The sequence below is a fragment of the Trachypithecus francoisi genome, unplaced genomic scaffold, assembly GCF_009764315.1.
Source record: "Trachypithecus francoisi isolate TF-2019V2 unplaced genomic scaffold, Tfra_2.0 Lachesis_group12, whole genome shotgun sequence".
NCBI classification, from domain to species: domain Eukaryota; kingdom Metazoa; phylum Chordata; class Mammalia; order Primates; family Cercopithecidae; genus Trachypithecus; species Trachypithecus francoisi.
The window spans coordinates 2,024,482-2,148,173 of record NW_022681457.1 but is presented as its reverse complement, the minus strand read 5'-3'; the positions used below and the strand labels follow the sequence as shown (position 1 = coordinate 2,148,173).

Here is a 123,692-nt window from a genome sequence, read left to right as displayed (position 1 = left end):
TCTAATAACCCTCTGTGTCTCTGTCTCTGCAGAAATATCTTCCCTTCCAACCTGGTGTCGGCAGCCTTTCGCTCAGTGAGTCCTCAGGGGTGTCCTGAGGGGTCGGGGGTGGACAGGGAGGGATGCCAGCCAGGGGGAGCCATTGCTACCTGATTTTGGTTAGTGCCTGGAAAAATGCACGTGCAATGAGAATACAGGCTGAGAGCCTCCTGTGAGTTTTAATTCTAGCTGTGTGACTCTGGGCAAATGTGTTTACCTCTCTGAGCCTCAGTTTTTCACCTCTGGAAAATGGGGGTATTGATCATCCTGCCTCAGTGGGGTTGCCAGCAGATGAAATGAGATCACATTGAAAGGATATGGAAGGGCAGGCTTTGAGCATTGTTAACTTGGCATGGGGTTGGGGGACCCTGGTGACAATGGACACTGACTCTTCCCAACCCCACCTACAGTACTCTACCTCCTATAAAGAGGGGAATATCACCGGAACCAGGGTGAAGGTAAGAGCAGTGGGAGGCACTGGGGGCTCTCCCTCTTTGCCCATTGCTGCAATTTTTTGGTTTTATTTCTGCCTCAGTCTTTACTGTGGAATTTGATTGACACTCTGCTGTCCTTCCCCAATTTCTGTCTTTTCTGCCTTCTGGATAAGTCTCTACTTTGTCCCCTCTTTTCTTGCCCCAGGCTGGTCTTCCTTTCCTGGTCCAGGCTCTTCCTTTCTCCCATTATCCCTCATCCCCAAACCCCATTCCATGCTGCCCCCTCTCTGCCCTGTCCATCCACCCTCAACCTGCTCAACCTGGCAAGCAGCCAGAGGTTTTTGTTGTTTCTGTTACTGTTGTTTTTCTGAGACAGGATCTCTCTCCATCATTCAGGCTGGAGTACGGTGGCATGATCACAGCTCACTGCAGTCTTGATCTCCTGGGCTCAAGTGATCCTTCCCACCTCAACCTTCCCAGTAGCTGGGACTATAACACACCTGGCTAATTTTTGTATCTTTTTTTTTTTGAGACGGAGTCTTGCTCTGTCGCCCAGGCTGGAGTGCAGTGGCCGGATCTCAGCCCACTGGAAGCTCCACCTCCCGGGTTTACGCCATTCTCCTGCCTCAGCCTCCCGAGTAGCTGGGACTACCGGCGCCTGCCACCATGTCCGGCTAATTTTTTTTTTTTATGTGTTTAGTAGAGACGGGGTTTCACCGTGTTAGCCAGGATGGTCTTGATCTCTGGACCTCGTGATCCGCCCATCTCGGCCTCCCAAAGTGCTGGGATTACAGGCTTGAGCCACTGCGCCCGGCCTAATTTTTGTATCTTTTATAGAGACTGAGTTTTGCTATGTTGCCCAGGCTGGTCTTGAACTCTTGGGCTCAAGTGATCTGCCCACCTTGGCCTCGCAATATGCTGGGATTACAGGCATGAGGCACTGCTCCTGGCCCCGAGGATCTTTTCTTTTTTTTTTTTTTAAGACGGAATTTTGTACTTGTTGTCCAGGCTGGAATGCAATGGCATGATCTCTGCTCACTGCAACCTCCGCCTCCCGGGTTCAAGTGATTCTCCTGCCTCAGCCTCCTGAGTAGCTGACAGGCGTGTGCCACCACGCCTGGCTAATTTTGTATTTTTAGTAGAGATGGGGTTTCTCCATGTTGGTTAGGGTGGTTTCTCGAACTCCCCACCTCAGGTGATCCACCCACCTCAACCTCCCAAAGTGTTGCGATTACAGGTGTGAGCCACCACGTTTGGCCAGAGGATCTTTTCAAAACACAAATGTGACCCTATCTCTGCAGTACCCAGAGCCCTGCCATGTGCCCCAGTGCCCTCAGGAGAAAGTCCAGTCTCCTTGCTACAGTCTATGACCAAGGGGTCCCTGTGAGGTCAAACCCCTGCCAGCCCTCCCGGCTGCCCAGCCTCAACTAGTGACCCTGCCCAGGTCATTCTACTCTAGCTACAGTAGATTATGGCTCTTCTTTGAATGCCCAAGTTGCACTCATTTCTAGGCTGTTGCACATTCTGCTTCCTCTCTCTAGATCCTTTTACCACCCTTCTTTACCTGGTTCACTCCTCCTGTCCTCCAGGTCTCAGCTCAGATGCCCCTTCCTCCAGGAAATCCCCCCGACTGCCCCCTACTCCCCAAGCTGGCACTGCTCTCTCTCGGTTCCCACACTCCCCTGAGCTCCCTTATTCCAGCCCCACCTACTCTGGACCATCCCTGATGACTAATATATTTCCCCTGGACCTGGACTGGAAGCCTTGGGAGGAAGGGGTCCGAGGGCTGCCATGTCTCTGCTGGGTCCCAGTGGTGCCCAGGACTGGCCCTCAGTGACTGTGCAAGTAGACTTAGTGTCCCTTCCACCCCGATCTGTTCCTTGCCTACAGGTGCCTGTGGGGCAGGAGGTGGAGGGCATGAACATCCTGGGCTTAGTAGTGTTTGCCATTGTCTTTGGTGTGGCACTGCGGAAGCTGGGGCCTGAGGGGGAGCTGCTTATCTGCTTCTTCAACTCCTTCAATGAGGCCACCATGGTTCTGGTCTCCTGGATCATGTGGTAGGTGGTGGGAGAGGAGGCTGGGGTGGGTGTGGTTGGAGGGTCGGTCTGCTACCAGAGGCAGGTGTGGGGCATTCTGCGTGGGATGAGGCACCTTCTGTCACTCGTTGGAGCCAGATGGCCTGCATTTAAATCCAGCATTGACCATGCCCTGGCTATGTGATTTTAGGCAAGTGATTTTCTCTCTCTGCTTCAGTTTCCTCATCTATAAAATGGGAACGGCACTTTGGGAGGCCGAGGTGGGTGAATCATTTGAGATCAGGAGTTCAAAACCAGTCTGGACAACATGGTGAAACCCTGTCTCTACTAAAAATACAAAAAAATTAGCCAGGCATGGGGACATGCGCCTGTAATCCCAGTTACTCAGGAGCCTGAGGTACAAGAATCACTGAAGCCTGGGAGGCGGAGGTTGCAGTAAGTGGAGATCGTGCCACTGCCTGGGTGACAGAGGGAAACTCTGTCTCAAGAAGAAAAAAAAAAGTTAATACGGTACACGGAAGGTCTTAGGACAATGCCTGGCTTATTGCGTGTCTACAGTAAATCCTAATAGCTAATATTTATTGGGCATTTTGCTTGTATAACTTCTGGACACTTCCCACTGGCCAGAACTTAGGTATCTAGCCTTCCCTCTCTGTACAAGTGGCTGGGAAAATATGCCTTTCTTCTGTGACTTATAAGAAGGAGCTGGGGAGGTAACTAGTCAGCGATGATTGATGGGCGATCGATGATCGAGTAATCTAGGGAAGTGATGTTGGGAGGCTTTTTTTTTTTTTTTTTGAGACGGAGGCTCGCTCTGTCGCCCAGGCTGGAGTGCAGTGGCGCAATCTCGGCTCACTGCAAGCTCCGTCTCCTGGGTTCAAGCGATTCTCCTGCCTCAGCCTCCCGAGTAGCTGGGATTACAGGCATGCGCCACCATGCTCGGCTAATTTTGTATTTTTAGTAGAGACAGGGGTTTATCCATGTTGGTCAGGCTGGTCTCGAACTCCCGATCTCAGGTGATCTGCCCACCTTGGCCTCCCAAAGTGCTGGGATTATAGGCGTGAGCCACCATGCCCATCCTTGGGAGTCCTCTTGGCTTGGAACCATCCCTGGGATCTTCACAGCAGGAGAGGGTGATAATAACCCCACCTGAAGTTTAGAGATCACTTATTGTCTGTAAAAAGCTTTAGCGCCTTTCAACTGGCATCTCATTGCATCCTCCCAGCATTCCTGTGAGGAATCTGTTGGGTGTTGTGTAATCTGCAATCTGACTCATAGAACCTCCCTCTGGTGGTTGTTGGGAAGATTCAATATCATGTTCAAGGGCACAGCACATCGAAAATGCTTCATACCTGGGAGTTGTTATTAAGACCCGGGCCATGGCCTTTCTACAATTTGTATTTTATTTTATTTATTTATTTAGAGACGGAGTCTTGCTCTGTCGCCCAGGCTGAAGGTGCAGTGGCATGGTCTCAGCTCACTGCAACGTCTGCCTCCCATGGTCAGGTGATTCTCCTGCCTCAGCCTCCTGAGCAGCTGGGACCACAGGAACTCACCATCATGCCCAGCTAATTTTTGTATGTTTAGTAGAGACAGGGTTTTGCCACGTTGGCCAGGCTGGTGTCAAACTCCTGACCTCAAGGGATCTGCCCTCCTCTGCCTCCCAAAGTGCTGGGATTACAGGCATGAGCCACGGCTCCCGGCCTTCAAATTTTTATTTAAAAAATGTTTTTTGGCTGGTTGTGGCACCTCACACCTGTAATCCCAGCACTTTGGGAGGCTGAGGTGGGAGGATTGCTTGAGGCCAGGAGTTAGAGACCAGCCTGGCCAACATGGCGAAAACTCTTCTCTACAAAAAAATACAAATATTAGCTGGGAATGGTGGTGTACACCTTTAATCCTAGCTACTACTCAGGAGGCTGAGGGATGAAAATCACTTGAAACTGGGAGGCAAAGCTTGCAGTGAGCCAAGATTGGACCACTACACTCAAGCCTGGGCAACAGAGCAAGACTCTGTCTAAATAATAATAATAATAGTAATTTAAAAAAATGTTTTTTGAGCTAGGATCTTGCTCTGTCACCTAGGCTGGAGTGCAGTGTGGCGTGATCACAGCTCACTGTAGCCCTGACCTCCTGGGTTCAGGTGATCCTCCCACCTCAGCCTCCTAAGTAGCTGGGACTACAGACCCCAGCTACAAAGCCTAGCTAATTTTTTTCTTTTTAAGAAACTGGGTGGCCAGCTCAGTGGTTCACGCCTATAATCCCAGCACTTTGGGAGGCCGAGGCAGGCACATCATGAGGTCAGGAGATCGAGACCATCCTGGCTAACATGGTAAAATCCTGTCCCTACTAAAAATACAAAAAATTAGCTGGGCGTGATGGCATGCGCCTGTAGTCCCAGCTACTTGGGAGGCTGAGGCAGGAGAATTGCTTGAACCTGGGAGGCGAAGGGTACAGTGAACCAAGATCATCCCACTGCATTGGGTGACAGAGCAAGTCTCTTTAAAAAAAGAAACTGGGTTTTTCCAAGATCAAGATATTGGCAGAAAATAAAATTAAAAAAACATATATTGGCAGAAAATAAAATTTAAAAAAAAGAGAGACAGACATGTTCCCCAGGCTGGTCTTGAACTCCTGGGCTCAAGCGATCTGTCTGACTCCTCCTTCCTTACATCCTGGGATTACAGGCATGAACCACCGTGCCTGGCCTATTTTTATTTTTTGTAAAGACTGGGTCTCACTGTGTTGCCCAAGCTGGTCTCGAGAACTCCCAGGCTCAAGTAATCCTCCTGCTTTGGCCTCCTAAAGTGCTGAGATTATAGGCATGAGCCACTGTGCCCGACCTCTGTATCTTTCATCATCTGCAGAGAGCGTATTGGTTCGAGTCATGCTAGCTGCCATAGCAAAGCAACCCAGGAAGTGTGAATGGCACACACTGATGGACATTTCTTTCTGGCTCACATGTGAAGTCCACATCTGGTGACTGCTTCATGTGGTGATGGAAGTACTGAGACTTTTTTTTTTTTTTTTGAGATGGAGTTTCACTCTTGTTGCCCAGGCTGGAGTGCAGTGGCGCAATCTCGGCTCACAGCAACCTCCGTCTCCCCCGTTCAAGCAATTCTCCTGCCTCAGCCTCCCTAGTAGTTGGGATTACAAGCATGTGCCACCATGCCTGGCTAATTTTGTATTTTTAGCAGAGACAGGGTTTCTCCATGTTGGCCAGGCTAGTCTTGAACTCCCGACCTCAGGTGATCCACCCGCCTCAGCCTCCCAAAGTGCTGGGATTACAGGCATGAGCTATCATGCCCAGCCTGCACAGAGACTTTTATTTCTGGGCTGCTCTACCTTTGAGGGGAAAAGAGAGTATGAGGTTGGCATGGGGGCTTCAGGGGCCAGGCCTGGGAGTGGTGCCCACGCTGAAGCACACATGGCTGGGGCTTCTCCTGACCTCAGGAGAAGGCAGGAAGATGTGGGCAGGGTGCTGAGCCTTTCGCCTGGCCACTGGGCCCGTGGAAGAGGCAATAAGCTATCGCCTGTGTTACCGATCAGGTACGCCCCTGTGGGCATCATGTTCCTGGTGGCCGGCAAGATCGTGGAGATGGAGGACGTGGGTTTACTCTTTGCCCGCCTTGGCAAGTATATTCTGTGCTGCCTGCTGGGCCATGCCATCCACGGGCTCCTGGTACTGCCCCTCATCTACTTCCTCTTCACCCGCAAAAACCCCTACCGCTTTCTGTGGGGCATTGTGACACCGCTGGCCACTGCCTTTGGGACCTCCTCCAGGTACGGACTTGGGGTGGGCTAGGGCGAGATGTTTAAGCTAAGCGGCATGGAGTGGATGAAATTTTCTGTGCCGGGGACATTGGATCTGGGTACAGGGGCCATACTTTGGGAGATCCTCATAAGGTCCTGGATTTGTCCCCACCCTTAAAAAAATAGGAAACAGGCCGGGCGCGGTGGCTCAAGCCTGTAATCCCAGCACTTTGGGAGGCCGAGACGGGCGGATCACGAGGTCAGGAGATCGAGACCATCCTGGCTAACACGGTGAAACCCCGTCTATACTAAAAAAAATACAAAAAACTAGCCGGGCGAGGTGGCGGGCGCCTGTAGTCCCAGCTACTCGGGAGGCTGAGGCAGGAGAATGGCGTGAACCCGGGAGGCGGAGCTTGCAGTGAGCTGACATCCAGCCACTGCACTCCAGCCTGGGCGACAGAGCCAGACTCTGTCTCAAAAAAAAAAAAAGAAAAATAGGAAACGATTGCCTTAGAGATTTATTCCCCCCTTTCTTTTTTTTTTTTTTTTTTTTTTTTTTTTGAGACGGAGTCTCGCTCTGTAGCCCAGGCTGGAGTGCGGTGGCCGGATCTCAGCTTACTGCAAGCTCCGCCTCCCGGGTTTACGCCATTCTCCTGCCTCAGCCTCCCGAGTAGCTGGGACTACAGGCGCCCACCACCTCGCCCGGCTAGTTTTTTGTATTTTTTTAGTAGAGACGGGGTTTCACCGTGTTAACCAGGATGGTCTCGATCTCCTGAGCTCGTGATCCGCCCGTCTCGGCCTCCCAAAGCGCTGGGATTACAGGCTTGAGCCACCGCGCCCGGCCCTATTCCCCCCTTTCTTATACTGCCTCCCCATGGCACTGGGGGCACTCTTTTTTTTTTTTTTTTAATGATTGGGTCTCACTCTGTTGCCCAGGCTGGCGTGTAGTGGTGTGATCCCGGCTCACTGAAACCTCTGCCTCCTGGGTTCAAGTGATTCTCTGCCTTAGCCTCCCAAGTAGCTGGGACTACAAGTGTCCACCATCACACTTAGCTAATTTTTGTGTTTTTAGTAGAGACGGGGTTTCACCATGTTGGCCAGGCTGGTCTCAAACTCCTGGCCTCAAGTGATCCGCCCACCTTGGCCTTCCAAAGTGCTGAGATTACAGCCGCCATGCCCCGCCCCTGGGGGACTCTTAAATTCTGCTCTGATTCAACCTCAGAACTCCTTCCACCCTCTCTCCTGGGTATTTCATTCGTCCCTGCTGGCCCTGTCCCCTTCCAAGACAATAGTAATTCTTAGTGTATTATTGGTGAGAGTCAGCAGGACCCAAATATTAGAATTTAGGTGTGAATTGTGTGGGTATTTTGGGAGGTAGTAGTCTATACTCTCCCAGAGGTTCCAGGACTCATAGATTTTGTAATCCTGGTATTGAGTTCCCTAGTGCTGCCTGCTTGTGGGAAAAGAGCTTAGATATAGCAAGTGAGGGCTGGGGGTGGAGTCTGGACATGGTAGGAAAGAAGGGGATCTAGGTTAGATGGGAGGGCCTTGGACCAAGGGACAGGCTAGGGAGGTGGGCGGGACTTCGGCTGGACAGGTGGTATGGGCAGGATCTGGTGGGCGGGGCTTTGGCTGGGCAAGTGTTGTGGGTGGGCTCTGGGTGGGCGGGGCTTCAGCTGGGTTGGTGGTACGGGTCAGACCTGGAGGGTGGGCAGCCTTTGGCTGGTTGGGTGACAGGGCTTTGCTTAGGCAGGCTTTGGTGGGGATCCACTAGGTGGGGTGGGTGGGGCTTTGGCTGGTTGGGATGGGGTTCTCGGGGCCTCTCCTGGGCGGGACCTGGAGGGTGGGCGGAGCCCCGTCAGCAGGTTGACCTAACTCAGCTCCCCCATCCCTTGTAGTTCCGCCACGCTGCCATTGATGATGAAGTGCGTGGAGGAGAATAATGGCGTGGCCAAGCACATCAGCCGTTTCATCCTGCCCATTGGCGCCACCGTCAACATGGACGGTGCCGCGCTCTTCCAGTGCGTGGCTGCAGTGTTCATTGCACAGCTCAGCGAGCAGTCCTTGGACTTCGTAAAGATCATCACCATCCTGTGAGTGTCAGGGGGCTATGGATGGGACCCCCCGGACCCCAGTTGACCCCATCTTCTCCCACAACAGAGGCGTCTGCCTAACCTCCTACCTTCTCCCTCAGGGTCACGGCCACAGCGTCCAGCGTGGGGGCAGCGGGCATCCCTGCGGGAGGTGTCCTCACTCTGGCCATCATCCTCGAAGCAGTCAACCTCCCGGCCGACCATATCTCCTTCATCCTGGCTGTGGACTGGCTAGTGTGAGTGTGGGTCTGGAGACTGGGGCAGGGGCCTGGGAAAGAGGATGAGTGAGTGAGAGTCCTTAGAGCCTCTGGATAGAAGAGGAGGAGAAGAAGGAAGGAATTCTGGAGAAAAGGGGGGGAAACTTGAGCATTCCTGAGGGCAAGGAATGGCATCTTTGCGGCTCTAAGAGGAACATCAGAAAAGTAGGGCGTCTGTGTGGTGAATACAGCAGACTCTTCGGCCAGACTGCTCAGGTTCACATCCCAGCTCCAACATTCGCTGTTATGCCCTCGGGAAGTGCTTAATCTCCTGTGTCTCAGTTTCTCCATCTGTAAAATGGGGAGAAGAACAGTCTCTCCCTAAGGATTAGATAACAGACACACCTCCCTTAGAGTAACCCCCAGTAAGCAGTAATTGCTACATAATTATTTGCTATCATGATTAAGCTATTAAGAGTATAAAGATTGGAAAGCAGCCAGGCACAGTGGCTCACGCCTGTAATCTCAACATTTTGGGAGGCCCAGGCAGGTGGATCATTTGAGGTTAGGAGTTGGAGACCAGCCCGACCAACATGGTGAAACCCCGTCTCCACTAAAAATACAAAAAAATTAGCTGGTATGGTGGTATATGCCTGTGATCTCAGCTACTCAGGAGGCTAAGGCAGGAGAATCGTTTGAACCCAGGAGGTGCAGGTTGCAGTGAGCCAAGACTGTGCCACTGCACTCCAGCCTGGGCAACAGAGTGAGATCCTGTCTCAAAAAAATATTCTGGAATTAATTATTGGCAATGGTTACACAAGTCTGAATATACTAAAAAATACCAAGATGGATACTTTTAAAAGGTTAATTTTATGGTAGGTGAATGATACTTTAATTTTTTTTTGAGACACGGTCTCACTCTGTCGCCCAGGCTGGAGTGTAGTGATGTGATCATGGTTGTAATCACTGCAGCCTCCACCTCCCAGGCTCAAGTGATCCTCCTGCCTCAGCCTCCTGAGTAGCTGGGACTATAGGTATGCACTACCATGCCTGGCTAATTTTTTTCCTCCACCTCCCAGGCTCAAGCAATCCTCCTGCCTCAGCCTGCTGAGTAGCTGTTACTATAGGTGTGCACTACCATCCCTGGCTAATTTTTTTTTTTTTTTAATCTATATGGAGATGGGATCTCACTCTATTGCCCAGGCTGACTCCAACTCTTAATTTTTACTTTTTAGATTCCAGGGGGAGAGAGGCAGGAGGCTTAGGCCTTGGCCCTTTCCTTCCCTGTCACCCTGTCCCCTCCCACTTACTTTGCTGTCATTTCTACCCCTTTAGTGACCGGTCCTGTACCGTCCTCAATGTGGAAGGTGACGCTCTGGGGGCAGGACTCCTCCAAAATTACGTGGACCGTACGGAGGTGAGAAGCACAGAGCCCGAGTTGATACAAGTGAAGAGTGAGCTGCCCCTGGATCCGCTGCCAGCCCCCACTGAGGAAGGGAACCCCCTCCTCCAACACTGTCGGGGGCCTGCGGGGGATGCCACGGCCGCCTCTGAGAAGGAATCAGTCATGTAAACCCGAGGAGGGACCTTCCCTGCCCTGCTGGAGGTGCTTACTGGACACTGGATTATGAGGAATGGATAGTTGAATGAACTAGGGCTCTGGGGGTCTGCCTGCACACTCTGGGAGCCAGGGGCCCCAGCCCCCTCCTGGACAGGAGATCTGGGATGCCTGGCTGCTGGAGTACATGTGTTCACGAGGGTTACTCCTCAAAACTCCCAGTTCTCACTCATGTCCCCAACTCAAGGCTAGAAAACAGCAAGATGGAGAAATAATGTCCTGCTGCCTACCCACCATGACCTGCCTGGCCTTACCTGTGTCAGGGAGCAGGTCACAGGTCACCATGGGGAATTCTAGTCCCATTGGGGGGATGTTTCAACACCATGCTGGTTATTTTGGCGGCTGTAGTTGTTGAGGGGAATGTGTGTGTGTGCACGTGTGTATATGTGTTCTGTGACCTCCTGTCTCCACAGTACGTCACACCATGTCCCCAAATCCCCTATTCCCTCCACAATAATAGAAATACTCCCAAGGACTCTGGGGAGAGGCTGGGGACAAATACCTGCTGTCATTCCAGAGGACACTTTTTTAGCAATAAAATTGAGTGTCAACTATTTAATCAGGTGTTGTTGAGAATTTGACTTAAAGAACTAGCCACTACAATGACAGTATCTGCTCATCAAGAAACACCACTGGGCTGGATGTGGGGGCTCACACCTCTAATCCCAGCACTTTGAGATTGCTCCAGGCCAGGAGTTCAAGACAAGCCTGGGCAACATAGTGAGACGTCGTCTCTACAAAAAAATATATAAAAATTAAAGCCGAGCACAGTGGCTCACGCCTGTAATCTCAGCACTTTGGGAGGCTGAGGTGGGCAAATCACGAGGTCAGGAGTTCAAGATCAGCCTGGCCAACATGGTGAAACCCTGTCTCTACTAAAAATACAAAAATTAGCCGGGCATGGTGGCAGGTTCCTGTAGTCCCAGCTACTCAGGAGGCTGAGGTAGGAGAATTGCTTGAACCCTGGAGGCAGAAGTTACAGTGAGCCGAGATTGCACCACTGTACTCCAGCCTGGGCGAAAGAACAAAACTCCCATCTCAAAAACAACAGCAAAAATTAGGCAGGTGCAGTGGTACACCTGTAGTCCCAGCTACTCAGAAGGCTGTGGTGGGGCAGATCCCTTGAGCCCAGGAGTTCAAGGATGCAGTGACCGATGATCGTGCCACTGCACTCTAGGTTGGGCAACAAAAAACGAAGTCTAGCTCTGTTGACTGGGCTGGAGTGCAGTGCAGTGGTACGATCTTGGCTCACTGCAGCCTCCACCTCCCAGGTTCAAGCGATTCTCCTGCCTCAGCCTCCCGAGTAGCTGGGACTACAGGCACCCACCACCATGCCTTGCTAATTTTTGTATTTTTAGTAGAGACCAGTTTCACCACGTTGGCCAGGCTGGTCTCAAACTCTTGGCCTCAAGTGATGCCCCCTCCTCGTCCTCCTAAAATGCTGGGATTACAGGCATGAGCCACCACACCCAGCCAGACCCTGTCTCTTAAACACCACGGGAAACCACAATGAGACACCACTATACATACTAGAATGGCTGAACACAAGACCAAGGGAGGATGGGGAGCAACAGGACTTCTCATCTCTTGGTTGGTGCTCCCTTGGTAGATGGCTGAGTTGTTTTGGAAAATAACTGGGCAGTTTCTTAATAAAGTTAAAAAAAATACAGGCTGGGCACAGTGGCTCATGCCTGTAATCCCAGCACTTTGGAGGCCAAGGTGGATGGATCACCTGAGGTCAGGAGTTCGAGACTATCCTGGCCAACATGGTGAAACCCTATCTCCACTGAAAATACAAAAATTAGCCGGGCGTGGTGATGCATGCCTGTAGTCCAGCTACTTGGGAGGCTGAGGCAGGATAATTGCTTGAACCCGGGAGGCAGAATATTACAGTGAGACAAGATCACACCATTGCACTCCAGTCTGGGTGACAAAAGCAAAACTCTGCTCAAAAAAAAAAAAAAAAAGTGTGTATATATATATATATATATATATATATATTATATATATATATATATATATATATATTTACCATGCAGCTTAGGAGTTGCATTTCTCCCAAGAGAAATGAAAACTTTTTTATACAAAAATGTGTCCACAAATGTGTAGCTGCTATACCCATTGTTGCAAAAATTTGGGAACAAATCCATTTACATTGGTACAATACACTGGTACATTCATATGTACCATAATGGAAGATTACTCAGCAATAAATAAAAGTGATATCGACCTACACTGCAACAGAAATGCATTTCAGATACTTTATTGAGAGAAAGAAGCCAGAGACAGTAAATACTGTATAGTTCCATTTAGAGGAGGGCTAGAAAATGCTCAACTGGTCTATGGTGGGAAATCAGAACAGTGGTGACCTATGGGAATGCATATGGAGCCAGGCACCGTGGTTTCATGCCTGTAATCCCAGCACTTTGGGAGATCGAGGTGGGCAGATTGCTTGAGTCTACTTGAAGCAGGCAGATTGAGACTAGCCTGGGCAACATGGTGAAATCCCTGTCTCTACAAAAAAATACAAAAATTAGCTGGGCATGGTGGTGCTCTTGTAGTCCCAGCTAATCGGGAGGCTGAGGCGGGAGGATTGATTGAGCCAAGGAGATCGAGGCTGCAGTGGGCCATGATCATGCCTCTGCACCCAAGCCTGAGCGACGGTGTAAGACCCTGTCTCAAAAAAAAAAAAAAAAAAAAAAAAAGTATTGATCAGAAGAGAGCACAAAATAACCTTCTATGATAAAGCAAATAGAACCTTCTATGGTAAAGCAAATGTCTCACCTTGATTTGGGTGATGATTCCACAGATGTATGCATTTGGAAAAGTTAATGAACCTGTACAAAAATCATATGCATTTTGCCCTATGTGCATTCCAGTTAAATTTTTTCTACAATCCGGGTGTGGTGGTACGTGCCTGGAGTTTCCACTACTCAAGAGGCTGAGGTGAGAGGGTCACTTGAGCCCAAGGATTCAAGGCTGCAGTGAGCTATGATTATGTGACTGCACTCCAGCCTGGGCAACAGATCGAGACCCTGTCTCAAAAAAATCTGCCCAAGGAGAATTGCTTGAACCCAAGATGTGGAGGTTGCAGTGAGCCAAGATTGCGCCAGTGCACTCAAACCTGGGCAACAGAGCAAGACTGTCTCAAAAGCAACAACAACAAAAATCTACACAACTCATGGTAACAATTTTTTTTCCTTTATGACCACCTACATAGGAATGCAGCATAGCTTCATATCCCAACTCTCACTATCCAAATTGTCCCAATAATTATTTCCTTGAAACCCCAAAATAGCTATTTGGATAAAAACCCACTCTGCAACTGTTTTACATCCTGTGTAAGTTCAGAATATGGACTATGCTGGCCTGGCGCAGTTGCTCACGCCTGTAATCCTAGCACTTTGGGAGACTGAGGTGGGTGACTCACCTGAGGTCAGGGGTTCGAGACCAGCCTGACCAACATGGTGAAACCTCCTCTCTACTGAAAATACAAAAATTGGCTGGGTGTGGTGGCAGGCGCCTGTAATCCCAGCTACTCGGGAGGCTGAGGCAGGAGAATCTCTTGAACCCGGGAGGCAGAGGTTGCAGTGACTGGAAATCGCACCACTGCACTCCAGCCTGGGCAACAGAGCAATACTCGGTCTCACCCTCCCCACCCTCCCCACAAAAAAAGGACTATGCTGCTATTGTATCTCACCTGTTCTTTTGAGACAGGGTCTCTGTTTCTCAAGCTGAGTGCAGTGATGCTATCATGGCTTACTGCAGCCTCGACTTCCTGGGCTCAAGCAGTTCTCCTGCCTCAGCATCCTGAGTGGCTGGAACTACAGGTGCACACCACCACACCCAGCTAATTATTATTATTATTATTATTATTATTGTTATTTTGAGACAGAGTTTTGCTCTTATTGCCCAGGCTGGAGTGCAATGGCACAATCTCGGCTCACCACAAACTCTGCCTCCCGAGTTCAAGTGATTCTCCTGCCTCAGCCTCCTGAGTAGCTGGGATTACAGGCATGTGCCACCATGCCTGGCTAATTTTGTATTTTTAGTAGAGACAGGATTTCTCCATGTTGGTCAGGCTGGCCTCAAACTCCCGACCTCAGGTGATCTGCCTGCCTTGGCCTCCCCACGTGTTGGGATTACAGGCATGAGCCACCACGCCTGGCCGCTAATTTTTATTTGTAAAAACGGGGTCTCACTATGTTGCCCAGACTGGTCTCACACTCCTGGACTCAAGTGATCCTCCCACTTTGGCTTCCCACAGTGCTAGGATTACAGGCATGAGCCACTGCACCCGGCCCTACTTCTTACCTGTTCTAACAGGATTCTGTTTTGTGCGTTGAATTTGTTAGCCGCTGTTGATATTATCTGCCTCTTCCAAACCCCCTGTGTTGACTTTGGCCAGGTGCCTGGAGGCACTACTGACCTGGGTCCAATTGGTGATGGTATCTTTAGTATCTTTTTGCTTGTCTGTTTAGTTTGTTTCCTTCCTGTGGAATGAAAATACAATTTACATCCGATTCTGTGCAGAATAGTTTTGTATTGTACACACACATAATCATTCATGAGTTTAAGTGTTGAATAATTAGGTAATTGGTATTTTAAATGCTTTCTACTATGCCATAAACCATGGTGGGTTGTTATATAGGTGTTTAAAGAGTCTTTTATTGATATTCTGGGAAAGTTTTTAGCGTTTTTGGATGAAGCTGGGAGTGCATTATTTTCTCTGCTTAAAATAAAAGCCAGGGCCGGGTGCAGTGGCTCACGGCTATAATCCCAGCACTTTGGGAGGCTGAGGTGGGCGGATCACAAGGTCAAGAGATGGAGACCACCCTGGCCAACATGGATGTAAAAATACAAAAATTAGCTGGGCATGGTGGCAGGCGCCTGTAGTCCCAGCTACTCAGGAGGTTGAGGCAGGAGAATCAATTGAACCTGGGAAGCAGAGGTTGCAGTGAGCCGAGATCACGCCACTGCACTCCAGCCTGGCGACAGAGCAAGACTCTATCTCAAATAAATAAATAAATAAATAAAAGCTGGGCAGGTGGCTCATGCCCGTAATCCCAGCACTTTGGGAGGTGAAGTGGATGGATCACCTGAAGTCACGAGTTCGAGCCTGGCCAACATGGTGAAACTCTGTTTCTACTAAAAATACAAAAATTGGCCAGGTTAGTGGTGTGCACCTGTAATCCCAGCTACTTGGTAGGCTGAGGCATGAGAATCGCTTGAACCCAGGAGGCAGAGGTTGTGCCATTGTACAACCTCTGAGATCATGCCATTGTACTCCAGCCTGGGCAACAACAGCGAAACTTCGTCTCAAAAAAATAACAATAAATAAATAAATAATGGTTTATCCCCACATTTTCTATATAATACTATTTTGGGAATAGATTAGTTTTATAGTCTGAGGGATGCCTATTTATGGAGCTATAAACCTACTTACATAATATTTCATAAACAACCTATGTGTATATAGAAAAATATGTTCATGAAACAAGCTCTACCAAATGTTACTCATTTTTTTTCTATTCTATTTTTTTTTTGTAACAGAGTCTTGCTCTATTGCCCAGGCTGGAGTGCAATGGCACGATCTCAGCTCACTGCAACCTCCACCTCCCGGGTTCAAGAAATTTTCCTGTCTCAGCCTCCCAGTAGCTGGGATTACAGGTGTGTGCCACCACGCCGGGCTAATTTTTTGTATTTTTAGTAGAGATGGGGTTTCACTATGTTGGCCAGCCTGGCCTTGAACTCCCGACCTCAGGTGATTCACCCACCTCAGCCTCCCAAAGTGCTGGGATTACAAGCGTGAATTTATAATCTGCGCCTGGCTCAACTGCTCCCAGCTCAAACGTTTTTTAATAATTTTTTTTTTTTTTTTTTAAAGATTTGGGACCTTGCTGTGTCTCGCAGGCTGGAATGTAGTGGTGTGATTATATCTCACTGTAGCCTCTGACTCCTGAGCTCAATCGATCCTCCCACCTCAGCCTCCTGAGTAGCTAGGACCACAGGCATGCACCACCATGCCCAGCTATTTTTTTTTTTTTTTTTTAAGACAGAATCTTACTCTGTCACCAGGCTGGAGTGCAGTGGCATAATCTCACCTCACTGCAATCTCTGCCTCCCAGGTTCAAGCAATCCTCCTACCTCAGCCTCCTGGGTAGCTGGGATTACAGGCATGAAGGGGACCAGCCCCTCCACACCTGTGGGTATTTCTCATCAGGTGGGACGAGAGACTGAGAAAAGAAATAAGACACAGAGACAAAATATAGAGAAAGAACAGTGGGCCCAGGGACTGGCGCTCAGCATACAGAGGACCCGCACCGGCGCCAGCCTCTGAGTTCCCTCAGTATTTATTGATCATTATTTTTACTATCTTAGCGAGGGGAGTGTAGCAGGGCAACAGGTGGGGAGAAGGTCAGCAGGGAAACATTCGAGCAAAGGAATCTGTATCATGAATAAGTTCACGGAAAGGTACTGTGCCCGGATGTGCACGTAGGCTAGATTTATGTTTCACTTTACACAAACATCTCAGTGTAGCAAAGAGCAACAGAGCAGTATCGCTGCCAGCGGATCTCACCTCCAGCCACAGAGCGGTTTTCTCCTATCTCAGAATAGAACGAATGGGAACGGTCAGCTTTACATCGAGACATTCCAATTCCCAGGGACAAGCAGGAGACCGAAGTGTTCCTCTCATCTCAACTGCAAAGAGGCCTCCCTCTTTCACTCCTCCTCCTCCACACAGACGCTTTACGGGTGTCGGGCTGGGGGATGGTAAGGTCTTTCCCTTCCCATGAAGCCATATCTCAGGCTGTCTCAGTGCGGGGAGACCTTGGACAATACCCAAGCTTTCTTGGGCAGAGGTCCCTGTGGCTTTCCGCAGTGCATGGTGTCCCTGGTTAATTGAGAACGGAGAATGGCGATGACTTTTACCAAGCATACTGCCTGCAAACATATTGTTAACAAGCCACATCCTGCACAGCCCTAAATCCATTAAACTTTGATTCATTACAGCACATGTTGCTGTGAGCACAGGGTTGGGGCTAAAGGTACAGGTTAACAGCATCTCAAAGCAGAAACAATTTTTCTTAGTACAGGTCAAAATGGAGTTTCTTATATCTTGCTTTTCTCCATAGACACAGTAACAATCTGATCTCTCTTTCTTTTCCCCCACACAGGCACCTGGCACCGGGCCTGGCTAATTTTTGTATTTTTTGTAGAGACTTGGTTTCATCATGTTGGCCAGGCTGGTCCCAAAGTCCTAACCTCAGGTGATTTGCCTCAGCTTCCCAAAGTGCTGGGATTACAGGAGTGAGCCACCACCATGCCTGGCCATGCCCAGCTATTTTTAATTAGAAAAGGTTTTTTGTTTTGTTTTGTTTTGTTTCGTAAACAAGGGATCTCACTGTGTTGCCCAGGCTGGTCTGGAACTCCCAGGCCAAAGTACTGGGATTACAGGCATGAGCCACTGCACTCAGCTACTGTTTTTTGTTTTGTTTTGTTTTGTTTTTGAGATGAAATCTCGCTCTTATCCCCCAGGCTGGAGTGCAGTGGCACAACCCCGGCTCACTGCAACCTCCACCTCCCGGGTTCAAGGGATTCTCCTGCCTCAGCCTCCTGAAGAGCTGGGATTACAGGCACCTACCACCAAGTCCAGCTAATTTTTGTATTTTTTTTAGTAAAGATGGGGTTTCACCATGTTGGCCAGGATGGTCTCCAACTCCTGACCTCAAGTGATCCGCCCACCTCAGCCTCCCAAAGTGTTGGGATTACAGGCGTGAACCACTGTGCCCAGTGTCAAACATTTTTTAAAACCAGTGGCTGGGTGTCCGGATGTGGTGGCTCATGCCTGTAATCCCAGCACGTTGGGAGGCCGAGGCAGGTGGATCATCTCAGGTTAGTAGTTTGAGACTAGCTTGGCCAACATAGTGGAACCCCGTATCTACTAAAAATGTAAAAAATTATCTGGGCATTTGTAGTTCCAGCTACTCAGGAGCCTGAGGTGAGCCCAGAAGGCGGAGGTTGCAGTGAGCTGAGATCTTGCCACCACACTCCAGCCTGAGCAACAGAGTGAGACTCTATCTCAAAACAAACAGACAACAGACTGTCATTAAAATGAAATCTGTGCAAATCTTGGGTGAAAGATGAAAACGGTGGGGTGGGGGCCGTCCTCTGCCACCTCCTCCAAATACTGGAACTTGGAATCTGGAACCCACCAATGAGGCCCCTGCAGTCTGCAGGTGGAGAAACCAGGATGCCAGGCCAGGCCTGATGGGCGGTGATACATTAAGAGCCTCATTCACTGAAGAGCTTGGGCACTTTGGGTTCCATGGGGTTGGCTCTGGCCTGGCGTTGGGGAGCCCCGGGCCTGCTGAGGGGTGCAGGAGCCCGGGTTGGTGCAAGGAGCTGGGCTCCAGTCACGTACAGGACAAGCCACTTTATTTCCTTCCCCTGCTATGCCCTCCTTCTGCCCGTCATACCCCACATTCAAGCTACCAGAAATCTCAGTTTCTCTGCCCTCAAACCCCAAATCTGGCCCCTCTACACCTTCCACACTGGGTACCACCCTGGCCAGCTGCCATCATCTCCCACCTGAAGTATTGCAATTGCCTTCACGCAGGACTCCTGAGCCCCAACCTCTTCCGTCTGTTCCCCATATGGCCTCCAGAGGGCGCCTGTTTCCATCATGGCAGCTCGTGGCCCTCGGCAGCTCAGAACCCAGAGAAAAATCCAAGGTGTTCCCCATAGCCTCTGTAGGATGTGCCTTACTTCACCTACCTCACCTCTTCCCACTCTCCTCCTCCCTCTCTCACTCCACCCTCTGGCATTCCCTGAACATGCCAGGCCTGCTGGTGCCTCAGGGCCTTTGCACAGGCTGTTCCTCTCCTGGCTGCTCTGCCCCCAGATTTCCACTTGGCTCTTTCCACTGCCTCTCGACTTGGCTGCAATGTCACCTCAGTGAGCCTTCTCTGACCACTTTATTTAATTCTACCACCCCTGCTTCCTGCCTCCACCCTCACCCACCCAACCCATACCCTGTTCTACCTTTTTTTTTTTTTTTTTTGAGACGGAGTCTCGCTCTGTCACCCAGGCTGGAGTACAATGGCGCGATCTCGGCTCACTGCAAGCTCCATCTCCCGAGTTCATGCCATTCTCCTGCCTCAGCCTCCCAGGTAGCTGGGACTACAGGTGCCTGCCACCACGCCCGGCTAATTTTTTGTATTTTTAGTAGAGATGGGGTTTAACCATGTTAGCCAGGATGGTCTCATGATCTGCCCACCTTGGCCTCCCAAAGTGCTGGGAGGGTCTTCCTCTATAGCCCAGGCTGGTCTCAAACTCCTGAGCTCAAGCGATCCTCCCACCTCGGCCTCCCAAAGTACTGGGATTACAGGCATAAGCCACCACACCAGGCCTGTTCTACTTTTTTTTTTTTTTTTAAAGACAGGGTCTTGCTCTGTTGCCCAGGCTGGAATGCAGTTTTATGATCACAGCTCATTTCAGCTTTGACCTTCCAGGCTCAAGTGATCCTCCTACCTCAGCCTCCTAAGTAGCTGGGACTAGAGGCCCATGCTCCTATGCCCAGCTATTTTTTTTTTCTTAATTTTTTTTTTGTAGTGACACAGTCTCTGCGTGTTGTTCAGGCTGGTTTTGAACTCCTGGGCTGAAGGGATCCTCCCACCTATGTCTCCCAAAGTGCTAGGATTACAGGTGTGAACCACCGCACACTGCCCTGTTCTCCTTTTTAAATAGCAACAGTCCCCTCCCAACAGGCTATAGAACTCACTGCTTTATGATGTTTATTGTTTCCTGCCTGTCTTTGAATTGTTCACTGCTGTATGCTCAGAGCCTAGCATAGGGTCCGGTGCATGAGCACAGCAGGTACTCAATAAACACTGGTGGAATGGTGGAAGAGGCTGGTTCAGTCCCGACTCTGCTGCCTGGTAACTATGTGACCTTGGGTGAGCATTGCTAGGTCTCACCCGCTGGTGACAATGGCTCTGTTATGCCTCACCCAAAGGCTGCTGGTGCAGGTTACGTAAGAGCAGGAGAAAAAGCATTTTGATGGCCACTCCCTGAGTCCCAGTTCCCAGCTCCCACCTTTCTCTCCCTTTCTCCATCGCCCCACCCACCCTCTTGCCTCTTTGAAGGAGCTTGGCCCAGGAAGGAGGGCCCAGGCTGGCCCTGGATTGGGGTTGGTCCTGGGTTCTAGGCTCAGAGTGGCAGTATGGGGACAGAAAGGCAGAGGGCAGTGACTCAGTTTTGTCTTAGAGAAAGGTCAATGTTCTTAGGCATGTTGGATTCTGCCCCCATCTGCTCTTTTTGAAGTCAACCTTATTGAGGTATAATTTACATAAATTGAGGTATAATTTACATACAATAGGCCAGGCAAGGTAGCTCACACCTGTAATCCTAGCACTTTGGGAGGCCAAGGCAGCTAATTTGAGGCCAGGAGTTCAAGACCAGCCTGGCTAACATGGTGAAACTCCATCGCCACTAAAAATACAAATAGTAACCAGGTGTGGTTGTGCACACCTGTAATCCCAGCTACTCAGGTGGCTGATGAGAATCACTTGAATCCAGCAGGTAGCGGTTGCGGTGAACCAAGAACGGCACCACTGCACTCCAGCCTGGGCAACAGAGCAAGGCTGGCTCAAAAAAAAATTTTTTGGCCAGGCGTGGTGGCTCATGTCTGTAATCCCAGCATTTTGGGAGGCCAAGGCAGGCGGATCACGAGGTCAGGAGATTGAGACCATCCTGGCTAACATGGTGAAACCCCGTCTCTACTAAAAATACAAAAAAATGGCCGGGCGCGGTGGCTCAAGCCTGTAATCCCAGCACTTTGGGAGGCCGAGATGGGCGGATCACGAGGTCAGGAGATCGAGACCATCCTGGCCAACACGGTGAAACCCCGTCTCTACTAAATATACAAAAAATTAGCCGGGCGATGTGGCGGGCGTCTGTAGTCCCAGCTACTCGGGAGGCTGAGGCAGGAGAATGGCGTAAACCTGGGAGGCGGAGCTTGCAGTGAGCCGAGATGGCGCCACTGCACTCCAGCCTGGGCGACAGAGCAAGACTCTGTCTCAATTAAAAAAAAAAAAAAAATTAGCCAGGCGTGGTGGCGGGCGCCTGTAGTCCCAGCTACTCGGGAGGGTGAGGCAGGGGAATGGCGTGAACCCTGGAGGTAGAGCTTGCAGTGAACCGAGATTGCGCCACTGCACTTCAGCCTGGGCAACAGAGTGAGACTCCATCTCAAAAAAAAAAAATTTTTTTTTTCATATTATAAATTGCACCCATTAAGGTCAATTAGGTCAGGCTCACGCCTGTAATTCCAGCACTTTGAGAGGCCAAGGCAGAAGGATTGCTTGAGCCCAGGGGTTTGAGACCAGCCTGGGCAACAGTAGAGACTGTGTCTCAAAAAAATAAATAAACAAAAATATATAAATAAATAAATAAAATACAGGTAAATGAGTTTTGACAGATGAATGTACTGTGAAAAACCACTCCCATAATCAAGATACATGATATTCTTATCATCCTCAAATTTCCTCATGTTTCTTTGCAGTCTGCCCCTCTCTCCAGCTCCAGGCCCAGGTAACCCCTGATCTGCTTTTAGTCACTATGAATTAGTTTTACCTCTTCTAGAATTTTACATTGGTGGAATCATATACTATGTAGCTTCTTGCATCTGACTTTTTTTACATGACATAATGCTTTTGGGATTTATTCGTTTTTGCACGTGTCAGTAGTTTTTTTTTTTTTTTGAGACGGAGTCTCGCTCTGTCACCCAGACTGGAGTGCAGTGGCCGGATCTCAGCTCACTGCAAGCTCTGCCTCCCGGGTTCACGCCATTCTCCTGCCTCAGCCTCCTGAGTAGCTGGGACTATAGGCGCCCGCCACCTCGCCCGGCTAGTTTTTTGTATTTTTTAGTAGAGACGGGGGTTTCACCAGGTTAGCCAGGATGGTCTTGATCTCCTGACCTCGTGATCCGCCCGTCTCAGCCTCCCAAAGTGCTGGGATTACAGGCTTGAGCCACCGCGCCCGGCCTTTTTTTTTTTTTTCTGGAGATGGAGTTTCACTCTTGTTGCCCAGGCTGGACTGTAATGGCGTGATCTCGGCTCACCACAACCTCCGCCTCCCGGGTTTAAGCGATTCTCCTGCCTTAACCTCCCAAGTGGTTGGGATTACAGGCATGTGCCACCAGGCCCAGCAAATTTGGTGTTTTTAGTAGAGATGGGGTTTCTCCATGTTGGTCAGGCTGGTCTCGAACTCCTGATCTCAGGTGATCTACCTGCCTCGACCTCCCAAAGTGCTGGGATTACAGGTGTGAGTCACCACGGCCGGCCCAGTTCTTTCCATTTTTGAAAAACTTGCTAAGGAGTATTATGTTGTCTGGGTGTACCACAGTTTGCTTATCCACCCACTTGTTGATTTACATCTGATGGTTTCCAGTTTGGGGCTATTGTGCATAAAGGTGCATTTGTAGACAGGTTTTTTATTTTTTATTTATTTTATTTTATTTTTGAGACAGTCTTCCTCTGTCACCCAGGCTGGAGTGCAGTGGTGCAATCTCAGCTCACTGCGACCTCCACCTCTCAGGTTCAAGCGATTCTCCTGCCTCAGCTTCCTGAGTAGTTGGGATTACAGGCACCCACCATCACGCCTGGCTAATTTTTGTATTTTTAGTAGGGATAGGGTTTCACCATGTTGGCCAGGCTGGTCTTGAACTCCTGACCTCAAGTAATCCGCCCACCTCGGCCTTCCAAAGTGCTGGGATTACAGGTGTGAGCCACCGCACCTGGCTAATTTTTGTATTTTTAGTAGAGACATGGTTTCACCATGTTGACCGGGCTGGTCTCAAACTCCTGACCTCAAGTGATCTGCCTGCCTCAGCCTCCCAAAGTGCTGGGATTACAGGCATGAGCCACTGCACCCGGCCTAAATTTTTTTTTTGTAGAGACAGGGTGTCAACATATTACCCGGGGTGTCCTCCACATCCTGGGCTCATGCAATTCTCCAGCCTTGGTCTTCCAAAACGCTGGGATTACAGGCATGAGCCACCACATCTGGCTAATGTAGACAGGTCTTTACATGCCACCGTTGTTCATGGCAAATATTTTGTAACATGTAGGGCTGCTACACAAAATATTTACTGCTTGGCAAAGTCATCGGTCCATCCAACATCTGGGATATGGGTCCCCCTTACCTCCCACTATACCCAGTTTAACCCCTGGACTGCTGGGCCAGAGGGCAGCCCAGGGGATCCCCAGGGAGAGCTAGGAGGATACTAATAGTCAGGGGGTTCATGGCAGTGGCCGTTTATGAATGGGTAAATAATCCATAATTTAGTGTTTTGGTGTTTTAACCACTGGCATGACCATCCCAGGGCGTGTGCTGGCTTGAATGTCAGTTCTGGGAAAGTTCTCTCTGTTCTCCTGAAATGAAGTTCAAAGATAGTATAACCCGCTGGCACATGATTTAAGAAAATCCTACTTTGGGAGGCCAAGGTGGGCAGATTGCTTGAGCCCAGGAGTTTGAGACTAGCCTGAGCAACATGGTGAAACCCCATCTCTACCTAAAATATATATGTAATTTTTAGGTAGAGATGGGGTTTTACCATGTTGGCCAGGCTGGTCTCGAACTCCTGACCTCAAGTAATCCACCCGCTTCGGCCTCCCAAACTGCTGGCATTACAGGCATGAGCCACCGCACCTAGCTAATTTTTGTATTTTTAGTAGAGATTATATATATGTGTGTGTGTGTGTGTGTGTGTGTGTGTGTGTGTGTGTGTAAGCTGGGTGTGGTAGTACGTATCTGCAGTCCCAGATACTTGGGAGGCTGAGGTAGGAGAATCGCCTGAGCCTGGGAAGTTGAGGCTGCAGTGAGCCAAGACTGTGCCACTGCACTCCAGCCTGGGTGAGAGAGTGAGACCCTGTCTCAGAAACAACAACAGCAGCAACAAAAACAATCCTTGATTGCCCTAAATGTAATAAAAAGAAGAAATAAGAACATACTAAACTTACAATATGCATTTCATTATGCGGATGTGTGGAGCCAGCACCCCAGAACCCAAGGAGGTAACCAGATGTTTACACCTATAATATAGACAGTTCTAACACGTTGAAAACACGTGGACTGGTGTCCAGTTACCAAGAGCCATGTGTAATGTGATTTTTTTCACATAGTGGACAACCTTTGGCCAAGTTTTGAACAAAACATGATACAAGCTTCCCTCATTTTTTGTGGTAGTCGCATTTCCTGGAAGATACTGAGGCCATTTAAAAACAAAAAGGACTTTGTATTTACAAAAGAGTTTTGGCCAGGGTTTTCACCTCCAAGTAAGGCTAAAATTTAGTTGGTCTGAACTAGTATGGAAATACTGTTCTTTTTTGTTTGTTTGTTTTTGAGATGGAGTCTTGCTCTATTGCCCAGGCTGGAGTGCAGTGACACGATCTCAGCTCACTGCAGCCTCCACCTCCTGGGTTCAAGCAGTTCTCCTGCTCAGCCTCCCAAGTAGCTGGGACTACAGGTGCCCACCACCATGCCTGGCTAATTTTTGTATTTTTAGTAGAGATGGGGTTTCACCATTTTGGCCAGGCTGGTCTCAAACTCCTGACCTTGTGATCCGCCCACCTTGGCCTCCCAAAGTGCTGGGATTACAGGCATGAGCCACCACACCTAGTCAATACTGGTTGTTAAAATGCTGAAATACTTCTATTCTGGCTGGATGATAGCACAAGAGTAGTTGAGAAAGCACTAAAATTCAATACGTATTTGAATAAAAATAAATTAGGTCAGGTTAATTGTGACAGATCTTTGTCATATCATAACTTAGGGATAATAAGGATTTTTGTTTTTTTGAGACAGGGTCTTACTCTGTTGCCCAGGCTGGAGTGCAGTGGCATGATCATGGCTCACTGTAGCCTTGACCTCCTGGGCTCAGGTGATCCTCCCACCTCAGCATCCTGAGTAGCTGGGACTGCAGGTATGTACCACCATGTCCAGCTAAGTAAAGATATGGTTTCGCCTTGTTGGCCAGGCTGGTCTTGAACTCCTGGCCTTAAGTGATCTGCCCGCCTCAGCCTCCCAAAGTGGTGGGATTACAGGCGTGAGCCACCCTGCCTGGTCCCCAGGCTGGTCTTGAACTCCTGGGCTCAAGCAATTCACCAGCCTCGGCCTTCCAAAGTGCTGGGATTAATGGTGTGTGCCACCACGCCCTGCTCAATTTTTGAAATGTTTTATAGAGATGAAGGTCTCTCTATGTTGCCTGGCCCCCAGGCTGGTTTTGAATTCCTGGCTTCAAGCCATCCTCCTGCCTTGGCCCCCCAAAGTGCTGGGATTACACCATGCCCGGCCTAAAGTATTTTTAAAACTTGATGCATACATTGACATATATTAACTTCTTTTTTTTTTTTTTTTTTTTTTTTGAGACGGAGTCTTGCTCTGTCGCCCGGTCTGGAGTGCAGTGGCCGGATCTCAGCTCACTGCAAGCTCCGCCTCCCGGTGTACGCCATTCTCCTGCCTCAGCCTCCCGAGTAGCTGGGACCACAGGCGCCCGCCACCTCGCCCGGCTAGTTTTTCATATTTTTAGTAGAGACGGGGTTTCACCGTGTTAGCCAGGATGGTCTCGATCTCCTGACCTCGTGATCCGCCCGTCTCGGCCTCCCAAAGTGCTGGGATTACAGGCTTGAGCCACCGGACATATATTAACTTCTATTACAGTACCAGTGGCAAAACATTTTGAATATTACCCTTCCTTCGTGAATGTCCAGTGAGACATCTGGAAGCTGCATGAGACAAGGGATGATGCTGTACTGTGTGGAGATTCCTGAATATTACAAGCCAGCTGCATCCCTGGACCACGTCTGCCAAGAGCCAAGAGCAGCTTCCAGTCATGATGATAATGCAAATCATCCCCATACATTCCAGAATCCTCCCTGGGGACCTGCCAAGTCTCTTTGTGAACTATTTGTGGGTTCAGTGGTTAAAAGCAGGGGTTGGGTTACAAGAAATCAGGCTTTGGATGTCTGAGCCTCAGGAGACTGGGCCGAATAGTAATCTTCTCTTGCTGGTCTGTGAAGCCTCCTCCTCTGAGAAATGTACAGTTGTGCAATATTACCAATCTCCCCAGTTTACAGGTTCAGAGAGGCAGTGACTTGCCTGACATTACAAAGAAGGCAAGTGGCCAAGCCAGGATTCAAACCCAGCCAGACTCTGGACCCCTTTATCGTGAACACACTCCTGTGGGAGGAGCGATCTCATTGCTTCCATTTCCCAAATGCAAGGTGGGGTCGCAGAGACAGAGGTCAACAGAGGCCCTGGGAGGCCCTGGGAGGAGGTGGCAGCGCTGGGAAACCCAGTCCTCTCCAACCTCAGAGCCCATGTCTTTTCTTTCTTTTTTTTTTTTTGAGGGGGGTGGGGGATGGGATAATGCTCTGTTGCTGAAGCTGGAGTGCAGAGGTGCAATCAGAGCTCACTGCAGCCTTGATCTCCTAGGCTCAAGCAATCCTCCTGCCTCAGCCTCCGCAGTAGCTAGGACTACAGGTGCATGCCATCATGCCTGGCTGATATGATTTGGCTGTGTTCCCACCCAAATCTCATCTTGAATTGTAGTTCCCATAATCCCCGTGTTGTGGGAGGGACCGGGTGGGAGGTAATTGAATCATGGGGGCGGTTACCCCCATGCTGTTCTCGCGATAGTGAGTTCTCATGAGATCTAGCGGTTTTATAAGGAGCTTCCCCCCTTTTGCTTGGAACTTCTCTTTCCTGCCATCACAAGATGTGTTTTCTTCTCCTTCTGCCATGATTGTAAGTTTCATGAGGCCTCCCCAGCCATGCTGAACTGTGGGTTGATTAAACCTCTCCTCCTGTATAAATTACCCAGTCTCTGGTAGGTCTTTATTAGTAGCGTGAGAAGGGACTAATACAGTGGCTATTTTTTTATTCTTTTGTAGAGAAGGGGATCTCACTATGTTGCCAAGGCTGGTTTCTAACTCTTGACCTTAAAGGATCCTCCAATCTTGGCCTCCTAAAATACCAGGATTACAGGCATGAGCCACTGTGCCCAGTTCTTGCTTATTTTTAACATTTTGCCTCTTATTTATTACTTATTATTTTATTTTTTTGAGATGGAGTCTCAGTTTGTTGCCCAGGCTGGAGTGCAGTGGCGCGATCTCAGTTCACTGCAAGCTCTGCCTCCCAGGTTCATGCCATTCTCCTGCCTCAGCCTCCCGAGTAGCTGGGACTACAGGCGCCCGCCACCACGCCCGGCTAATTTTTTGTATTTTTAGTAGACATGGACTTTCACCATGTTAGCCAGGATGGTCTCGATCTCTTGACCTCGAGATCCAGCCGCCTCGGGCTCCCACAAGTGTTGGGATGACAGGTGTGAGCCACCATGCCTGGCCTTATTTATTATTTTTAATTGAGAAGAGTCTTGCTCTATTGCTCACTTGCTCTCGAACTCCTGAGCTCAAGTGATCCTCCTGCCTCAGCCTCCCAAAGTGCTGGGATCACAGACATGAGCCACCATGCCTGGCCAGCTTTTTTTTTTTTTTTTTTTTTTTTTTAAACCTGTGGTCTTGAATGTCGGGTGCTTACACCCAGGCGTGCAAAACAAGTCATTGGGATGAGGCAAGAAACATAAGAAAACCCTATTCATATTCATAATTTTAAAAAGGAATAATTTAAGCTTTATTACTAACATACAGATAAGTATCTGTATGTCTTTATAAATAAATATACACATATTGGGAATACATGCCCAAATACCATTTATTCTTAGGTGCATAATCAAATAAGGAATGCTGCCATTGCTTTCACCTGCTAAGTGAGTCTCCAAGCCTCTCTTGGGGACCATGACTAGAGAGCGGCATACTGGGTAAGACAATTGTGGGCTCCAGAGCCTGACCACTTGGGTTCAAGCCTCCAGTTTGCCCCTTCCTAAGCTGCCTGACCTTAAGCAAGTGACTTCACCATTCTGGCCTCAGCTTCCTCATCTGTATAATGAAAATAATAGCAGCTGTCACTTCAGAGGGCTGAGTTGAGGGACACATCAACTGATCCAAGGGAAACACTGAGAATGGTGCCTGGTATCCAGCAGGTGCTCAGTGAGTGTGAGCTATGGTTGTCTACCCTGCCGTGCAAGTGGGGAAATAGGTGCAGACAGCTGAAATAATGAGGTAATAATCATGAGTGGAGCTGAGATTCAGGAGTCTGTTCTTTTTCTTTTTTAAAAATAGAGAAGGGGTCTTGGCATGTTGACCAGGCTGGTCTCGAACTCCTGGGCTCAAGCGATCCTCCCACCTCGGCCGCCCAAAGTGCTGGGAATACAGGCGTGAGCCCCCGCGCCCGGTCCAACACCGGGTTCTCGACCACAGCCGCACCTCGGAGCTCTGAGCATCTCCTCCTCTGCAAGACTGAAATACTTCTATTCAGTCTTGAATAGAATAATTAAGAGTAGCATGCAGGTCACAGGGCTCTCTCAGGAGGGAAGGAGGTCGCAGTCCAAAAGAAGGGGATGTGGTCACTGCTGTCCGCCTTCCACAGGGGCTTGGAGAGAAGTCCAAAGGCTGAAGAGAGGAGATGGCTATGGAACAGAGGCCCTGGGCATACTGTCGCCCGGGCAGCCACAGTGGGCCACCAGGAGCGGGACCGGCGCGCCCTCTAGTGGCGGAAGCAATCCCTGCAGCCAAGGGTCCCGCATCCTGGAAGCTATTGAGGCACTGAGAAAGGGCGATGCTCCCCCAGGCCCACCTGGCTCATAAGCCATAGAGCCAGGATTTGAATCTTGCCAATCTGGCTCCAGAGCCTGCACTCTTTCTGTTTCCAAAACTCTGTCCCTGCCCTAGAGGGCAGGGCTCTTGGAATCTTGGGCAGGACACTTTTTTCGGGTCTGGGGCCCTGCTGGGCCCTGCGGGACGGCGTGACATCCCTGGCTCCCTCCGTGACTGGGATGACCCAGGATGTCCCCACCCATATCCACGGCTCCCAGTGGGCATGACCATTTGAGAAATCTGGAGGTCGCTTCCCATCCTCCTCCTGGTGCTCTCCTCCTGCCAGTGTCAGCCTTCTTTCATGCTCTCCCTCGAATTTCTTTCTTGATCAGTTTCCCCCTTCCCTGTCTCCGCGACACCCCTCCACCCCTCACCGCTCACACAGAGATTCTCCACATCCAGACAGACCCCCGAAAAACAAAGGCGAGGGTATCAGGGCTTCAGCCGCTTCCCGTCAGACTCAGCAGTGCCGGGTTGGGGTACTGGGGGTTCTCGATGACCCCGGGCCCGAACTTGAGCTCCAGGAAGCGGCGATAGTTGTTAGGCGCCTGCGCCACGAAGCCGGCAAAGGGCAGGGGCACCAGCGGCTGCAGGAAGTGCTCGGGGAACTCCACATCCTGCCGGTGATCCAGCCACGTGTCCTTAGTCATGACGCCGTTGCGGGGGTAGAAGGGCCACAGGTCCACGTGGAGGTGGTTGCTTTCGCTGTACTGCACCCGGAAAAAGTCGCCCTCGACCGCCTTCTCCCATACGAAGCCGCGCTCATCCACCACCGAGCCGGCCTCTGCCCCCCGCAGCTGCTCGCAGTTGCCCACGTCCTCCAAGTAGATGCCCAGGTCCACGTCGTAATCCCATGGGATGATGTCCCCGTGGCGGGCGGCCCCCAGCAGTGAGCCGCCCTCGAGCCAGTAGCGCACACCCGCGGCCTCCAGCACGCCCACCACGTAGCGGGCGGTCTCGCGCAGTGCGCGCAAGCAGCAAGGGGGCGTCCAGCGCTCCTCATAGAGGTAGGCCGGCGTGTCGCCCACCACGGTTCCGAAGCAGCGTGTGGTCTCCTTGTTGCAGCCGAACCACTCTAGCCGCCCGCCCTCCCAGCTCACTAGGCGGATGCCCAGTGCGCGGAGCAGCGCTGCCCGCCGAGCGTGCCCCTCACGCTCAGCCTTCCAGCGCGCGTGGGCCGTGGTCAGCGGGGGCTGGCGCGCCGCGGCGAAGGTCAAGTCCAGCAGCTGCACAGCCCAGCCGCGAAGGGAGGTCTGCAGGAAGAGGCTGGTGCCCACCGGCCGGGCCAGGGGCACGGAGAGGTTGAAGAGGTCGCGGGCGCGCAGGAGCACCACAGCATCTCCGTCCAGGGCGTCACAGCGGGGCGCGGCGGGGGCTGCACCATAGCGGGCGGTCCACTCTCGCAGGCTGACGTTCAGGGCCAGGCACCTGGCAGGGTTGGCCGTGGCTACGGGGGCAGCCACCAGGCGTGCATTTCCCACGCGGAGCGCCTCTACCATGCGCTCCAGCTGGCCCGGTGCCTCAGCCCGTGCCCCGTCAGGTACCAGGGCCACGAACTCGGTGGTCACATAGGTCTCCGGGCGCGAGGCTGCGGCTGGCCGGTCCAGGGCAGGCTGGAGCAGCGCCAGACGAACGTTGGGGATGCGAGGCAGGGCCAGGGGCGGGTAGGGGAGCGTGTCGGCTGCCACCACCAAGGGCTGGGCCGGGTCGTGCTGCAGGAAGGAGTCCACCAGCTCGGGCACCGCGTTGTCAAATGCCTCAAACTCCCGCACCAGGACAGTGACACGGGGGCCGGCAGCAGAGGCACGGCGAGGCCCCCGGGCCCGGGAATTCCTAGGCTGGTGCTGCAGCCACGAGACATAGAAGAGGACCAGAAGGTTGAGGGTGATGGCGGCTGCCAGGGCAGCCTGGCAGCGGGTGAGCCGCATGGGGTCGAAGTCTGGGGCTAGCTGGTCCTCGAGGGCATCCTGGGGAGGGGGATGAAAGGGAAAGCAGCAGCTGATTGTCAGAACCACTCCCTCCTGCCACCCTCAGCCTTGCCCCTTTGTATAGCTCTTTCTCAATTCCCTTTCTTCCCTATTTGGTTTCAGCTTTGACTTCCCCTTCTCCAGGAAGCACTCCCTGACCTCCCAGTCCGGGCCATGCACCAACTCTGGGTGTCCTCAACCCCCTGGGTTCCCCCACCACAGCCTGACCACTCTAAGTCATCAGTGCCGGGGAAGAGTGCGTGTCCCTACTAGCTTGCGAGACCCAGGAGGGTGGGACCTGAGCCTGGCTGGGTCCTCAAAACCAAAACAGAGCCAGATACACGTTAGGTGCTGGATGTTTTGTTTTGTTTTGTTTTGTTTTTCCTTATAGTGAATCACCTTCCCTTTGTCTTTATTCAGTGCCACCCTCTGCCTATTCTCTGTCAACTTATCCAGATTCAGGCTCAGTTTTATTTATTTATTTATTAATTTTTTTAGAGACGGAGTCTCGCTCTGTCACCCGGGCTGGAGTGCAGTGGCCGGATCTCAGCTCACTGCAAGCTCTGCCTCCTGGGTTCACGCCATTCTCCTGCCTCAGCCTCCTGAGTAGCTGGGACTACAGGCGGCCGCCACCTCACCCGGCTAGTTTTTTGTATTTTTTAGTAGAGACGGGGTTTCACCAGGTTAGCCAGGATGGTCTTGATCTCCTGACCTCGTGATCCGCCCGTCTCGGCCTCCCAAAGTGCTGGGATTACAGGCTTGAGCCACCGCGCCCAGCTCAGGCTCAGTTTTAAATACCCTAAATCCATTCCCACTCTCATCTCCCTCTCTACCATTTCCTCCTCCAGGAAGCCACCCCCGATCTCCCCCTCCCTGCCCCTCAACACCCTGGCTCTGGCTCCAGGGTGAGGCTGATGCCACAGCTCTCAAGCCCCTCCCCTGCCACCACCTCATATCCTCAAATCCTGTGCCATCCCATCATCTCCCTGATGGTCAGCCTGACAACTCTGATTTTGCATGAAAAGCCAGAAATATTTTTTAAAAATCAGAATTATACCAATTTTAAAATGTTGGCCACTAATTAAGAATATTTTGGCAGGGCGCAATGGCTCACACCTATAATGCCAGCACTTTGGGAGGCCAAGGCGGGCGGATCACGAGGTCAGGAGATTGAGACCATCCTGGCTCACATGGTGAAACCCCGTCTCTACTAAAAATACAAAAAATTAGCCAGGCGTGGTGGTGGGCGCCTGTAGTCCCAGCTACTTGGGAGGCTGAGGCAGGAAAATGGCGTGAACCTGGGAGGCGGAGCTTGCAGTGAACTGAGATAGCACCACTGCGCTCCAGCCTGGGCAACAGAGTGAGACTCCACCTCAAAAAAAAAAAAAAAAAAAGAATCTTTTTTTTTTTTTTTTAACAGAATGAGTCAAACTAATAGAAACATGAAGTAGAATGACGGGTGTTGGGGTTGCGGGCAGGGGGAATGGGGAGTTGTTCAATGGGTACAGAGTTTCAGTTTGGGAAGATGAAAAGGTCCCAGAGGTTTGTTGGCACAATAGTATGAATGCACCTAACACGACTGAACTGTGTGCTGAAAAATGGTTAAGATGGTACATTTAATGTTATACGTATTTAATTAGAATTTAAAAAAATATTTTTAAGTAGGGTGCTGAAAAATATAAATGAAAAAAAGGTCAGGCTGGGCACGGTGGCTCACGCCTGTAATCCCAGCACTTTGAGAGGACAAGGTGGGTGGATCACCTGAGGTCAAGAGTTTGAGACCAGCCTGGCCAACACGGTGAAACCCCATCTCTACTAAAAATACAAAAGTTAGCCAGGTGTGAGGGCGGGTGCCTGTAATTCCAGCTACTCAGGAGGCCGAGGCAGGAAATCACTTGAACCTGAGAGGTGGAGGTTGCAGTGAGCCGAGATGGCACCATTGTATTCCAGCCTGGGCAACAGAAGAAGACTCTGTCTTGAAAAAATAAATAAATAAATAAATAAATAAATATAAAAACAAATTAAAAAAAAAAAGAAAAACAAAATAAAAGTGGGGTGGGCCAGGTACAGTGACTCATGCCTGTGATCCCAGCGATTTGGGAGGCCAAGGCAGGAGGATCACTTGAACCCGGGAGGTGGAGGTTACAGTAAGCTGAGATGGCACCATTGCACTACAGCCTGGGTGACAGACTGAGACTTCGTCTCGGGAAAAAAAAAAAAAAATCGAAAAAACAAATTAAAAAAAGAAAAGCAAAACAAAAGTGGGGTGGACCAGGTACAGTGACTCACGCCTGTGATCCCACCAATTTGGGAAGCCAAGGCAGGAGGATCACTTGAGTCCAGGAGTTCGAGACCAACCTGAGTAACATAAGGAGACTTCATCTCTACAAAAAATAAAAAATTAGCTGGGTGTGGTGCTACTCACCTATGGTTCCAACCACTCAGGATGCTGAGGTGGGGAATGGCTTGAGCCAGTGAGCCATGATCATGCCACTGCACTCAGCCTGGATGAGAGTGAGACCCTGTCTCAAAAAACCCAACAACAAAAAAGTGGGGTAGCTTGCATCAAAAGAGGCTGCCAACCTTAGGACACTCCCCTCCACATTCATTGGCCACACCCTCAAGCACCAGATGGCGCTGTCTCCTTGTCCCCACCGCGACTTTGAAAATTTGGCTGGCGGTTCTCCAGCACAGGTGGTGTAGCTCTGGGTTCCAAGCAGATGATCAAATAAAGTGTCCCCATGATGACTTTTTGTAGGCTTCTGCCCTTCCTAGAGAGAGGGGACATCCAGCTAACCTCCCTAAGTCCTAAATCCTCTGTCCTCTCCTCCCCATTTCCATAGCTCCCTCTTCAAGCAGGTCCACCCACATTCCCATCCAACCTCCGCCTGGTCTCCTGGCAATTCCTGTCCTCCTGATAGCCAGAGGAGTCTTCCTAAAGCACAAGTCGGGCCTCTCCTTCCCTTGCTCTCAACTTGCCATGGCTCCCCAGTGCCCAGGGGAGAAAGTGGAAGCTTCTTCTGACATTCCCCTTGTCTGCTCCCCATTCCACCCTCATCTCTTGCCATGCTTTCCCCAACGTGTATGCTTAAGTCGCCCTGAACATTTTCTCAAACTGCTCTTATTTCTTTTCTTTTCTTCTTTTTTTTTTGAGATGGAATCTCCTCTGTTGCCAAGGCTGGAGTGCAGTGGCAGTGATCTCATCTCACTGCAACTTCCTGGGTTCAAGCAATTCTCCTGCCTCAGCCTCCCGAGTAGCAGGGACTACAGGTGCATGCCACACCTGGTTAATTATATATATATATATATATATTTTTTTTTTTTTTTTTGAGACAAAGTTTCGGTTTTGTTGCCCAGGGTGAAGTGCAATGACGCCATCTCGGCTCACCGCAAACTGTGCCTCCCGGGTTCAAGCGATTCTTCTGCCTCAGCCTCCCGAGTAGCTGGGATTACAGGCGTGCGCCACCACATCTGGCTAATTTTGTATTTTTAGTAGAGATGGTGTTTCTCCATGTTGGTCAGGCTGGTCTCGAACTCCTGACCTCAGGTGATCCGCCCACCCCGACTTCCCAAAGTGCTGGGATTACAGGTGTGAGCCACTGCGCCCAGCCAAAAACAATTTTTTTTTTGAGACAGTCTCGCTCTGTTGCCAGGCTGGAATGAGGTGGTGTGATCTTGGCTCACTGCAACCTCCACCTCCCGGGTTCAAGTGATTCTCCTGCCTCAGCCTCCCAAGTAGCTGGGACTACAGGAGCGTGCCACCATGCCCGGCTAAATTTTGTATTTTTAGTAGAGATGGGTTTTTACCATGTTGGCCAAGATGGTCTCAATCCCTTGACCTCATGATCTGCCCGCCTTGGCCTCCCAAAGTGTTGGGATTACAGGCATGAGCCACCGCACCCGGCCAAAACAATTTTTGTTTTTAAAGGGATAGGGTCTTGCTTTGCTGCCAAAAAATAAACAAAACTAGCTGGACGTAATGGCTTTTGCACCTGTAGTCCCAGTTAGTTGGGAGGCTGAGGTGGGAAGATCACTTGAGCTGGGGAAGTCGAGGGTGCAGTGAGCCATGATGGCACCACCGCACTCCAGCCCGGGCAATAGAGTGAGACCTTATCTTTTTTTGAAATAGAGTCTCGCTCTGTTGCCCAAGCTGGAATGCAGTGGTGTAATCTCAGCTCACTACAACCTCCGCCTCCCAGGTTCAAGCGATTCTCCTGCCTCAGCCTCCTGAGTAGCTGGGATTACAGGCACCCGCTGCCATGCCCAGCTAATTTGTTGCATTTTTAGTAGAGACAGGGTTTCACCATGTTGGTCAGGCTGGTCTCGAACTCCTGACCTCGTGATATGCTTGCCTCGGCCTCCCAAAGTGCTGAGATTACAGGCATGAGCCACCGAGCCCGGTTTTTTTTTTTTTTTTTTTAAAGCATCTCCCTATCACTCATGTACTTCCTATCCCCCATTCCTGCCTTATTTTGCTCCCCTGGTAGTTATTGCATGGATTTTACTTAGCTTGTTTGTTGTCAGAATCCCCATGGAGGGCAGGGATCTGTTTTCCCTACTGTATCCCCAGAGCACAGCTCAGTACCTGGCACATAGCAGGTGCTCAATAAATATGTGTTGAACGAATGAGTGACTTGAATTATTAACATAGGGAATGTGGGCTGGGTGTGGTGGTTCACTCCTGTAATCCAAGAACCATGGGAAGCTGAGGCAGGAGGATCGCTTGAGCTCAGGCGTTCAAGACTAGCCTGGGCAACATAGTGGAACCCTATCTCTACAAAAAATACAAAAATTAGCCAGGCATGGTGGAACCTACCTGTGGTCTCAGCTACTTAGGAGGGAGGCTGAGGTAGGAGGGTCCCTTGAGCCGAGGAGGTAGAGGCTGCAGTGAGCTGTGATCCAGCCACTGCACTCCAGCCTGGGCGACAGAGCGAGACCCTGTCTCAAAAAAGAAAGACAGGAACCTCTGGCTCAGAGAGATGGGAAGGATGCAGGGATGAGAACCCAGGTCTTCGCTTCTGAGGCCCTGGCTCTTGCCACACTGTCTGACTGACTCTGGGTTGGCCAGGAGGTGCCCAGCAGGGCAGAGGACAGCAGCCAGGTCCTGGCTACCCTTAGGCCCACCACAGCGCTTGGCTCTTGCAGACCAGACATCAGTGGGTTTGATGGCCAGATAAGGAGGTGCCACCTGCTGGTGAGGGTGTGAGGGAAGCTGAGGCGGGGAAAGGAATCATCTAATACCCTGACAAAGCCATGCAGACTTCACCACCTCTAAGGGCTACAAACCCCTTCGCTGGGGCAAAGTGGATGCAATGATGATTCTGAAGGTCTGAATGTTCTAAATTTTTCTGAATCGGGAGGATAATAATAACAATTCTAGTAGCTCACCATGTGCCAGGCCCTGTTCTAAGCACTTTATGCATATTCACTTATTAAATCCTCATGTTATGATCACATTTAAAAATGGAAACCAGTCGATGCGGTGGTTCACGCCTGTGATCCCAGCACTTTGCGAGGATGAGGCAGGGGGAGATTGCTTGAATCTGGGATTTTGAGACCAGCATGGACTGGTAAGACCCCATCTCTACAAAAAAAATAAAAAAATTAACCGGGCATGGTGGCATGCGCCTGTAGTCCCAGCTACTCTGGTGGCTGAAGTCGAAGGATTTCTTGAGCCTAGGAGGCAGAGGCTGCAGTGAGTCAAGACTTTGCCACTCCACTCCAGCCTGTGTGACAGTGACACAGTGAGACCTTATCTCAAAAAAAAAAAAAAAAGGAAACAAAGGCACACAGAGTTAAAGAGTTAAGTCTCTGGGCCACAAGAGTGCCCAGAGTTAAGTCTTAAAGAGTTAAGTCTCTTTAACTCTCTGTCAAGGTCACACAATGGGAAGTAGTGGACCCAAGAGGTGATCCAAGAAGCTGGCTACAGGGTTGTGCTTTAAACCAATAAACTTTGCCTTCTCTCTTGGGTTCTTTCTGAAGCCCTGACTCTCAACCCATCTTTGGTGAGCCTTCGCCAGCCCTAACCTGACAGGTGCTTTCAAAGCTTGGCTATGGCACATTAATAAATGAATTCAACTCAGTAACTCAACAAACTCAAGTATTCTTTGTAGTGGACCCTGCGTTTAGAGGATACAGAATGAATGAGGTACTCATTAGGTCAGCCCTCCGGAAGACAGAAAGAAGACTGACAGGGCCACCTGTGGTGGCTCACACCTGTAATCTCAGTACTTTCAGAGGCCCAGGCGGTCGGATCACCTGAGGTCAGGAGTTAGAGACCAGTCTGGGCAACATGTGAAACCCCGTCTCTACCAAAAATACAAAGATTAGCTGGGCATGGTGGTGTGCACCTGTAATCCCAGCTATTGGGGAGGCTGAGGTGTGAGAATCACTTGAACTCGGGAGGAAGAGGTTGCAGTGAGCCAAGATTGATCCACTGCACTCCAGCCTGGGCGAGACCTTGTCCCCCCAAAAAAAAAAAAAAAAAAAAAAAGATGGACAAAAACCATACAACTTACAGACAGGGCAAGAAACCAGCAGGGGGCGCAAGAGTAGAAACAGGGGGCTTGCCTTAGAAATGGTAGTCAGAGCCGGGGAGGACAGTTAAGCTGCGAACTTACTTGTCTCTCCAGTCCCCACAAAACAATGTAAATGAATCCAAATTCTCTTCAGGCCTTGGGTTCACGGGGTCTGAGCTGTGATTTGGCCTGAGCTTCAGTTCCTGCATCTGTGTGTGGCGGTTAGAAAAAAATGAGAGGTCCGGGCGCAGTGGCTCATGCCTGTAATTCTAGCACTTTGGGAGGCCGAGGCAGGTGGATCACGAGGTCAGGAGTTCAAGACCAGCCTGGCCAACAAGGTGAAACCCCGTCTCTACTAAAAATACAAAACATTAGCCAGGCGTGGTGGCGGGCGCCTGTAATCCCAGCTACTTGGGAGGCTGAGGCAGGAGAATCACTTGAACCCAAGAGGTGGAGGCTGCAGTGAGCTGTGACCGTATCACTGCATTCCAGTCTGGGCAACAGAGCAAGACTCTGTCTCAAAAAAAAAAAGAAAATAAAAAAATGAGAGACATGGGAAAACCTTAGGGAATAAGGGAAGGGCAGTTTCCATGAGAATGAGAGTGACACTGAGGGACTTCTTACCTCCTAGGTTGCAGGCTGGGGGAGTTCCAGGAGGGCAGTTCCAGCCCAGCTGAGCTGTGCTCCTGAGAGGAGAACCAGAAAACCCCAAATTAGCCATTTCTGTACAATAGAGCACAATTTCATCTTATCCACAATAGTGGCAAGAGAAAGGTCAGGGAATCCTTTCTCTTGAAGTCCCATAATCTCAGGTACCACCTGGGGTGTCTCAGGAGTAGGGTGGGGTGAATGGGAGGGATGTCAGTTATTACAGCAACCTATAACCATCCCTCTGGCATGAATGTGTCCAGAAAAGGCAGGGCTAGAAGCCAACAGAAGCTGTTACCATGACAACCCCCTCCCTAGACACATTCCACCTCTGAGAGATTCTTAAAACATCCCCTGGCCAGGGGCGATGGCTCACACCTGTAATTCCAGCACTTTGGGAGGCTGAGGCGGGCCTAAGGCGGATCACCTGAGGTCGGGAGTTCAAGACCAGCCTGACCAACATGGAGAAACCCCGTCTGTACTAAAAGCAAAAAAAAATTAGCCAGGCGTGGTGGCGCATGCCTGTAATCCCAGCTACTCAGGAGGCTGAGGCAGGAGAACGGCTTGAACCAGGGAGACGGGGGTTGTGGTGAGCCGAGATCAGGCCATTGCATCCCAGCCTGGGCAACAAGAGTGAAACTCCGACTCCAAAAAAAAAAAAAAAAAAAAAAATTCCCCTCCTTGGTTGGGCTTGGTTCCTAGTTCCTAGGGTCACTGGAAGGGGGCTTCTCTATTACCATAGTAACCAGGCCTTGATCCTGCCTACCCCCCAGAGGATGGTCCAGGCCCTGTAACCATAGCAACTGCCCCTCAGCAGAGCATCTCCTCCTCTAAATAAAAACACCTGGTTGGTTTGGTGCATGGGCCTCCCACAATAGGAAGGGGAAGATGGTTACCATGGTAATGCCAACTAGGTAGCTATGGGGGAGGGGCTGGGGAAGAGGCGCTTCTCTTAGAGATCAGCGTCTTTGGGGCTGGGGTACTTTCTACCTGAATGCTAGGTGTAGGGGGGTTGCCATGGTAACCAATGAGGAAAGGAGCAGAAGGACCACCAGGGACTTAGGTTACCTTAGCAACCTTCTCCTGGTGCAGAGTCCGAAGAGGTTTGGGGCTCCATAACCACAAAGGTGGAAGGGAGGGGAAGGCTGTCCCCCACCAACTCGACCCCACCAATGGGGAAGGGTTACCATGACAACTGACCTGGCCAGGAATCAGAGAGGATGGGACCACTGCTGGTCGCCCTTTCTCTCAGAGTAAAAGTAATTGTCCAGGAGAGTGATGTTTGGGTGTGGAAGGGGTAAGGCTCCTTCTCTGGGGCGAAGTAGGAGGAGGGGGGCAGAAAGCGGCCCCTTCCTCAGTCTCACTCCAGCGAGGGGGACCGTCGTGCAGGGCCTGGGTCTCCCTCGCCCTCCTCGGGGCGCGATCTCCCTCCCGCCGCCCCCCGCGCGGGCACGCTAGCCCTCGGGGTCGACCAGGGTGGGCGAGGCTCGTGCCCGGCCTCGCGCTCGCCGCCGGCCCCTCTTCCCACTGTCCTCCGCCAGGCGCGCGCGCGGTGGTGGTGTGTGTGTGTGTGTGTGGTGGGGGGGGGGGGTTGGTGGGGGGGGGTTGGAGCGCCCGCGCAGGCGCGCGAAGCACAGCGGGCGCGCGGGCCGGCCCCGGGGCCTCCATGATGGAGGAGCGAGCGGCCGCCGCGGTCGCCGCCGCCGCATCCTCCTGCCGTCCGCTCGGCTCAGGCGCGGGCCCTGGCCCCACTGGGGCGGCCCCGGTCTCCGCCCCTGCCCCCGGGCCGGGCCCGGCAGGTAAGGGAGGCGGCGGCGGAGGCAGCCCTGGGCCCACGGCGGGCCCGGAGCCCCTGAGCCTGCCGGGGATCCTGCACTTTATCCAGCACGAGTGGGCGCGCTTTGAAGCCGAGAAAGCCCGCTGGGAGGCCGAACGCGCCGAGTTACAGGTGAGCGCTGTCCCGGGACCCCCGACCCCCCACCCGGCCCGGCCCGGCCTCACCCGCCGCCGCCGCCGCCGCCGCCATCTTGGAGCAATGGCCGCCGGGACGGCCGGGGGGGCGGGAGGGGACCCCGACGGTCCCGGAGGGCGAGTGAGGGGCCGTCCGAGGGGTGTCCTGAGGGCACCCCTGGTGGGAGGGGACCGGGACAGCCCGAGGTGGGAGTGGAGGGACCGGGGGTGGAAGGGATCACCGGGACCGGCCGAGAGAGAGGGACGGAGGTACCAGAACTGGCTGGGAGTGGGACTGGGACTGGGACTGGAACTGAGCGCGCTGGCCGCGGGGCTCCTGAGAGAGGCGACTCGGGCCCTGGAGGGGAGCCCAAGAGAACTCTGGAAAGGGTGTGGAGAGGAGCTGGAGGGGTCTGGGAAAGACCTGAGTAGTCTCCTGTGGGAGTGAGCAGAAGCTCGCCAGGCGCAGAGGGACTCCCGACCCCGACCATGGCCCTAGCCAGGTGCAGGTGGGAAGTGGAAGCGTCCGAGGGGGGACTTGGGACACGCTGGGAAAGAGCGGATCCAGACGGGGAACTGGGAGGAGTTAGGGAGAGGAAGTCCGGGAACCTGGGATGGGTGTATTTCGGGGCGACTGGACAGTGGGCATGGAAGGATGGGTGTGTAAAGACCCGAGAAGTGGGAAGAGGGTTTCGAGGGGTCCGGGATGGAGGTGTGTGCCTTTCCCTCTTAGGGGAAACTTTGGGGATCCCGGACATGTGTGGCTGCAGAGTGCAGGGAAGGGATCTTTGGAGTGGAAGTGTGGACAGAGCAGGAGATGTACCCTAGGAGCCTGGGTGGGAGAACTTGAGAGTGGAAGTTCCACTTGAGGGTGTGCAGTAGTGGGCCTGATGGCACTGAGATGGGACGTGTGTGTAGGATGTAGAAAGAGAACCCTGAACTGGAGTGTGGGGGTGTCGGGCATGTCCAGTATGGAGGTGAGGGTCCTGGGATGGTGCCAATGAGGACGAGTTAGGTGTTAAACCCTGGGGTGATGCTTTAGGGGGGAGAATTTTGTAGAGCCCGAAGGCAACATGAGGAGGCATCTCAGAGAGAACGGGGGTAGGGTGGGGTTGGGGGGAAGGAGATATGTTTGTGGAAGTTCTGGGAAAAGACCTCATGGTTTGTGGGGTAGCTTGGGACAGGGATGTGCTCCGGGCTGATGTATGGAAGAGTCTGAAGAGTTGGGCTGGCGTTTGTGATCTCGTGGAGCGTCAGGTCCATTGGCAGTGAATAGAGGATCATGGAGATGTCCGGATTTGAAGGGATCAGGAATGGCCCACTGGAAATCTGAAGATGCTTGGAATGGGTTATTATTAGCAGAAATTGTTAGTGCTTCCTTGTAGCAGCCCACGTTTCCCCTTCCGATTTGCCGTTTTCTATCTAGTGGAAGCTGGCAACCAAATAAATAACTGATGAGAATTTTGTCGATAGAGATGGGGTGCAGTGGTTCATGCTTGTAATCCCAGCACTTAGGGAGGCTGAGGTGGGAGGATCCCTTGAGCCCAGGAGTTCCAGGCCAGCCTGGCCAACATAGCAAGACCTCATCTCTACAAAAAAGTACAAAAATTAGCTGGGCGTGGTGATGTGCACCTGTAGTCCCAGCTACTCATGAGGCTGAGGTGGGAGGATTGCTTGAACCCCGGAGGTTGAGGCTGCAGTGAGCCATGATTGCACCACTGCACTCCAGCCTGGGCGAAAGAGTGAGATCCTGTCTCAGATAACAACAACAACAAAAACGGCATTTTGTTCATAGGATGAGTAAAGACCCTCCAGTAACTCTTCCCCTGCCCTCACTTGTGGTGGCTGAGGCTTGGAGCTGGGGTGGGAGCAGAATCCTTATGTAACCGCTCTCACTTGTGTCCCACTCTCTACTTCCGAAGCTCTTTCCCAGCATTCATCTCTTCAGATCTTCTCAGTGCCCCGTGATGTAGGCAGAGGCAGTGTCATTACCTCACTCAGCAATAACAGCACCAGCTGCAGTTTAGTGAGCACATACCATGTCTGGAGCTGTGTATCAAGTACTGTAGACATGAGCTGTCATTTCATTCTTGTGGTCTTCTGGGAAGGTAAAGGATATTCCCCCTGCCTTTAAAAAAAGAATCACGAGGAAATGGAGGTTTTGAGAGGGTGATTTATCTAGGATTCCAGCAGATGAGCAGAAGGGCTCGTCTGTGGACCTTTTTTTTTTTCTTTTGAGACAGAGTCTCACTCTGTCACCCAGGCTGGAGTGCAGTGGCATGTCTCGGCTCATTGCAACCACTGCCTCCCAGTTGCAAGCAATTCTCCTGCCTCAGCCTCCCAAGTAGCTGGGATTACAGGTGTACACCACCACGCCTAGCTGATTTTTGTATTTTTAGTAGAGATGGGAGTTTTGCACATTGGTCAGGCTGGTTTCGAACTCCTGGCTGCCAGAGATCCACCTGCCTCGGCCTCCCAAAGTGCTACGATCACAGGCGTAAGCCACCATGCCCGACCGTCGGTGGACTTTTAAGCACATGTTCTGTACCTCTCTGCTACCCAGTACAGTTGAGAAAATTGGTTCAGGCAAGCGTAGTGGCCTCCCCAGGGTCACCCAAGCAGTCATAGCAGAGCTTGGACTGAATCTTGGCCTCTGGGACGTTGCACCAGTGCACCGCACAGCACCCACCACACCATCTTCTCATCCTGGAGGCTGATGAGAGAAAAGATGTTTATCGCCTCACTTAATGACCCTTCTTGAAGTTCGAGAGGAACTAGTGTCTGGCATGGTGCCAGCACTGTCATTTTGCACTTTTGTTTTCTTTTATTGTTACATTAGTAAAAATTCAGACATCTCAGAGGGGTGTGTGTGTGTATACACATATATATGTGAGTGAAAAAGGAAAGTTCTTTCTCTTCATCCCTTTCTTGCTCTTCTCTCCCGAGAGAGAAGAGTTATTATGGTTGTATAATAGATGAACTACTGCTGTATGTATCATTTTGTGACATAATGTGTTTTGGTTTTCTTTCATATCAGCACAGAGAACTCTTTCTTACGCTTTTTCATAGCTACATAGCATCCCATGGGATGTTTGCACCATAGCTGATTGAGTTTGACCCTGGTTGGTGGACTTTTAGATTTTTTCTAGTTTTTCTCCCCATCAGACATGGCTTCAGTGAGTACCCCTTATTCATGTGCGAGTATGAAGCAGAACAGATGACTGGAATAGTAGAATGGATGTGTTTATGAAACAGTGATTGGGCTGGGCGCCGTGGCTAGCGCCTGTAATCCCAGCACTTTGGGAGGCTGAGGCAGGTGGATCACGAGGTCTGGAGTTCAAGACCAGCATGGCCAGTATGGTGAAACCCTGTCTCTACTCAAAATACAAAAATTAGTCGGACGTGGTGGCAGGCGCCTGTAGTCCCAGCTACTCGGGAGGCTGAGGCAGGAGAATCACTTGTACCCAGGAAGCGGAAGTTGCAGTGATCCGAGATCACACCACTGCACTCCAGCCTGGGTGACAGAGCGAGATGCCATCTCAAAAAAAAAAAAAAGAAAAGAAAAAGAAACAGGGATCGACTCTGCCACGTTGACCCACCAGTTTACTCTCCCATCAGCGGCACCTCTTTTACACACCTTTACTTGAACACTTAGCGCTAACAGACAGTGTGACTTCCCCTGTGAGATCCCTTAAGACCTGGGCAGTGTCAGATTTTCCTGATGGACTCTGAATAACTTTTCTGTGAAGAGCTTAATACAGCTGCTCCTAGCAGAAGACCTGCCGTGCGACCGTGCTTGGTACATGTGTGTTGAATGGCAGGGAAGGCAGCCCCTCGGGAGGTCTTGGCAGTAGGTGCTGTAAGTTTGGAGCAGGAAGGTGGTGGAGCTTCAGTCTGATAATGAGCAGGCATTTGCTAGGTGGGGGATTCTGAGAAGTAGGTGATGCAGTTTCTGCCCATCCGAAACTTCCAGGCTGGCAGAGGAAGCTTGTTCGTGCAGGGGACAGCAGAACTGTAGATGTTCATGCACAATTGACTGTGTGGCTCTGCTCCTGTTCTGTGGCAACTCTGAGAGGGGAAGCTTTTCGAGGATGGGAGGGACCTTTTAATGAGGGATCTGAACTGGAGATTTGTATAGGAGCAGCGACAGGGAGCTGCAGTGAGTGCGGTGCCAGCAGAGAATATGGGGAGCTATCCCCTCCCCACTCCGGCTTCCTGGGGGCTCATCCCTGCCAGCAGCTGTTGAAGCTTGGGAAGGAGCCCTTTAGGAGATGCAGGGCTAGATGGCACGAAACGGGAACTCCTCCCAGGGAGCTGGGACAGGAAGCAGCGAATTCAGAGAGGCATCAGCTCCTGGGAGGACTGAATTGCTAGGACTCCTCCGAAGCCTTTAGATGTCGCCTTGCCGGGAATAGCTGGAGGGCGGAGAGGCAGTAGCTGCCAGGTGTCAGAAGGTTTTGGGGGCACGTGCTCTGTGGCTCTGGCCAGAGGGAGTGGCAGTGGGTGGGTGTGATGAGCAGTGGTGAGCAGCACTTCCAGATCCCGGACCGACTCTCAGGCCTGCCACAGCCCTTGGCGCTTGCAGACCTGGCAGCCAGTGGGGACTGCTGGCATCTGCAGCGAGGGAAGGACTGGCCACTGACTTCCTGTTTCTGTTGGGTTTCCACCTCCCTGAGATGCTCCAACCACATCTTTCTGGTTCTCTTTCTAGAGGCACTGGAAAAGGGACAGCAAAGCAGAGTGGGCGGCTGAGACCCTTACGTCCTCATTAGGAGGAGGGAGACCACGGCCCAATGAGGCAGCAGACGGATGAAGGGGGAACCCAACCAGTGACAGGTCTGGGTGGGATGCCCGACTCCGCCTCCCGCCCCCACAGATAGACCTCCAGTGTGCCCCCGTCCTAGTCCAGGCCACTGCCATTCTGTCCTGGGATTTCTGGGACTGCCCTCGTCTGTGATAGGGGTCTCTGTGTCCAGCTCTGCCGCCCTCCTGCCCCTCATCAGTTCTCCATGTTTTAGCTGGGGCTGCCCTTGTAACATGGGAGTCAGTTCCCTCTCTCTACTTACAACCCTTCCATGGCTTCCCTGAGCCTTTTACACATTCTGAAGCAGCCATCCTGGCCCTTTTAGAGTTCCTTAAGCCCACTGTGCTGCCCTTGCCTCCGTCCTCTGCCAGCAGGGCCCTTCCCTCCCCTGGCTAACTTCTCTTCAGCTTCAGGCCTTAGCTGAACTGTCGCCTCTTGTCCCTCCTCCCATAGCATCCTTCACTCCCGCAACGGGGTCTGGTCACATTGCGTGTGAGCTGCTGCTCATGCCTGTCTCCTGCACGGGACTGAGCCCTGTGGGTGCGGGAACCACGTGGCTCCTCTTATTCCCCAGTGCCTTACTGGGGCACCTGATGCGTGCGGGCAGTCACCAAACAGTGGCAGGTGTTGACCAAGGTGTAGGTTCCCAGCAGGCTGAACTGCCCCGGGAGGTTGAGGAATCAATCACCAAAGCCCAGGAGGGCAGGGAAGAGAGTGAGGAGGAAAGTCAGGGCTTGTCTTTGGTGGTCGGTCCGCCTCTCCTCACACCTTCTCCAGTGATTCAGAGAGTAGATTTGGGGGACCGAGAAGATACACGACGGACAGAAACTCACGCTTTAGAGATGTTGATGTCATATAAGTAGTTTCCCTATCTGGCCTTGGATGTTTATATAAATATGTGTTGGTAAAAAGTGTTAAGAGGGAAAAAAAAATCCCATTCTCGAAGCGGACAGATGAGGTTCTTTTCTATAAGGTAACTGGTGACATGTATTTCTTTTTTTTTGAGACAAAGTCTCGACCTGTCCACCCAGGCTGGAGTGCAGTGGCACGATCTTGGCTCACTGCAACCTCCACCTCCCAGGTTCAAGCAATTCTCCTGCCTCAGCCTCCCAAGTAGCTGGGACTACAGGTGTGTACCACCACGCCTGGCTAAGTTTTTTGTATTTTTAGTAGAGATGGGGTTTCACCATGTTGCCCAGGCTGGTCTCGAACTCTTGACCTCAAGTCATCTGCCCACCTCAACCTCCCAAAGGGCTGGGATTATAGGTGTGAGCCACTGTGCCTGGCCAATCCACAGACATTTCTAGTTGATCTGGGGTCTCCAAGGGATCCTGCCTCCTGTAAGGAACTGGGCCCATTTCGGATTTGCAAAAAATGTACATGGAGAATAAAAGTGATAAGAGAAGTAGAAGCTGGCATTTGTTAGCCTTTATTCTGTGCCAGGCCTTGGACTGAGCAGAAGCTAGCACATGAGGGGAGGGCACTCTTATGAGTCTCATTTTCTGGAGGGGCAAATGGAGGCTCAGAGGAGGCCGATGACCTGCCTAAGATCATGTAGCGAGTAAGTGTCTAAGTTGGGCCTAGAGCTCTGGCTGTTCTGGACTGGAATGTTGGGGTGCTTGGGGAGAAGCCAGAGATGAGCCCTGGGCCAGGGCTTTGGCACAAGGGCTTCTAGACCATGGTCAGAGGCCAGGATCCTGCCTGGAAGGCAGTGGGCCCAGTGTCTCTAAATGACTTGTTGACAGACTGGAGCAGACAGGGCAGCTCAAGCCAGCAGATGGTGTGAAGTGCTTGGCAGGAACCCGGGGTCGTGTCTGTGGCACATTTCTCTCACACCCTGGGCAGAATGCAGTGGGATGGCTGGTCCCACAGCGGGCTTGACTTGTAAAGCTTTTGTATTGGAGCAGGAGCCGAGCCGAGCCACCCACTCTTGTCCCAAAGCTCCAGAAGTAGCTTCCCACGCCTCCCAGAGACAGATGCTCTGGTAAGAATAGTGGGACACCACCTCCACCAGTAGCCTTAGGGACAGCACCTGCCAGAGGGTGTCGGGGGGAGTCCAGGGCAGTGAGTGCCCACCCTCCTCTCCACTGCCATCCCTGACCCGACTTCCCTCCAAAGGCAGCCAGCAAGTGAGGCCTAGGCTGGCCTCATTGTCATCTCAGGGTGTCAGGGCTCCCCTTCGGCCCTTGTTGTGGATGACGTGGCAGGGGGCCCTGGAAACAGATCCAGCCTGTCCTCTCAGTGCTTCCTGAACCCTGGCTCGGGGGTCTTTGTGCCGAGGAAGTGGCTGCCGCCCATCACTGTGGGGTGGCTGTGGGCTGGTACTATACCTGGATGAGTGACGGACACACCGGCAGTGAGCCTGAGCCCCATTGTCTTCATTTGCCTCCTATCTGCCCTCTCAGGCTCAGGTGGCCTTCCTCCAGGGAGAGAGGAAAGGGCAGGAGAATCTGAAGACAGACCTGGTGCGGCGGATCAAGATGCTAGAGTATGCGCTGAAGCAGGAAAGGTGAGCCTTCGTCCTGCCCTGGGCCTGCCTTCTGGGTCCATCTCAAGCACAGCGTCAGGAGGCCACCAGCCATGCCTCCTTCCAGCTGAGGGAGATTTGGGGTCGACATTCTTTTCCATCATTCCAGTACCATAAGGTTATAGGGGAGAAACAAGACAGAGTAGGTGGGATTCCGGCTAGACACCAGGAACAATATTCACGATGCTGGTGGCCCACTGTGCACCAAATATCATATAGTCCTTACCTCGGTTATCTCTTACCCCTTCCAGTAGCCTAATGGGTATTGTTAACCCTGTTTCAGATGAGGAACTGGGGTTTCAAGGGCTGGTGGTTTCTTCAAGGACCCCGAGACTAGGGGTCTCAGGTTGCCTGACTCCAGGGAGTGGTCTCTTCCACCAGGCCAGGGGTGTGGGGGATGCTTCAGCCTCTGGTAGGAGACTGGTTGTGGGAGGCCCTGTGATTTGGGGTTTGGGATTCCGGATACCTCAGGTAACTACTGACCCTGTCTACTCTCCTGCATCTCTTATTCATTAATCATTTGCTCTTTTAGGGCCAAATATCATAAACTGAAGTTTGGTACAGACCTGAACCAGGGGGAGAAGAAGGCAGATGTGTCAGAACAAGGTACCCACCCTCTGATGCTCGCACTGTCGGCGCCCTCCCGTGGACGCTGAGTGTGCTGGAGAAGCAGGAAGACTTTGCTCTTTAGAAGGCAGAATCGGCCCCGGGGCTGGGGAGGGGCGGATTCTCACTCTCAGAGCCCTCCCCATGGGCTGCCAGGTCCTGTGCTGGACTCTGGGGGCCAGTCCTGCTTGCCGTCCCCCTGTGCAACAGAGGCAGACACACGAGCAGCTCACGGGATCCCTCTGCGAGGAGTGGGCGCCAGGACTATTTATAGAGCGCTGGGGATGGTGCGGGAAAGCCGGGGAAGACGTCACTGAGGAGGTGGCGCTTGAACAGGGTTGCCATTCAGTCGTTCATCCAAAAAAGACTTTATTTGTGGGATACAGGCTTTGTGTCACAGGTCAGGGATACAGCAGAGAGCACGGGAGACGTGGTTCCTACCCTCTGGTCCCTTAGAGTCTAAGCTCCTTGAAAGATGACTCTGTTCCCCAGCAAGAGAGTCAGGGGAGAGAGCACAGATGCAGAGATGCACACTGAAAGAGTTAGAGGATAGGGAGTCGGTCACTGTGACTGGGCAAACGGTGTAGGGCAGAGGATGTGGGAGGGCGGGCCGGGTGAGGGGAAGCTTGGCTGAGGCAAGCTGAGAAGACCTTGTATGCTCAGCTGATAGTGATGATCATTACCTGCTGCCAGCTCTTCTCACTGGAACGGAAGTTCCACAAGGGCAGGTCTTTGTTTACCTGGGTAGCCCACCCAGGTCCCTAGCCAGGTACAACGTAGATGCCCAGAAAAGACTAAAATACTAAGCAAATTACTTCATTGCATCCTCTCAGGACTCCCAAGAGGGAAATGTTGTTATCATTAAGCTCATTTCTCAGAGGATGAAACTGACACCGCTTACACTAACTCAGGGTCACACAGCTGGGATGGGGCAGAGCCGGGCTTGAACCCAGTCGGTCCTTCTCTCAGAACCAGGCCAGCTTTCTGTGAAGGAAAAGGACAACTCGCCCAGAGTTTTGAGATTAAAGCCCTTATCTTGTCGGGGGCCAGGTTGGGGAACCACCGGTCAGGAGACCTAGAGATGAGGACCGCTTCAAGGAGGAGGCATCCCCACGTGGGGGAAGAGAGCAGGGTTCCGACACTCAGGAAGTGACGCCACAGGACCCGTGACAGTGACCGATTTGGGTTGGAGGGGTGAGGAAGATGGAGGAGGTGATGGGTAGGTGGCAGTGGCCTGACTAAGACAGCCTCCGTTCTCTCACCCACCAGTCTCCAATGGCCCCGTGGAATCGGTCACCCTGGAGAACAGCCCGCTGGTGTGGAAGGAGGGGCGGCAGCTTCTCCGACAGTGAGTGTGCTCGGGGAGTGGGGCTGGGGACACATGGCACATTTGGCTTGAGAGAGAAGTCCAAAGGCTCCATAGTCCTTTTGTGTCCCCAGTGGGGACGCTGAACTCTCAGGATCTTAGCCGGCCATGGCTGGAGTGGCCTTCACCCTGTGGGCAGAGCCTGGCCTGGGGAGACGGAGGGAAACCCACTGCAGAAGGCAGACATGGGAACGCCCCCATTGGAATGTGTCCCTGAATGCCTCTGTGGCTTTTTTTTTTTTTTTATCTCAGTGGCCATAGGAGCCCTTTGTGGCCTTTTTTTTTTTTTTTTTAATCTCTGTGGCCATAGGAGTCCTGTGTGGCTTTTTTTTTTTTTTTCAATACCTTGTGAAGATTTATTAAGTGTGGTTTTTTATTCCCCAAGGGTAATATTAAATTATTTTTTATTTGTTAATTATTTTTTTAAAGACTAATCAGGCCAGTGTGGTGGCTCATGCCTGTAATCCCAGTACTTTGGGAGGCCAAGGCAGGTGGATCACCTGAGGTTGGGAGTTCAAGACCAGCCTGACCAACATGGAGAAACCCCGTCTCTTCCAAAAATACAAAATTAACTGGGCGTGGTGGTGCATGCCTGGAATCCCAGCTACTCGGGAGGCTGAGGCAGGAGAATCGCTTGAACCTGGGAAGTGGAGGTTGCGGTGAGCCGAGATCATGTCATTGCACTCCAGCCTGGGCAACAAGAGCGAAACTCCGTCTCAAAAAAAAATTAATCAAATGCTGTAGTGAGAAGTGGGGAGAGGGCAGATCTGTAAGTAGGTTTGTGATTAACTGTGAATGATCACAGTAACTCACCATGTTTGAACCAGAAAATTATTAATGTTATTATTATTTATTATTATTTTTTGAGACAGTTTCTGCTCTGTCGCCCAGGCTGCAGTACAGTAGCACGATCTCAGCTCACTGCAACCTCTGCCTCCCTCCACCTTAAACGATTCTCCTGCCTCAGCCTCCTGAGTAACTGGGATTACAGGCAGGTGCCATCACGCCTGGCTAATTTTTGTATTTTTTAGTAGAGATAGGGTTTCACCATGTTGGCCAGGCTGTTCTCAGACTCCTGAGCTCAAGTGATCCGCCCGCCTCGGCCTCCCAAAGTGCTGGGATTACAGACGTGAGCCATCGCACCTGGCCAAATTATTACATTATTATTATTACTTGAGACAGAGTTTCGCTCTTGTTGCCCAAGCTGGAGTGCAATGGCGTGATCTCGACTCACTACAACCTCTGCCTCCCGGGTTCAAGCGATTCTCCTGCCTCAGCCTCCCTAGTAGCTGGGACTACAGGCACGCAGCACCATGCCCGGCTAATTTTGTATTTTTAGTAAAGACAGGGTTTCACCATGTTGGCCATGCTGGTCTTGAACTCCTGACCTCAGGTGATCCATCTGCCTCGGCCTCCCAAAGTGCTGGGATTACAGGTGTGAGTCACCGCACCCGGCCTCAAATTATTAGTTTTTACTTGCTGAAGAGATTTGTGCATTTTAGAAAACTTAAAAAATAGGAGAGCAGAAAGAAAAAAAAGATCACTTACAATTCCTCTGCTCAAGAAATTTCATCCCCCATAAACATTTTGCCATATATGGTCTCAGTTTCTTCCATGGCTGTGTATTTTTGCCTCTGTTATCTTAATAAACTCACTCTGTCACCCAGGCTGGAGTACAGTGGTGCAGTCACAGCCCACAGCAGCCTTGATCTCCTGAACTCAAGAGATCCTCCTGCCTCAGCCTCCTGAGTAGCTGGGACAACAGGCATGAGCCACACTGCTCAGTTTACGTATTTCATTTACTTATTTTTTTGTTTTTTGGTCACCCAGGCTGGAGTACAGTGGCCGGATCTCAGCTCACTGCAAGCTCCGCCTCCTGGGTTTACGCCATTCTCCTGCCTCAGCCTCCCGAGTAGCTGGGACTACAGGCGCCCACCACCTTGCCCGGCTAGGTTTTTGTATTTTTTTTAGTAGAGACGAGGTTTCACCGTGTTAGCCAGCATGGTCTCGATCTCCTGACCTCGTGATCCGCCTGTCTCGGCCTCCCAAAGTGCTGGGATTACAGGCTTGAGCTACCGCGCCTGGCCTCATTTACTTATTTATTTATTTATTTTTTAATGTTTTGAGACGGAGTCTTGCTCTTTCACCCAGACTGGAGTGCAGTGGCACAATCTCAGCTCACTGCAACCTCTGCCTCAGGGGTTCAAGTGATTCTCATGTTTCAGCCTCCCAAGTAGCTGGGATTACAGGCGTGTGCCACTACACCTGGCTAATTTTTGTGTTTTTAGTAAAGACAGGGTTTTTACCACGTTGGCCAGGCTGGTCTTGAACACCTGAGCTCAAGTGATCTGCCTGCCGTGGTCTCCCAAAGTGCTGGAATTAGAGGCGTGAGCCACTGTGCCCAGCCCAGCTTATGTATTTTATAAAAGCTGGGATTTGTTTTCACCGTTAAGCGTTGCAAACATCTTTCCATATAAATGAGTTATGTTGCATCATTTTGAGGACCTTATAATTTCCTTCTTTTGGTCCTATGGAGAAAAAAAAACCAACATATAATGTCTGTCATATAGATAACCATAACTCTCCATGGCCAGTTCCTTATATTTTGTCGAGGTTACTTTTAATTTTTTAGTATTATAGACAATGTGATAAAAATCAGGAAGGCATTTGTGCATATCCTTGATTTACTCAAGTTAGATATCTGGAACTGGGGTTGCTAGCTTAAAGTGTGTGCAAACAATAACCCTAAAACAATAATAGTAATACTAACAGGCTACACTTACCAAGTACTTATTGTGTGCCTGGCACTGTGCTAAACATTTTCCACCTGTTGGCTCCTCACTGAGATCTCTGTGTGGTATAATGCTAGTATTCCCCTCATGAGAAAACTGGGATGCGGAGAGGTGATCTGTTTACACAAGGTTGCATGGTTAATTTGTGGGATCTTGGGCAGTCCGCCCCCCAGTGCCGAGTTTTAAAGCCCCATGCTTCCCTGTCTCTCTTGATGGGGAGATAGGAGCCTCAGACACACACAGGTGCACAGGATGAGATGTACATACAGGTGTGTGCAGCCTAACATTCGAGAGGCAGGGTCAGGGCTGCGAAGGGACAGGGAACAGCGAAGGCCTCCTGGCCAGGAAGCCTCCTGAGGGCTAGCAAGGGACTGTTGGCTCTGTATTTTGAAGCCGCAAATACCCCAAATTGATTTTTGTTCTTTTTTCCTTCTTCTTTTTTTACTTTTAGTCCAGTCCCAGCTGGCTTCAGTTTTTAAATTGCAGAAGTAATAAGTGCTCATTTGTAGAAGTAAGTAGAGTAAGTTGCAAAAGTTCCTCTTACGCCTCTAATCCCATTCTCCAGAGGTCGCTGCTGTTACGTTTTTTATGGATCTTTCTAGGCCTCTTGGGGGACATAATACAAACGTGTGTTTGTGTGTGGTGTAAGCTTTATGCACATTAACGCCTTTTTGTTTTTTTTTCTACAAACATTGGCATCATGTGGATCATAGAACTTACCGTTTTCGTTCTGCTGTTGACCGTGGCCAGCTTCCCTTAAGGCTCTGCCCTGTTGATCTTCTGCCTTGCAGTGCTATGAGTCATTTGCTGACACAGCCCCTATCGGTGGGTGCTGAGGCTGGTCCCTGTGCTTCAGCTTCCCCGTACAGCAGTGCAGGGAGCACCCTCACACATAGCATTGTGTGTGTGTACAAGGGCTTCCATTGGAAATAGCCTTGACGGGGAACAGCTGGAGCGAGGGTGTGCTTATGTCAGATTTTGGCGTATGCTCTTAAGTGGCCCCTTACGAGATTGTCTCAGTTTGCATTGGCCCCTGCAGTACATGAAGAAGCCTGGGGGATGTCTGACCCGCATGGCTCTGCACCCCTGCAGGTACCTGGAAGAGGTGGGCTACACAGACACCATCCTCGACATGCGGTCCAAGCGCGTCCGTTCCCTGCTGGGCCGTTCGCTGGAGCTCAACGGGGCAGTAGAGCCGAGTGAAGGGACCCCCAGGGCTCCACCCGGCCCTGCGGGGCTTAGTGGCGGGGAGTCGCTGCTGGTGAAACAGATCGAGGAGCAGATAAAGAGGTAAGCCCTCGGGCCTGGCAGGTGTGTCTCTCTGTTCCTCCTGACTGCTGGTGAAGGCCAGGATCAGAGCATCAGCTGATGGCGCTGGGTGTCCTGGTGGCCCCTCCTCCTGGAGTATGCCGTGGGCTCCCTTGTTCCGAAACCCTCGGAGCCTTCACTGCTGGGATTCCCCTGGATTCTGTTCTGGGTACCCTCCACACACTTCCCCACGGCCTCATCTCCAGCCCTGCCCCCGGCCTGATACTCAGGCCTGCCCACTCCTCAGTCGCGTGGGGTGCCTACTGAAGGCAGACCCTGGGTGTCTTGCTAGCAGGGAGTGGAGTACATGTCGCCACCCTCAGGAAGCTCTGGCTTGTTCATTGTCATCAGCAGTTGTCAGTTAAGCAGAACAAGTGAGGCCATGTAGGTGATGCTAAGCACGATGAAGACCACGAGGGCCAATACGTGCTTCTCTCTGGGGGGTGGGCAGGGAGGGCCTCTGTGGGCATTAAATGGAGGGTAAGCCACACGAGTGGCTGGGAGGAGAATGTGCTAGGCAGAGGGCACGGTCAACCCCAAGGTTCAGAGGCAGGAGAGGCGCAGCCTGCACAGAAGCAGCATGAGGCCGGCGTGGCTGCAGGCAGCGAGGTGTGGGCTATGGGGAAGCTGTGGTCTCAGGAGTCAGTAACTCAGGGCCTTGGGCTGGGATAGAGTCTGGGTTTAACTCAGGGTTGTGGGAAGCCAGTGGTTTCGAGCAGGGGAGTGATGTAATCTGACGTACCTGATCTACTCTGAGAAGGAAGGGCTGTAGGAGGGTCACAGAGGAGGCAGGGGGCACCAGTTTAGGAGATGGTGTCCATGTCCTGGACAGAGCTGAAGGACCTTAGCGGTGGCGAGGCGAGAGGTGTCATCTTCCTCAGAGGCCTTTGGGCAGTCGACACTAAAGGACTGCAGCTAAGGGGAGAGGAAAAGAAACGAGCAACTCCAGGGTTTGGTGTGAGCCTTTGGAGCAGCACCCTCCGAGACAGGGAAGCCTGGGAGTGGAAGTTCTGGGGGCCGCTGAGGTTGTGTGAAGTGTGAGGGGCCTGTTTACCTCCACGTGGAGAAGCAGAGCTCGTCTGGAGCTCGGGGGCATTTGACCCCTAAACATAGGTCTAGTTGAACAAGCACATGGGCATTCTTTGGAAAGCCATGGCTGTCTGCCGTGCCTGCAGGAGTGAGTGTAGATGGTGCAGAGAAGAGATCTGAGGACTGCCCAGGTGCTCTCCCGCTTAGAGGCTGGAGGGAGGAACAGGAGGAGGAAGCAGAGAAGGAGGCTGAGCCGGTGCAGCATGTCAGTGTCGTGGGAGGAAGGCCTATGAGAATGGAGTCCTGTGTCCCGCTGCGAGTGCAGCGAGTGTTCTGCGGAAAGAGTGGAGCTCTGGGGATGGCACCTGTGAGGCAAGAGAGTACATCTGCAGTGACCTCTGCAGCCATTGGTAACCGGCAGTTGACAAGACCTCCAGGGCATCAACCTGATGGCAGAAAGGGGGAATGTTTTGCATTGATCTGTACTTCGAATTCCACCCTGCCTTCTCCCGCAGTCAGGCTGGGTCAGTACCTCCTCTGCTCTAACTTGTCATGAAGTTGGAAGCCAGGAGGTGGAAGGAGGAGTGCCATCTGTTGCTGGGGATAGTGCAGGCCCCTGGATAGTAGGGATCGCCGGCGCCCCTCCCTGCGCGAGGCTGGCTGGCTTTCAGTGCCTCGCCGAGCATTTGTAGAATGGCTGAGCATTTGTAGAATGGCCGTTTCCTTTTTCCTGCAGGACATGCTTGCCTCCTGCCTGACCTGCCCTTGTGGTCTGACTAGGCTGTGGGAATGGTGACTGCTGAGTCAGTGGCACTTTCTCATCCAGCTTTCCTTCTGACTCAGCACAGGATGGAGATTTGTGGCCAGGGTTGGGGGCTGGCCCTCTGAAACTCAGGTCGGTGGTCAGTGAGGAGCTAGGCTCCGTTTGCCGTCTGAGTGAGGCTTCCAGTTGGAATGAGCATTTGTCGGGCAGAGGCTGGGGTTGGGGCTCTGTGTATGACCAGAGTCATGGCTGCTCGGGGCTTTTGAGGGTTAGCTGGGTCTGGGCTCTGGCCACCAAGTCTGGGCAGGCACCTTCCCATCTGAGCTTTGACACCTGGCAGGACTCATGCCTCCTCTGCTCCGCTGTCTTCCTCAGGAATGCGGCAGGCAAAGATGGCAAAGAGCGCTTGGGTGGCTCGGTGCTGGGGCAGATCCCCTTCCTGCAGAACTGCGAGGACGAAGACAGCGATGAGGACGATGAGCTGGACAGCGTGCAGCACAAGAAGCAGCGTGTGAAGGTGAGCCCTTCCTCCGTGCCCTGCACAGCCTGGCCTGGGTGTGACCTGATCGAGGCCCTTCCCAGAGTCAACTTGGGCCTTCAGGGGCTGTGGTGTGTGCTGACAGCAGGGATATAGAGACACACAGGCCCTGGCCTCAAGGAGCTTGTGGCCAGCAGCGGCCTTGTAAATAGTCACATGCAAAAGGACGTGTTGTGGTGGAGGCAGGGGCATGTGCCCATGAAGGAGGGACCTGTGGGAGATGGCCTCGGAGCTTTCCCTGAGCCCCGGGTTTCCCATTAGCGGTCCCTTTGCCTGGGTCCCCTTCCTTTCTTCCTTTAGACTCAGCTCAGACACCCCCTCCTCCAGGAAGCCTTCTGACTCACCCTGGGCTCCCTTCCCTGGCCCTGGCCGCTCTGGCATCCTCCCTGTCTGGTCTGTATCCCTCCTGACCCCTCCCTGGGAGGGACTGGGCCTGTCTGGGCCTCCACTCCATCTCCAGTGTCCCCAGTGTGGCTCAGCACAGTCGCACTCCAAGTGGAGTGGTGTGCACGGAGCCGCAGCGCTGCAGGAGGCCTAGAGGGAAGAGCAGGAGGGCTGTGAGTCCAGGGTCTCAAATGCTGGCCCCGGTCCAGACGCTTGGTCCTTCCTGCCCCTCTGAGAATTTCTAGTCCTTTTCCACCCCTCCACCCATTCCATCAGGAATCATCCGTGGTGTTTGCACCCCTTTAGGCCTGCACCCTTGGGGCTGGCTGGTTGGGTAGGACTCTCCGTCTCCACACAGCAGCCCTCCAGCGAGGCCCAGCTGGGAACCCAGGGGACTGCCCGTGGCTCCCAGGCGGCCCTGGCCCAGCTGTGTGAGTTCAGGCCCGTGCTTCTTTGTCTTGGCCTCAGTCTCCTCACCCTTTAGATGGGGCTGAGTCCCTGTGTCTGGGTTGTTGAGGATTTAATTAGCATGAGCTGGTGCTCAGGAAGCCCTCAGCTGCACGGTGGCCGTCCCCCAAGTGCTCATTAGGGGTTAGTTGGTGGCGCTGGTGGCACTTGGTAGTGGTGGAGCCCTCATGGTTCCAGGCACTGTTGGCAGAGCACACTTGCCACTCGTGTGCCCCTCAGAGCACCTGTGGTGGTTTCCTCTGGAGTCCTAAGCCCGGCCGCTGCCTTTCTGGGCATGCTGTCTATAAACCCTCCCCTTCCCCATTCTTTCCACAAGTCTTGAATAAACCTTGGCCCTAGGTCTTCTCCGTGTCCCTTCCCTCTGGTCCCCCCAATGCAGTTCAGAGCCTGGCCCCTTAGTGGTGCCCGAGAGGTGTCACCAGACTCAGCCTGGGGGGCTGACATGTGGAAGGGGCCAGCCACTCCCTGGAGGAGTTCACGGTGGGCAGAGCTTGGCCTTGGTGACCTGGGGCAAGTGGGTTCCCGCTACTCAGCCTGTCTCCTGGCCTGTAATGTGGGAATGATAATGACAGTGTTCACAGTAGCTGTTCACAGATTTGGGGGTTAAGTCAAGTCGTGTCTGCAAGGTGTAGTCAGTGCTCGTTCAGTGAGTGGAATTTGCTCTTGTGCCAGCACAGCAGCCAATGCTGTGTTTATGGCTGCAGTGCTGTGGTCCATGCGTCCTCACTTGTTTGCCTCTCCATATATTCACATACGGACACCAGTGCATATCTGCTCTCCCCACAGGCAGATTGTTGCATTATCTGACTTTTCTTCTTCCCAGGCACCATCCTGGGGAACTGGAGCAGGCTGAGCCAGGGCTAGGCCAAGGGCTGCGTGGGGGTGATTTCAGGCCAACCGGCCCTAGTGGTAGCAGCTGTCCAAGGCCCAGCAGGGGGCGCTGCAGGGCAGCTGGCTAGCAGCTGAGGCAGCCCCATGAGCAGAGACAGGCCCAGAGCCCCGGCTTATCTGTTCCCAGGCATTGAGGAGGCTTAGTCTGTGGACAGGAGGGCCCCCTGACTTGTCTGGCTTTCTCCATGCCCCAGCTCCCATCCAAGGCCCTGGTGCCCGAAATGGAAGACGAGGACGAGGAAGACGACTCCGAGGATGCTATCAATGAGTTTGATTTCTTGGGCTCAGGAGAGGATGGGGAAGGGGCTCCAGACCCTCGGCGGTGCACTGTGGATGGGAGCCCCCACGAACTGGGTGAGCTGAGATTTTCTGGCCAGCTCCTGCTTGCCTTCCCCGCTGAGGGAGTGGGAGCAGGCCCAGCTGCCTGCAGCCGCTTCCTGTGCAGGGTCTCTCCACCGGACGGATATGTTTCCTGAGAGCAGGGTAGCCAAGGAGAGCAGGAGGCCCAGGCCGTGGCCGCCGGCCCCTCACCCCTTCCCTGGAAAATCCCTGTGGAGACGCAGGCAGGCTTGGCTCTTCCTGAAGTGGGGCTGCCAGCCCTCCAGGGCGGGCGTCCAGCTCTGGCTGGCCTCAAGGAGAGAACAGGATGAGGACCCAGTGGGGGAGAGGCAGGTGGGAGGGCCACGTCTTCCTCCCTGTCCTGTGACTCCCAGCTAGGAGGGCTCTCAGGTCACGTGGGATGGATGGCTGGGGCCTGAGGCCTAGGCAAGGCAGTGACCTGCCCACTGCCCCACGGAGGGGCCCAGTCAACCTCCTCTCCTCTGCCCATTCCCCACCCCCGGGGCCAGAGCTTCACAGCCCCCCAGAGTGGCAGGGGGCCCTCAGTGTGGGGAAGGCGTCACCTATGCCAGACTGGGTTGGAACTGCTGGGTGACTCCGGTCCTATGCCTTGATCCTGCAGAAAGCCGTCGGGTCAAACTCCAAGGCATTCTGGCTGACCTGCGTGATGTGGATGGGCTGCCCCCAAAAGTGACCGGCCCGCCTCCTGGCACACCCCAGCCCCGGCCACACGAAGGTAAGAGGCATCCCCCACCTGGCCCCAGTCCTGCGGGCCCATGGCAGAGGGAGGCTGCAGAGCTGAGCCCAGGGCTTCTGTGTCCTCAGGGTCGAGGCCCAGCCTCCAGTCTGCAGCCTCCCTGCCCCAAAAGTTCGTCTGTCTGTCTGTCTCCCTCTCTTTTTGTCTGTCCTGCCCTGTCTGTCTCTCTGTCTCTTTCCAGCTGTGATTCTTCATCTTGTCCTCTCCCTGTCTCTCTCTCTTGCTCTTTATCCCTCTCTGCCTCTCTCTGTCATTCTCTCTCTCCCTGGCCCTCTCTGCCCCTCCCTCCCCTCCCCCTACCAGGTTCCTTTGGCTTCTCCTCAGACGTCTTCATCATGGACACTATCGGGGGCGGGGAGGTGAGCCTGGGGGACTTGGCAGATCTCACCGTCACCAACGACAACGACCTCAGCTGCGATGTAAGTTCTCCGGGTGCCCCCCGCACTGTGCCCATTGGGCATTGCGCCCAGGGCCTGCCCCTGCAAGCTTTGACTGGGTGCCACCCGTGCCCTGCTCATCCTGTTTCACAGAGGGGTGCAGATGTAGACAGTGGAGGGACTTGACTGCAGTCGTCGAGGCGCAGGGCCTGGAAGACTCTGGAGCCCGTGTCTTAATCACAGTTCCATGGCTCCACCACTCAGTGCCCCTCCCACCCTGGTGATTTAATTTGGGATGCAGGAAGATGACCTCTAGCCACGCCCTGCTCTGCCAAGTCAGGCCAGTCTCGTATGAATGGGCAGTTGGGCTGAAATGAAATGTTCCAGGCCTGAGATATGTGGATGGGCATCTGGGAGCCTTTGGCCAGCTGGGAGCTTTTGGTGTGAGTGCATGTGCACATTTTACTGTGACAGAATGGGATCTCCGGTGTTGGTGACCCTAGCGAGGCTCGGCGGGGGGTGACTGCTGTGAGATTCAGGAAGTGGGGTCAGAGCAGAGGCCTGAGAAGTGGAGCATGCCATGGGGTCCCTCTGCACGCCCCAAGGTGTCACTCCATCTTGGGGAAGAACAGTGTTCTGAGCCCCGCCAGGGGAGGGGGCGAGTGGACCACTCAGTAGCAGATCCTCTGGCCCTAAAGAACTGTGACAGAAGGGATGGCTGAGGCAGGGTTATCAGCTGGGAGCCCATCTTGGGACATGGCGCTGAGGCTTACCTGGTACTTTGCTCATTATCTCTCCTGAGCCTGGCCCTCTCTGGGTCCCCCGCTGGGTAAGCGGCACCAGGGCGCATGCAGCGTGGTGGACAGAGGCCCCAACACCTCTCCCACCGTCCCTCAGGGCATGTGCAGCATGGCAGACAGAGGCCCCCACACCTCTCCCACTTGTGCACCGCCTCTCCCTTCATGGTCACGTGTCTAGTCTCCATGCCCTCATCTCCCCTGAGACTTCCTGGCCTCTCAACCTTTCTCGCTGAGGCTACTTTGTTTTTTTTTTTTTTTGCTTCTCAAGAGAGGATCTTCCTATGTTATCCAGGCTGGTCTTGAACTCCTGGGGTCAAATGATCATCCTAGGCTTCCCAAAGTTCTGGGATTACAGGCATGAGCCACTGCGCCTGGTCTGTGGCTACTTTTACCTGCTCCTAATCTGCGCCTCTCAGGGGTGGCAGGAACAAGCCATGGCGTTTCCCTGCTCTAAACAGTTCCTCAGCTCCTCATTTCTCCCAGGCTTTTTCTTAGGGTGAAATGCGCATTCCTCCGGGGCTTACCACCCAGCGCCTGCCTCATCCCCTGCCACTCTCCTTGCCTTCCGCAGCCTGTACCACTGACCTCTCAGGCCTGGGCCCGTCCTTGCTGCCTCAGTGCCTCAGGGCCTCTGCACGGGCCCTTTCCCTCACCAGGGCCCTCTTCCTTATCTGGTGAAGTCCTGCTGGCTCGTGCTTCCTCAGGAAAGCCTCGGTGGCCCCCAGGGAGGAGGGCAGCTGCCCGATGTCTCTCTGCGCATCTTTAATTGATTGCCCTGCTCGTGGCTCATGATCCCTCACACTTGTGGAATGGTCCAGTTGTGTCCCTTATTCCCCTTTGTCTCAACTGCAAGACCCCGAGGGGTCAGGTTCACCTTTGTCTCTCCAGAACCCAGCACAGTGTGGGGACTTGTTGGGCGAGTCCGTGAGACTCCGCCCAATAGAGGAAGGGGAGAGGTCCCGGCTGGAGCCCAGGCTCTGAGGGCATTCCTGCCAGGGTCATCTGGGTGGAAGGGAGGGGGACTCAAGCCCTGGGTGTCAGTGTCTGCATGACTGCTGGGGTGGATGCGAAGACACTGAGGCAGCTCCCCCCAACCCCAGCTGTCTGACAGCAAAGATGCTTTTAAGAAGACATGGAACCCCAAGTTCACCCTGCGCTCACACTACGATGGCATTCGTTCCCTGGCCTTCCACCACAGCCAGTCAGCTCTGCTCACCGCCTCCGAGGACGGCACGCTCAAACTCTGGAACCTGCAGAAGGCGGTCACAGCCAAGAAGTGAGGGCAGCAAACTCGGCCGGGGGTAGGGGCATCTAGGGATGGGGGTGACAGGGTCTCAGTGACATCAGGCTCCTCTGTCATCCCATAGGAACGCGGCGCTAGACGTGGAACCTATCCATGCTTTCCGAGCTCACAGGTAGGGAGGTGCCCCTGAGCCTGCTAGAAACTTCGTCCTAAATGCAGCCTGACCCCTGACCCGCTCACTGCCATACCGGGAGGCACATGGCAGGAGGCAGAACAGCAGGGGGCTCTGAGTCCCCGCACACCTCCATGATATACACAGCCCTGGCTCCTGGGGCTCCATGCTGACTTTCACATACCCTGGCAGCTGGTGCTCAGCACAACCCTTTGGGGAGGAGATGGAGGTGGGGTGGGGGAGGGCAGGGGACAGGCAGCTTGTCCAGGTAGCATGGCCAGAGCCCCAGTCGCTGAATTCCTTTTGGCTATCCTTGAAGAATACTAGTAGGGAACTTCGGTCCTGTGGCCAGGGGAGGCTCTGAGCTTGTCTCATCCCCCTTTCCGTGTCTTTGTCCCATCCAGGGGCCCAGTGTTGGCTGTGGCTATGGGCAGCAACAGTGAGTACTGCTACAGTGGAGGGGCAGATGCCTGTATCCACAGTTGGAAGATTCCAGACCTCAGCATGGATCCCTACGATGGCTATGGTGAGGACAACACCGCCCGCCTTCCCCTCACATCCGCTGGGGCCTGGCCATCCCCTCCACGCACGCACACGTCGTGTCCACCTCTTGCCCAACACTGCAGGCCTTGGGAGTGCGTGTGATGGCTCCCCCGTCTGCTGTGTTGTGAGCAGCATGATGCAGTGCGTGGCTGAGGGACGAGCCAGCCAGGCTGGGAACGATGGCTGTGGGAGGAGGTGGTGAAGCTGCCTGAGAATCATGTGAGGTGGTGTCCAGAAGGCAGAGCTGGGACCGCCCAGGCTGGGAGCAGCCCATGCACAGGCGTGGCTGGCCCTGGCAGCCTCTGCTCTGCCATGCCGTGTGCTCTGTGTGTGGGGATCCACCAGGGTCTCTGCGTGGTTAGGGGGAGGGCATGTCCAGAGAAAGCAGAGAAGGTAGAGTTAGCTGGGCCAGGCTGGAGGGAGTTGGGGCTTTCTCTTTGGAGCATCTAAGAGCTAAGTAGGGAAGTGACCAGACTGTCACTCCTGTTCAACATCTGTCCCCCTGCTCTCTGCCACATTTTTTTTTTTTTTTTGAGACAGAGTCTCGCTTTATCGCCCAGGCTGGAATGCAGTGGTGTGATCTTGGTTTACTGCAACCTCTGCCTCCTGGGTTCAAGTGATTCTCGTGCCTCAGCCTCCTGAGTAGCTGGAATTACAGGCATGCACCACCGTATCCAGCTATTTTTTGTATTTTTGGTAGAGACGGGGTTTCATCATGTTGACTAGGCTGGTCTCGAACTCCTGACCTCAGGTGATCCACCTGCCTTCGCCTCCCAAAGTGCTGGGATTACAGGCGTGAGCCACTGCACCCGGCTCTGCCTCCTCTTGATCATGTACCTGGCCCTGTGCTCGACCTTGTCCAGGCAGAGTTCAGAGGTCTTTGTCTCCTCTCAAGGGGAGGACAGACTTGAGAGAACAGGCTCACCTGCACAAGGTTGGGGTCGGTCCCAGCCACATTAACCACCACACTTTCTTTCTTTTTTTTTTTTTTTTGAGAGGGAGTCTCGCTCTGCCGCCCAGGCTGGAGTGCAGTGGCCGGATCTCAGCTCACTGCAAGCTCCGCCTCCCATTCTCCTGCCTCAGCCTCCCGAGTAGCTGGGACTACAGGCGGCCGCCACGTCGCCCGGCTAGTTTTTTGTAGTTTTTAGTAGAGATGGGGTTTCACTGTGTTAGCCAGGATGGTCTCCATCTCCTGACCTCGTGATCCGCCCGTCTCGGCCTCCCAAAGTGCTGGGATTACAGGCTTGAGCCACCGCGCCCGGCTAACCACCACACGTTCAGTGTCAGCAGGCCAGAGCTGCTGGTGTGGACTCCAGCGACCAGGGAAGCAGTGGTTGGACCTCTGAATGACCAGGGGGCTTTGGAGAGAGCAGGCAAAGCTCATGCACTGGACCACGGGCTGATAAGACTGCTTGGGCCAGGGCTGGGACCAAAGCTTGGCCAGCACAGGCCGTGTGCCACTCCTGGGGCCACAGAACCACGCTGTTCCTTCTTCCTTAATAGAGTCCAAAAAATTCTGTATTGAGTTCTCAATTTCTGGGCCCTGCTTGGGGAGACAGCCGTGAATAGAGGGAAATCCCTGCCTTCTGGAGCCCTAGAACCTTCCTTGGAGAGCTAGTGGGCAGTGTGAGCAGCTGCCGGGCTGTCCTGGCGGTGGACAGTTCCAAGGGGCAGCAGGTGTGAAGCGGGTGCATGGGTGATTGGAGCCCAGCCGCCTGGGGCTTGGCAGAGCTGGGGCTCCGGGCTGTCCAGGGCAGAGCTGACATCCCTGACACAGCCCATTTCCTCCCTGTGGTGGGTGCAGACCCAAGCGTGCTGAGCCACGTCCTGGAGGGCCACGGAGATGCCGTGTGGGGCCTGGCCTTCAGTCCCGCCTCCCAGCGCCTGGCCTCCTGCTCCGCCGACGGCACCGTCCGCATCTGGGACCCCAGCAGCAGCAGCCCGGCCTGCCTCTGCACCTTCCCCACAGCCAGCGGTGAGTGGGGCCCTGAGTGGGGGCCCCAGCACCTTATCCTGGAGCTATGCAGGGCTGGAGGCTATCAGAGTGGTTCCTGCCGAGGCCCCAGGCCTCCCACCCACAGTCCCCCACCCTGGGGCAGGGCTGGGTCTGAGGGTCCGTTCAGCAGCCTTCTCTTCCCTGTGCCCTCAGAGCACGGGGTCCCAACCTCAGTGGCCTTCACCAGCACCGAGCCTGCCCACATCGTGGCCTCCTTCCGCTCTGGCGACACTGTCTTGTATGACCTGGAGGCTGGCGGTGCCCTCCTCACGCTGGAGTCCCGGGGCAGCAGCGGTAAGGGGGCTGACATCAGCTCAGGGAATTGGTCTCAGTGTCTTGAGGGCCCCACTTCCTCCTGGGGCTTTGGTGACCCCTTGCCAGTCAGCTCAGATGGCTCCCCTGCGCCCTTGGGCCCTGAGCAGGAAGGAAGTCGGGTCCCAGCGGAGGGCCCCCCGCCCTCAGCCAGAGCACTGGGGGGGCCGAGTGGGGAGAGCGCGTCAGGGCCGCTCCGTCAGGCCCTCTTGGTAGAGTGGCAGAATGTGTTCACGTTTGTTATTCCTCTTCCCCCAGCCCCAAAACGGCCCAGGGGCTGCTTGTGCAGAACCAGCACTGCAGTCAGGGACGGGAGTGCCCTCGCCCAGTCCCCCTCGACATCCAGGCAGAGGCTGCCGTGGGGCTGTCACGCTGCACTCGTGCCTCTGTTCCAGTCTTCCTGATTTTCCCCTTGACATCCTTCCCTCTTCCTGCCTTTTCCTTCAGGTCCAACCCAGATCAACCAAGTGGTGAGTCATCCAAACCAGCCTCTCACTATCACTGCCCACGACGACAGGGGCATCCGCTTCCTGGACAATCGGACAGGTGAGGCCTAGCCCCTTGTGCTCGTGATGGGTGGGGAGGGCCAGAGGCAGGCAGCAGAGATGCTTGTGTCCCTGTGGGAGGCTCTGGGAGCATCTCCTCCAGTCCTTCCATTCTCTCAGTCGAGGCTCAGAGTGGGAGGGGAACCTGCCACCCGCCCCTCTCGCCTCAGGTAAGCTGGTGCACTCCATGGTTGCACACCTGGACGCAGTCACCTGCCTAGCCGTGGACCCCAACGGCGCATTCCTGATGTCAGGAAGTAAGTTGGACACACTAGTCCCACCAGGGTTGGGGAGAAGGGGAGGAAGAGGCCTGGGCACTGGCTCCAGGCGAGTGTTCAGTGGGCCCGGGGGCCAGGGCTGGGGGCAGCTGGTCTGGGCAGGAATGACAGTGGTGACCATAGGGGGCAGGGGGAAGCTGGTCTGGGTGGGAATGACAGTGATGACCATAGCAGGCAGCACAGCCCACTGGGACACTCCTCTGGGGCACTGGAGCTGCATCGTCTTATTCAGCCACTAAGCAGCCTGTGCGGTTGGTACTTTGATCCCCAGTTTACAGATGTGGACGCTAACGCCCAGACGCTTTGTAACTTGGCCATTGAAGCTTCGTAACATCAGTCTAGGTCTACCTGGGGTACCTGCAGGGACTTCTGTGCTCCCATCCTGCTGTCTCTGGATAAGGGCATTGAGGCCAGCAACGCGGCTGTCCTTAGAAGGGATGGAATGGGACGTAGGTGGGTGGAGGAGACTGGAGGTCGCTGTGGGGTGAAGGGTGAGGCCTGCAGTGAGTGCAGCAGTAAGTGTATGTGCACAGAGGCGCAGGCCGTGGTGTTGGAGGCTGTGACTGGGCTTTGCCTCCGGGCCTGTGCTGGCAGCCTCTGGTGGGTGAGGGGCTGGTCAGTGAACTCCAGCCCAGTGTCCAGACAGGGCTCTATTCTGGGGGCCACTAGACAGTGGAGGGAGCTAAGCCTTTGCCCTGCCTGTTTCTCTTGACCCTAAATCAGACCTCTCCTTACCAGGGCCCTGCCCAGCCTGCTGTCCTCTCCCGTCTTCTCCCCAAGCCCCTGCTCAGGCTCTTGTGGCCACCCCCGCCTCCTGTCTCAGGACCTTTCCCACCTGTCCTTTTGCCTGGAAGGCTCCCTGCATTCCTCCTGGGGCCATTCTGTCCTCACACTGACCGGCTGGGTTGCTTTCTTCTTTCTCTTCCTGTCTCCCAGCTGCAGCGTCAAGGCTGCGGGACAGAGAGAGTTGCCTGTTTTGTTCACTGGCCCCCGCCGCCTCCCGCCCCGGGGCTCAGTGTGCAGTAGCTGCTCAGGAAATGCTGGGGAATGAGATGGACTGTGGACAGGAAGGGACCAGGGTTCTCCCTTGGGTGGGCCTCAGGAGGTGATGAGCAGAGGGTGAGAGAGGCGAGTTGAGCCCTACTTCCCCTGAGGCCTTTGGACAAAGCCAGGTGAGGGGTTCCAGGACTGCATCTGAGCGAGGAGCCCGGTGACCACCCCTTCTGCCCCGACCCCTGCTCAGGCCATGACTGCTCCCTGCGTCTTTGGAGCCTGGACAACAAAACGTGCGTGCAGGAGATCACAGCCCACCGCAAGAAGCACGAGGAGGCCATCCACGCCGTCGCCTGCCACCCCAGCAAGGCCCTCATTGCCAGTGCTGGCGCCGACGCCCTGGCCAAGGTCTTCGTATGATGCCCACCTGGCCCTGCCCTGGCCGCCACGCTGGCTAGGGTGCGGGGCCGGGCAGGTGGGGCTGAGGTGAGGGCAGAAACCCCGCATCCTGAGTCCCTACACGTCCATGCCTGGTACTCCCGAGTGTGCTGAGTCCCGCAGTCCAGTCGGGCGTCCTGTGAGAATCACTGGTGAAGTCCTGGGCATGCAGGGGAGGGGCTGAGGCCTGAGAGGCGCTGACTCAGTCTCGTCTCCCTTCTCTCTCCGGCAGGGGACTCCCAGCCTCACTGGAGGTGCAGAGGCCTGGCCTCTGTTTGCCGTGGAGCCTGGTGGTGCTAACGGCCCTTTCCCCAGGAATCCCTCCCCCACGGCTGCCTTCCCCAAGCATCTAGCCTGGGGATGGGCCCCTTTCAGGAATCACCCCTGAGGATGGCCTCGGGGTTTCCCCCTGTGCCCTGACAGCCACTACTGGTATCAGAGCTACCTTCCAGAGGGCAGCACAGCCACGGCTGGGTGTCTTTAGGGATCATTTTTTCCAAGACTCCAGAAGGTGCCAGGTTCTCCCCTTGAGCTCCTGCTCCCCCATCCCCCATCCTCCCAGACCTGGGCGGGAGCTGTGCTGGGAGAAAGGGTGGCAGCCGGAAGCCTCGGAGCTGAGCCCCGGCCTGGCTGCCCCTCCCCTCTGGCCCTCTCCACTGCTTTCCAGACACTAACCATGGCCTCCAGGCCAGGGATTGCCCAAGACTCCTAGGGCAGCCCTCCCAGCGCCCCACGGGGCCGCCCATGGGCAGAGATGGCTTTCTTATGCCCCTCCCTGGGGCATGGAGGGTGGAGTGGGCCCCTGGGTCCCCCTGAACTCCCTGTATATCTGTATAAATAACGGGATTTTCATGGCGCTGCCCCACCCACGTTATCACTGTGTGATGGTCTCGGTCAGTCTCCTCCCTGCCTCCACTCTTTCCTCTATTTATTTCACTCTTGTTTGGTTCTACCGTGCACCCTCGATCCCCTTCCAGGTTCCTGTTTATAACCCCCATCCCCTCTGCCCCCATCTTGTATGTGAAAACTTGTCTCAATAAACCCTTTGGAGTAAGATGGGTGATGGTGCCATCTGTTGAGGGGAGTGGGGACTTTGGGGGAGGAGTGACCGGCTCTGCCTGGGTTGAGTGGAGTTTGGGGAGAGGGGATATGATGGGTTGGGGTTTTGTGGTAGGGCAGCAGGGGACGGAGAGGGGCCCAGAGCTTGGGTGGGGTGTGGGTGGAGAGCAGAAGTGGAGGCACTGGACCGAATCTCCTTGTGCCCTTTCTTTCTGTCCCTAAGTGCTCCCTCCCCAGGGGCAGAGCCCTGGGGAGCAGATACTGTGATGACAGTTCAGCTGAAGCCTCAGCCCCGCCTGGGATGTGTGATGGGTGGTGGTGAGGCCAAAGGGCTGGTGCCCAGAGGACATAAACCCCCTTCCTATTTCCATGCCAGGCCCACAAGGAGCAGGGAGGGAAAGGCTGCTCCTGCCAGTGGAGAATGATGGCTTTGGGACGCGGGCTGCAGGCTCCTTCATGCTAGGAGGAGGTGCTGCAGGTGCCCGAGCCCTCGTGGCGCATGTCCTGATGAGTCCCTCCTTTCTGTTCTCAGTAGTCCATGTCTACTGTGCTGAGCGCTTTACATGGCATTTCACTGGGTCCACAGCCTTAAAAAGGGAACAGGTGTCCACATGCTCCAGATGAGATGGAGGGGACCGCCGCTTCTGTCTCCAGGAGGAGGCTTCTACCATCTACCAGCTAGGCGTCCTCGGCAGTCCTAGCACCTCTGCCACAGGCCACTAATGCCCTCTTCCTGTGTTGTAAAGGGCTATGTCCCCAGTCCCCCAGCAGGCCCCAGTGAACATATAAAGGATGGAGGTCGCTGTCTGGACATTGGGGACATGGCAGCGTTTTGCTGGGACAGTCATCTGCCCCTCAGGAAAAAGGGTGCAGGTGGGCAGGAGGCCCTTAGGTGACGCCAACAAGAGCCTGCATGGGCTCCACGTGGTGTGCTCCCTGCTCATCCCTCTGGGCTCGATGCAGTTCCCCAGGTGGTGGTTTGGGTTTTCACTCCAGCCTCAGACTTCCTTCCTCAGCCCCAGTCCCCGGATGTGGTGACAAAATCGATACTGTACCGACCTCAGCTACCCCCAACGGCCCTACACCAGGAAGAGGGGCTCTTCTGGCAGCCCCCATCCCCAGCCAATCCTGCCATTTCCAGTCCTGCCAGCATCCCAGCCAGACAGGTGGCCCTTCTCTTAGAGCTCAAACCTAGGCCTTGACTTGTCAATCAAAGGGGTGGGTGGGGCAGCTTCCCTCAAGCAACTTCACTCTGGGATCTTGGGCAAGATCTCTGAGGCTTCAACTTACTCTGTGTAAACACAGCTTACTCTGTGTAAACTAAATGGTAGCCACTATTTGATTATTAGCTGGGGAGGAGAGATCTGACCCCTCTAGCAGCTGGAGTTTTACGGCAGGGTCCATCCAGCACCCAGTAGGTCCTCACAGATACTTGCTGGGTGACTAAATGGACGTGCCCACCCATCAAAGCCTGAGTGCTGGAGGTGGCCACCCCTTTCCGCATATTAGAGACAACCACCGCTTATACTGAACTGCTGCGTTTCCAGGCACCATCCCATGTGGGGTCAGTCCTATTACAGTCCCAACAGATGGAGGGACTGAGGTTCACAGAGAAGCCACTCACCTAAAGTCACATGGAGAGAAAGACACGCACACGTACTCCACATCCCCAGGAGACTCACTCTGCATCTATGAAGTGATATGGGTGTGCTGTCCTCCCTCCTGGCAGCCCCGCACCGTCCTAAGGCGGGGTTGGGGTGGGCGGGGATAGACCCTCCCCACCCATCCAGTTAGCGCCGTGCACCTTGCCCAGCAACGCTGGAGACAGACCTAAGGCGAGCCCTTCCTACCCATCTGGAGGCCTTGGTCTTTCCATGTGTTAAATGGGCTGGGGCGGGGGGACGCTCTGCAGCACCCGCTTCCCTGGGCTGGGACGCGGCGGGGAGGGCTGGGGCGACGCTCGGAGAACAGAGAGGCCGAGCCAAGGGAGCGGGCCGGGACCTGACACCGATTTCCCACCCTGTCCCCTGCCATGGGCGCCGGACGCCTGCCGGAGAGGGCTCCCCTCCTTAAAGGGCCAGTGGTCTCCAAGCCCGACGCCCGCGACCAGCGGTGGGTGACAGTGTTTCCCCTCCCTGTCCAGTCGAGGGAAAAGTTAACTTTCCAGGCTTGGCTGTGTTCAGGGAAGGAACTGGTCTCGCCTGCCTGCCCTCCACCTCTCACACCATCCCAGGCCCCCAACCCAGGAGGCGGAGGTCCAACCCCCAACTCAGAGGCACCAGGCCCGCCCTCCCCTTCCGCCCCCGGCCCCTCGGTAGGCTCCGCCCCCTCGCTGACATCGCCGAGGCCCGCGCCGATTGGCCGACTGCGCCGTCGCTCCGGACACTTCCTCCTGGGCCGCCGCCGCCGCCGACTTAAACTTTGGAGGGGGAAAAAGAGCTACTGGCGCCTGGCGACCCTCCCTGCCCCCCACCCCACCCCGCCGCCGGCAACGCCCCCTTCCTCACGGCTCCCCACCGAACTTTTCTCCAACTTCTGCGATTCGTGAGATTCCCTCCTACCCACTCCGGCCCTCGGGACCCCTCTGCCCATCCCCGGGCCGGTCGAGTCCCTGCGAACCCGTTTATTTCTGGAATCCACTCGGTCCCCGACTCAGAGACTCCTGCCCTCCACCCCCAAGGTGAATTCCCCCGGGCCGTCTTCTGAGTGGGATCCTCTTCTTGGAGCACTTGGATCCTGGGATTCCCTCTGTCCCCTTCTCAATCCCTCCTCCAGGGAAGGGGCCTTTGAATCGCGGGCTCTCCTGATCCCTGTGACCCTTACCTACTAGATTTCGTCTTGGGCTTCTTGGAATCTCTCAATCGCTGGGACCTCCAAACCACTACTTTTCTCCCTTCTGATCTGCTAGGAGTCCTGCATTCCGGGCCTCTGACCCGCTACAGTGCCTTTCTCTCCTTCCCAGGACCCCGCTATCCTCGGGTCCCCTCCGCCTGCCAGATCTTTTCTTGGATCCCCGCGCTCCCACCACCTGCTCACGAGATCCCTCGGATCTAGGACTCAGGGTCCCCCGGGGCCCCCCGGCCGGGTCCCGGGTGGGCGCCAGGCGGCTGGTCCCTGGCTTCCCCCCATGGCCGCCGCCCCCTCTTATCCCGCCGGGCTCCCTGGCTCTCCCGGGCCGGGGTCTCCTCCGCCCCCCGGCGCCCTAGAGCTGCAGTCGCCGCCAGCGCTACTGCCCCAGGTCCCGGCCCCGGGCTCCGGGGTCTCCTTTCACATCCAGATCGGGCTGACCCGCGAGTTCGTGCTGTTGCCCGCCGCCTCCGAGCTGGCTCATGTGAAGCAGCTGGCCTGTTCCATCGTGGACCAGAAGGTGAGGGCGCGGGCTCCCTCGATGCAGCTCGGGGAGAGATCCAAGGAAGGGGCGCTGGCAGAGGGGTCTGGGGCCTAAGTGTGCGGAAGAGGGAGGAAGGGGACCTGAGCATTGGGTGATGGAGGGATAGGGGACATTGCCCCCCTCCATTGCCCCTCTCCCCACCATCCCTTTGAGAGAGGACTGGGCAGGGGTGGGGTGCCCCAGAGGCCTCCCCAAATTTCATGTCCCTGCATGTTGTTGTTTTCTGAAGCAAACAGGGAAGAAGGGAGGGGCCAGCCAGGTGTAGAGAGGGGAGGAAGGGGCAGCAGATGTCGGCGGACCTACACGTCCAGGCCCATCCTGGGCCTCCCATTTGGTGGAAACAGGAGAAATTGAACCCGGGCTGGCCATGGTGATCCGGTGACATGTGTGGGTGCAGGTGCTTGAGTTAGCTGCCAGGGGCAAGTGAGGTCTTAGAGCCCAATTGTGCCCTGCCCTAAGCCTGAGATATGTGTGGAGGGGCAGGCACCCCTAGAGACCCTGGGGACCCTATTCCCTTTCCTAGTCACAGTCCTCTTAGCCACTCTTAATTTTGGACACCAGGGTCCCCAGGGTGGGCAGCTGGGTGTTATGGCAAGAGGAAACCAGGTGGAACTCCACGTCTAAGTCGTAAGATGTTAAAAGAACAGTGGGCTTCTGTGTTGGAGTACTGGACTGTAGAAATGTTAGAATATTAGAATCATAAATTGTTGGAATATGCATCCTAGGCAATTAAATTGCCTCCATGTTAGTGTTCAAAATATTAGAATTCTAGGTTTGTGAAATAGTAAAACATTAAAATGTTGGAATATGAGATTCCTAGATTGTTGAATCCTAGAAAGTTAAAATGTTAGAATTTTGGAATGCTTATGGATGAGGTCCTTGAATGCTAAAGAATCCAAACACCACAGTCCCAGCTTGTCAGACTCCTAGAATATTAAAATATTAGATTACCGCTTATTTAGGTTCTCGAAATCCTAAAATGTATAGTGATACCAGGTTGGAATCTAGAATGTATAATTCTATAATATGAACATGTTGGAATTCCAAAATATCCAAATTCCAGAATCTTTTCAGACTCCTGGAAATGAATCCTTTGGGCGTCAGAGAAACGTGGGGGAACTGGGCCAGCTCCCCCATTCTACAGACAAGGAGACTTAAGCTTGGAGAAAAACTTCCCAAGCGGTCAGGGCCAAGGCAGTCCTGGCCTTCTGTGGACTCTCTCTCAGCAGTGAGAACTGATAGGGTTTTGCCCACCAAATGCCCAAATCCAGCAGGTCCAGCTCCCCACCCCAACTCAGCCCACTTCATGGGAAGCTGGTGCAGTGGGGGTACAGGGGCAGATTATCCCTTGGGTGAACTTCTTTGTCCAGCGCTCAAGTCCCCAGCTTGCCCCGCTCAGGCTTCACCCCAGTTTTATTTTTCTGCCAGGTCCAGGTGTGTTAGGGCCCCGTACCTTCCTTCCCGAGGCCCCACCCGGGCAGTTTCACTTTCTGTTCTACCAGGTTTCATTTCCTGCCCCCAGGCCCCCCAAGCTGAGGACCCAGACACCTGGGTCCTTGGAGCATCGGGTAGGAGGCGCCCCCCTTATCTCCAGCCCCTGCGAGTCCTAGAGCCCCCCCCACTTTCCCAGGAGCCCCGAAAAGTCCTCCTTCCAGCTCGCCCCACCCCAGTGCTGGGCCTCGAGCCAGGTAACTGGGACAACAATAGACAGATCCAGGAAGGAAGCTGGGGGGCGGGTGTGTGAGCCTGGGGAGGGGGCACAGGGGAGGGGGTGTTCATTCAGCATCCCCTCCCACCTCCGCCAGGTTCCGGAAAATTCGAGGTGTCCACGCTCCCGGAGCCACTCTCCCTCCCACCCCAGCTCCCCCTTCCAGCCACCAAACCCACGCCGGCGCCCCCTCCCCGCACACTTGGGGCGCTGGCATCCTGCCGGGCTCGCGCTGGGGTTGGGAGGGGGCAGGCAGGAAGCGAGGGCCTGCGGGGTCTCTGCGTTTTCGGGGGAAACAGCCGGCCCTGCCCTGGGAGGGTCACAGTCCGCCCGCGGCTGAAAGCGGCTCTGAGCTTTTCCGTCGCCACATCCCTCTCCCGCCCCTCAGTTCCCTGAGTGTGGCTTCTACGGCCTTTACGACAAGATCCTGCTTTTCAAACATGACCCCACGTCGGCCAACCTCCTGCAGCTGGTGCGCTCGGCCGGAGACATCCAGGAGGGCGACCTGGTGGAGGTGGTGCTGTCGGGTGAGAGAAAGTGGCCGGCCTGGGGGCGGGGCCTTGGGCGGGGCGGGGCATCTGGGGGAGGAGATGGTAGCGGGAGTTAGAAGTCAGGAGAGGCCGGGCGGGCGCAGTGGCTCACGTCTGTGTTCCCAGCACTTTGGGAGACTGAGCTCGAGCTGGGGGGATCGCTTGAGCCCAGGAGTTCGAGATCAGCCTGGGCAACATAGTGAGACTCCATCTCTCCTCGTCTCTCTCCCTCTGAAAAAAAAAAAACAAAGGGAGAGCTGGGGGCTTTGGGAAGATGGTTACAGAGTGGGGCCACGAAGAGGCTTTTTAGGGGCTGGTCTAAACTTTCATTTATGGATTAGGATGCTAGTGACACGGTTTGTACAGTTTGAAAATTCATTGAGCTGTGCACTTTCCTGAACATATGTTATACTTATTTATTTGTAAGACTAGTCAATGCAGTAGTGAGAAAGGGAAAAAGAGGAGAAGGAGTTCGATCTGTAACGACTGTATTATACTTTAATATAAAGGTAAAAAATGGGCCAGTTGCAATGGCTAACACCTGTAATCCCAGCAGTTTGGGAGGCTGAGGTGGGAAGATCGCTGGCTGGAGCCCAGGAGTTTGAGACCAACCTGGGCAACATAAGGAGACCCCATCTCTAAAAAAAAAAAAAAAGTTAGCCGGGCAAGGTAGCACAGGTCTGTAGTCCCAGCTACTTGGGAGGCTGAGGTGGGAGGATTTCTTGAGCCTAGGAGTTTGAGGCTGCAGTTAGCTATGATCATGTCACTGCATTCCAGCCTGGGCGACAGAGACCCTGTCCTAAAAAAGAAAAAAAGTAGGCTGGGCGCAGTGGCTCAAGCCTGTAATCCCAGCACTTTGGGAGGCCGAGACGGGCGGATCACGAGGTCAGGAGATCGAGACCATCCTGGCTAACACGGTGAAACCCCGTCTCTACTAAAAAAAAAAATACAAAAAACTAGCCGGGCGAGGTGGCGGGCGCCTGTAGTCCCAGCTACTTGGGAGGCTGAGGCAGGAGAATGGCGTAAACCCGGGAGGCGGAGCTTGCAGTGAGCTGAGATCCGGCCACTGCTCTCCAGCCTGGGCGACAGAGCGAGACTCCGTCTCAAAAAAAAAAAAAAAAAAAGAAAAAGAAAAAAAGTAGAAAAATAAAAAAAAAACAGTTATGATGTCTATGGCTCCTCCCATGAAAATGCTAAATTAAATCAGAATCTCTGCAAAGTGAGACAGGATCTGCCCATCAGTATTTTTAAAAGCCTCCCACCCAGGTGATTTTCTCAGACACAGCCAGAAGCCAGTTCACTCACTCACTATAGATAGATAGATAGATGAGCATGCTCTCAGCACCTTGGACCAGTCTATGGCCCTTGGTCCCTCTTGAGGGTGGGGGGCAGCTGCCTTTTTCATGGCTGTCTTCCCTGCTGCTCCTGCATACTGCAGTGCTCAGTGAAACCGGCTCAATGAATGAATGACAGAAGTCTGGATTTACACCTTTAGTGACCTCGTTCAGGCTTTAAGTACTCTTTCGTATCATAAGCTGGCCTCACTTGAATTTTTATCTTCATCCTTGTCTCTCCCCTAAACCTGAGTTTTGTTTTGTTTTTGTTATTTTTATTTATTTTTTGTTTTTTTAGATGGAGTCTCCCTCTGTCACCCAGGCTGGAGTGCAGTGGCACAAACTCAGCTTGCTGTAACCTCTGCCTCCTGGGTTCAAGCGATTCTCCTGCCTCAGACTCCCGAGTAGCTGGGATTACAGGCCCCCGCTACCACACGTGGCTAATTTTTGTATTTTCAGTAGAGATGGGATTTCACCTTGTTGGCCAGGCTGGTCTCGAACTCCTGATCTCAAGTGATCTGCCCACCTTGGCCTCTCAAAGTGCTGGGATTACAGGTGTGAGCCACGGCTCCCAGCCTGTTATTTTGTTTTGAGGTAGGGTCTTGCTCTGTCACCCAGGCTGGAATGCAGTGGCATGATGACCACTCACTGCAGCCTCTACCTCCCAGACTGAAGCAATCGTCCCGCCTCAGCCTCCTGAGGTGGCTGGACTATAGGCATTATAGTCATGCAACACCACACGGGCTTTTTTTTTTTTTTTTTTTAAGACAGAGCCTTGCTCTGTCGCCCAGGCTGGAGTGCAGTGGCATGATCTTGACTCGCTGCAACCTCTGCCTCCCAGGTTAAGCAATTCTCCTGCCTCAGCCTCCTGAGTAGCTGGGATTACAGGCTCGGCTAATTTTTGTATTTTTAGTAGAGATGGGGTTTCATCATGTTGTTCAGGCTGGTCTTGAACTCCTGACCTCAAGTGATCCGCCCACCCGGGCCTCCCAAAGTGCTGGGATTACAGATGTGAGCCACCACACACAGCCTATCCATGTTTTTTTGTTGTTGGTGGTGGTATTTTTAATTAAAAAATTTTTAATTTGGTAAAATATACATAAAATAAAAATTACTATTTTAGACCGGGTGCGGTGGCTCACGCCTGTAATCCCAACACTTTGAGAGACTGAGGCGGGCAGATCACCTGAGGTCGGGAGTTTGAGACCATCCTGGCCAACATGGTGAAACTCCGTCTCTACTAAAAATACAAAAATTAGCCGGGCGTGGTGGCGCACGCCTGTAATCCCAGCTACTTGGGAGGCTGAGGCAGGAGAATTGCTTGAACCGGGTGGCGGATGTTTTGGTGAGCCGAGATCGCGCTACTGCACTCCAGCCTGGGTGACAGAGCGAAACTCTGTCTCAAACAAACAAACAAAAACAAAAACCCCCACATTTTAAGCACCTTTAAGCGTACAGTTCCGTAATTTGAAGTTCGTGCACACTGTTGTGCAGCCAGTCTCCAGAACTGTTGTCATCTTGCAAAACTGAAGCTCCCTGCCCATTAAACAACTCCCCAATTCCCGATCTGTCCCTGCCTGGGGCATAGGGATATATGTGTTTTGTTCAGGGGTGCCGCTGGGGTTTGAAGCCAGGCAGAATGTAGTATGAGAGCAAATGAAGGAAGGAAGGAAAGATCAAAACTTGCAGCTGGGAGGACTGTGAGAAATCAGGGAACGTGGGGTCTGGAAAAGCTTCGGCCTACCCTGCCTCAAGCATCCACCCTTATTTTCCGCCTACAGCCTCGGCCACCTTTGAGGACTTCCAGATCCGCCCGCACGCCCTCACGGTGCACTCCTACCGGGCACCTGCCTTCTGTGATCACTGCGGGGAGATGCTCTTCGGCCTAGTGCGCCAGGGCCTCAAGTGCGATGGTGAGAGCGAAGGGGTTGGGGGTGGGGCCTGGGGCGGGGCTCTGCACCGGGGGCGGAGCCTAATAGTCCTGGCGCGGAGACCGCGTGGGGAGGAGAAGCGGGGCTCAGAGCTGGGGGCGCAGCCTAGGAAGTAATAATGGCAAGAAGGATGGGCCCAGAAGCAGAGCTTGGGGAAGGAGGGGTGGGGCTGGGCCGGGGCTCAGGTCTAGGGGCGGAGCCTAGGAGGTGGAGCTGGGAGGGACAAGTAGGGGCCTAAGAACAGAGCCCAGGGGAGCAGAAGGGTGACTGGGGAAGAGGGTGGGGCCTGTATCAGTCAGGGATCAAGCAGAGAAACAGATCCAGTAGGAGTTATATATTAAGATATTTATATGCAAGGAATCAGCTTACAGAACTGTGTGTGCTAGCTAGGCAACTCAAATTCGACTGGGCACAGTGGGGCAGGCCAGTAATCCCAGCACTTTGGGAGGCCAAGGTGGGTGGTCACTTGAGGCCAGGAGTTCAAGACCAGCCTGGGCAACATAGCAAGACTCTGCCTGTACAAAAAATAATTAACCAAGCATGGTGACAGACATCTGTGGTCCCAGCCACTTGGGAGGCTGAGGCAGGAGGATCACTTGAGCCTGGGAGCTTGAGGCTGTAGTGAGCCCTGATTGCACCACTGCACACCAGCCTGGGTGACAGAGTGAGACCCTGGTTCAAAAAAAGGAAAAAGACCAGGTACAGTGACTCACACCTGTAATCCCAGGACTTTGGGAGGCCGAGGCGGACGGATCACAAGGTCAGGAGATCAAAACCATCCTGGCTCACATGGTGAAACCCCTGTCTCTACTAAAAATACAAAAAATTAGCCAGGCGTGGTGGCGGGCTCCTGTAGTCCCAACTACTCTGGAGGCTGAGGCATGAGAATTGCTTGAACCCGAGAGGCAGAGGTTGCAGTGAGCCAAGATCGTACCACTGCACTCCAGCCTGGTGACAGAGCAAGACTCTGTCTGAAAACAAAAACAAAAACAAAAAAAAAAGAAAAAAGAAAAAAAAAATCCATCCTATCAGGAAGGGCAGGCGGGAACTCTCAGGCACAAGACGAAGCTGACGTCCACAGGTGGAATTTCTTCATCCGAGAATTCTCTGATCTGTTTTTTAAAACATTCAGCTGATTGAATCAGACCTACCTAGAACAAGCAGGATTACCTCTCCCACTTACAGTCAACTGATTATGGATTTTCATCACATCCAGAAAATATCTCCACTGGGCTGGGTGCAGTGGCTCACACCTGTAATCCCAGCACTCAGGGAGGCCGAGGCGGGTGGATCACCTGAGGTCAGGAGTTCGAGACCAGCCTGGCCAACATGGTGAAACCCCGTCTCTACTAAAAATACAAAAAATTACCCAGCATGGTCTTGGATGCCTGTAATTCCAGCTACTCGGGAGGCTGAGTCAGGAGAGTCCCTTGAACCCAGGAGGCAGAGGTTGCAGTGAGCCGAGATCACACCATTGCAGCGTGGGCAACAAGAGCAAAATTCTGTCAAAAAAAAAAAAAAAAAAGGAAAAGAAAATACCTCCATGGGGCCTTCTCTTCCCAGTTCTTCCTGGAGTCGGGGAAAAGCTGGGCTGGGAGGGTAAAAAGAAAAAACAAACCTTGGCTGGGCGCGGTGGCTCACACCTATAAACCCAGCACTTTGGAGGCTGAGGCGGGCAGATCATGAGGTCAAGAGATCGAGACCATCCTGGCCAACATAGTGAAATCCCATCTCTACTAAAAATACAAAAATCAGCAGGCGTGGTGGCATGTGCCTGTAGTCCCAGCTACTTGGGGGGCTGAGGTAGGAGAATCACTTGAATCCAGGAGACAGAAGTTGCAGTAAGCCAAGATCTTGCCACTGCACTCCAGCCTGGCAACAGAGCGAGACTCTGACTCAAAAACAAACAAAAACAAACCTACATGGCAACATCTAGATTAGTGTCTGAATAACTGTGAATCTCGCCTAGCCAAGCTGACACAAACATGACCATCAGGGTCCACCTCTTATCGACCTGGCACCTGTCTTAGTTTGTCAGGGCTGCCATAACAAAATACCACCCTGTGTGGCTTAAGTCCAGGAGTTCGAGACCAGCATGGGCAACACGGTGAAACCCTGTCTCTAAAAAGTACAACAAATTGGCCAGGCATGGTGGCGCATATCTCTAGTCCTAGCTACTCAAGAAGCTGAGGGGGGAGAGTCACCTGGGCCCAGGAGGTTGAGGCTGCAGTGAGCCGTGTTCACGCCACTGCACTCCAGCCTGGGTGATGGAACACGATTCTGTCTCAGAAAAAAAAAAAAACAGCTCACCCAGTCCCGTTGGATTACAGCCATACTGTTTCCACCTCAATTAACCTTAATTACCTCCATAAAGGCACCATCTCCAAATATAGTTGCATTGGAGGTTAGGGTTTCAACATATGAATTTTGGGGGAGACATGGACATTTAATCCATAACAGGAGCCATACATATCTCCTTAAATCATAGTTTAAAAACATAGTGTTTTTTTTTTTTTTTTTTTTTTTTTTTTGAGGCGGAGTCTTGCTCTGTCACCCAGGCTGGAGTGCAGTGGCCGGATCTCAGCTCACTGCAAGCTCCGCCTCCCGGTTATGCCATTCTCCTGCCTCAGCCTCCCGAGTAGCTGGGACTACAGACGCCCGCCACCTCGCCCGGCTAGCTTTTTGTATTTTTTAGTAGAGACGGGGTTTCACCGTGTTAGCCAGGATGGTCTCGATCTCCTGACCTCGTGATCCGCCCGTCTCGGCCTCCCAAAGTGCTGGGATTACAGGCTTGAGCCACCGCGCCCGGCCTTTTTTTTTTTTTTTTTTCTTTTGAGACAGCGTCTTACTCTGTCACCCAGGCTGGAGTGCAGTGGTGGGATCTCTTCCCAGGCTTCCGCTTCCCAGGCTCAAGTGATTCTCCTGCCTCAGCCTCCCGAGTAGCTGGGATTACAGGCGCCCGCCACCACTACTGCTCAGCTAATTTTTGTATTTCCAGTAGAGACAGGTTTCACCACATTGGCCAGGCTGGTCTTGAACTCCTGACCTCAAATGATCCACCTGCCTCGCCCTCCCTAAGTGCTGGGATTACAGGTGTGAGCCACTGCACCTGGCCGAAACATACAGTTCTTTAAGCCAGGATATCTCAAGGTTCAGCCCAAGTGTCAAGATCTATAGGTCCTCTGTCCCTCTTATTCATGCTTCTGAGTGAGAATGTTGAAATCAGGGCTCTGCCTACAGATGAAGGCCATGTACCTGCATTCGCTATGAGGACAGATGACAGGTGAAGACCATCCATTCTGTGATGAGACCCTGTGGCTCCATTTTCATTTTTTTTTTTTGAGACAGAGTCGTGCTCCGTCACCCAGGATGGAGTTCAGCAGCATGGCCTTGGCTCACTGCAATCTCTGCCTCCCGAGTTCAAGCAATTCTGCCTCGGCCTCCCAAATAGCTGGGATTACAGGTGCATGCCACCACTCCTGGCTAATTTTTTTTTTTTTTTTGAGACGGAGTCTCGCTCTGTCGCCCAGGCTGGGGTGCAGTGGCCAGATCTCAGCTCACTGCAAGCTCCGCCTCCCGGGTTTACGCCATTCTCCTGCCTCAGCCTCCCGAGTAGCTGGGACTACAGGCGCCCGCCACCGCGCCTAGCTAGTTTTTTGTATTTTTTTTAGTAGAGACGGGGTTTCGCCGCGTTAGCCAGGATGGTCTTGATCTCCTGACCTCGTGATCCGCCCGTCTCGGCCTCCCAAAGTGCTGGGATTACAGGCTTGAGCCACCGCGCCCGGCCTCTGGCTAATTTTTGTATTTTTAGTAGAGGTGGGATTTCACCATGTTGGGCAGGCTGGTCTCAAGTATTCCACTCACCTCAGCCTCCCCAAGTGCTGGGATTACAGGCATGAACCACTGCGCTGGGCCCCATGCGCCTCCATTTTTATACAATGTGCCCTGAGATTAGAGGCATGTTTTTGGATGTTCCATTGGGTATTAGGTCTGAGACAGTATCTCTAGCTCCACGGGTGCCATGCTTGTACAGAAATCCAGATTCTGGGCTGGGTGTGGTGGCTCACGCCTGTAATCCCAGCACTTTGGGAGGCCGAGGCAGGCAGATCATGAGGTCAGGAGTTAGAGACCAGCCTGGCCAACATGGTGAAACCTTGTCTCTACTAAAAATACAAAAATTAGCTGGGTGTGGTGGCAGGCGCCTGTCATCCCAGATACTCGGGAGGCTGAGGCAGGAGAATCATTTGAAGCTGGGAGGCAGAGGTTGCAGTGAGCTGAGATCATACATTGCACTCCAGCCTGGGCGACAGCGTGAGACTCTGTCTCAAAAAAAAAACAAATAAACAAATAAAAGAAATCGTTTCTCCAACATCCTGTGTTCCAGATCATCATGCAGTTCTAAATATATTTGTATTATTTAAGGACTCTAGGCCTGCAGAAACTGACTCAGTGCATTCAAAGCTCTTATAAATATTGCCATCGTCCACACACCATATCCAACTCTTGAGGTCTCAGCATATGCAGTCTTCGTCATGGTACAGCCCTGGTGTTATCAAGTCCTAATGGGTTCTCGGCATAGACCTCACTGACCCAGCATCACAGATGATGGTCCCAGTTCCTGTGGTGGCAAGAGAACCCCAAATGACTCCATTCCGACAGGAGTTTAACTCTATCCTGAGACTCATTCTGGGAGTTATAGAGAAGATTCTGAAATTCTGGAAAGCATATGAGTGATTCAAGGCCAACACTGGGAAATGGTTTCCGTATGCAAAGACCATTTGCCCTGCTGACGCTCTTCTTGCAGGGCCAACACCATTCTCCAAGCTTGCCTCCGCGATTACACCATGCAGCCAAGACAGTGCCTACAATGAGGAGGTGTGGAACTGGAAAGCCTGGAGCAGGCCGGTACCAGAAGGGCTCCCAAAGGCTGGAAGAACATTCTTCATTCCAGAATAGAAAGCGATCCTGGAATCGTTTGGAATCACTGGAGATGTATTAGAGCGCGCATACACGTTTCCAGTGGGAAATGGGGACTTGAGCTGATTCCTCCATGGATGAGGATTTTAAAAGATAAAATAGGCAGGGCACAGTGGCTCACACCTGTAATCCCAACGCTTTGGGAGGCTGAGGTGGGAGGATCACTTGAGCCCAGGAGTTCAAGACCAGCCTGGGCAACATAGCGAGACCCCATCTGTACAAAAAAAAAAAAAAAAAATTACCTGGGCATGGTATCGTACGTCTGTTCCAGCTACTCCGGAGGCTGAGGCAGGAGGATTGCTTGAGCCCAGGAGTTGAAGGCTGCAGGGAGCTATTATTGTGCCATTGTGCTCCAGCCTGGGGTACAGGGAGATCCTGTCTCTACAAAATAAAATAAAGACAATAACAAGTCATACTTCTGCCTAGTATGGTACAATGAACCTGAGTACAACTGATAACTCTTCTTTTTGAGACTGAGTCTCGCTCTGTTGCCCAGGCTGGAGTGCAGTGGCATGATCTCAGCTCACTACAACCTCCGCCTCCTGGGTTCAAGTGATTCTCCTGCCTCAGCCTCCGGAGTAGCTGGGATTATAGGTGTGTGCCACCACACCCGGCTAAGTTTTGTATTTTTAGTAGAGATGGGGTTTTGCCATGTTGGCCAGCGTGGTCTCGAACTCCTGACCTCAAGTGATCCGCCTGCCTTGGCCTCCCAAAGTGCTGGGATTACAGGCGTGAGCCACCATGCCTGGTCCACACTACTAAGATTTAATCACACTACTTAGGGATTGCCTGGATTCCAGGTCTACAGAAAAGAGAAAGTGGGGTATGGGGTTAGTAAGCAGACCTGGAGGGAGTGATAGTGACCTTAGGGGTGGGGGTGAGGACAGGCATTTTCTCTTGGAAAGTTGGGGCTGGGGAAAGAAGGGGAACCAAAGGGGCCTCAGAAAAAGGAAGGTCAGGGCTAGAAGGGGGAACAGGTGTCTCTAGGGAGTTGGACAGGAGTTTTGGGGAAGACTAAAAGGAGGTGCTTACCATAGAGTATTGGGGCTGGGTCAGAGCTTTGGAGGGGACTTTTGAGGCATCCCTTGTTGCAGTGGGGAAAGGTGGGGTGTGAGGCGTGTTCAGGCCCTGGGGGACAGCTGGGGTGATGTTGGGGCTACAAGCTGGAACTAGGGGCAGAGCTTTCGAGGGAAGCTTTGAGGTATCCGTTGTTGGAGTAGGAAAATTTTGGATGTGGGGTGTGTTCAGGGTCTGGAGGACAGACGGGGTGATGGCAGGGCTACAAGCTGAAACTAGGGACAGAGCTTTGGGGGGGACCTTTGAGGTGTCCCTTGTTGGAGTGAGAAAAGGGGTGTGGATATGTTCAGGGTCTAGGGGATAGATGGGGTGATGGTGGGGCTACAAACTGGAACTTGGGGCGGAGCTCTGAGGAGGGGTGGGCCTGGGGGGGAGGCTGATACACTTACGGGTAGTACCTTTTGGAGGATATCGTGCTGGGGGTGAGGGGACAGGACCAGGTGGGAGATTGGGTGGAAAGGGCAGAGTTCTCAAGAAGAGACCTAGGAGGGGCAGAGGCCATGTCTCTTACTCTCTGGCGCCCCCTGCAGGCTGTGGGCTGAACTACCACAAGCGCTGTGCCTTCAGCATCCCCAACAACTGTAGTGGGGCCCGCAAACGGCGCCTGTCATCCACGTCTCTGGCCAGCGGCCACTCGGTGCGCCTCGGCACCTCCGAGTCCCTGCCCTGCACGGCTGATGAGCTGGTGAGGAGATGGGGCATGGGACGGATTGGTAGCTAGGGGGGTGACGGGGCCCAGGCATGGGGCCAACGCACTGATGTGTCCCTTTCGTTCTTGCCGATGACAGAGCCGTAGCACCACCGAACTCCTGCCTCGCCGTCCCCCGTCATCCTCTTCCTCCTCTTCTGCCTCATCCTACACGGGCCGCCCCATTGAGTTGGACAAGATGCTGCTCTCCAAGGTCAAGGTGCCGCACACCTTCCTCATCCACAGCTATACACGGCCCACCGTTTGCCAAGCTTGCAAGAAACTCCTCAAGGGCCTCTTCCGGCAGGGCCTGCAATGCAAAGGTTAGCTGGGCCCATCGGGGAGGACAGACAGGGTCAGAGCTTCCTCCCTGTCCCAACCTGGTCTTGTGGCAGGACACAAGGATCTCAGCACAGGTATTCTGAGCCTTGGGAGCCCAGGGCCTCAGAACGGGAGGGCCCTGAATCCTAGCGTTCTGGCACTTTTGGAATTCTAGAATCCTAGAACCTCGGTTTTGTGTATGTGTGTATGTGTATGTGTGTTTTGTGTATGTGTGTGTGTGTTGTTTTTTTTTGGAGACAGAGTGTCACTCTATCACCCAGGCTGGAGTGTAGTGGCGCAATCATGGCTCACTGCAGCCTCAACCTCCTGGGTTCAAGTGATCCTCCTGCCTTAGCCTCCTGAGTAGCTAGGACTACAGGTGGTGCCACCACACCCAGCTAATTTTTAAATCATTTCTAAAGATAAGGTATCACTATATTGTCCAGGCTGGTCTTGAACTCCTGGGCTTAAGCAATCCTCCTACCTCGGCCTCCCAAAGTGCTGGGATTACAGGTGTGAGCCACCATGCCCAGCTGAACCTCAGTCTTTAGAACCTTGGAATCCTAGATTCATAAAGCGTTTAGCATGGAATTCTAAAACTGTAGAACCTGAGAATTCTAGAATCAGAACCATAGCATTCAAAAATTCCAAATGATAGAATTCAGCTAAAATAACAACAGAACTTTAGATTACACATCTTAGATCTCCCAAGTTATAGATTCTCAGAACATGAGATTTTGGAACCATGGGATTTGAAGGTAATAGAAACATAGGCACATCAAATTTGAGAGTCTTAGACGTCTAGAATCATATAAACTTGAAACCATCGCATCCTAGAATCCTGGAAATTCTAGACTCCCGGAACTTTGAACGATCAAATTCTAGAATCCAGCCAGGCATGGTGGTTCATGCATGTAATCTCAGCACTTTGGGAGGCCAAGGTAGGTGGATCACTTAAGCCTAGGAGTTTAAGACCAGCCTGGGCAACAAGGCGAAACCCTATTTCTTTTTTTTTTTTTTTTTTTTTTTTCAGACGGAGTCTGGCTCTGTCTCCCAGGCTGGAGTGCAGTGGCCGGATCTCAGCTCACTGCAAGCTCCACCTCCCGGGTTTACGCCATTCTCCTGCCTCAGCCTCCTAAGTAGCTGGGACTACAGGCGCCCGCCACCTCGCCCGGCTAGTTTTTGTATTTTTAGTAGAGATGGGGTTTCACCGTGTTAGCCAGGATGGTCTCGATCTCCTGACCTTGTGATCCGCCCGTCTCGGCCTCCCAAAGTGCTGGGATTACAGGCTTGAGCCACCGCGCCCGGCCCGAAACCCTGTTTCTACAAAAAAAAATTAAAAACTAGCCAGGCGTGGCAGCATGTATCTGTGGTCCCAGCTACTTGGGACTCTGAGGAGGGAGGATTAATTGAGCCCAGGAGGTTGAGGCTGCAGTGAGCCGTGATTGTGTCACTGCATTCCAGCCTGGGTGACAAAGCAAGAACTTGTCTCAAAAAAAGAAAAAAAAAATTCTAGAACCTCAGAAGTCTAGATCCATATAAACTTAGGAAAATCCAATTCAAGACTATATTGGCTCCCAGCACTTTGGGAGGCCGAGACGGGCGGATCACGAGGTCAGGAGATCGAGACCATCCTGGCTGACACCGTGAAACCCCGTCTCTACTAAAAAATACAAAAAACTAGCCGGGCGAGGTGGCGGGCGCCTGTAGTCCCAGCTACTTGGGAGGCTGAGGCAGGAGAATGGCGTAAACCTGGGAGGCGGAGCTTGCAGTGAGCTGAGATCCGGCCACTGCACTCCAGCCTGGGCGGTAGAGCGAGACTCCGTCTCAAAAAAAAAAAAAAAAAAAGACTGTATTGGAACAATCAAATTCTAGAGCTAAAGAAGCATGGAAACATCAAATTCTAGAATCTTGTATGTATAGACTCCTAGAACCTTGGAATCTGCAGATTCTGGAGGCAGAGAAGCCTAGAATTGTAGAACTCTAGAACTGTCAAATTTTAGAGTTGAGATATATAACACCCTAAAATCTTGGACATTAAAGAGTCTTAGAAGTGTCAAATCATAGATGTCTAGAGTTCTAGAAACTTGGACCTCAAACTCTGAAGCCTTAGAAATACGACATCAGGCCGGGGGCAGTGGCTCACACCTGTAATCCCAGCACTTTGGGAGGCTTAGGTGGGTGGATTGGCTGAGCCTAGGAGTTCAAGACCAGCTTGTGCAACATGGAAAGACTCCATCTCTACAAAAAATACAAAAAATTAGCCCGGCATGGTAGTGCGTGCCTGTAGTTTCAGCTACTCAGGAGGCTGAGGTGGGAAGATTGCTTAAGCCTGGGAGGCAGAGGTTGCAGTGAGCCAAGACTGCGCCACTGTACACTCTAGTCTGGGAGAGACTAGAGACACAGCCAGACTATTTCTCAAAAAAAAAAAAAAAGAAATACAGAATCATAGAACCTTCATAAAATAGGTTTTTAGTAAACTCTAGAATCTTTGATGTATAGTGTCCCTAGAACCATGGAAACACTGAACTCTACAGCAATGGTTCTCGTCCAAGGGCAGTTTCGCTCCTAGGGGATGTTTCACAAGGGTTGGAGATAGTTTTGTTTGGTACACTGGGATAGTGCCACTGGCGTCCAGTAGATAGAAGTCAGAGATGCAGCTAAACATCCTACAACGCACAGAGCAAGTACCCTAAAACAAGGAGTTATCCTGGGCACTATGTTAGTGTCACGGGTTGAGGAACCCAGCCCTAGGGTGTTGAGAGTCTAGAGTCACAGCACATTAGAACCAATAACACACACACACACACACACACACAAGTCAGGCACGGTGGCTCACACCGGTAATCCCAGCACTTTAGGAGGCCAAGGTGGGTGGATCAACTGAGGTCAGGAGTTCGAAATCAGCCTGACCAACATGGCAAAACCCCGTCTCTACTAAAAACACACAAAAATTAGCTAGGCTTGGCGGTGGGCACCTGTAGTCCCACGCCCAGCTACTTTTTGTAGTTTTAGTAGAGATGAGATTTCACCATGTAGGGCAGGCTGGTCTCGAACTCCTGACCTCAAATTATCTGTTCTCCCCAGCCTCCCAAAGTACTGAGATTACAGGTGGGAGCCACCACACCTGGCAGTCATCGGGATTTTGAGTCTAGCCCTCCCACTTAATCAAGACCCCCCGATAGTTAGGCAAACTGTGGCTGAAAGTGGGAAAATGACCAGGGCAGTGGCAGCCAGTGTTCTTACCCAGGCAGCAAGAGTAGACTCTTTTGAGCCTGGGGCTTAGGGTCAAGGTTCAAGCCTTCCAGGTAACCTCTCTTCCCCTTTCTCACCTGTCCCCTTGTTCCTTGTCCTACCAGACTGCAAGTTTAACTGTCACAAACGCTGCGCCACCCGCGTCCCTAATGACTGCCTGGGGGAGGCCCTTATCAATGGAGGTGAGAGGCTGGGGGGACGCTGGGGAGAAAGGGGAAGGGGCAGGACTGGGTGGAGGCCCCTCTGACGCCTCCGTCCCCCACAGATGTGCCGATGGAGGAGGCCACCGATTTCAGTGAGGCTGACAAGAGCGCCCTCATGGATGAGTCAGAGGACTCCGGTGTCATCCCTGGCTCCCACTCGGAGAATGCGCTCCACGCCAGTGAGGAGGAGGAAGGCGAGGGAGGCAAGGCCCAGAGGTATGCAGGGAACCCTCCAAGCGACCCTGGGGGAAGACCCTCCTGCACAGTGAACCTCCATTTCTTTTTATCTACAGTGGGCTGACATCACCTTGTATTTGTAAATTTTCCCAGTTCCCGAGGCAAACCTTTTAAAGTACTACAACTTTTTAAAAGTAATTTTTTGTTTTGAGACAGGGTCTCGGTCTGTCACCCAGGCTGGTGCAGTGGTGCAGTCTTGACTCACTGCAGCCTCGACCACCTGGGCTCAAGCGACCCTGCTACCTTAGCCTCCCAAGTAGCTAGGACCACAGGCTCATCCACAACACCCAGCTAATTTTTATATTTCTGTAGAGACAGGGTCTACCCTATGTTGCCCAGGCTGGTCTTGAACTCCTGACTCCTGAGCTCAAGTGATCCACCCCCCTCAGCCTCCCAAAGGGTCTTGCTTTGTTGCCCACTGGAGTGCAGTGGTGTGATTGTGACTCACTGTAACCTCAAACTCCTGGGCTCAGGTGATCCTCCTGCCTTGGCCTCCTGAGTATCTGGGACTACAGGGATGCAATGCTATCTGGCTAATTTTTTTTTTTTTTTTTAGACAAGCGTTTCACTCTTGTTGCCCAGGCTGGAGTACAGTGACACAATTTCAGTTCAATGAAACCTCCGCCTCCTGGGTTCAAGCGATTCTCCTGCCTCAGCCTCCCGAGTAGATGGGACTACAGGCACCCACCCCCATGCCTGGCTAATTTTGTTTTGTATTTTTAGTAGAGACGGGGTTTTGCCATGTTGGTCAGGCTGGTCTCGAACTCCTGACCTCAGGTGATCCATCTGTCTTGGCCTCCCAAAGTGCTGGGATTACAGGCATGAACCACCACGCCCGACCTATATTCTTCTTCTATTTTTTTTTTCCTTAGAGATAGGGGTCTTGCTATGTTGCCCAGGGTGGTCTTGAACTTCTGGGCTCAAGCAATCCTCCCACCTCAGCCTCCCAAAGTGCTGGGATTACAGTGTGCGCCACCGTGCCCCCAGCCTACACATTTTGAAACTATATACAGAGTTCACACTTATTCAACTCCACTGGAATGTGAGCTCAGGTGCATGAGGGCAAGGATATTTTCTGCCCTCCCAGGTGCCTAGGACAGGGCTGGCTCAGATCAGGCACTTCCTATCTGGGTGCGGCATGAATGTTTCTTGAGAAAGCTAGCGCAGCACAGTTCACACAGGCGCTGGAGGATGAGAGTCAGCCCAGATCCCAGCTCTACCCCTTCACTTGCTAGGTGCTTCCCTGTGTGCCACGGTTTTCTCCTGGGACGATGAGGTATCTACCCCACAGGGTGATAAACCTGGGGCAGGGGTAAGCAGGCACCCTCACAGGTGCACCGGAAAATATTTAATGGGCACCTGCTGTGTTCTGACTCCAAGCACACAGCTATGAACAAAAGAGGTAAAAGTCTGCCCTTCTGGAGCTGACGGTCTCAGTGGGGAGACAGCTAATAAATGCATCCATAGCATCGGGTATTGGTGATGGTGATAAAAACAAGAGGAGGCCGGGCGCGGTGGCTCAAGCCTGTAATCCCAGCACTTTGGGAGGCCGAGATGGGCAGATCACGAGGTCAGGAGATCGAGTCCATCCTGGCTAACACGGTGAAACCCCGTCTCTACTAAAAAATACAAAAAAACTAGCTGGGCGAGGTGGCGGGCGCCTGTAGTCCCAGCTACATGGGAGGCTGAGGCAGGAGAATGGCGTAAACCCGGGAGGCGGAGCTTGCAGTGAGCTGAGATCCGGCCACTGCACTCCAGCCTGGGCGACAGAGCGAGACTCCGTATCAAAAAAAACCAAAAAACAAAAGACAACTCCCGGGTGTGTGTTGGCGGGGGGGAATTGTCAAAACAAAAAACAACCAAACAAAAACAGTCCCCAACTCCCTAGTTTCCCAGAGATGCCCCCTGCGGCCCCAAGCAGCATGGTCATTTTCTGCATGTGACTTCTCACCCCTTCCTCTTCCTCCGCAGCTCCCTAGGGTACATCCCCCTAATGAGGGTGGTGCAATCAGTGCGACACACGACGCGGAAATCCAGCACCACGCTGCGGGAGGGTTGGATGGTTCATTACAGCAACAAGGACACGCTGGTGAGTGGTCGGAGCGGGGCCAGGTGAAGGTTGGAAGAGGGGCGGCTCAGCTTGAGTAGGCGGGGCTAGGTGGGTGGGGCTGAAGCTAGTCGCGGCCGAGCCAGTAGCGGGCTGGGCCGTGCTGGAGGCGGGGCTTGAATTAGAAGCGTGGGTTATAAGAGTGGGACTAGGGGCAAGAGTTAGGGAAGACACGGGGCTAAGGGCAAGGTTAGGGGCGGGGCTAGAGTTAGGGGAGGAGCTTGGCTGGAGGAAGAGGGCTAAGTGGAGGTGAGTCTGGGGTTAGGGCGTGGGGGCTGGGCTAGGGTTAAGGCTAGGGGCGGGGCTAGGGTTAGGGCGTGTGGATGGGGTGGGACTACGGCGTGGGGGTAGGTGCTAGGGTTGGGGCGTGCACGTGGTGCTCCAGGCACCTGGAGCCCCAAGCAGTGCCACGGGACCCGGACTGGGCCGGAAAGTCTGGCGGTTCACGTGACTCTTCAAACATCTTTGCAGAGAAAGCGGCACTACTGGCGCCTGGACTGCAAGTGCATCACGCTTTTCCAGAACAACACGACCAACAGATACTATAAGGTAAGCCTCCGGGCTTCCAGCTCCCCCTGGACTTCCCGCTGTGCCCACAAACTTCCCCACACCTCCTCCTACCCCCAGTTACTCCAGACAGATCCTGAAAATCACACCCTCTGCTCACCCCCAGCCTCCCTGCTTCCAGCTCATCAGCAAGAGCTGCCCGTCCCATTCTGGCCCCACCACTTTCCAGCGCGGGGGCCCCAGGCAGGTTCCCTACTTCTCAGTGCCTTACGCTTCTCACCTGTAAATATGCCTCAAATGCTAATACCTCAGGACTGGTGCTAGAATTCAAAGAGCCAATCCACTAAACCAATCGGCTTAGGGCATGGTATATTAAGCTCCCAGTAATTCTAAGGCTGTTCTCACTATTCCTTTATTTTTTATTATTTATTTATTTTTTGAGATGGAGTCTCACTCTGTCGCCCGGCTGGAGTGCAGTAGCGTGATCTCGGCTCACTGCAACCTCCACTTCCCGGGTTCAAGAGATTCTCCTGCCTCAGCCTCCCGAGTAGCTAGGACTACAGGTGAACACCACCTCGCCCAGCTAATTTTTGTATTTTTAGTGGAGACAGGGTTTCACCATGTTGGCCAGGATGGTCTCGATCTCTTGACATCATGATCTGTCCCCCCTCGGCCTCCCAGAGTGCTGGGATTACAGGCATGAGCCACCGCCCCCGGCCTCACTATTCCTTTATAATTAATGTATTGCATTATGTGTGTGTATTTGTCACCACCTCCTGTGCTCACACCGTGTCCCAGCCACTGTCTTCCACCCAGATGGTTGCAGCCTTCTCCTTGCAGGGTCCTTGCTTCTGACCTCAACCTCTGTCATTTCCCCCATAGTAGCCAGGGGAGTCTTTATTAAAACCCTCGAAAACCCCCAGTGGCTCCTATTGTCTTAGAGTAATTAAACCTGGACTCCTGCTGTTACCTGCCCTGGAGTGTCTTCCTTGAACTTCCCATGGCTGGTTCCTTATCATCTTCCCATTTTGCTCAGACCACACCATCTAAAATACTGTCCTTGGCCAGGCATGGTGGCTCGTGCCTGTAATCCCAGAGCTTTCAGAGGCCGAGGCGGGAGGATCACTTGAGATCATGAGTTCAGAATCAGTCTGGCCAACATGGTGAAACCCTGTCTCTACTAAAAATACAAAAATTAGCTGGGCGTGGTGGCGGGTGCCTATAACCCCAGCTACTTCGGAGGCTCGGGCAGGAGAATCGCTTGAACCTGGGAGGCGGACGTTGCAGTGAGCTGAGATCGCGCCACTGCACTCCTGCCTGGGCCACAGAGCAAGACTCCATCTCAAAAATAAAATAAAATAAAATGCTGTCCTCACCGTCCCCCCGCCCATGTGCCCATGTCATCGCCTGGTTTTATGGGCTACCTAAGTCATTCATTCTTTCCTCCCTCCCTCCTTCCTTTGTCCTTCCTCCCTTCTTCCTCCTTTGACACGTTTCCCACCCCATGATCCTTGCGCCTTCTGTCCCGCTTGGGTCCCCTCAGCCTCCTTCCTGGTTCTCTGTCTCCATCTCATTGTATTCCATCTGCCCTCCGCACACAAGCAGATGATGCTCAAAAGCCTTCGGTGGCTTCCTAGGGCCCTTGGACAAAGCCCAGGCTCTTCCTTGTGGCCTGCGAAGCCCTGTGTGGCCTCATTTCCTCCATTTATTATCAAACATTTATTTATTTTTGAGACGGAGTCTCGCTCTGTCACCCAGGCTCGAGTGCAGTGGCGTGTTCTTGGCTCACTGCAACCTCCACCTCCCTGGTTCAAGTGATTCTCCTGCCTCAGTCTCCTGAGTAGCCAGGATTATAGGCATGCCACCATGCCTGGCTAATTTTTGTGTTTTTAGTAGAGATGGGCTTTCACCATGTTGGTCAGGCTGGTCTCAAACTCCTGACTTCGTGATCCACCTGCCTTGGCCTCCCAAAGTGTTGTGATTACAGGTGTGAGCCACCGTACCTGGCCCATTTATTTATTTTGAGGCAAGATCTTGCTTGTCTCCCAGGTGCAGTGGCATGATCATGGCTCACTGTAACCTCTGCCTCCCTGGCTCAAATAATTGTCCCACCTCCCCAGTAGCTGGGATTACAGGTGCGTACCACCACACCTGGCTAATTTTTGTATTTTTTGTAGAGATGGGGGTCTCATCATGTTACCCTGGCTGGTCTCAAACTCCTGGGCTCCAGCAATCTGCCTGCCTTGGCCTCCCAAAGTGCTGGAATTACAGGCTTATGGCACCATGCCTGACTGATTTTTAAATTTTTTGTAGAGCTGGGGTCTCACTATGTGGCCCAGGCTCGTCTTGAACTCCTGGGCCATCTGCCCTCGTCGGCCTCCCAAAGTGCTGGGAGTACAGGCATGAGCCACCACGTCTGGCCGTCAAATGTTTATCAAGCTTTTACTGTGTCCAGGCACCGCCCATGTGATGGGAATACAGCTTGGCTTTTGAGCACAGTCTTTCCTCAGGGCCTTTGCACATGCTGTTCCCCTACTCTATGCCAGCTGACTTCTCTTTTTTTTTTTTTTTGAGGCAGAGTCTCGCTCTGTCACCCAGGCTGGAGTGCAGTGGCGCGATCTCGGCTCACTGCAAGCTCCGCCTCCTGGGTTCATGCCATTCTCCTGCCTCAGCCTCCCGAGTAGCTGGGACTACAGGCCCCCGCCACCGCGCCCGGCTAATTTTTTGCATTTTTAGTAGAGACGGGGTTTCACCGTGTTAGCCAGGATGGTCTCGATCTCCTGACCTCGTGATCCGCCCGCCTCGGCCTCCCAAAGTGCTGGGATTACAGGCGTGAGCCACGGCGCCCGGCCTGCCAGCTGACTTCTTAACGTTTCTGGTCTCTGCTTCAATATCACTCTGCCAGTAATTAGTATTATTATTTTTGAGATGGAGTCTCACTCTGTCACCTAGGCAACAGTGGCGCGATCTTGGCTCATTGCAACGTCTGCCTCCCAGGTTCAAGCAATTCTGCCCCAGCCTCCTGATGAGCTGGGATTACAGGCACGCACCACCACGCCTGGCTAATTTTTGTATTTTCAGTAGAGACAGGATTTTGCCATGTTGGCCAGGCTGGTCTCGAACTCTTGACCTCAAGTGATCTGCCCGCCTCGGCCTCCCAAAGTGTTAGGATTACAGGCGTGAGCCACCGCCCCTGGCTTCTGCCAGTAATTATAAAATATAAAAGAACAGTGAGAACAGACTTAGAATTACTGGGAACTTGTCTAACCACTCTGCAAACCAGGCCCATCCCCATCAACATGGATCCTGTGTATCGTTCTGGGTAAGCAGTAGATTTCCAGGGTCTGCCTGGTAGCCTCACCTGTGCTGGTTCCGCATCCTGCAGGAAATTCCGCTGTCAGAAATCCTCACAGTGGAGTCCGCCCAGAACTTCAGCCTTGTGCCGCCAGGCACCAACCCACACTGCTTTGAGATCGTGACTGCCAATGCCACCTACTTCGTGGGCGAGATGCCTGGCGGGGCTCCGGGTGGGCCAAGTGGGCAGGGGGCTGAGGTCGCCCGGGGCTGGGAGACAGCCATCCGCCAGGCCCTGATGCCCGTCATCCTTCAGGACGCACCCAGCGCCCCAGGCCATGCGCCCCACAGTAAGTCCTCCCATCCCGGTCCTTGAAAGTATAGGTCTAGATGGGTGGGGCAGGATTCTGGGGAATGGAAGGGCCAAAGAGGGCCCTTGGGCATTGGTGGGGTTGAGAACATGGCTTCTGGACTCAGCAGGCCTGGGTTCAGACTCTGTTAATCGTGCCTGTTAATCCCAGCACTTTGGGAAGCCAAGGAAGGAGGATCACTTGAGGCCAGGAGTTCAAGACCAGCCTGGGCAACATAACGAGATTCCATCTCTACAAAAAATAAAAACAATTAGCCAGGTGTGGTGGCGCACACCTGTAGTTCCAGGTACTTGGGAGGCTGAGGCAGGAGAATTGCTTGAGCCTGGGAGGTTGAGGGGCTGTAGTGAGTCATGATCACACCTCTGCACTCCAGTCTGGGTGACAGAGCAAGACTCTGTCTCCAAAAAAGAAAAAACAAACAAAAAACACAAAAATCCACAAGAAATCTCTGTTAAGCTCCTGGCCTGATATATGGGCTTGGGCATGTCACTTCCCCTCCATGAGCCTTGTCCCAGGTGCTGATAAGTCCTCCTGCACTTACTGAGTACATCCTCTACGCGGGACAGTGCTGGGGACCCAGTGATCAGGATAGCCCAAGACCTGCCCTCATGGGGCTCAGAGTCCAGCAGGGCAGAATACCTATCTTCAGAGAGTGACAGTCCAGGGTGGGCAGGGTTGGGACAAGGGAGCCAGGGAGCTGGAGGGGCCCAGAGGGGTACCTGACCCAGTCTGGGTGTATAGGAGGGCTTCCTGGAGGAGGTGACATCTGAACTGAGACCTGGAGGCCGAGGCAGGGTGAGATGTGGGAAAGAAAATGGGATCTCATTTTAGGCAGAGGCAAAAAGTGATGAGAGAGTACCAGGTTCCCACCCTCTGGAGCTTATAATCCAGTGTGGGTTACAGACATTGATCATTAACCCATACAAGCAACGAGTGTGATACAGAACATTTGCGAGAGTGATCCAGCTTGGTCCTAGGACTGACATTTGTGCTGACACTTGAGGATGAGGAGGATTTAGCTAAGTCTAGGATGAAGGAAAGAGTATTCCTGGCAGGGGAAACAGCATATGGCGAGACCAGAAGGTAGAAGAGAGCTTGCTGTATTTGAGGCCCAGCAAGGAGGCCAGTGTGTCAGGAATAGCATGTGGGGGGTTGAAGTCAGAGGTAGATGAGGGTCTAAGCCATGCCTTTTAGACCATTTAAGGAGCTCAGGCTTCTTCCTGAGGGCACTGGGGAGCCATGGCAGAGTTGTGAGCAGAGGAAGGATAGGGTCAGCCTTGTGCCTCAGTAAGATCCCTGTGGCTTCTCTGTGGGAGGTGAATAGGAGGGGCACGACTGGGGCAAGGAGACCAGGGAAGGGGCTGTGGGGTGAGGACCCAGAGTTGGAGGGCGAGCAGGGGCCTAGACTGGTGGAAGAGAGAGACATTCAAGTGGCAGAAGGATCCGGATTTAGAAATGTCTGGCTCTGGTTGGGTTTGTAGGGGGACAAATTCAAGGGAAGACTCAGGAGTCGGTCTGGGCTTTCCCTCCAAGACTCAGTTTCCTTCTCTGTATATTGGGGTCAGTCTGCCTTCCCTGGTGCTGAGATCCTAGGGTAAAATGCTCAGCAAAATCATCCGTAACATCACTCCTTTAGCCACTCAGTACATTCCATTTACTCCTTCTGGTGGCCCTATGAGGGAGGTCCTTTTATTATTCCCATTTTCTAGATGAGGAAACCGAGGTTCAGAGTGGACAAGTCACCAGCCTGAAGTTGCATGTTGTATCGAACATTGGATTCAAATCTGGGTGGCCTGACTCCCAAGTCTGCCTTTGCAGGTATAGGTGGAGATAATCCTGAGCCTGGAGTCCCCTCACCTCTCTCTCCCCCCTCTCCCCAGGACAAGCTTCTCTGAGCATCTCTGTGTCCAACAGTCAGATCCAAGAGAATGTGGTGAGACTCCTGCCCACACATGATGCCCTCCCTTCCCACAAACCCTCCCCAGCTCTCTCATCTCCTTGACTCCCCCTCCCCCATTTCCATTTACACCCCTGACTTGCCCTGTCTTTACCCTGCAGGACATCGCCACTGTCTATCAGATCTTCCCTGATGAAGTGCTGGGCTCAGGGCAGTTTGGAGTGGTCTACGGAGGTGAGGACACTTTAGAGCTAACCCACAGGGGGCCTGGGGCTGGGGGAAGCTGCTGTAGCTCCAACCCTTCCTTTCTGATTGGTCACATGCTCACCTCCTACGTTGATTGGGTTAGAAAGCTAGATCCTGGGTGGACTGGTTGTAGGTTCTCCTTTTCTCATTGGCAAAAACCAATGGACTCTCCTCCTTTTGTAAATAGGAAGCGTAAATTCAGCATTCTGATTAGTCACAGGTAGATTTTGATTGGATAGGGAAGGCAAATTCTGCATTCTGATTAGGCACAGAGCTAGAACCTAGATTCTGATTGGCTAGCAGGATAGATTCTGCATTCTTATTGGCCACAGAACTAGATCCTAGATTCTGATTGGATAGGAGGATAGATTCTGCACTCTGGCCACAGAGCTAGATCCTAGATTCTGACTGACTAGGAGGGCAGATTCTGCATTCTGATTGGCCACAGGCTAAATCCTAGATTCTGACTGGATTCAAGGGGTGGTAAATTTTACACTTTGATTTGCCACAGAGCTAGATCCTAGAGCTGGATAGGACAGGGAGGGTAAATTCTACACTCTTGGAAGTGTAGAATTTGGGTGGAGATAATCCTGAACCTGGAGTCCCCTCACTTTTGTCTCTCCCCTGTCCCAGGACTCTTATGGGCCACACAAAACTAGATGCTAGATCCTGACTGGTTATAAATTCAGTTTCCTGTGTTATACATTCTCTTCTTTGGAGCTTTGTTTTTCGCTTTCCTTCTTTCTGCCTTTACTCCCAAAGTGCACCTCTGCTGGCCTTTTCACATATCTCCTGGGGCCTCCAACTCTGCCCAACTCTGACTGTCTCTATGATGGGGGTACAGAGGTCGGCAGAGGTGGAGATACTCCTGCCAAACTGGGTGGTCTTGCTCTCTCAACCCCCATCTGTCTGACTCCCTGCCCAGGAAAGCACCGGAAGACAGGCCGGGACGTGGCAGTTAAGGTCATTGACAAACTGCGCTTCCCTACCAAGCAGGAGAGCCAGCTCCGGAACGAAGTGGCCATTCTGCAGGTAAGCACCAGGCCGCCTTCCCTCTCTGCTGCTTCCTTTCATGGGCTAGCTGACCCAGTGTGTAGGGGTGGTCAGGGAAGGCTTCCTGGAGGAAGGCATATGCATGTTGAGACTGAAGAAGAGAAGAAGGTGTTCTTAGCAGAGGGATCAGCCTGTACAAAGGTCTGGTGAGAGGGAGCATGAGGTTTTCTAGAAAGGAGGTACTGGAAGATGAGGCCAGGGAGGAGGGTGAAGTCAGACCCTTTGGACTTTCTCCTGAGGGTACTGGGGAGCCACAGAAGGCTTTTGAGCAAGGGAGGGGCAGGATCAGGTGTGTACTTTAGGAAAATCCCTCAGGCTGCCATCTGGAGGGTGGGTGGAAAGGGAAGTGACTGTAGCCAGGAGGCTGAGTGGGGATCTGGGTGGGAGAGAGGGGTTAGGCCAGGATAGGAGTAGGGAATGTGAGAGGGGGTATGGATTTAAAAGATACAGACATGCAGAGCTCTCCCCATTTCTCCAAGCTTCCGCTCCTCCCTCCTGCAACACTGGGCCTCCACCAGAATTTCAGGATGTAAAGATCCTTCTGGGCTGGGCATGGTGGCTCATGCCTGTTAATCCCAGCACTTTGGGAGGCCGAGGTGGGAGGATCATTTGAGGCCAGAAGTTTGACACCAGCCTGGCCGACATGGTGAAACCCCATCTCTATATTTAAATAGAAAGAAAAAAGTGATCCTTCTGGGCACCTGGCAGGTGGGGTGGAGGTGGGCCTGTTCTGTCTTGGCCTGTGGGAAGCCCCCTTCCCTCCCCGAGTGCCAGCACCCCAGGGACATCCTTCTCCTTGTTTGTCATCCTCCTGCTCCCGTACCTGACCCTTTGGGGTCTGAGTTAGTGGGCGACCTGGGCCCTGACCCCGCTCCCCACCCTGCAGAGCCTGCGGCACCCTGGGATCGTGAACCTGGAGTGCATGTTCGAGACGCCTGAGAAAGTGTTTGTGGTGATGGAGAAGCTGCATGGGGACATGTTGGAGATGATCCTGTCCAGTGAGAAGGGCCGGCTGCCTGAGCGCCTCACCAAGTTCCTCATCACTCAGGTGCGTCCGTCCTGCCCGCTGCCACCCACCCCTCCCCATCAGGTGTCGGCTTGGAGAGGCGCTGTGTGCCTAGGGGGTCAGGAAGACACTGGCGGGAGTCACGATAGCAGATAATAGAAACCATATTCAGGCCAAGGGCGGTGGCTCACGCCTCCCAGCACTTTGGAAGGCCGAGGTGGGTAGATCACGAGGTCAGGAAATCGAGACCATCCTGGCTAACATGGTGAAACCCCATCTCTACTAAAAATACAAAAAATTAGCCGGGCATGGTGGCGGGCATCTTAGTCCCAGCTACTCGGGAGGCTGACAGGAGAATGGCGTGAACCCGGGAGGCGGAGCTTGCAGTGAGCCGAGATCGTGCCACTGCACTCCAGCCTGGGCGACAGAGCGAGACTCTGTTTCAAGAAAATAAATAAATTAAATAAAAACCATAATCGTACAGGAGTAATAATAACCATAATATAAAAAATAAGCCAGGCACGGTAGCACGTGCCTGTCCCAGCTACTCAGGAGTCTGTGGCAGCAGAATCACTTGATCCCAGGAGTTCTGCGCTGATCAGTTGTTCTCATTAAGTTTGGTATCCATGTGGTGACCTCCCGGGAGCGGGGGACCACCAGGTTGCAAAGCAGCCCAGGCTGGAAGCAGAGCAGGTCAAAGCTCTTGTGCTGAGCAGTAGTGGGATCACATCTGTGAAGAGGCACTGCACTCCAGCCTGGGCAACATAGCGAGACCTGCCTCTAAAAAGAAAAAAGAAAAATAATAGAGTGACAATAACAATTAAAAATAATAAAGAGTAGTCCGGGCACGGTGGCTCATGCCTGTAATCCCAGCACTTTGGGAGGCTGAGGCAGACGGATCACCTGAGGTTAGGAGTTTGAGATCAGCCTGGCCAACATGGTGAAACCCCGTTTCTACTAAAAATACAAAAATTAGCTGGGCGTGGTGGCAGGCGCCTGTAATCCCAGCTACTTGGGAGGCTGAGGCAGGAGAATCGCTTGAACCCGGGAGGTGGAGGTTGCAGTGAGCTGAGATTGTGCCACTGTACTGCAACCTGGGGGACAAGAGTGAGACTTCGTCTCAATAATAATAATAATAAAGAGTAATAATAATAGAAAAATAATAGACTAGTAGTAATGATAGCTACTTTTACTATTAAAAAAAAAATAAATGATCAGTCAGGCTCCCTGGACCTGATTTGACTCATCTGGAAAAAAGGGGAGTCAGACATGGTGGGGTACACCTCTAATCTCAGCTACTCAGGAGGCTAAGGCCAGAGGACTGCTTGAGCCCAGGAGTTTGAGACAGCCTGGGCAACATAGCAAGAGCCCATCTCAAAAACAGGCTGGCTCATGCCGGTAATCCCAGCACTTTGGGAGGCCAAGGCAAGAGGATCACTTGAAGCCAGGAGTTGGAGACCAGCCTAGGCAACCTAGTGAGATCCCATCTCTACAAAAAGAAAAAAAAAAAAAGAAAACCTAGCTGGATGTGGTGCCTGGTAGCACAAGTCTGTAGTCCTAGCTGCTTGGGAGGAGGGAGTGGAGGGTGTCTCTTGAACCTATGTGGTCAAGGCTGCAGTGAGCTATGACCGTGCCACTGCACTCCAGCCTGGGTGACAGGGCGAGACCCTGTCTCAAAACCAAGCAATAGAAAAAAGCGTCAAGGAGCCCTTTTTCTCTCATTCATTCATTCAGTTGGTCAACAAATACTGCCTAGTCCGTCCTCTGTGCTTGGTGCCTTGCTGGGCAGTGCTGAGGACGCAGGGATGACCAATACAGCCCCAGCCTTAGGCAGTGATCGCTCAGGTGAGCAGGGCTAGGACAAGGGAGGCTGATAATGGTGATGATAAATAACGTGGTCACTGACATTTATTGAGCACTTACTATGTGCCAGGCACTCTTCAAACTCATTTAATCTTCATAGTAACCTATGTAGTAGGTGCTATTATTATCACTCCCCTTTTATGGTTGAAGAAACTGAGGGTCAGAGACATCAAATAACTTGTCCAGAGTCACATAGCTGGTGGGATTTGAACCTAGGATCTTTGCTTTTAACTAGTGATGTCAAACTCATTTGTGTTAAATTCAGACAGATTTTCCTTGTGTGCCTGTGCTTTTTGTTTGTTTTTTTTGAGACAGGGTCTCGCTCCGTCACCCGAGCTTGCTGCAGCCTCGACCTCCCAGGTTCAGGAGATTCTCCTGCCTTAGCCTGCTGAGTAGCTGAGACTACAGGGATCAGCCATCACGCCCAGCTAATTTTTATAAAGACAGGGTCTCGCTATGTTGCCCAGGCTGGTCTTCAACTCCTGGGCTCAAGTGATCCTCCCAACTCGGCCTCAGCCTTGCAAAGTGCTGAGATTACAGGCGTGAGCCACTGTGCGCAGCCTCTGTTCTGACTTCTTTTTTTGGGAGGGCACATTAGATTTTTATCACTTATGTTGTTCAATGGTTTTATCCTAGTATTTGTTTGCCTCTTTATTTTATATTTAGCTTTTATTTACCATAGGGTTTTATTTTATTCTATTTTTATTTTTTGTTTTTGAGACAGGGTCTCATTCTGTCATCCAGGCTGGAGTGCAGTGGTGTGATCATAGCTCACTGCAGCCTCAAACTGCTGGGCTGAAGCGATTCTCCTATTTCAGTCTCCTGAGTTAGCTGGAACCCCAGGCATGAGCCACCATGTCCAGTTGATTTTTTTTTTTTTTTTAATGTTTTTGTAGAGACAAGGTCTTGCCGTGTTGCCCAGGCTGGTCTTGAACTCCTGGGCTCAAGTGATCCTCCCATCTCAGTCTCCTGTGTTAGCTGGAACCACAGGCATGAGCCATCACACCTGGCAATTTTTTTTTTAATGTTTTTGTAGAGACAGGGTCTTGCCATGTTGCCCAGGCTGGTCTCGAACTCCTGAGCTTAAGTGGTCCTCTTGCCACAGCCTCCCAAAGTGTCGGGTTACAGGCATGAGCCACTGCATCCAGCCTGCCATAGAGTTGAACTTTTACGATGTTAAATATCCCCTTTTGTGGTTTCTGTGTTTCACATCCTTCCTAGAAAGGATGTTGGCGCCTTGCCTTCTTCTGAGACATCTCTGTGGGTCTCAGAGTCATCGTTGCTGTTTCCTTTACCCTGGCCCAGCACCCTTATCCTCTCAGGCAGTGTGCCTGTTTGTCAGGCTGGCTTATGGGGTGGGGACAGAAACCCCCTGATGTACCCTCATCCAGACCTTATTATTTATTTATTTTTGAGACAGAGTCTTGCTTTGTTGCCCAGGCTGAAGGGCAGTGGCATGATCTCGGCTCACTGCACCCTCCGCCTCCTGGGTTCAGGCGATTCTCCTACCTCAGCCTCCCAAGTAGCTGGGATTATAGGTGTGTGCCACCATACCTGGCTAATTTTTTGTAATTTTAGTAGAGATGGGGTTTCATCACATTGCCCAGGCCAGTCTCAAACTCCTGACCTCAGGTGATCTGCCCGCCTCAGCCTCCTAAAGTGCTGGGATCACAGGTGTGAGCCTCCGCGCCCGGCTGCATCCAGACTTCAGGTGTGGAGAGGAATCGTGGTTCTCACAGGTGGCTGCTTTCAGCAGCTGAGGGGGTTTCTCTTTCTGGCCTTCATCTCTTCCTCTCTTTTTGCCTGCTTGCTCTTCTTTGTCTCTCTCTCTCTGCAGATTTCTGCTTTCTGGGCTCTTGCCTGCCCTACACCCAAGCCCTGTGCTAAACCCTTTACCTCATGAGCTTACTTAGGCCTCACCACCATCCTGTGAGGTAGGTATTGTTATAACCCCCATTGTATAGATGAGGAAACTGAGGCTCAGGGAGATAGCTGTCTCCCTCGAGGTCACAGCCGAGTAGCTTTCCAGCCAAGATTTGAGTCTGGATCTATCTAGCTTCCAGTCTGGATCTATCTAGCTTCCAACCTCTTTTTTTTTTTTTTTTTTTTTGAGACGAAGTCTCACTCTGTCACCCAGGCTGGAATACAATAGCACAGTCTCGGCTCACTGCCATCTCCGCCTCCCAGGTTCAAACGATTCTCCTGCCTCAGCCACCTGAGTAGCTGGGACTACAGGCGCGTGCCAGCACACCCAGCTAATTTTTGTATTTTTAGTAGAGATGGGGTTTCACTGTGTTGGTCAGGCTAGTCTTGAACTCCTGACCTTGTGGTCTGCCCACCTCAGCCTCCCAAAGTGCTGGGATTATAAGCATAAGCCACCGTCTCTGGCCAATGGTTTTTTTTTTTTTCTGAGACAGAGTCTCGCTCTGTCACCCAGGCTGGAGTTCAGTGGCACTATCTCAGCTCACTGCAACCTCTGCCTCCTGGGTTCAAGTGATTCTCCTGCCTCAGCCTCCTGCGTAGCTGGGAATACAGGCACACGCCACCATACCTGGCTAATTTTTGTATTTTTAGTAGAGATGGGGTTTCACCATGTCAATCAGGCTGGTCTTGAACTTTTGACTTCGTGATCTGCCCACCTCGGCCTCCCAAAGTGCTGGGATTACAGGCATGAGCCACCATGCCCGGCCTAACCTGCCCTCTTTGTTCACATGAACTGGGAGAAAATCAACTGACAAAATCTGGAAATGGGTCGGGCGAGGTGGCTCACACCTGTCATCCTAGAACTTTGGGAGGCTAAGGTGAGTGGATCACCTGAGGTCAGGAATTTGAGACCAGCCTGGCCAACATGGTGAAATCCCATCTTTACTAATAATACAAAAATTAGCCAGGTGTGCTGGTGCCCACCCGTAATCCCAGCTACTCAGGAGGCTGAGTCACAAGAATCGCTTGAACCCGGGAGGTGGAATTTGCAGTGAGCTGAAGTCATGCCATTTCACTCCAGCCTGGGCAACAGAGTGAGACTCTGTCTCAAAAAAACAATCTGGAGATGACATACAACACATGCATCTTTCCAGCTTGGTCTCCCAGTCTGTAGAATGAGGAGTTTGGCCGGGCAGGGTGGATCATGCCTGTAATCTCAAGGTTTGGGTAGCTGAGGTGGGAGTATCATTTGAGGCCAGGAGTTTAAGACCAGCCTGGGCAACATAGCGAGATGCCATCTTTACAAAAATTAAAAAAAAAAAAAACAGAATAAACACAAGTATTTAAATTCTGAGACATAAATAATAATTGTAGTAGTACAACACTGTGCTTCTGGTGTACTTGGCATTTTGTTTGAGAGAATCAAGAAATATTCTCACAGATAAATGGTTACAAATGGTAATGGTTTTTTTTTTTTTTTTTTCTTCCAATCAGCTCACCTTGTCATCATAGGAACAGATACAGCAGGAGAAGCTTTATTTAAGAGACACACACAAATATATTTACCAACAGGCCATCACAAAAATAGTAACTAATAACAGTAACAGCTAACATACAGTGGTTAGCTATCCTAAGCGCTTTACATGCATCTTTACATATGCTTTAAACCTTATAGCAACCTGTGAGGTCGGCACTCTTTTTTTGAGATGGGGCCTCGGTCTGTTGCCCAGGCTGGAGTGCCGTGGTGCGATGTTGACTCACTGCAACCTCCGCCTCCGGGTTCAAGCAATCATCCCGCCTCAGCCTCCCAGGTAGCTGAGATTACAGGCTCGCGCCACCATGCCCGGCTTATTTTTGGATTTTTAGTAGAGATGGGGTTTCACCGTGTCGGCCAGGCTGGTGGGTGGCTACTATTATCACCCCCATTTTACGGATGAGGAAACTGAGAGCCAGAGAGGTGACGAGACTTGCCCAAGGCCGTAAGTTCGTAAGCATTGAGCCAGGTTCTCTACCTGGGCAGGGCAGATTGGCTCCAGAATCTCTCTCTTTTTTTTTTTTTTTTTTTTGAGACAGATTCTCACTTTGTCGCCCAGGCTGGAGTGCAAAGGCGTGATCTCGGCTCACTGCAAGCTCCACCTCCCAGATTCAAGTGATTCTCCTGCCTCAACCTCCCGAGTAGCTGGGACTACAGGCGCCCGCCACCATGCCCAACTAATTTTTGTATTTTTAATAGAGACAGGGTTTCACCATGTTGGCCAGGACGGTGTCTAACGCCTGACCTCAGGTGATCCACCTGCCTCAGCCTTCCAAAGTGCTGGGATTACAGGCTTGAGTCACCGCACCCAAAGTTTTTTGTAAGGATGAAAAATATTTTTTTAAAAAATGGAATCAGGCTAGGTGCGGTGGCTCACGCCTATAATACCAGCACTTCGGGAGGCCAAGGTGGGTGGATCACGAGGTCAGGAGTTCAAGACCAGCCTGACCAACAGAGAGAGCAACCGTCTTTACTAAAAATACAAAAATTAGCTGGGCATGGTGGTGTGCGCCTGTAATCCCAGCTGGTCAGGAGGCTGAGGTAGGAGAATTGCTTGAACCCAAGAGGCCTTCTCAAAAAAAAAAAAAAGCGGGGGGGGAATCAAAGCCTGACATGGTGGCACATGCCTGTAGTCCCAGCTATTTGGGAGACTGAGGTTGGATGATCACTTAACCCAATTAGTTTGAGGCTGTAGCGAATGATACTGCACTTCAGCCTGGTGACAGAGGGAGACTCCATCTCTTAAAAAAAAAAAGGTGAGGTGGGGTGGCTCACGCCTGTTATCCCAGTACTTTGGGAGGCCGAGGTGGGTGGTTCACTTGAGTGCAGGAGTTTGAGACCAGCCTGGGCAACATGGTGAGACACTGTCTCTACAAATACAAAAATTAGTCAGGTGTGATGGTGTGTGCCTGTAATCCCAGTTACTAGGGAGGCTGAAGTGGGAGGATGGATTGAGCCTGAGAGGTGGAGGGTGCAGTGAGCTGTGATCCCACCTCTGCACTCCAGCCTGAGTGACAGAGCAAGACTCTGTCTCAAAAAAAAAAAAAAAAAAGAATCACATAGTTGGATCTTGAAAATGCCTGCTCTATTAGTAGCATTCAGGAGTTTACCATATGCTAGAAGATCTCAGGATCTTCACAGCTCCTGTCATCTAGCCCAGCCTTTCTAGTTTACATTTAACTCTTATCTCTCAGGTGTAAATGGTTCTATGATTCTGAGATTCTTTGGTGCTCCAGTGCCTCCTGTTTCCCTGGCAGGGGTGTGTAGGAAGGCATGGATGGGGCCAGACGTAGTGACTCACTCATGCCTGTAATCCCAGCATTTTGGGAGGCTGAGACCGGTGGATCACTTGAGGCCAACCTGATCAACATGATGAAACCCTGTCTCTACTAAAAATACAAAAAAACTATCAGGGCAGGTCTGGGTGCAGTGACTCACTTTGGGAGGCCAAGCACTTTAGGAGGCTGAGGTGGGCAAATCATGAGGTCAGGAGTTCGAGACCAGCCTGGCCAACATGGTGAAACCTGTCTCTACTAAAAATAGAAAAAATTAGCTGGGCATAGTGGCCGGCACCTGTAATCCCAGCTACTCGGGAGACTGAGGCAGGAGAATCTCTTGAGCCCTGGAGGCGGAGGTTGCAGTGAGCTGAGATCACACCGCTGCACTCCAGCCCAGGTGACAGAGTGAGACTCCGCCTCAAAAAGAAAAAAAATAAAATCAGCCACGCATCGCGGCACATGCCTGTAGTCCCAGCTACTTGGGAAGCTGAGGCAGGAGAATCACTTGAACCCGCGAGGTGGGGTTGCAGTGAGCTGAGATCATGCCACTGCACTCCAGCGTGGGTTACAGAGCAAGACTCTGTCTCAGGAAAAAAAAAAAAAAAGGTATGGACGGGTTTGGAGGGCTGGCTGCTGAGGGTGAGATTTGGCTGAGTACCTGTCTACCTTTCTTACTGGCCCCATCTGCTCCCCTCAGATCCTAGTGGCTTTGAGACACCTTCACTTCAAGAACATTGTCCACTGTGACTTGAAACCAGAAAACGTGTTGCTGGCATCAGCGGACCCATTTCCTCAGGTCAGTTATGTCCCCTCCTGATTTGGGGAAATCCAGGCAATGCTGATGGCCGGGGTGGGGGTGGGGAAGGGGATTATACTAATCAAGATGTGGGGGCCAGGCACAGTGGCTCTTGCCTGTAATCAGCATTTTGGGAGGCTGAGGCAGGAGGATCACTTGAGCCCAAGAGTTTGAGACCAGCCTGGGCAACAAAGCGAGACCTCATCTGTACAAAAAATGAAAAAAATTAGCCGGGAATGGTGGCGTGCACCTATAGTCCCAGCTGCTTAGGAGGCTGAGATGGGAGGATTGCCTGAGCCCAGGAGTTGGGTGGCTGCAGTGAGCTATGATCATGCCACTGCACTCCAGCCTGAGTGACAGAGTGAGACTCTTATCTCTTAAAAAAAAAAAAAAAAAAAAAGAAGACCGGGTGCGGTGGCTTCTGGGAGGCCGAGGCAGATGGATTATCTGAGGTCGGGAGTTCGAGACCAGCCTGACCAACATGGAGAAACCCCATCTCTACTAAAAATACAAAAAATTGGCCAGGCGACGTGGTGCATGCCTGTAATCCCAGCTACTCCGGAGGCTGAGGCAGGAGAATCGCTTGAACCCAGGAGGTGGAGATTGCGGTGAGCCGAGATCGTGCCATTGCACTCCAGCCTGGGCAACAAGAGCAAAACTCCATCTCAAAAAAAAAAAAAAAAAAAAAAAAAAAGTAGAAAGAGATGAAATTAATTTTAATAATATAGTTTATCCCAACATATAGCACTTTATTCAATATGTAGTCAACATAAAAATTATTAAGGCCAGGCGAGGTGGCTCATGCCTATAATCCCAGCACTTTGGGAGGCCAAGATGGGAGGATGGCTTGAGCCCAGGAGTTCGAGTCTGCGTCCACAGTGAGCTATAATTGTGCCACTGTACTCCAGCTGGGGTGACAGTACAAGACCCTGTCTCTTAAAAAAGAAACAAAGCTCAGTGAAATATTCTGCTTGTTTTTCATACTATGTCTTCAAAATCTGGTGTGTAACAGTTGGGGAAATAGATTGACATACCCAGGTTATTCCAAACATATTTAAAAGTTTTCTGGTCGGGCGCAGTGGCTCATGCCTGCGCCCGACCTTTGGGAGGCTGAGGTGGGCAGATCACTTGAGGTCAGGAGTTGGAGACCAGCCTGGCTAACATGGTGAAACCCTGTCTCTACTAAAAATACAAAAATTAGCCGGGCATGGTGGCAGGCACCTGTAATCCCAGCTACCCGGGAGGCTGAGGCAGGAGAATTGCTTGAACCCAGGAGGTAGAGGTTGCAGTGAGCTGAGATCACACCACTGCAGTCCAGCCTGGGCGACAGAGCAAGACTTGGTCTAAAAAAAAATAATAAAATAAATAAAAATTTTGAAAAAAGATCCAGCCGGGTGCAGTGGCTCACACCTGTAATCCCCGCACTTTGGGAGGCCAAGGCAGGCGGATTATGAGGTCAGGAGATCAAGACCATCCTGGCTAACAGGGTGAAACCCCATCTCTACTAAAATACAAAAAAATTAGCCGGGCATGGTGGTGCGCACCTGTAGTCCCAGCTACTGGGAGAATGGTGTGAACCCAGGAGGCGGAGCTTGCAATGAGCTGAGATCGCGCCACTGCACTCCAGCCTGGGCGACAGAGTGAGACTTCATCTCAAAAAAAAAGAACTCTGTCTCAAAAAAAAAAAAAAAAACTCCATAGGAAAGGGTAGATCTTGGAAAAGGGAAATATCTATAAGATCTGTAGAGGCCGGGCGTGGTGGCTCAAGCCTGTAATCCCAGCACTTTGGGAGGCTGAGACGGGTGGATCATGAGGTCAGGAGATCGAGACCATCCTGGCTAACACGGTGAAACCCTGTCTCTACTAAAAAAATACAAAAAACTAGCCGGGCGTGGTGGCAGGCACCTGTAGTCCCAGCTACTCGGGAGGCTGAGGTGAGACAATGGCGTAAACCCGGGAGGCGGAGCTTGCAGCTCATTGAGATCCGGCCACTGCACTCCAGCCTGGGCGACAGAGCGAGACTCTATCTCAAAAAAAAAAAAAAAAAAAGATCTGTAGAAAGGGCAGAGGACCTTAGGAAAGGGTGGCTGTCACATAGAGATTCAGCTCAAGGGTTGGCATGTGACTGGTTTCAAAGGTGACAGAGGCTTTGGGCTTCAGGGATTTGGGGCTCTATCCTGCAGGCAACAGTGAGCCGAGGAAGGGTTTTGAACAGGGAAGGGACAATACATGAACAGAGCGGGGAACCGAGGCTGAGACTGGTAGGCAGCAGAGCAAGACCTTGAACCCAGGTCTTGCTGGCTCTAAAGCCTGTCCACGACCTTAGACTGCAGCCATTAACAATGAGGGAAAGGGGCCAGGCGTGGTGGCTCATACCTGTAATCCCAGCACTTTGGGAGGCCAAGGCGGGTGGAACACCTGAGGTCAGGAATTGGGGACCAGCTTAGCTGATATGGCAAAACGTCTTCTCTACTAAAAATATAAAAATTGGCCAAGCGTGGTGGTAGGTTCCTGTGATCCCAGCTATTTGGGAGGCTGAGGCAGGAGAATTGCTTGAACCCGGGAGGCAGAGGTTGCAGTGAGCCAAGATCACACTACTGCACTCCAGCCTGGGCAACAGAGCGAGACTCCATCTCAAAACAATAAATAAATAAAACAATGAAGGAAAGGTAGGCATACACCGTACTGTCTTCCGGCTACCGCAGTCAGCACCCGCTCCTACCTAATCCCCAGGAAAGCCTGAGAGGAGGCTGCTATCCACAGCCTCTCAGTACAGATGACAAAATCAAGGCCTGGAGAAATTAGGTCCTTGACCTGAGATCACCGAGGCTCATTCTGTGCTAGACGCTGCTCCTAACAGGTTGCATATATATTTCTCTTTCAATCTAAATAAGCACCCTTTAAGGTAGGGACTATTAAGATCTCCATTATGTTTCATGTTTGTTTGTTTTTTGAGACGGAGTCGCTCTCTCTCACCCAGGCTGGAGTGCAGTGGCATGATCTCGGCTCACTGTAACCTCCACCTCCCAGGTTCAGGCGATTCTTCTACCCCAGCCTCCCAGGTAGCTGGGACCACAGGTGTCTGCCACTACGCCTGGCTAATTTTTGTATTTTTAATAGAGACGGGGTTTCACTATGTTGGCCAGGCAGGTCTCGAACTCCTGACCTCAAATGATCCATCTTCCTTGGCCTCCCAAAGTGCTGGGATTGCAGGCATGAGCCACCACGCCCCAGTCATGTATATTTTAAGGCTATTAAAAAAAAAAAAAGATCTGCATTATTCAAAACAGCAAACCATTGGAGGTAGCAGAGGTATAGCAGCAGCTAGCATTTATTGTGCACCAACTGCATGCCAAATATCGTCCTGTGGGCTTTGGATGGTTTAACTCACTAACCATCATGGCAGTCCTCTGAGATAGGCGCTCTTCTCATATTCTTCCTATAGATGGGGAAACTGAGGCACGGAGCGGGAAAGTCACTTGCCCAGAGTTGCTCAGCTAGTGAGCCTAGGAGCCTGGATTCAAACCAGCATTCAGCTTTCTCTGGAATACCATGGGGGGTGGTGTGGTGGGGATGCTAGGGCAGGTGCAGCTCCATCACCCGATAGAACCTCCGCCCCTTGCCCTCTGCAGGTGAAGCTGTGTGACTTTGGCTTTGCGCGCATCATCGGCGAGAAGTCGTTCCGTCGCTCAGTGGTGGGCACGCCGGCCTACCTGGCGCCCGAGGTACTGCTCAACCAGGGCTACAACCGCTCGCTGGACATGTGGTCGGTGGGCGTGATCATGTACGTCAGCCTCAGCGGCACATTCCCTTTCAACGAGGACGAGGACATCAATGACCAAATCCAGAACGCTGCCTTCATGTACCCGGCCAGCCCCTGGAGCCACATCTCAGCTGGAGGTGCCTGGGGCCCGCCTACCCCTTGGGTGGGTGGGTTGTGGGGCTGGGGCTGGAGGAGTAGGCGGGGCCACGAGAGGGGGTGGACCCGGAAGCAGCCTGGCACCTTGTGGGTGGAGCCTAGTGGTGGGGCGGGCCTACTGGAGGGGCGTGGCCACAGGAGGAGCCGTCCTGTAAACAGTGGGCTGGGACCCAGGCCTAGACTAGGTTACTTGGGCTGGAAACGAAGTGCCCTAAAACCGCTAAGGAGGACACTTGGAGCCTTAGGGGGCTGAGTGAGACTTGGCTTGTCTAGGGTGGGACCAGGAGAGGGACTGGACTTGAGGGTGGCAAAGGGCTGGGGTGACCAGGAGAAGGGGCTGAGCCTCTCAAAGCATTGGCTGGGACCTGGAACCTTTGGATTTATGACCCCAAAAGGGTAAGCCTTGCAAAAAGGAGGCACCAGTGGGTAGGGTTGAGGAACAAGGGCCTGTCTACTTTGCTGAGTACTGGGGCCATGACTTGGGTGAAGATGGGCCTGAAGCCTGGAGTGAGTCCAGTGACCGAGGGGGCCAGTCTAGGGTTGTGGCCTTGGAGGGTTTCTGAAGAGGTCCAGTAACAGGGCAGACCCTGAGGCCTAGAAGCTGGGAGGGGATGGGAGCGGGGAGGAGAAGGGAGCCAGGACTGAGGCAGACATTGCGATCTCTGCATTCCTAGGCTTTGGTGTTGTGGCTGGGCCTGATGAGGTGGCACCGGGCCTGGTGACTTGAACCTGCTTGGGAATGGGTCTGTAACTTTCCCTGCTTGGAAAAGTTAAGTCCTAAGGCCTGGAGCTTTGAGGCTGAGTGTGGGATGGCATGTTTAGAAGGCCAGAGGCAAGGCTAAGATACTGGGGTGTGTCAGAAGCCAGGAGAACAAGGGACATGTCTTGGAGTCAGGGAGCTCAGGAAGACAGATGGAGTATGGGAAGGGGCGGATCATTCATTCGTTTATTTATAACCATTTATTCAACAAGTACATTCATGTATTTATAACCCTTGATTCAACATGTTGAGTGCCTACGATGTGCCAGGCATTGACTGTTGGCAGCTCTGGGAATACTGTGATGACTTGGACAGGAGGGGTCAGGTGCGGGGGAGCTCCTTGAGTGGTCTGTGAAGAGTGGAAGGGGGAAGAGCCCTCTCTGGGGGGTGTGACTTCATGGAGCAGGTGGGGCAGGGTGATGCGGAGGTTGCTCAGTGCAGGACAAGACAAGGTCTTGGTGGTGGTCTAAGAGTACAGGCCCTAAGCAGTGAGAATGTGGATGGACTTGAGTCCTGGAATAATATTGGGGGTGCTCAATACTGGCTTTTTTTGTTTTTTTTAGACGGAGTCTTGCTCTCTCGCCCAGGCTGGAGTGCAGTGGTGTGATCTTGGCTCACTGTAACCTCCGCCTCCTGGGTTCAAGGGATTCTCCTGCCTCAATCTCCCAAGTAACTGGGATTACAGGCACACACCACCTGCCTGGCTGATTTTTTGTATTTTTAGTAGAGATGTGGTTTTGCCGCGTGAGCCAGGCTGGTCTTGAGCTCCTGACCTCAAGTTATTTGTCCGCCTCAGCCTCCCAAAGTGCCGGGATTGCAGGCAGAAGCCATCACACCCAGCCAACATTGTCTTTTCAGACCCACTCAGAAGTCCCTGAGTAAAAGTGCATCGAGTGTGCACAAGTGAATTTAATTGTGGTTGCACCTGTGTGAGGATCACAGCATCCCGTGGGTGTTGACAGGAGCAGGGTGCCTGTGTGCACCAGGCCTCTCCTCGGATGGGTTCACACAGTGAAGCCTTGTCCTTCAAGGCTTCCCATCAAGGAGAGAGCCTCAGATGAGTGCTGGCTTGTCTTGAAGCTTGACATTTGCTAGTCCTCTTTTTCACAATGAACAGGCCTTAGTCTCTGAGGCTTCTGCAGGCAATGGTGACTAACTACCATCTGATGACCTTTTTTTTTTTTTGAGACGGAGTTTCGCTCTTGTCACCCAGGCTGGAGTGCAGTGGCACGATCTTGGCTCACTGCAACCTCTGCCTCCTGAGTTCAAGCGATTCTTCTGCCTCAGCCTCCCGAGTAGCTGGGACTACAGGCATGTACTACCATGCCCGGTTAAATTTTTGTATTTTTAGTAGAGACGGGGTTTCTCCGTATTGGCCAGGCTTGTCTCGAACTCCTGACCTCAGGTGATCCACCCGCCTCGGCCTCCCAAAGTGCTGGGATTACAGGTATGAGCCACCGCGCCCAGCCTGATGACATAGATGCTCCCTGATTTACACTGGCATTAGGTAAACCTGATAAACCCATTGTAAATTAAAAATATCATAAGTTGGTCAGGCGCAGTGGCTGAGGGCCATAATCCCTTGGGAGATCAAGGTAGGCAGATTGCTTGAGCCCAGGAGTTCAAGACCAGCTGGGGCAATGTGTCTCTACAAAAAATACAAAAATTAGCCGACTACAGTGACAGATGCTTGTAGTCCCAGCTACTCGGGAGGCTAAGGCAGGATCATCAATTAAGCTGGGGATGTAGAGGCTTCAGTGAGCATTGATCATGCCACTGCACTTCAACTTGGATAACAATGAGACCCTGTCTCAAAAAAAAAAAAAAAAAAAAAAAGGAAATATTGTAAGTTGAAAATCCATTTAGGCCGGGCGCAGTGGCTCTTGCCTGTAATCCCAACAATTTGGGAGGCCAAGGCAGGCAGATTGCTTGAGGTCAGGAGTTCGAAACCAGCCTGGCCAATATGGGCGAACCCTGTCTCTACTAAAAGTACAAAAAGTTAGCTGGGCATAGTGACACACATCTGTATTCCTAGCTACTCAGGAGGCTGAGGCAGGAGAATCGCATGAACCCGGGAGGCGGAGGTTGCAGTGAGCCAAGATCATGCCACTGCACTCCAGCCTGGGCGACAGAGGGAGACTCCGTCTCAATAAATAAATAAATAAATACATACATAAATAATAAAAAGAATAGTACACATGTAATCGTACCTGTGTATGACAAAAAGAAAAAAAAAGGTGACATAGGGGAATGGGGGAATTGAAGTAGAGAACAGGTAAAGAGGGAGCTGGTGTGAACATGCGTGGGCAGGAGGAGACAAATTTGTAATGAGGAAATGGGTGGGTGGGTGATTGACACAGGTGAGGCTTCTGAACCACCTGCGCTAGTGCAGAAGGAAGGTGTCGATGGCAGGCAGGTAGGCTAGGGCGTGCCTATTAGAGGAGGAGTGACCCTCGACCTGTAGGGCTTGACCTGTTTCTCTTTCCTATGCAGCCATTGACCTCATCAACAACCTGCTGCAGGTGAAGATGCGCAAACGCTACAGCGTGGACAAATCTCTCAGTCACTCCTGGTTACAGGTGATGCAGTGGGCAGGGCTGGCCCATTGGCTGGGTTGGAGGAAGGGGTGGGACTAGATCACTTATTGGCTAGGCAGGTAGTGACGGATGTAGGTTTCCTTGGGTCTGGAATGTGACTAGTCCTCCCATTGGCAGGAAGAGGGGGTGAAGCTAAATGTCTGCTGGCTGGATGGGTTGCAGGGGGTGTGGCTTCACCTTCATTGGTACCCAGCTCTCAGTGGCAAAGCAGATGGCCTCCAGGCACTGCTCCAGTACAGACCCCAAGCTAACCCCAGTTCTGTTGGGCCCAGGAGTACCAGACGTGGCTGGACCTCCGAGAGCTGGAGGGGAAGATGGGAGAGCGATACATCACGCATGAGAGTGACGACGCGCGCTGGGAGCAGTTTGTGGCAGAGCATCCGCTGCCTGGGTCTGGGCTGCCTGTGGACAGGGATCTCGGTGGGGCCCATCCACCACAGGACCACGACATGCAGGGGCTGGCGGAGCGCATCAGTGTTCTCTGAGGTCCTGTGCCCTCGTCCAGCTGCTGCCCTCCACAGCAGTTCTTCACAGGATCCCAGCAATGAACTGTTCTAGGGCAAGTGGCTTCCTGCCCAAACTGGATGGGACACGTGGGGAGTGGGGTGGGGGGAGTTATTTCCGAGGCCCCTCTCTGTTTCCCCAGCAATTAAAATGGACTCATCTCTGGCCCCATGGCCTTGGTCTCAGCACACAGCACTCTTGACTCATTAGTCTGTTGTACCAAGATGGAGTTCATCTGGAAAGAGGACTGCCTGAAAAAGAGGAAGGATGGAGGGGGTGGGGAGAGAGGACTGATGGGAGAGGAGTCTTGGAAGGACGACGACCTGGGGTAGAAAATAAAGAGGAGGATTGCCAGGAGAGAAGAAGAGAAGGGAGAGAGAGGAGTAATGGAGGAGGAGTTGGAAACTGGGGAGAGATGAAAGGAATGTGACTGGAGGGTAGAGAACTTGAAGAAAGTAATCTCATGGTTTGTGATGACTGATTTTTTATTTGGTGGTGGTACTACTAATTACAACTATTAACAATTCAGGCTGGGCGCGGTGGCTCACGCCTGTAATTCCAGCTCTTTAGGAGGCTGAGGCAGGCAGATCCCTTAGATCTCAGGAGTTTGAGACCAGCCTGACCATCATGGCGAAACTCCCTTTCTACAAAAAGTTCAAAAATTAGCTAGGTGTGGTAGCTTGCACCTGTGGTCCCAGCTACTTGGGAGGTTGAGGCTGAAGGATCGCTTGACCCCAGGAAGCAGAGATTGCAGTGAGCCAAGATCACACCACTGCACTCTAGCCTGGGCAAGAGAGTGAGACCCTGTCTCAAAAATAAAATAAATAAAATGCAGTTAGCCCAAGTCTGATCCATACTAGAAAACTGATATGCAACATTTAGTATTTTATTTTATATTGATGTGATGACTTCTCTATATACGAAATATATAGAGAAGTATATATTAATTCATTTGTCTCACTGAGCTGGGTGATGCTGGGGACACAGTGGTGACTGAGACAGGGTCTCACTCTCTGCCCTTCATTGGGTTCGCCATCCAGTGGAGAGACTTATCTGCCCCATGGACAGTGATGACCCAGAATGGGAAGGGCTGGACTGGGGGAGTTTGGGAGGCTTGGGCAGCCTAGAATGAGCTCGGGGTCAGAGAGGGTGGGTAGTCGGAGGGGACCTCTTAAGCTTCATCTTGGCGTTGAAAGACTGAAGGCAGAGGGAACGAACTGGAGGGAACACGTATCCACCTCTCTCTACCTTTGACTCCAGCCCTCTAGCTCCCCAATTCTCCAATAACACCCTAACACATGGTCCTCCACCTTCCACAGCTGAAGGCGAACGATCCGAACATGCACCTGAACAAGTTTTCTTCAGACTTGCAGCACGCTCTGACTTACGTGCTGCAAAGACCTACCTGAAAGCTGGGCATGGTGGCAGGTGACTGTATTCCCAGCTGCTTAAGAGGCTGAGGTGGGAGGATCGCTGGAGTCTAGGAGTTCGAGTCCAGTTTGGGCAACAGAGCCTAAAAAAAAAACCAGGAAAACAGGAAAGAATTTAGCAGCCAATTTAGGCTAATACTGGGAGCTTACTCTGGGATTTTCCAATTTTATTTATATCAACTTGTCCATCTGATGGTTCCAGAGCTGCAACTTTTTTTTTTTTCTGAGGCAGGGTCCCTGTTGCCCAGGCTGGAGTGCAGTGGCATGATCACAGCTCACTGCAGCCTTGACCTCCTGGGCTCAAGTGATCCTCCTGCCTCAGCCTCCTGAGTAGCTGGAACTACAGGCACATGCCACCATGCCTGGCTAATTTTTTTGTAGAGGTTTTACCATGTTGCCCAGGCTGGTCTCCAGTTCCTGAGCTTAAGCGAGCTGCCTGCCTCAGCCTCCCAAAGTGTTGGGATTACATACATGAGCCACTGCGCCTGGCTGAGCTGCAGCTCTTTGATTTGAAAATGCTAAATGAGCCTCAGTAAATCAAGGTATCCAAATGAGCAGGATACCTCTGAGGCATAGTTGCTAAGACTATTGGGGAAAGGCTCTTAGACTCCATCCCCAATGCCTATCCCTCTATTTAGTCTAAGGTCTGGAAGTGTAGGCAACATAGAGGTGAATCCATCTCCGTGACAGACCCAGGCTAGAAAATGGATGGAAAAGACTATCAGACCTGATCTGCTGCTGTGTTGGCCACTAGTTAACATCCAGAGACCAGAAATGAGAGACATGATTCAAAAACTTTGAAATTCCTCAATTATAGAATTCCAGGAGATAGCGCACATCATGAGGATGCCATGAAAGATAAAATCAAGGCCGTGCACGGTGGCTCATGCCTGTAATCTCAGCACTTTGGGTGCTGAGGTGGGTGGATCATCTGAGGTCGGGAGTTTGAGACCAGCCTGACTAACATGGAGAAATCCCATCTCTACTGAAAATACAAAATTAGCCAGGCATGGTGGCACATGCCTGTATTACCAGCTATTTGGGAGGTTGAGGCAGGAGAATCACTTGAACCCGGGAGGCTGAGGTTGTGGTGAGCCGAGATCGTGCCGTTGCACTCCAGCCTGGGCAACAAGAGTGAAATTCTGTCTCAAAAAACAAAACAAAACAAAACAAAAACAAATCCACACAATGAAAACTTAGGGGCCTACAACTTAAATCATTAGAGACAAAAAGTTTATCCTATTAGGACCACTGGAACCACAAAATCTAATTTTGTTTGTTAGAGACAGGGTCTTGCTCTATCACCCCGGCTTCCATACAGTGGTATGATCATAGTTCACTGCAGCCTCAAACTACTGGGTTCAAGCCATCCTCCCCCTCAGCCACTTGAGTAGCCGGGACTACAGGTATGAGCCACCACACCTGGCTAATTTTTTGTTTTTTACGTAGTTTTAAATTTTGTATTATTTTTTGAGATGGAATCTTGCTCTGTTGCCCAGGCCAAAGTGCAGTGGCATGATCACAGCTCACTGCAGCCTCAACCTCCTGGGCTCAAGTGATCTTCCCACCTCAGCCTCCCGAGTAGCTGAGACTACAGGCACGTGCCACCACGCCTGGCTAAGTTTTGTATTTTTAGTAGAGAAAGGGTTTTGCCATGTTGGCCAGGCTGGTCTCGAACTCCTGACCTCAAGTGATCTGCCTGCCTTGGCCTCCCGAAGTGCTGGGATTACAGGCATGAACCACTGTGCCCAGGCATGTTTTTTGTTATAGAGATGGGGTCTCACTATGTTGCCCAGGCTGGTATTGAACTCCTGGTGTTAAGAGATCCTCCTGCCTCCACCTCTCAAAGTGCTGGGATTACAGGTGTGGGCCACTGCACCTGGCCTCAAAACCTAATCTTGATAGAGACACTGGTATATACTGTAAAGAAAAGGGACATTGGACTTGACACTATTTAGCTTTGAAATGCAAAAGGAATTTGAGTCTAAGATTCAGTCTTCCAGTGACTCACTTCCAGCCAACTTTCTCCTCTGTGTCTATAAGCATTCCTTAACCTTCAGGGGGAAATGACCATCAACCCCCTTAATGAGCATCCTGCCAGGGTTTTTGTAGACACAGGGGCCACACACTCTGCCATAAACGTATTAGTCCCCACTCCCTACCTCAGTACACAACAATAATGGTAATGAGACCACAATTAGCCCCATGGTTTATGCCTGTCCAAGCCACTCTTAGGCTTGTTGGGCCCTCTACTACCCAGCAAAGTTTCTTACTCAGATTACTCCAATAATCCCTTTAGAAAGGGATATTCTATCAATGTAGAACAATAATATTTCTTTTTTTTTTTTGAGATAGAGTCTCGCTCTGTCACCCAGGCTGGAGTGCAGTGGTGCGATCTCGGCTCGCTGCAACTTCTACCTCCCAGATTCAAGCCATTTGCCTGCCTAATCCTCCCAAGTAACTGGGATCACAGGTGCACACCATCACAACCAGCGAATTTTTGTATTTTTAGTAGAGGCGGGGTTTCACCATGTTGGACACGCTGGTCTCAAACTCCTGACCTCAAGTGATCCACCTGCCTTGGCCTCCGAAAGCGTTGGGATTACAGGTGTGAGCCACTGTGCCCAGCCAAAGCCACAGTATTTCACATTCACAAGAGGGCTTATGTCTCCCAGTCCCTAATTCTGCCCTTGTTCATCCAGTCCACTAACCTTCTCACCACTCCAACCACCCTCTTCCCGAAACATCTACCTCTCCCTTAGACCCACATATCCAAGATCTGTGACTTGCATTCCTGATTCTCTTTGAGCCCTCAACTCAACAAACAGGGTGCATCTGGGAGGCTAAACCTCTTAAGGTAGAAGTAGATCCTTTCTTTTTTAGAATTAAAAAAAATTTTTGTTTAAATAGAGACAAGATCTTGCTATGTCACCCAGGCTGGTCTTAAAGTCCTGGCCTCAAGCGATCCTCCCACCTCAGTCTCCCAAAGTGTTGAGATGACAGGTGTGAGCCACTGCACCTGGCTCCCTTTTTTTTTTTTTAACCAATTACCCCAAGTTGTGGAATAGAATTAGATCTTTTCATGCCCTTCTTGAAACTGCCTTAATGTGTTCTGACACCAGAGGCCCACTAGGGCCCCCAACCCATTATTCGGAGCCTCCTACTATCCACTTCCATCCCCTACAACACTCCTGTCTGCCAAGAATCCCAATGATAACACCTGTAATTTGGGAGGCTGAGGTGGGCAGATCACCTGAGGTCAGGAGTTCTAGACAAGCCTGGCCAACATGGTGAAACCCTGACTCTACTAAAAACAAATTAAAAAATTAGTGTGGCATGGTGGCAGATACCTGTAATCCCAGCTACTCAGGAGGCTAAGGTAGAAGAATCCCTTGAACCCGAGAAGCAGAAGTTGCAGTGAGTCGAGATCACGCCACTGCACTCCACTCCAGCCTGGGTGACAGAGCGAGACTCTGTCTCAAAAAAAAAAAAAAAAAAAAAAATCCCAATAAGAGTCCCAATGTTAAAGGATACCAGCAAGTCCAACACCTCAAGGCTGTAAATAAAATAGTCACACTGTAGTTCCTGCTATTTCCAATCCAAACACTACACTGGCCTCTATTCTAGAGCAGCCAACACTACCCACTTGACTGTACTAACATACCCTCTGCCTTCTTTCACACACCTGATGATCCACAGCCCCGTTTCCCTTTCCCCTGGAAAGTCAACAGTAAACATACATAGACTGCCATGCCCCAGTGGTTCGTTGAAACCCCTAGTTACTTTTTTTCCGATCCTGAATGCTAATTTGAAGGATTTGGTTTTCTCCTATAATTCCATTCTAATCCCATGCATAGATGATATCCTGTCTGGTCGGTTCATTCCAGCAGCTCACGCACTCACTCACACTCCACACGTGCCCCAAGTTTCTGCAGTTATACAGGAAGTAGGAAAAACAAATAAAAATCTGCCCCAAGCCCTTGCTCATAAAGGACAGGCTCATGTCAGTAATCCCAGCACTTTGGGAGGCCAAGGTGGGAGGATCGCTTGAGCCCAGGAGTTCGAGACTAGCCTGGGTAACATAGGGAGACCCCCATCTCTACAAAAATAAAAAATAAAAAACTTAGCTGAGTGTGGTGATGCACACTTCTAGTCCCAGCTACTTGGGAGGCTGAGGTGGGAGGATGGCTTCAGCCTGACAGGTTGAGGCTGCAGTGAGCTGAGACTGCACCACAGCACTGCACCTGGGCAACAGAGCAAGACCCTGTCTCAAAAATAAAAAAATAATGAGTGTCTGGGACAAATTATAACTATGTAATTAATAAGTACAAGATTTAGGGCATGACCTTGCCCTTGAAGGCAAAACCTTATCCACACAGCATGCATCTATACCATTATTTATTTTGTTTTGTCCAAGACTAAAAGGCAACTCCAATGGTTTCTGGGCTGGTCATGGGTTGAATTTTGTCTCTCTAGTACCTCAGAATATGACCCTACTTGGAAATAGGGTCATTGCAGATGTAATCAATTAAAAGGAGGTCATACTGGAGTAGGGTGGGCCCCTAATGCAACATGACTGGTGTCTTTTTTTTGTTGTTTTTTGAGATGGAGTTTTGCTCTTGTTGCCCAGGCTGGAGTGCGGTGGCACGATCTCGGCTCACTACAAATCCCGGGTTCAAGCGATTCTCCTGCCTCAGCCTCCCAAGTAGCTGGATTACAGGCATATGCCACCACACCGGCTAATTTTGTATTTTTAGTAGAGACGGGATTTCTCCATGTTGGTCAGGCTGGTCTCAAACTCCCGACCTCAGGTGATCCACTCGCCTTGGCCTCCCAAAGTGCTGGGATTATAGGTGTGAGCCACCGCACCTGGCCAACTGGTGTCTTTATAAGAAGGTGGCCATGTAAGACATAGGGAGAAGCATGTGATGATGAAGGCAGAGCTTAGAATGACGCAGCCACAAGCCAAAGAATGTTAGAGATTGCCATGAGCCACCAGAAGCTGGGAAGAGGCAAGGAAGGATTGCCTGGGGAATTGGGGAATTGGAGCACCCTAACATGTCTTTGTTTTTTTTTTTTTTGAGACAGGATCTTGTTCTTTCACTCAGGCTGGAGTGTAGTAGCACAATCATAGCTCACTGCAGCCTCAAACTCCCAGGCTCAAACAATCCTCTTGCTTCAGCCTCCCTACTAGCTGGAACTATAGGCATGCACTACCACACCTGGCTAAGTTTTTTCCTTTCTTTTCCTTTCTTTTCTTTTTTTTTTTTTGTAGAGATGTGTTGCTCAGGCTGGTCTCAAAGTCCTGGCCTCCAGCGATCCTCCCCTCTCGGCCTCCCAAAGCTTTGGGATTACAGGTGTGAGCCCCTGTGCCTGGCCCAGCCTCTGCTTCTATATTTACATATTTCTCCGACTCTAACGATCCTGCCTCCATCTTATAAGGAACCCTGTGATGATATTGGATCCACCAGAATAATCCAAGATAAATCTCCCTATCTCAAGATTCTTAATCACAAAAAGTTCCTTTTTCCATAAAAGGTGCTATATTCCCAGGTTCCAAGGATAAAGATGTAGGCATCTTTGGGGGGCCATTACTCTTCCTACCAGAGCACACATCAATAATCTTCTTATGAAATAATCACTCAAAGACTCACAAGGATTCTACTCCTATTGGGCCCTTGAGGACTCTAATCTATTACAATCGACATTCTCAGATATTATCAAGGACTAAGTACACACATGCTTGTCACTAACAGGTGCAAGCTGCCTTCCCTCCAAATACTCCACCACAGCCTCTTCATAATTTCCAAACAGGGAATTTAGTCCTCCGGAAAAGACATCGCAGGAAGACTAACCTTGAACCCAGATGGGATGGACCTTACACTATTGTCCTGCCTTGGGTTCATATCTCAGAGATGAAGAGATATAAGACCTGTGCTGAATGGGAATCCACTCCCATTAGAGACCTCAGAGGGAGGCTCACTCAAGAGCCCTGGAAGCGGACGAGGCTGCAACTGTAGACAGGTCTCCCAAGAACCTTGGGTCAAGAAGGTGACATCATGAGACAGCTTCCTCCCAGAATCAGAAACTCCAGGATTCCCTCCCATACACACTATTTTAGAGACAGGATCTCAGCATGTTGCCCAGGTTGCCCTTGAACTCATGAGCTCACACAATCCTCCTGCCTCTGTCTCCTGGGTACTACAGGTGCATGTCACAGAGCCTGGCTACGAGTCTCCATTTTAATACCCACTCTGGTCCTCCCGTGCCTGCTTCTCATCTTGTGACTTGCCTTTCATTTGTGTTCTCTCTCTTTTATTTTATTTTATTTAGATAGAGCCTCCCTCTGTTGCCCAGGCTGGAGTGCAGTGGCATGATCTCAGCTCACTGCAACCTCCGCCTCCCAGTTTCAAGCAATTCTCCTGCCTCAGCCTCCCAAGTAGCTGGGATTACAGGCATGCACCACCACACCCAGCTAATTTTTTGTATTTTCAGTAGAGACGGGGTTTCGCCATGTTGGCCAGGCTGGTCTTGAACTCCTGACCTCAAATGATCCACCTGCCTCTGCCTGCCAAAGTGCTGGGATTACAGGCATGAGCCACTGCATCCAGCCTCGTTTGGATTCTCTTTAACTGATCTTTGATTACATGCCTCTCAGATCACAATTCTCCTGCTTTAACTTCTGTCTCTTCCCAAAGGACACATCTCGCCTGCCTATTCTACCTTCCAGCCTGCAAGATCCACAATGCCCCTGGCTTGCTTTTGCAGAAGTGTTTACTCAGTCTTACAACTGCAATTAGGATTGTCAATTTCATTCCCTTTCCCAACACAAATCACTTCTCCCAGGGCCCCATCCCCTTCACTCACATCACCAAAGCCTTTGGATGGAGCACCGTGCCCCACACGCCTTCCTCAAAGGCCTCTCCCAACGCACCACTCGATTTTCATGGGAACCTCTTCCTATCGCTACTGTCTACAAATCAAGGTCTATGAGCTTCTGCAACTTAATTAACAGCCCCTTCATGGGACTCAGTCTCTGTAATCACACTTTTTTTTTTTTTTTTTTTTTTGAGACAGAGTCTCGCTCTGTCACCCAGGCTGGAGTGCAGTGGCCGGATCTCAGTGAGCTGCAAGCTCCGCCTCCTGGGTTTATGCCATTCTCCTGCCTCAGCCTCCCGAGTAGCTGGGGCTACAGGCACCCGCCACCTCGCCCGGCTATTTTTTTGTATTTTTTAGTAGAGACGGGGTTTCACCGTGTTAGCCAGGATGGTCTCGATCTCCTGACCTCGTGATCTGCCCGTCTCGGCCTCCCGAAGTGCTGGGATTACAGGCTTGAGCCACCGCGCCCGGCCTTTTTTTTTTTTTTTTTTTTTTTTTTTTTTTAAAGATTGGGTCTTGCTCTCTCATCCAGGCTGGAGTGCAATGGTGCAATCATGGCTTACTGCAGCCTCAGCCTCCCAGGCTCAAGTGATCCTCCTGCCTCAGCCTCCTGAGTAGCTCAGACTACAGGTACATGCCACTATATCCAATTTGTGTGCCATGTTTGGAAGCAACTGTTGCTTGTTGATTCTCCAGAAATCTTTCTCTCTCTCTCTCTCTTTTTTTTTTTTTTGAGACGGGGGCCCTCTGTCACCTAGGCTGGAGTGCAGTGGTACGATCTCGGCTCACTGCAACCTCCACCTCCTGGGTTCAAACGATTCTCCTGCCTCTGCCTCCTGTGTAGCTGGGATTACAGGTGTGTGCAATCACGCCTGGCTAATTTTTGTATTTTTAGTACGGATGGGGTTTTGCCATGTTGGCCAGGCTAATCTTGAACTCCTGACCTCAGGTGATCCGCCCACCTCGGCCTCCCAAAGTGCTGGGATTACAGAGGTAAGCCACCGCGCCTGGCTGATTCTCCAGAAATCTTTTGGCATCGTCATTAATAAAAGCATCAAGAAGTCAAAAAGGAAATCTTCAGAATTGCTACAGCTCTTTGGACTCCAGTAACCAAGGATGTCTCTTCACCTCCTTCTTGGAATCCTCCCACCGTCTGCTGCTCTCTGGTCTCACACCTTCATTTTTTTTCTCTCTTATTCTCTTTTTAGTTATCTTCCTAGGAATATCTATCTTCAAATGCCTGGTGACCAGAATCCTAAATCAGCTCCAGATTCAACATTGTACTTGGCAAATGACTCAACTGATCTTGTACATACAGCAGGGATGGAAAACTAATACTGATGTCATTCCCCAGACACTTATCAATCCTTGATTGTCTCCCTATTGTTGGAAAATTAGGGCAGTGTAAGAGAACCCCCGCTTTTTTTTGAGACAGAGTCTGGCTGTATCTCCCAGGCTGGAGTGTATTGGTATGATCTCGGCTCACTGCAACCTCCACCTCCTGGGTTCAAGCGATTCTCTCGCTTCAGCCTCCCCAGTAGCTGGGATTACAGGCGCCCATCACCATGCCTGGCTAATTTTTGTATTTTTAGTAGAGATGGGGTTTCACCATGTTGCCCAGGCTGGTCTTGAACTCCTGATCTCAGGTGATCCACCTGCCTTGGCCTCCAATGTGCTGGGATTACAGGCGTGAGCCACCACGCCTGTCCCGTGATTTTTTTTTTTTTTTTTTGAGACAAGATCTCACTGTCGCCCAGGCTGGATTGCAGTGATGTGATCATGGCTCTCTGAAACCTCTGCCCTCCCAGGCTCAAGTGATCCTCCTGCCTCAGCTTCCCAAGTAGCTAGGGTTACAGGCGTGCACCACCACACCCGGATAATTTTCTATTTTGAACAAGAGGAAGACTGAATAAAGGTTGTCTCTACCAAATTTTAAGACATTTTCCCCCCCCGAAACTTACTAGATTAGTTTTTAAACGTATTTATCAAGCCCTTCTGTGGCTGTTGATGCATGGAAGTCATTGCTCCAAGTACCTGATACATTTCATTTAATCCTCAGGACAACTCTATGACGCAGCCAGTATTATGATCCCGTGATCAGATGAAGAAACGGTGGCACAGAGAGGTTAAGCTTTCCAAGGTCACACAGTTGTAAAGTGACAGATCTGTGACTCACCCCGAGGAAGTCTGGCTCCCGGAGACTTTGCTGTCTGTCGCCACTA

At 52.3% G+C, this 123,692-nt stretch overlaps 4 protein-coding genes across 18 annotated transcripts in view; 3 read left to right on the top strand and 1 right to left on the bottom strand.

The window, feature by feature from the left end:
• SLC1A5 (solute carrier family 1 member 5) overlaps nt 1-10,729 on the top strand; it is a 14,733-nt gene extending 4,004 nt beyond the window's left edge. The window contains exons 2-8 of one of the 3 annotated variants that reach the window (XM_033223777.1): nt 33-75; nt 450-497; nt 2,364-2,530; nt 6,059-6,292; nt 8,161-8,355; nt 8,457-8,591; nt 9,888-10,729. In XM_033223777.1, the coding sequence (XP_033079668.1) occupies nt 33-75; nt 450-497; nt 2,364-2,530; nt 6,059-6,292; nt 8,161-8,355; nt 8,457-8,591; nt 9,888-10,125 (1,060 nt within the window). In that variant the 3' untranslated portion in view covers nt 10,126-10,729. The remainder of the gene's footprint in view (nt 1-32; nt 76-449; nt 498-2,363; nt 2,531-6,058; nt 6,293-8,160; nt 8,356-8,456; nt 8,592-9,887) is intronic. The other 2 variants (XM_033223779.1, XM_033223778.1) reach the window with 2 other exon arrangements.
• A 17,104-nt stretch (nt 10,730-27,833) lies between these two features.
• Nucleotides 27,834-40,113, bottom strand: FKRP (fukutin related protein). 8 transcript variants are annotated; one of them, XM_033223780.1, is made up of 4 exons: nt 40,078-40,113; nt 38,053-38,114; nt 37,531-37,637; nt 27,834-30,910 (listed from the first exon to the last, which is right to left on the bottom strand). In XM_033223780.1, the coding sequence occupies exon 4, from the start codon at nt 30,869-30,871 to the stop codon at nt 29,384-29,386; it is 1,488 nt and encodes a 495-aa protein (XP_033079671.1). In that variant the 5' UTR covers nt 30,872-30,910; nt 37,531-37,637; nt 38,053-38,114; nt 40,078-40,113; the 3' UTR covers nt 27,834-29,383. The 8 variants fall into 8 exon arrangements, 7 of the variants coding, with proteins under 7 accessions (XP_033079671.1, XP_033079672.1, XP_033079673.1 ...); XM_033223781.1 differs by lacking the exon at nt 40,078-40,113 and adding an exon at nt 39,277-39,714; XM_033223782.1 differs by lacking the exon at nt 40,078-40,113 and adding an exon at nt 39,145-39,252.
• STRN4 (striatin 4) lies at nt 39,699-67,351 on the top strand. Of its 3 annotated transcripts, none has more exons than XR_004440429.1 (18): nt 39,699-40,024; nt 47,236-47,339; nt 47,890-47,963; nt 49,233-49,311; nt 53,214-53,411; nt 55,597-55,738; nt 57,697-57,856; nt 58,464-58,577; nt 58,923-59,017; nt 60,876-61,051; nt 61,143-61,190; nt 61,595-61,716; nt 63,538-63,708; nt 63,883-64,023; nt 64,489-64,587; nt 64,757-64,843; nt 66,108-66,343; nt 66,528-67,351. XR_004440429.1 is itself a non-coding variant. In XM_033223776.1 (17 exons), the coding sequence occupies exons 1-17, from the start codon at nt 39,743-39,745 to the stop codon at nt 66,275-66,277; spliced, it is 2,283 nt and encodes a 760-aa protein (XP_033079667.1). In that variant the 5' UTR covers nt 39,699-39,742; the 3' UTR covers nt 66,278-67,351. The 3 variants fall into 3 exon arrangements, 1 of the variants encoding a protein (XP_033079667.1); XR_004440428.1 differs by having other exon boundaries at nt 58,902-59,017; XM_033223776.1 differs by having other exon boundaries at nt 58,902-59,017; nt 66,108-67,351.
• Nucleotides 67,352-69,714: 2,363 nt separating this feature from the next.
• PRKD2 (protein kinase D2) lies at nt 69,715-113,349 on the top strand. 4 transcript variants are annotated; one of them, XM_033223772.1, is made up of 19 exons: nt 69,715-69,898; nt 70,317-70,721; nt 72,842-72,980; nt 76,099-76,230; nt 82,833-82,987; nt 83,091-83,313; nt 86,671-86,748; nt 86,832-86,985; nt 88,978-89,095; nt 89,585-89,662; nt 93,006-93,264; nt 95,166-95,218; nt 95,344-95,416; nt 96,354-96,460; nt 97,368-97,529; nt 105,283-105,381; nt 109,014-109,281; nt 112,554-112,639; nt 112,930-113,349. In XM_033223772.1, exons 2-19 carry the CDS (start codon nt 70,482-70,484, stop codon nt 113,140-113,142), a joined length of 2,637 nt encoding a protein of 878 aa, XP_033079663.1. In that variant the 5' UTR covers nt 69,715-69,898; nt 70,317-70,481; the 3' UTR covers nt 113,143-113,349. The 4 variants fall into 4 exon arrangements, with proteins under 4 accessions (XP_033079663.1, XP_033079662.1, XP_033079664.1 ...); XM_033223771.1 differs by having other exon boundaries at nt 69,727-70,034; XM_033223773.1 differs by lacking the exon at nt 69,715-69,898 and having other exon boundaries at nt 70,586-70,721; nt 72,551-72,980.
• Nucleotides 113,350-123,692: the final 10,343 nt, after the last annotated feature.

Excerpts from the sequence above, each read along its gene's own strand:
- PRKD2 (XM_033223772.1), top strand. The coding sequence starts at position 70,482 with ATGGCCGCCGCCCCCTCTTATCCCGCCGGGCTCCCTGGCTCTCCCGGG. Across the intron at positions 95,219-95,343 it reads GTCAGATCCAAGAGAATGTG|GACATCGCCACTGTCTATCA; the intron begins GTGAGACTCCTG and ends TTTACCCTGCAG. Across the intron at positions 105,382-109,013 it reads CAGCGGACCCATTTCCTCAG|GTGAAGCTGTGTGACTTTGG; the intron begins GTCAGTTATGTC and ends TGCCCTCTGCAG.
- STRN4 (XM_033223776.1), top strand. The coding sequence starts at position 39,743 with ATGATGGAGGAGCGAGCGGCCGCCGCGGTCGCCGCCGCCGCATCCTCC. Across the intron at positions 40,025-47,235 it reads CCGAACGCGCCGAGTTACAG|GCTCAGGTGGCCTTCCTCCA; the intron begins GTGAGCGCTGTC and ends CTGCCCTCTCAG. Across the intron at positions 53,412-55,596 it reads ATCGAGGAGCAGATAAAGAG|GAATGCGGCAGGCAAAGATG; the intron begins GTAAGCCCTCGG and ends TGTCTTCCTCAG.
- FKRP (XM_033223780.1), bottom strand. The coding sequence starts at position 30,871 with ATGCGGCTCACCCGCTGCCAGGCTGCCCTGGCAGCCGCCATCACCCTC.